At 45.2% G+C, this 124658-nt stretch overlaps 3 protein-coding genes across 3 annotated transcripts; 2 read left to right on the top strand and 1 right to left on the bottom strand.

The window, feature by feature from the left end:
• The first annotated feature begins 4676 nt into the window (after positions 1-4676).
• LOC121446178 (phospholipase A2-like) lies at positions 4677-34389 on the top strand. The gene is made up of 4 exons (XM_041648664.1): positions 4677-4815; positions 30814-30991; positions 31795-31922; positions 34271-34389. Exons 1-4 carry the CDS (start codon positions 4677-4679, stop codon positions 34387-34389), a joined length of 564 nt encoding a protein of 187 aa, XP_041504598.1.
• Positions 34390-48296: 13907 nt separating this feature from the next.
• Positions 48297-75997, bottom strand: Oas1 (2'-5'-oligoadenylate synthetase 1). The gene is given in 7 exon segments (XM_041648663.1): positions 48297-48470; positions 48620-48646; positions 50124-50277; positions 50921-51153; positions 52687-52871; positions 56939-57209; positions 75980-75997. Coding segments are annotated over 7 exon segments (1062 nt in total).
• Positions 75998-76017: 20 nt separating this feature from the next.
• On the top strand, positions 76018-78542 carry LOC121446176 (oogenesin-1-like). The gene is made up of 4 exons (XM_041648662.1): positions 76018-76304; positions 76757-76932; positions 77047-77335; positions 77903-78542. The coding sequence occupies exons 1-4, from the start codon at positions 76018-76020 to the stop codon at positions 78540-78542; spliced, it is 1392 nt and encodes a 463-aa protein (XP_041504596.1).
• The last annotated feature ends 46116 nt before the right edge of the window (positions 78543-124658 follow it).

Below are 124658 nucleotides of genomic sequence, written 5' to 3'. Positions count from 1 at the left end.
AGCAAGAAATGGAGGACAGAGGAAATAACCACCACCATGACTTTGTCAGCAGTCATGGCCACAAGTCCTCGATGGCTTTAAAGAATTTTATTTTTGAAGAAGCAGGAAGCCATGGCTGCATCATTCATGTCAGAAGCCTTCCTTTAGCAAAAAGTACAGTCTTCATGGCCTGGTAGGTAATGGAGGCCCCTTGGTTTACCCTGACTCGGGTAGTTTGAATGTATTGTCCCCATGATTTCATAGGAAGTGGCACTATTATGAGGTACGCATTGTTGGAGAAAGGGTGTCACTGGGGAGGTGGGATTTGACGTCTCACATGCTCATCATACAACACAGAGTTACAGTCCACTTCCTGTAGCCTTCTGAAGAAGATGGAGCCAGCACCTTGTTGGCTTGCATGCCACCATGCTCCCCACAATGATAATGGATTAACCCTATGAAGTGCAAGCAAGCCACCCCAATTAGATGTTTTCCTTTATAGGAGTTGCTGTGGTCATGGTGTCTCTCACAGCAATAGAAACCCTAACAACGACACTGACCTTGCCTGAGGGATGCGATGATGAAGACCCTTCACATAAGGGCTAGGAGGGGACGGCAAGAGACCAGCTGAGGGTGCTGAGCAGATCTGGGTGAACGCCAAACTAATTATACTTTAAAATATTTTATTGCCTTTATTTCATGTGTGTCAACATGTGGGGCCAGGGGACAACTTCCAAGAGTCGGCTCTCTCTCCTGCCACCATGTGGGTCCCAGGAACAAACTCAGGCCATCAGACTTGGCAACAAACCCCTGCATCCTCTGAACCATCTCAGTGACACTTTTAGTTGTTGAATGGGGTCTCATAGTCAAATAGGCCAGGCTATCCTTCAACTCACAGCAATCCTCCTGCCTCAGTCCCCTGAATGCTGGGATTATAGTGTGCCACAATGCCCAGCTCATCTATACCACTTCCATGCCCTCCTGTGTGTGTCAAAGAGATATGACATATCACTCAGCCAATGAGGCCAACGCACTGAGCCTGACTGAACCAGGGAGTGCACAGGTCACAAGGGTTAACCCTCTTGGCCACATGTGCAGCCGCTGCAGGGCACACACTGCTATTCCTCACGAGCCCCTTGGAAGAAACTGACCAGCTCTGCAGGAGGTGACTTGTGCCTCTTGGATGGTGAAAAACATAATTGAATTAAGAATCCCTGTGCATTTTGAAAAATAGTTTTGAAATTTTCATAATACACATCCAATGTACTTTTTTAAAAATCAAATTCACCCTCCCCTTAGTCCCACACAGGTCATGGTCCCCGCAACTCCCCTCATAACTTCATGTCACTTTAGTGACTAAACCAGTGAACCCAGTTAATGCTTCTCATGTACACGTGGGTGTGAGACCATCCACTGGAATGTGGGCAGTTTGCCAGCAATCACACTTCTAAGGAAAATTAATTCTGTCTTGGTTGGGTTAATGCCAAGTTGACACAAGCTAGTTGTCTGTGAGGTAGGATCTTCAATTGAAGAAATGCCTCCATCATAGTGGACTGTAACCAGGAAGCAGCACCCTCCATGGCCTCTGCATCAGCTCCTGCCTCCAGGTTGCTGCCCTGTGTGAGTTCCTGCTCTGACTGCCTTTGGTGATGAACAGTGGCTGGGAACTGTGAGTGAAATTAACCCTTTCCTCCCCAAGTTGCTCTTGGTCACTGTGTTTCATCCCAGCGATAGGATCCCCACGACACTCTCTGTGCACTAATGGCCACCACTGCCAATGGCCCCTCACCAAGGGAGAGGGTGTGTGAGCGCCCCTCCCACTCAGGCTAGAACATTGACCCTCTTGACCTTGTGCAGGCGACCACAGCTGTGTGACTTCACAGTGGCAGCTGTCCTGCTGTGTCCAGGAGACTCTGATCCGCCCCGGTCTTCTCCCACCTTCTGATCTTTCCATCCCCTCTTCCTCTATGTCCCCTGAGCCGTGAGAGGAGGGGGTGCAATACAGATGTCCCACTTGTGGCTGAGCACTCCACAGACCCTGTTCCCTGCTTCAGTTGTAACTCTGTATAACCACCATCCACCACACAGAGAGACCTCTCTGCTGACGTCAGAGAGCTGCACCCATCCACAGGAACAGAGATGCAGAGGGCAGCCTGGTACTGTGTCCATTTGTCAGGATAGCTCCAGTAGGTTCATCCCTGGGGCCTTTGAGCTCTCAGCCAAGGGTTCTCGACCAGATTTGTAGAACCAGGTTGGAGTTTCCTCTCGTGGCGTGGCCCTCAAATCCAGTCAGAGTGTGGCCAGTGACCCCCATAACATCCATGCCACTGTTGCACCCATGGGTGTATCTTGCCAGGCCAGTCCATATTGGTAGGGTTCGCAGATGGGTAAGACTGCTGATGACTTTAAGGACAGAAAGATGGAACAGTGTTGTTTCTGGAAGACGATGATGAGACGACACGCAGGTAATTAAAGTAGATTCCTTTCCAGTCGGGCAGAGATGGACTCGTTGACCTGGAAACTAAAGTAGATTCCTTTCCAGTCAGGGCAGAGATGGACTCGTTGACCTGGAAGTGCCTGCTCCGTGGTTCATAACTGAAGCCTGGTTTTGCCAGAAGAAGGCATTTCTCCCGCACCATTCCTTTCATTGCTGTCTGGTTGGCATGATTGTGGGTGTCGCTTTCTGTTCATTCATGGGTCAACGTTAGCTGAAATGAAGACATTTCTCTACAGCCTCTGCAGGTTTCCTGAGTTCAGCTTTGAAAGCAAAAGTGCTTACTGTAACCACGGGGACACACTCACCTTTTTCTACGTAAGATTGCAACAGTCAAGGTGATACGGGCTTTTACAGCAGGAAGTGAAACTGTCCCACAGAAGCCATCATCCTGTGCCTCTTCTTTCCTTTGCCTTCCAATGAGTTGAAGAAGAGAGAGGTTTTTTTTTTTTGTTTTTTTGTTTTTTTAAATTTGTTTTGGAGCTTAAATTCTTGGACAGGGCCTGGAACATGCCTCTAATCCCAGCATTCGGGAGGCAGAGGCAGGACGATCTCTTATGTTGGTGAGCCTGTTTTAATGTCAGGGACTGGAGGACTCTTGTTGCCTTTTGCCCTAACATGTGTTTAGGTATGTGTGCAATATCCTGGTCTTGCACAACTTTGTGGGTTCATTTAAACAGCATGAGGGATGTGCCCACATGTCCCATCTGTCCCCTTGCCACCTTAAAGTCTTAGAGAATCTGCATTGAATTAAAATAGCTGTTTTCAGGACTGAGAATTGAGTTCAGGCTGAGGACTTTAGTTCTGTAGGGACTCCTTCCATTGGAAGCAGGATGAGCTGGCTTCTTTTTACCAGGGAAAGAACATTAAAAAATAATAACAAGGAACGGTGTTGTTGGAGGTTTTACCTTTTTGGCTTTTTAGCTTTAGACTATTTTTGGAGGGGTGGAGGTGCCACCCAGCTCCCAAATAAATAACACACATGGAGTATCTTATTCTTAGTTAATTTGGCTTATTTCTTGCCAACTTTTGTTAACTTAAATTACCCCGACTACCTTTTGCTTCTGAACTTTTTTCTTTTCTTACTTCTGTATATCTGACTTTCACTCTTCTCCGTGCCTGGCTGGGTGGCCGGCCTCTGACTCTTCCTCTCCTTGCTCCTAGATCTTTTTTTTCTTTCCAGATTTCTCCTTATATTTCTCCTTTCTACCTGCCAGTCCTGCCAACTTCTCTCTCCTGCTTCGCTGTTGATCGTTTAGCTCTTTATTAGATCATCAGGTGTTTTAGACTGGCAAACGACATAACTTCACAGAGTTAAACAAATGCAATATAAACAAGAGTAACGCATCTTAAAAAAAATATTCCACAACAGAGCAGCAGCCAGGTGTCCTGATACATGCTTGTAATTCCAGAATTCGGAAGGCGGAGAACCAAGGATTAGGAGTCCAAAGCATCCCAGGCTACACAGAAACACTGTCTCAAAAGGAAGAGGGAGGATAGTCCACTCAGCTGGCTTTCTTTAAGAATCTCAATGTGAGTCTGATAGCTAGAAGGTTTCAGAGCACAAGGGAAGGAAGAGATGGGTTTTCCAATGTGTTAAACATCAGGCTAGGAGGGTGGTGGTCTAAGCCCTTCCTGTCAACAAATTTGTGGGTCATGGTTTCCTCGCCTGTCTGATAAATGAGTGGACTGTACAAAACATGCACTCAGTTCTAGAATCTCGTGTATGTGCACACACATGCATGTGTGTGTGCGTGTGCATGCAAGTGAGCTTATGTGGGGGTCAGAGTTTGACACTGGCTGTTAGGCTCTGGACAAGCACTCTTCCAGCTGAGTCCCATGCCCACCTTGGCCTTGCAGAAATCTGAATGCAACAGAAATTACTGCTCAGCCAGGTGGTGGTATCACATGCCTAGTTCTGAGGTGCTCTGTGGGCAGTTTGTGCCAGGCCCCTGGGAAAGAGTTCAGGAAACTTTTGCTAATTCAGAGAGCCTGGTCCCTAGGTTTTCTGGGCTGCCCAGGGGTTCAGAAATCACACTGAGGCAAAAGCATAGCCATGAACTGGTAATCTCAGCAATGCCCTGAGCTGCTGGAAGGAGAGGAAATAGGGGAGGAGGAGGAAATGACAGCCCTGTCTATTATTTCAGGGCACGCCCCAAGAAGCTGAGGGAGAAACGAAACTCTCCTGGGGACACAGGTCAACATGGACCTGTACCAGTCACCAGCCAGTGCTCTGGACAAACTGGTGGCCCACAACCTGCAACCATCCCTGAGTTCACAGCAGCAGTGCGGGACGCTCTGGGGTCCCTGGACACTGCCCTATGGAAGCAGGGAGCCCCAGGGTCACAGAGAGCAAGGGCGTTAAGGATCGCCATGGTGAGAGGTGGGTCACCCCAAGATGGTCACCTGCTTGGTCTTCTGATAGATAGCACAGATGTTGCTTTAGCAAGCCACTGTGTGGGAAAACTGAGGCATCAAGGTGCCAAGTAAAGCTTCCAGGGTAAGAGCCCGCCAGCAGCGCACAGGGTGGCCTGATTGCTCCCATGCTCTCTTTTTTTTTTTCGGGGTTATGATTATTAGGGTGGTATTTATTTAAAGGGGAAAAAACTTACAGATCACTGTCCCAGGCAACAGCCCTCTACGCAACCAGGAAAGGAGTCTAGTCGCAGGCGGAGCAGGAAGTGAAGAGAGAAAGGAGAGGGAAGTGGCCGCTTTTTTAAAGGGAGAGAAACCACGCCCAATGGGCTGGTACCTCAGCAGCGATAGGCTGGAGGAGTGGGAGGACCTCCCGCAACACCTCCCCCTTTTGTTTAAATAAGAGAGTTCTAAACCTACTATGAAATTATATACAATATGTACAAATATCCTATTCTAACTTGCTTAGGTCTTGTATAATAAATAACTTGGCCAAGTCATGAGAGAAAGTAACTACATTTATATAGTCTTCAACCCCATCAAAGATCTGAGAAGGGAAATAATGTTACCTGGGTAATTAGGAAGTTTAGTAAAACAACTTCCAAAACATGCAACAAATCACAGAGACAACTGGCTACCTGGGCAATCACCCAAAATCACATTAGCAGCATTGAAGCAACCAACTTTGGCTAAGGCCTAACATAACTGACATACCATTTTCAAAGGCAAGCAACTTTTCAAAACTATCTTACCCTGTCTTGGCAGGATATGACAGCCCTGTTTTATCCATTGATGCACGCTCTGTATCTTTGTTAGTCGTTGAGGTATGGGCATTTCTTTGCCCCAAGGCCAGTTCTGCCAAAAAGAAGGCTCCAGGTCGAGTGTCTTTGGTGCTCAACATTCTCTCGGGAATAGAGTGGTGTTGCCAGGAGCAATTGTGTCTCACTACCACAAAACTCTGAGTTAGATTAAAGGCCATTTTCTACAGCTCTTTGAAGAAGTTGAAGATTATCTATCTATACTGAGTATAATCTCTATATATCTAAAGAACCTGATTAGTCTAATTATAAATGACAAACTTAGATGACTATTAATCTATAATTCTCAATATCTATCTAACTTAAAGACTAAGAAAATAAACTACTGTGAAACAAATGAGGACAATGACCTCCAAAAATAAACAATGTACAAATATACATTGCAGTAGGTAAATATATATCAATACACAAACATTATATAAGTATCTTAATCAGAGGTAGAAATGTACACTGCAATATGGTAAATATATACTATATATATATATCAATACAATATATGTCAATACATAAAAATGTTTTAAACAGAGGTAGAAACATGCATGCGTACAATAGTCAATATAATTTAACTTTGTATCAATATACAAGAATCTATACCAATGTATTTGTCTAAAGACAGTAACTTTTTTTTATTTTTTAAATTTATTTATTTATTAAGGATTTCTGCCTCGTCCCCACAACCGCTTCCCATTTCCCTCCCCCTCCCCCGATCAAGTCCCCCTCCCTCATCTGCTCGAAGAGCAATCAGGGTTCCCTGACCTGTGGGAAGCCCAAGGACTGCCCACCTCTATCCAGGAGAAAATGCTAAGAAGCAATGGACATGACCTGGTTAAACCTGCACCAACTCCCTCGACCCTCACGGTTCCTGAGGGAGGGATTATTGCCAGCTTTATGGAGGGGGAAACTGAGGCTGAAAGTGGTGAGGCTACTTCTCCAAGCCACATTATGTCACCTGGGCATTGTTACTCTGTGCATATAACCTTTAAATGCTCAGAGAGCTGGAGAACACACTGTGAGCTGCCTTAATCTGGGTAAACCTGGGGATGTGGGGGCATCATGGGGACCTGGGGGTGGGCAGTGAGTCTAGAGATTGTCCTGAGTAGGTCGCAGGTCACCTGCCAGTTCCTGAGGCTACATCCTAGCTGAAGATGTGCAAGGAGTCTTGAGCACTGGGAGATGCAGAGCTCACTTCTCCCTCTCAGCTGTGGCTAAACCTGTCTGGAGAGTGGGGGATGGGAGCAATGTGTATCCCTCCTCCTAGATCCCAAGAACTAACTGAGGCACAAACCCACAGGTCACTCCAGGAACCAGTGAATCTCTTGGGCTTCCTTATTGAGTGTAGAAAAAGGGGAACTTACTTTCAAAGGCCAAACTGGGAAGTCTTTACCCAACAGTGACAAGGCCTTCTGGAAGCTTCACAGACCCCCACATACACACAGCCACCCCGACCCCAGCCTATACACCTTAGTGTTCCCCAGGCCACATGCAGTTAGGGCAGAATCACACACAGCAGGTGTTAGGGAGGATCTGGGTACTCAGGTGAGCGTCCATCATGGGCAAGCCCAGCTGTGGTGATCTGATGAGCACAAGCCCAGCGGGGCTCCCTAAGATGGCAGTGGTTTGGTTCTGAGGATTGTTTTTGTACACAGGGTTATGATGGACCTTGCAGGGCAGCAGCCAAAGCAGCTAAAGCCCTGCCATTCACAGATCTTTAGAAAACTCCCACAGGACTTTGAGATTAACATCAGTCTGTGATTTCTGACAACTGTGTCTCTGAGAGAGGAAGGTCAGCCCTGGTTCCAGGGCCCACACTAGGTTCAGGGGCATATCTCCACAATGAAAAGACTATTGGGTTTCTGGAGCCTGTAGCTGGGCCAGAAAGCCAAGAAGGAAGACACAGAGCTTGGGAGCCACACACCTCCAGAACCATGTAAGCATGAATCCCAATCTCAGGTTATTAGGATTTAGTGGTGGACGTGTATCTTTGTGGGAAGGGTCCAAGGTTTGCTGCAGAGAGATCACACCTGCAACAGATCTCATGTACGAGGTTTATTGGGAGAGAGGGTGTCAAAAGGCCACCTTGGAAGGGGACATGGGAGAGAGACGGAGAAAGCTAGAGACAGGTACACAGAGAGACGAGAGACAGTGAGTGAGCTGTGATGGTGGGGACATTTAAAGGAGAATCCTGTCACATTTGGGATCTGGTGATGACATGGTGAGTCGCCGAAGGTGAGCTGGGGTGAACATTCCATCCTCTCATTCATTATTAAAGGTGACCAAATAGGAAGGGGTTATAGCGAGGCAGGAATGGGGGCACCATGCCCTTTAGACTGCTTCCTGTTGATTCTGGGGGCATCAACATCTTTGGGAACTTAAGACAGCTGGGATGCTGGCGAAGGCCTGGAAGGGCAGCCTGTTTCACCCACTGTCCAGGCTCTGCTGGCTTGGAAGGTGTAGGCCTAGCGGAAGCAGTCTTTGAGGTCTGACCGCCTGGGGCTCGTCACTGTGAAGCTGTTCAAGGTTTTGAGGGAACACCTGCAGCTAGCAGGTGTCACGTATGTATTAGGAGCAGAAGGTGAAATCAAGCAGTTTAGGAGCAAATCATTTCTTGGGTGTATTTTTGACACTTGTCGGTCTATTGTCCTTGTAGTTGGGGAAGTGGAGTCCCAAGACCAGGGCAAATGGGAGCTCCCACCCTCAGGAAGAGGCAGTAGGCAGGAAAAGGTCAGCTGTTGATTGACAGCAGTACTTATCCAGAGTCCATTTGGCCCTCGACGGGTGGATGCATGTCGATTCCCTGAAACTTGCAAGACTTTTTTTTTTTTTTTTTTTTTGGTTTTTCGAGACAGGGTTTCTCTGTGGCTTTGGAGCCTGTCCTGGAACTAGCTCTCTAGACCAGGCTGGTCTCGAACTCACAGAGATCCGCCTACCTCTGCCTCCCGAGTGCTGGGATTAAAGGCGTGCGCCACCATCGCCCGGCTCTTGCAAGACTTTTTAAAGCTTACAAGAAGAGGTAAGTTTTAGATATTTAGCATTGCCATTGTTTGTAATCTGTACTGAAATCCACATTTGGGAAGGCAGCAGGCTCACACCTTTGCCTATAGAAGCTTGGGGACCCAAAAGGATTCTGGGTAAAAGCATGAACACTCTTTCCTCTGTCCAGAAGACTGGTTCATATAGATTAGACAGATGTTTGTAGCACAATGAGAGGCACTTTTAAGTCTTTACTAAGAAGATAATCAAAGGAGATTTACATATTTGAACTTGTGACGATGGTAGTAGTTGTCAGTGCTTACTAGAACTAGATTAATAGCTTACCAGAATTCCATGGATAAGAGTTAAGATTCTGAACTTTTGATGTCTCAATATAACAATAGCATAGAGAAAGAAATCTGAAACAGTTTTCATATTTACACACACACACACACACACACACACATATTTCAAGACAGGGTTTCTCTGTGTAGCCCTGGCTGTCCTGGAACTTGCTCTGTAGACCAGGCTGTCCTCAAACTCACAGAGATCCTCCTGCCTCTGCTACCTGAGTGCTGGCATTAAAGGTGTGCAGCACCACCACCAAGCTTTTTTTCACATATGTTTTAAGCCACTTTCTTTTTTTGATTTTGAATATTTTTCTTTTATTGTAAATAGATTTATTTTTATAATTTTTTAAAAAAGAAAACAAGCTATCTTTTTTCATTGTGCATACCAATCCAAGTTCCCACTCCCTCCCTTTCCCTATTCCCTCCACCCCCACCCCATCCACTCTTCAGAAAGGGTAAGGCACATGGCTTTGGGGAAGGTCCAAGGCCCTCCCTACTATATCTAGGCTGAGCAATCCCATCCAAAGAAAATAGGATCCCAAAAAGCCAGTACAAGCAGTAGGGAAAAATCCTGGTGCCACTGCCAGTGGCCCCTCTGTCTGCCCCAGCCATGCTACTGACAACCACATTCAGGGGGACTATTGGGGCCGGGCGGTGGTGGCGCACGCCTTTAATCCCAGCACTCGGGAGGCAGAGGCAGGCGGATCTCTGTGAGTTCGAGGCCAGCCTGGTCTACAAAGCTAGTTCCAGGACAGGCTCCAAAGCCACAGAGAAACCCTGTCTCCAAAAACAAAACAAAACAGAGGTACTATTGGATCCTATTTAAGCCACTTTCTGATACCTTTACCAAGTGCATTACACACCTTAGGATACTTTCTTAGACTTCTATCATATCCTCAGACCTCTCATAAACTTTATTTTATCTAATCACTCACTGTGAAGCACAGCTGGTTGATTACTGAGATCTATTTTTTTAATGAGAGTGGACTTCAAGTTACATACACATATACACACATATATATCCTGAACAAGAGTTAAATCACATATACATAACCATGTTTAGACTTTAATTAAAGGCTTTTAATTAAAGTTTAAAGCCAAACTTTGTTACAGATTTTAGAGCATATCCCCCACACTTACAAATCCTGAGACAGAGATTACAGCATAATCTTAAGAGTTTTTTTTTTAAAGAGCAGAATGCTAAGAAATAAAGAGACAAAAGGTCTGTAAGGGTGGGAAGTGGAAGCTTAGAGGTAGAAGGCTTTGGATGTGTAGAACTGAGCAAATTTAAGTAGAAGATATTTGGTGACCATTTGTCTGGGGTCTGTGTCATAGCAGTTGCTTCTGTTTCTGAGAATTTGGAAGTCGACTTTGCCAGTTTTGGGCCACAGATCTGTCCTGAGGCCAAGCTATGGTAATAAAATCTGAGTCTGTGGAGGGAGAGAGAGGAGAGAGCCGCAAAACAGACCACCAAGCAGCTGTGTTCCTACCAGCTTCAAGAGGGAGGTGACAGCTGAAGCTGCAGGACTGCAGGCTGGAGCCAGAGACAGCCAGAGAGAGCAGGAGAGAGGGGAGATGCTCACGTGGGTGTGGCCGACCAGAGGTGCAGCAGGCTGCAGGGGTAAGAGATGCACATAGGTGCCCACGTGGAGGGCACAGCAGGGCAGAGAGAAGCAGGGCTGAAGAATTCGGAGTCAAATTCACAAACAAATGATCCATACACAATTTAGGAGATTCCATTCAGAGCGGGCACTGCAGGGGAGAACAGGCGCTTGCATGCTGCTGCTGGATGTCCTTTGACTTACTCCCTCCTGATGGTCCAATCCTGCTCCAACTTTGCAACAATCTTACAGAATCATCTAGCATAACTTAAAGACAGGCCTTAGAGTGTGAGGGGAGGGACATTAGGCAAAAGGCTTGTAGCAATGAAAAAAGAATAGGGAATGGGGAATACTTTCCATTCCCCCACCGCTTAGGCAACTGCATTTGGATTGATACCTCCGCTTCCAAGAGTCAAAGACTCAGGAAAACATTTAAGCCTACTGAGAGGGATCACTCACCAATTGCTATTGAAGGATGGAAGCCCAAGGGAATCAGTGTAAACTGAGTCTGCTGAGGGTGGACCAGAAATAAGAATAGGGTTCCAATGTGACTTAAAGCCCCCACAGAAGCACACAGCCACCTTTGTTATGGTTAGCAGAGGAGTAGCTTGGCAGGTCAGAGCCAAGGAATGCCGCAAAGTTTGCATCATGCCACAGAGATTTATTGGGGGCTGGGAGAGGGGCAAAAGACTGTCTTGGAGGAGGGGACAGGAGAGAGAGAAAGAGAGACAGAGACAGAAACACACACAGAGAGAGAGAAAGAGAGAGAGAGAGAGAGAGAGAGAGAGAGAGAGAGAGAGAGAATTCAGGGGAGAAAGGGGGCTTTGATCATCTGGCTGGTTGTACAGAATTTAGCTTTAGGTATTAATGGCCAGAATGGTTACTCTTTTGGAAATAACTGGTGGGAGAATTAAAAAAAATCTCTTCACTGGATGGCAGCATTACTTTTTTTTTTTAGGACATAATTAGCTTATAGCCCTTCTTCATGGACTGTAGATGTCCAGTCTGCAGAGGTGGCAGCATTCCTATGACATAAACTCTAAAATTCTCAGTGTTGATTGGAATCTGTGAAAAGAGGGAGCCCATCCTTAAGGGCTTCTTGGCCTTAGAGGTGATTCAGTGCCTGACACTGTGGGATTTAGTGCCACCTCCTGGGAGGTTGAAAACCCCAAGGTTTCTCTTCTTTAGCCATCTCCCAGACTGTGACTGCCACTTTTCATTCTCTGAACTCAGAAGTTCCACACTTTATCTCCCCCAGTAAAGACTTACCCTGTCCACCTCTGCCATGCCTCTGCGTCCCGGCCCCACTTTCCCATCTCATCTTCCAGTCTAGGAACTTTGATAACCTATGTAATATCCTAAAGTGCACATTCTTTAGATTCCTCAGTCCTCGTGTCTGTCTTTCAAAAAGAATTGAAACACCTGTGCACCTTCAGGGAAGTGTGACAGAGCTCAGGAATCTGGTACCACAGCCCCAGCGTGTCTGTTGTCCTTTCCTGCCTCACACTAGTGCTCCGAGCACTTTTTTTTTTTTTTTTTTGGCTTAATTGAGCACTTGAGGTTAACAGTAATGTGATGCTGTTGGCCAGTGTTAACTGGGCAACTAAGAGTGAGGAACTTGTTGAAAGTGACTGGAGACTGCTGAGGAGATTTTCATACTTTATACACATAAAGAACTTTCTTGTTTTTTTAAAAAAAAAATTGAAAACAAAGCATAATTGCATGTTTTTCAAATTCCCTTGTAGACCAAAAGGGTTAAATTAAATCTAAAGTATATTTTTTGAAACTTAAATTATTTAATCACCTAAAATTATGTTGGGGCAGCTTGAAAATGTGTTACATCAGACTGTCTACCAGATGCAGTAAAGACTGGAGCCTTCCAGCCAGCTTTCCTCTCCATCTCTCTTTGGCTTTGATATCGTTCTCATTTCTGTTTCATTTACACTATCAACTGAATATAAACTGTCATCCTTATGTGCAAAAACTCAACATTTTTCTCCTTTAGGATCCTCTGTGATTATTTCTCAGGCACTTCTAAACACCCTGGTACCTACCAGGACAGAGTTCATAATGAAACGTCCTAAATTTAATAATCCCAAATGTTAATAAAGCCTCAGGCTTAAAATCTTTACATGTTGATGACCACTGTTACTTAGATGTATCTTCCTTGCTGTTTTGTTTGTTTGTTTAATTTTTACACTTGCCCTTGGTCTGGTAAATGATCAAACTCTGGCAGGAAGTTAATTAAAGGAGACTCACAAAAGTCTCCGCTGTATTAAATGTATTATTTCCCACAGTAGAGAGTCATCATTTCAGTCCAAGCTTTTAATCCATAATTAGTAATCCACAGACATCAGCTTGACACCTACAACTACACTGTCTCTGTATGTGACCTTCTCTGTTGTAGGTATGTAACAGTCGGAGCTAACACTCACTACAGACGTGGATCCTGCTGTCCCTGACTAGTCTGCTAGAGAGCTCAGCCCCAGGCTTGGCATGAGGCCCCAGGAACTCCAGGAAAATACCATTATACCTTATCTGGAACTTGAGTTTGTCCAATAGCTCTTAATGCATGACCTTCCTGGTTCTCTCATTACAGCTGAATGGTAATAGTGATCCTGCTTATGCTAACAAATAATTTAAATTTTTTAAAAATATTATTCATGTTACAAAAGTCCCTTACAATCCAGAGGGTAAAGCTATTATGATATACTACCCTCAAATGCTTCTTTAGAAAAATTTTAAAAATAAAAAGGGGGAGACTAGATGCTATACTCACATAACCCCCATATACTATGCTATATCTAGTTACATTAACTTTAGAATTAATTTTTTTCACTTTGAATGAATTTTTCACTTCTTCCGTTGCCTGAAAGCATTTCTGCCCTAAAGGAAATGCAGTCTAAAGCATATGGTAAATAAAAAGATCAAGAAACAAGTCATTGGCAAGGGCCCAAATAACAGTGGGGCAAGGTTAAGCTGTCTTTTTAGAAAGTAAATGAAGTTCCACATGGCTTCTGATGGACAGCATCCTGGAGACGAAACGACCAAAGAAACATCTGAAGGCAGACGACAAACCAGCCCATCCAGAGATGTTCCAGGAGGAAGAGTAAGCTGATGCCTTGGGGAGACATCAAGACTCTAACTCATCTACCTGAGACTTTGGGGCAACAAAGACACTATAGTTCTGGCCCCCAAAATGATGCTCTTGTGTTGAGGGTTTTCACTGAAGATGTGCTACATTTGTTTATGCCGTGGAACATTTGTTTAATGATGCAAAGACGTGTTACATTCTTCTCTATTTCTCTGTAAAGCTGTGTTACTTTGCCTGTCTAAAACACCTGATTTGGTCTAATAAATAGCTGAGCAGCCAATAGCAAGACAGGAGAAAGAATAGGTGGGGCTGTCAGGTAGAGGGAATAATAGGAGAAATCTGGGAAGAGGGATGGAAGAGCAAGAAAAGGAGGAGAGGAGGACTCTAGGTGCAGCCATCCAGCTATACAGCAATCCATGGAGTAAGAGGTAAAGGAAGGTATGTAGAATAGGGGAAGATAAAAGCCCAGCTTTGGCAGTGGTGGTGCACACCTTTAATCCCAGAACTTGGGAGGCAGAGGCAGATGGATCTCTGAGTTCGAGGCCAGCCTGGTCTACTAGAGCTAGTTCCAGGACACCTTCCAAAACTACAGAGAAACCTTGTCTCGAAAAAACAAAAAACAAAAACAAAAGAAAAGAAAACAAGCCCAGAGCAAAAAATACTTTAAATTAAGAAAAGCTGGCTAGAAATAAGCCAAGTTAAGGCCAGGTATCTGAAAGGAAGAATAAGCCTCTGTGTATTTATTTGGGAACTGGGTGACAGACCCCCAAGAAGCAAAGGATAAGAGTAAAAACAACAACTACAGCATCACATGTTAACTCTCAGCTTGTCTGTTTGGAATCCAGATGCCTTATGTCAGGAGGACAAAAGGCACACCATGACAGAAGACAGTGGGATATATTTTGCCATGCTAAAGATTGTCTTTACCCTTTAGGACCAGTTGTCTGGATGGACATTTTGTCCCATGAATGGGGGAAATTTTGGTTGGACTGATTTAACTGTTCAGTCCAAACACAGTAATGTGGATTTTAGCACAATTAAGTGCTCTTTAGAAAGTTCTGGTAGTGGAAACGGTAGCAGTATGAAGATGAACAGGGTCTCTCCCTGTCCTGGAATTCAGCAGTTCAACATGACCGGCTAGGCAGAGCCCTGGGAACCCTCCTGCATCCACCTCCCCAGCATTGGGATTACAATCCTGTGCCATCAGTCCCAGCATCTCCCTTAGTCCTGGGGTTCCAACATGGGTCCTCAGGCTTTTGAGCCAAGCACATTGCTGAGTGAGCATCTCCACAGTTCACATCTTCTATTCATGATCTGAAAACACTTACCATTTGAGAAATTCGCCTAAACAGAGGATCTCTTTGAAGTTGAGCTGGGGAGGAGGGATTTTAGAATTCGCACCAGAATCACTCAGAGAAGGACAGTAAGTAGCAAACTGGCTCCGTGAAGGGATGAAGGCACCTTAGATGTCCCCTTGATTTACAAGCCATATTTGTGGTTGGGTGGGGATTTTGTCTTTCTAAACATGAGGCAGCAGAGATCTCACAGAAAATTAATATCTGAGGCATATTCTCCCCCAAAGAATGGGAAACTTCAGACTTAAACAGAGGCCTGTGTGTCTGAAGGAGAGTTAGTATAGGATGCAGAATTTTCCTGGAGCTGTCTGCCTCGGGAAAACAGACTCACACCACATCCCCAATCATCTGCACACACACGTTATACCATTAAACATTAATGATTCTCCACTTTAAGATCTTGTACCAGGACTACACACAGTGTGTCTCCAGAATTACAAATTGCCCAAATCTACCCAAAGACAACCAGGAACACCCCTGAAAGAACAGTAGGGGCTTGGAGAGCTTAGAGAATGGTTGAGGCTTTACATTTTGGGAGACACAGCTCCCCCTGATGGACACTCTGTGAACTGCTGCTATTAACTTACAGATATGACCACTTGCACTTGGCTTAGGAGAGCCATGGAAACAACATAGAGTCTCAGGCAGCAGGGAATGAGAGGCCAGCCTGGGAGTAGGAGCAGGGCAGCATGCTGTGGGAAGCTGCAATGGGCTTAGATCCCTGCCGAATGGAGGGGGCTTAGAGGAGGTGACCCAGAAATGAGCTTGGAGGGCAGCTCCCCAGAAGCCTGTCTTGGTCATGGATTTGCTCAGCTTGATTCACCTCAAATTGGAGTAGGGAAGTAGGACCACTGTAGTCAGAGACCACTTATTTTTTTTTCCCAGCTGCCCAGACTCTGGAAATAATCACACAGAAACTGTATTATTTAAATGACTGCTTGGCCCATTAGTTCTATCTAGCTTCTTATTGGCTAACTCTTACATCTTAATTTAACCCATCTCCATTAATCTGTGTGTTGACATGAGGCTGTGGCTTACCGGATAAAGTTTCATCCAGTGTCTGTCTCAGGCAGGGGCTACACGGCTTCTCTCTAAATTCTGCCTTTTTTTCTCCCAGCATTCAGTTTCATTTTCCCTGCCTGCCTCTATTCCCTGCACAGGCCCAAGACAGTTTCTTTATTAACCAATGGTATTTACAGCATACAGAGGGGAATCCCACATCATCTCCCATTTTCTGTTTAAATAAATAGGAAGGTTTTATCTTTAACATAGTAAAATTACAAATAACAAAACAGGTATGAAGCAAGAATTATATTTACAATATTTATATCTACTTTATCTTTTATCATAACTCTAGGAAAATATATGTATAGATGGAGGGATGGACACACTGACAGCTGTATGTATAGATGAGGAATGGACACACTGATGGTTGTATATAGATGGAGAGATGGGCACATGGATGAATGGGTAGATGGATGGATGGATGGATGGATGGATGGATGGATGGATGGATATATCGATGGAGGGATAGATGCACTGACTGATGGAGAGAGAGAGAGAGAGAGAGAGAGAGAGAGAGAGAGAGAAACTGAACTCTTGTAAGCTACACCATTGGGTATAAGCCATATACTGGAATAATCGGCTATGCAGGGTAAGATTCATCATACCCATTTTACAGGAGAGAAATCGGAAGACTGGAAATATAACTCACTTGCTACAGAACTTTCATAGCATGCACAAAACCCTGGGTTCTACATCCAGACCCCATAAATTGAGTGGGCAACGCACACCTGCAACCCCAACATGGGGGACATGAAGGCAGGGAAATTGTCTTAAATTATAAAATTTTAAAAGTGGTACTTAGTATTTGGTATTTTCTGGTTTTATAATTAAATATCCATGTTTATTTAATTTTATATATAGTAATGGGTTGGCATTCTGTCTACCGTGTCTTTAAAGGCTGGGTCTCTCACTGAACAGGACACTCACCTTTAACTAGCCTGACTGACCAACAAATTTTGGGGATTCATATTTACTATTTCCCAAAGAGTTATAGGTGCTCAACCACACCTTGAATCTTACATGGGCTCAGGGCATCCTAGATCAGTCCCTCATGCTTGTATGGCAACTGCTTTACCAACTGTGCCATCTCCCAGCCCCACAACTACTAATACTTTTATTGTAAATGTGTTCCAGCAATTAGGTACCCAATTTTTTTTTTTGTGCTTTGTCTCTCAACCCTGATTCTGCACCAATGGGAGGCCACAGGTTTTGACTACATATATTAGAGAATGTGGTCATCGACCACAGTCAACTTCCTTCCTTGTTTCTCCACAGACAAAAACAACCCCTGTGTGGCCTCTATCTGCAACTGTGACGGCCAGGCCACCATCTGCTCCTCCAAGGCGCCATAGAACAAGCAGTACAGAGTGTTCACTGTTAGACTTGGCACCTCAGTTACAGGTACACATTCCTCTCTGCCCGGCTGTGTTCACTACACATCAAGCCCTCTAATAAAGCACCCATTTTTTTGTTTATTTTGTATTTTATTTATTTATTTTGGATTTTCAAGACAGGGTTCCTTTTGTTATTTTTTTAGTTTTTTTCAAGGATTTTTTTTTCATTTTTCACAGCAACTGCAGTTCCCCCTCCTTCTCCTCCTCCCAGTCACCCCACACACACCTTCCCTCCACCCAACCCCCATCCACTAGCCAAAAATGGTAAGGTCTCCCATGGGAGTCAACAAAGTTTGGCATACCAAGTTGAGGTAAAACCAAGCCCCTCCCACCTTTATCAAGGCTAAGCAAGGTATCTCAGCATAGGGAATGGGCTCCAAAAACCCAGTTCATGCACTGGGGATGAATCATGGTAGCATTACCAGGGGCCCCACAGACAGCCAAAGCCTCAGAACTGTCATTCACATACAGAGGGCCTAGTTAAGTTCTATTCAGGTTCCCACGCTATCAGTCTAGAGCTAGTGAGCTTGCACTAGCAAGGATCAGCTCTCCGTGGGTTTCCACATCATGATCTTGACCCCTTTATTTCCTCTCTTAGACTGGAATCAGGGAACTCAACCCAGTGCTTAACTGTAGATCTCTGCATCTGCTTCCATCTGTTACTGGATGAGGATCCATGACGAGAGTTTGGATATTTACCAATCTGATTACAAGGAGGGGCCAGGTCAGGCACCCCCTCCACTACTGCTGGGAGTCTTCCCTGAGGTTATCCTTGGGGATTCCTGGGAGTTTTCCTAGCACACAATTTCTCCCTAACCCCATAATGGTTCCCTCTATCAAGATATCTCTTGCCTCGCTCTCTCTCTCTCTCTCTCTCTCTCTCTCTCTCTCTCTGTCCCTCCCCCAATTCAACCATCCTTTTTCCTCATGTTGTCCACACCACTCCCCTTCACCCTTTCTTCCCCTTGCCCCCCATACTCTCAATTTACTTAGGAGATCATATCTATTTCCCTTTCCCAGGGGGGTTTATGAAAATCTCAGGATTTTCCTTCTTACCTATCTTCTCTGTGGTCATGGTCTATAAGCTGGTTATTCTTTGCTTTATATCTTATATCCATTTAGGAATGACTACATACTGTGTTTGTCTTTCTGGGTCTGAATTACTTCTCTCAGGATGGTTTTTTTCTAGTTCCATCCATCTACCTGCAAATTTCAAGACATCATTGTTTTTTACCACTGAGTAGTACTCCATTTTGTAAATGGAGCACATTCTCTTTATCCATTCTTTAGGTGAGAAGCATCTAGGTTGTTTCCAGGTTCTGACTGTTATGAATCATTCCACTATGAACATAGTGGAGGACATGTCCTTGCGGTATGACTGTGCATCCTTTGGGTATATGCTCAAGAGTGGTGTTGCTGGGTCTTGATATAGATTGATCTCCATTTTTCTGAGAAACCACCATACCGATTTCCAAAGTGGCTGTTGGAGTTTCATGTCCACCAGTAGTGCAAGAGTGTTCCCCTTACTCCACATCCTCTCTAGCATAAGCTAGCATCAGTGTTTTCAGTCTTAGACATTCTGACTGGTGTAAGATGGCATCTCAAAGGTATTTGATTTGTAGTTCCCTGATGGCTAAGGATGTTGAGCAATTCTTAAAATGTCTTTCAGCTGTTTGGGTTTCTTCTGTTGAGAATACTCTGTTTAGATCTTTGTCACATTTCTTACTAGATTACTTGGTATTTTGATGTGAGATTTCTTGAGTTCTATATATGTTTTGGAGGTCAGCCCTCTGTCAGGTGTGGGGTTAGTGAAAGATCTTTTCCCATTCGGCAGGCAACCATTTTGTCTTATTTACCATGTCGTTTGCCACACAGAAACTTCTCAGTTTCAGGAGGTCACACTTATTGATTGTTGCTCTCAGTGTCTGTACTACTGGTGCTTCATTTAGGAAGTGGTCTCCTGTGCCAGTGCATTCAAGGCTACTTCACACTAACTATCTATGAGGCTGTGTGTAACTGGATTTATGTTGCAATCTTTCATCCACATGGACTTGAGTTTTGTGCATGGATTTCTCTGCAGGTTTGGAACCTGTCCTGGAATTTGCTGTGTAGACTAGGTTGGCCTGAAACTCACAGAGATCCACTTGCCTCTGCCACCTATATGCTGGTATTGAAGGTATTAGCCACCACTGCCCATTATTAAGCACTGCTGAAAGAACTCGCCTATGGCGACTGAATTCTCTGTCTGCCAAACGTGACTAGCTCTTCACAGAACACCATTCCCTATAGTCCTAGAAGCTGAGGATTAATGGGAAAGACATTGCCATTAACAGAGCACCTTGAAGAATGGGTGATGAGCCCAGTCTTGCCTTTCATCCCAGAACTCTGTGATGCAGAGGAAGAGGAAGACAGACCTCTTCAGTACAAGGCAAAACTGGTCTAAAGACTGAGTTCCAGGACAGTCAGAAGTGCTATACAAAGAAACCTCATCTGAAAAAAACAAAACAAAAAAAGAAGAAACCAGCATAAAATACTTAGTAGGGAGGGGGGACAGAGTAAGGAAGGGGAGGGGAGACATAAGGCAGGGAAGGAGGATAGGGGTGCAGAGGTTAGTAATGGGAAGACAGAGAGGTGGGAGGGAGGGAAAAGGAGAGAGGAAGAAGCATTGTCACGTGGGCACTAAAAGAACATCTTGCTCCTAAAAATACCAGATTCAAAGTGCTCCTGCTGTGTGCTCATTCCAGGAAGTGGGACAGATGAAACTTGAGTGGACTGACAGTAAATGACCAGAAGGCAGGATTACATCCTTGTGTGTTCCCAGTCCTCACTGTGCCTAAACACACAACACAGGATAATTGTCCCGCTAAAGGACACAGCAGCCTAACTTTGCAACAAACAAAAAGAACACATGTCTTCTCTACCTTCTCTAACACGGGAACCCATAGTTGAAACCAGTTAATCTCTGGTTCCCTGGTCAAGCAGATTTAGGAAAAAGATGTCTCATTGGTGGGTTAAAGGCTACATGGTTCTCAGACTCTCTTTTCTGTTAGTGACCAGCTGCCCACCCATCTCCCTTTCCAGCCCCAGCCTCATCCCTACTCCTGTTCCAAAGCTAAGGTCTCGGCCCCCAAATCAGGCCTGGTGAGCAACAGGTGCAACTAGAGCCCCCCCCTGTCCGGGCACAGTGTCTGGTAATAGCTGTTAGTGGCCATCCATAGTCCCATGGGAAGAGTAGGGGGAGCTTGAGTGTAGATAACTAATTCAACTCACTACTACATGGTTTTTATCCAGAGAAGTGGGAAATGGTAGAGGAAAGGAGGTGCTAGGGTCCTAAGTTAGAGAGTACAAGAAAGATGTCCAAACCCAAGGGGTGAGGACATCGGGCCATCAGACATTGTTCAACTCCCACCATATGGTTAGTGAGACTTGAACTCCAGTCCTCAGCAAGAGCAGAAAGTGTTCTTGAGTGCTGAGCCCTCTCTCCAGCCCCTGTAGTGGTTGATTGTCAGCTTCACACACAGAGTAAGGAGAGGCTCAGCTGAAGGATGACCTGCAACATATTGACCTAGGGATACATCTGTTTGGCTTTTCCTTTCATTCTGCTTTAGTTATTTATTTTGGTTTCTGGTTTTTAGAGACAGGGTTTCTCTCTAGGTGACCTGAAATTCACTCTGTAGACCAGGCTGTCGTCGACCTCAAATATTTGCCTGCCTCTGCCTCCTGAGTGCTGTTATTAAAGGTATGCACCACCAGCAGCATCTGGCTACTTTCCCAGGTTTTTTTTTTTCCTTTTTATTTATTTAGTTTTATTTTTCCATTCACAAATTTACACTTCCTCCCCTCCTTCCAATCCCCTCCCATTCCCCTACTCAACCTGCTCCCTCCCCCTCCCTGCTTGAGAGAGGACAGGGAACCCTGCCCTGTGGGAAGTCCAAGGCCCTGCCCCCTACATCCAGGCCTAGGAAGCTGTGCATCTGTATAGACTAGGGACCCAAAAAGCCAGAACATGTCATAAAGACAAGTCCCAGTGCCTTTATCAATGGCTTCTCAGTCAGCCCCCATTGTCATCCACAATCAGAGAGTCCAGTTTCGGTGAGCTCCCATTAGAACAAGCACACTGCCTCAGTTGGTGGACCAACCCTTCATGGTCCTGACTTCCTTGCTCATTTTCTCCCTCCTTCTGCCCTTCAATTGGACCTTGAGAGCTTGGTCCATTGCTCTGATGAGGGTCTCTGTCTCTATCTCCAATTGTCACCGTATGAAGATTCTATGGTGATAATCGAGATAACCATCAGTGTGATAGTGGGGCAAGGCCAGTTCAGGCACCTTCTACTCTGCTGCCCAAGAACCTAGCTGGGGACATCCCCATGGACACCTGGGATCCCCTCTAGAGCCAAGTCTCTTGCCAACCCTAAAATGGCTCCCTTAATGTAGGTATCTTCTTCCCTGTTCTTATATCTGCCCTTCCTTCCTCTCCACCCTCCCACTCCCCCAAGCTCTCACCAGTCTTTCCCTTCTCTCTTCCCACTCCCCTTCTCCCATTCCCCCAACCTCATCCCTACCCTTACCTCCACTCCCATGGTCCCAACTTTTCCCAGGCAATCTTGTTTGCTTCCAATTTCCAGAGGGATCTATATATGTTTTTCTTTTGGGTTCACCTTGTTATTGGCTTCTCTAGGCTTGTGAACTATAGGCTTAATGTCCTTGGTTTATGGCTAGAGTCCACTAATGACTGAGTACATACCATATTTACCTTTTTGGGTCTGGGTTATCTCACTCAGGATAATGTTTTCTATTTCCATCCATTTGCATGCAAAATTCAAGATGTCATTGTTTTTTTACCACTGAGTAGTACTCTAATTCATATCTATTCCACATTTTCTTTATCCATTCTTCCATTGAGGGGCATCTAGGTTGTTTCCAGGTTCTGGCTATTACAAATAATGCTGCTATGAACAGAGTTGGACAAATGCTTTTGTAGTATGATTGGGCATCTTTTCCCAGTGCTGAGGGGACCTAAGAGAGGGCAGACCAAGAAAAACCCCCAAGTACACAGGTAGTCACAGCAAACTTCGGACCAAGCCACCGAGACTCTCCTAACAGCATTTGAAGGAAGAGATGGGCAGGCGCCAATGCAAGAATTCCTCCAACAATCTGAAAAGCAGCACAATAACACCAGAATTCAGTGAACATGCAACAGGAAGATTTGAACACCCTAATCCAGAAGAAGTAAAAGAAATTGACTTTAAACATAACATTATGAAAATGTTAGAGACCATTAAACAGGATGTGAAAACTCCTTTAAAGAAATGGATGAGAAAACTAACAAAAAGTTAGAAGAAATGAATAAATCCCTCAAAGACACCCAAGAAAACCAAGAAAAAGCAATCAAACAGGTAAGGGAAACAGTCCAAGACTTGAAAACTGATATGGAGGCAATGAAGGAAACACAAACCTAGAGATGTCAGGATATGGAAAATCTGGGTAAATGGACAGAAACTACAGAGACAAGTATAACCAACAGAATACAAGAGATAAAAGAAAGAATCTCAGATGCTGAAGACACTATAGAGGAAATAAACGCACTGATCAAAGAAAACAGCAAATCCAACAAATTCTTATCACAAAACACTCAGGAAATCTGGGACACCATAAAAAGACCAAACCTAAGTATAATAGGGATAGAAGAAGGAGGAGAATTACAACCCAGAAAATATATTCAACAAAATTATAGAAGTAAACTTTCTTCAACATTAAGAAGGATATTTCTATGAAAGTACAAGAAGCATACAGAACACCGAATAGACTGGATCAAAAAAAAATGCCCTCGCCATATAATAATTAAAACATAAAACATATAGAATAAAGAAAGAATATTAAGAGCTGCAAAGGAAAAAGGTCAAGTAACTTATGAAAGTAAACCTATCAGAATTACACCTGACTTCTCTATGGAAACCATGAAAGCCAGAAGGTCTTGGATAGATGTGCTGCAGAAACTAAGAGACCATGCATGCAAGCCCAGACTACTATACCCAGGCAATCTTTCTTTCACCATCAATGGAGAAACAAGATATTCCAGGATAAAAACAAATTTAAACAATACGTAGCCACAAATCCAGCCTTACAGAAAGTAATAGAAGGAAAATCATAGCCCAAGAACCCAACAACACCCACAATAACTCAGATATCTGTTTTCCCAGTTTTTAAATGGAGTTTGTGGGCTAAGATGGCTCAGCCAGTAAAGATAAAGTTGCTTGCAGCATGGTGTCCTGGGTTTGATTCTAGGAACCCATGTAAAGGTAGAAGGAGAGAACATCACAGAGCTGTCCTCTGACCTTCATCTGTGTGTGCACACATAGACACACACACACACACACACACACACACACACACACACACATTAATTATTTAATTAATTAAAGATCACATTTATAACTGGCTCTCCCTCAAAGGCTGTGTCAGCTGTTGGAACAGACTTATCACTTAGTTTATCCAGTTAACATGGAGGATTGTTGGGTCCAGCTACTCCTGCTAAGACCATATGTCACCATCAGCATCCCTCAGACCCAACCCCAGGAGCAATGTCTATATCTCCTTATGACCTCAAAGCTTCCACAGGGGAGGGACTTGGCACTTTGTCAGTCACTGCACTGAGGCTGGTGTGGGGTGTTGAGCCAGCCCTTTATCTGTGCCTCTGCGACAGCACTGATTCGGGCTCTGCCACCATCTACTGCAGCTCTGAGGGTCAGGACTGTCTGTGAGGGTGGACATATTCTACTTCTGTGCTACACACATGGTAGTCACAGGAACCGTCTGCTGACTGGACCCTGTCAGAGCACAGCTACAGGACTGTAAAGAGAGAAGTCACTTGTGTCCTCCTCTCACTCGAGATGAAACTCCTTCTGCTGGTTGTTCTGCTCACAGGTAGAACCCCTGTCCCCTCTGAGCGACCCCATCATCTCCCTTCTTCAAGTGCAAGCTCCCACTTGTCACACCTAAAGTTTTGGTTTCCTGTTCCTATTGGGGTCTAATAACCTCTAGGTTGGGGTTCCCTCCTCACCCTCATGTCCTCAACAGCTGGCACATTGACCTTAGAAGACTCCTTAGAAAAGTTCACTGTAGCCAGGAGTTGGTGGCATTTGCCTTTAATCCCAGCATTTCAGAAACAAAAGATTGCAGATCTTTGTGAGTTCAGTGCCAGCCTGGTCTACAGAGTGAGTTCCAGGACAGCCAGGTCATGCTGAGATGTGTAGACTCAAGTCCACTGCGTTCACTTGCCCAAGCAAAGAAAATCCCTCTGCCTGTGCCATATTTCCCTGGAACCGATTTATCTGGCCCTAACATGCCACAGCAATTTGATTTTTTTCTTATCATTTTTAAAAATACTTATTTTCATTTTATGTGTATGAGTGTTTTGTGTGCATGTCTGTCTGTAAACTGTGTATCAGCAGTGTTTACGGAGGTGAGAGGAAGGTTGTAATCTTCCAGAACTGAGGTCATAGACAATTGTGAGCTGCCACATGGATGCTGGAACCAGACCCTGGTCCCTACACAAGCTCAGCAAGTGCTCCTGGCTGCAGAGCCATCTCTCCAGCCCTCCCTGTTATTTTATATGACCTTAACGTGTGGACCAGGATGTCCTCCAGCTCAACACTATTGCCCGCACTTGAAACCTTCCTGCCCACACCTTCAAACTGTTAGGGTTAAATAGGTGCCTGACACCATTCTGAAATTTATTTTTCCATTTTGTTTTGTTTTAGTTTGATTGTTTTTTAACAAGACAGTTTCTCTGTGTCTGTCCTGAAACTGACTCTGTAGATCACGCTGAATTTGATCTAGGATATCCACCTGCTTCTGCCTCCAGATCGCTGGGATTACACAGTGTGTGCTCACTGTACCTGGCTTCTCTTTCATTTTAATGGGGACCAAGTATCCCACTGCACACTGAATCCCGTCTCATTTCCTGTTCCTCAGCTGATGAGCAGTTTGTTATGTCGTGTGCTGATGTTACACATGATGATCTGACCATTAGCCTTGTGTATGAGCTGTGCGTGGCCGTACAACAGATTCCTTCTGAGTCTCCAGTGTGAAACAATAGGAGGTGTTGGCTGCTTCTCTGGCTCAAGGTCTCAGCTAGAACTGTGATGAATCCCACTGCTGGCTGAGGCCGGTTTCACCTGGGCTTGAGTGAAAGTGGGGCAGTTCTCAAACTCAAGAGATGGCTGGATTGCTGGGTAATTGGCTTCTGACTGCAGAGTGTTCTTAGCTCCTTGTATAAGGAGCAGCGAGCTGCATTCCCAGCGGCCGGCTGCCCGCATGGCTAGTTTTACACCCAAAATAAAAACACACGAATTGTATTCTTTTAAACACTGCTTGGCCCATTAGTTTCAGCCTCTTACTGGCTAACTCTCAAATCTTGATTAGCCCATTTCTATTAATGTGTGTAGCACCATGAGGTTGTGGCTTACCAGAAGGATCTTAACCTGCATCCATCTTGGAGAGGAGAGCTATTGCGTCTGCCTCACTGCCTTTTTCCTCCCAGAATTCTGTTCTGTCTTCCCTGCCTACCTATATTCTAACCTATCAGGCCAAGCAGTTTTCTTTATTTTTTTTAATTTATTTATTTATTAAGGATTTCTGCCTCCTCCCCGCAACCGCTTCCCATTTCCCTCCCCCTCCCCCGATCAAGTCCCCCTCCCTCATCTGCTCGAAGAGCAATCAGGGTTCCCTGACCTGTGGGAAGCCCAAGGACCGCCCACCTCTATCCAGGTCTAGTAAGGTGAGCATCCAAACTGCCTAGGCTCCCACAAAGCCAGTAGGTGCAGTAGGATCAAAAACCCACTGCGATTGTTCTTGAGTTCTCAGTATTCCTCATTGTCCGCTATGTTCAGCTAGTCCGGATTTATCCCATGCTTTTTCAGACCTAGGCCAGCTGGCCTTGGTGAGTTCCCGATAGAACATCCCCATTGTCTCAGTGTGTGGGTGCACCCCTCGTGGTCCTGAGTTCCTTGCTCGTGCTCTGTCTCCTTCTGCTCCTGATGTGGACCTTGAGATTTCTGTCCGGTGCTCCAATGTGGGTCTCTGTCTCTGTCTCCTTTCATCGCCTGATGAAGGTTAATATTCATGAGGATGCCTATGTGTTTGTCTTTGAATTCACCTTCTTATTTAGCTTCTCTAGGAACATGAATTATAAGCTCAATGTCCTTTATTTATGGCTAGAAACCAAATATGAGTGAGTACATCCCATGTTCCTCTTTTTGGGTCTGGCTTACCTCACTCAGGATAGTGTTTTCTATTTCCATCCATTTGTATGCAAAATTCAAGAAGTCCTTGTTTTTTACCGCTGAGTAGTACTCTAATGTGTATATATTCCATACTTTCTTCATCCATTCTTCCGTTGAAGGGCATCTAGGTTGTTTCCAGGTTCTGGCTATGACAAACAATGCTGCCATGAACATAGTTGAGCATATACTTTTGTTGTATGATAGGGCCTCTCTTGGGTATATTCCCAAGAGTGGTATTGCTGGATCCAGGGGTAGGTTGATCCCGAATTTCCTGAGAAACCGAAACACTGCTTTCCAGAGTGGTTGCACAAGTTTGCATTCCCACCAGCAATGGGTGAGTGTACCCCTATCTCCACAACCTCTCCAGCAAAGGCTATCATTGGTGTTTTTGATTTTAGCCATTCTGACAGGTGTAAGATGGTATCTTAAAGTTGTCTTGATTTGCATTTCCCCGATCGCTAAGGAAGTTGAGCTTGACCTTAAGTGTCTTTTGGCCATTTGAAGTTCTTCTGTTGAGAATTCTCTGTTCAGCTCACTGCCCCATTTTATAATTGGGTTGATTAGCCTTTTACGGTCTAGTGTTTTGATTCTTTATATATTTTCGAGATCAGACCTTTGTCAGTTGCGGGGTTGGTGAAAATCTTCTCCCAGTCAGTTTTCTTTATTAATTAACCAATGAAAGCAACAGATAGATAGTAGACCCACCTACATCATTTCCCCTTTTTCTGTTTAAACAAAAAAGAAAAACTTTCACTTTAACATAGTAAAATTATATATAACAAAGCAGTTATCAAGCAAAAATTACAGTTACAATATTTATATTTACTTTATCTTTTATCATAACTAAGGAAAACTATAACTATAACTAACAATTCTTTAACTCCATCAAAGGCTCCAGAAGGATATAATATTACCTAAGCAAACAGAAATAATCAACTTCCAAAACTCTAGAAATGACAGAGACATCTCGCTGCCTGGACAGTCACCCAAAGTTCCTCTGTACCATTGGGGCATCCATCTTCGGCCTTCAGGCCCACAGTATCCAGCAGACTTTTCCATAAAGCAGGAAATTTCAAAGGCAGTTCAGTCACTATCTACTGTGTCCTGCAGAATGTCTCGCAGACTTTTTTATGAGTCAGGAACCCCGAAAGACGATGTCACCTTTAGGCAAGTTCAGCAGTCCTCTCTCTGCGGGTTCTTTGTGTCCAGTTTATGCAATAGTCCAGGCTAGAGCAGTTTCTTGCCCAAATGGCTATCAAACTCCATAAGGAGCCTCTTTAATGCCCATCTTCTTCTTGAAGTAGATTGGTGCTGCCAGGAGCAGACGTGTCTCATTGTCACAAAAAGCCCTAAGTTATTAAAACATTTAAAACGCCATATTCTGTAATCTTTGAAAGATATGAAGAATGCCTATCTGAAATATATCTATGCATTTATAGAAACTCTAATTAACATGACTATAAGCTTGACTATTATTGATGATTATCCATTAATAACCTATATATATTACATTTTTAAATGAACTACATAATCACAATACCTTAATCAATATCAGAAATACATATACATATAACAAAATTGACCTTAAATTTATGTCAACAAAGCAAAATTTATACCAATGCAAATTATTCATGTCTATATCATATCCCCCTTTAAATGTAAAAGAACATATATAAACAATATTTGGGAATATGGGTAGTTATTTCTCTCCAAACTGCTTCCTGCTGTATGGGAGCGCTGTTAATCAGGTCTTTTATGGTGTAACCTGTGTGCTAGGTTCATCTCAGTCGGCAGTTGAGTGAAGTAATTTTTTGATGGTATTCACAGCAACCTTTCAGGAGGGCGTGGTCTATCATACCATATTGGGATCGAAGCAATCCACAGGGTCTCATCCTCTGTGAAAACAAAAGAAAACCCTCTCCAAAGCGTCATATCCTTAGATCCAAATTTGGAAGTCATGATACCTTTAGAACATACATGTAGTTTGGCAGACCACACAATGAAATGTCTTTCTGTATTTAGCTCCTTCACAGTCAAAAAATTCAAAGAAAATACAATATACATAATCCAAACTCTCTGTGAATTTTCCATCTTTACGTGGCTCATTTTTCTTTATTTTTTTAATCTATAATTATCTGTAGTCTGTCTCTTCAAAGACTTTACCCTTTTTTTTAAACCATTAACTTTATTCTCTATATTTTTTTAATTCTCTCTCTCAAGCCTACGTACAGTCATCCAACATTGTGACCCATTTAGAGGTCATTTATGTCTGAATCTGTCCTATTGTGAATCTGTAATTTTTTACTATCCAGGAGCACTTTTGATTTGCGCCTTTAAATCACTAAACACTTGGGAATCTAAGATGTGACATTCCTATGTCAAAAACAGGTACTGCCTGCTTGCCCCACCCAGTCCAACATGGTGGAGCCACTTGTGCCTCTGAGCTGCAGAGCTGCAGGCTGCTCTGGATGTTGGCTCCACCTCTCTGCAATTTCAAAATGGAGGACGTACCATCTTCTACTAGCTCTGGGCCACCAGGTAGGAGCCGCACTCAGCACTTTAACTCTGAGACTGAGCATGCGGCACAGAAACTCTTTTCATCCAAGTTACAGCCAAATCTGACAGGCAGAGCACTGCACAGCCTGGAAACATCTCTCTGCATGACAGCAGGAATCTGCCATGCTCTCCCTCCTGCCTAAGCCTGATTCCACAGTCTGCCCAGGCGGGGAGCGCTGAGCCATTGGCACGGTCTCAGAGGAGTTTCTTCCTGATCCCAAGTGGGAACACAAATATCCAGTACCATAAAATCCATTGAAATGCTTTAAAGCCAGAGTTTGCGGTAGTGCTGGTGGCACAGCCCCAGGAAGCTGCATTTTAAAACAGCAGCTTTTTTCCTGTTGTGGCTGCTGAGTCAGGGAAATTTCTCTACAGCACACCCTAGCAAACAGCAAAAAGCCGTGTTAAACTCTGTTTTTTTCTGTGTTTAAAATTAAGCTATTTCAGGTTTTACATGGATCCAGTTTACCACGTTGGGCACCACTCGGTAGAAGGAATGGCGGGCTGCATTCCCGCCCGCATCCTGGCTAGGTTACCCCAGAAATAATTACATGGAAACTGTATTCTTTTAAACACTGCTTGGCCCATTAGCTATAGCCTCTTATTGGCTAACTCTCACATCTTGATTAACACATTTCTATTAATCTGTATAGCACCACAAGGTGGCGGCTTACCAGGAAGATTCTTAACCTGCATCCATCTTGGAGAGGAGAGCTATAGCGTCTGCTTCACTTCCCTTCTTCCCAGCATTCCATTCTGTCTACTCCGCCTAGCTAAGCTGCTGTCCTATCAAAAGCCAAGCAGTTTATTAATTAAACAATGAAAGCAACAGATAGACAGATGACCCACCTACATAAGCTCCTAAAAACAGGGACCACAGGGAAGCTCACAGTGTGGCTGCTGTCGCCCTTACAGTAAGAAATGAGAAGGCAAGCAAGGCAAAGGCAATGTGTTTAGAACTCAGTCTTGGAGCGTCAGCCCAGCCCAGTACAGTGGTGCACATTTATAATACTACCAGTTGCGACACTGAGGCCACGGGGATGCCACAGAGTCTGAAGCTAGCCTGAGTTACAGGGCAACTCCCTGTCTTAAAAAGTTAGACACCTTCCTGATTGGGCCTGGTGACTTGAGTTTGGTCTCCATGACCTACATAGTGGAAGGAGAAAAGCAACTCCCTAAAGCTGTCCTCTGACCTCCTCTTGTGTAGTGTCACATTGATGAGTGCTCCCAAGAATGTGCTTACCACCCTGCGTGCAGGGCAGCACACATACATGCACACACACACACACACACACACACACACACACACACACACACTCTATTCACTGCTCTCTCGACGCAGCAGCTGGGAGGAGTCAAGGAGGAAGCTGGCAGGCAGGCATCAGACCCCGGGTAGAGCCAAGTGGGGTTTACTGGAATGTGCTGTGTGTTCTTGCAGCAGGCGCTACTGCACACAGCATCAGCCGCCGGGCTGTGCAGAGGTTTGGAAATGCCTTCGACTGCTACTCCAAGAATAATATCTCTACGACAAACATTCATCCATGGCCGGTGTACAAAATATTTGGCTGCATGTGTCGCACACCCAACTTCAGCCCCCATGTGGATGCTACAGCCAGGTGAGTGATGCATCTGGTGGGGACTGGATCGTCTGCACTGGGATGGGGAAAGGACACAAACACAGCCTCTCATGAGGTATGAACAGGAAGACAGGCATATTCACCAAACATCGTGTATTTTGTTTGGTTTATTTATTATTTATTTTTGCTTGTTTCCCAACAGTGGTTCTCTGGATAGCCCCAAGTTTTCTGAAACTTTCTCTAGAGACCAATCTGGCTTTGAACACAGAGATCTCCCTGCCTCTGCCTCATGAATGCTCAGATTAAAGGCTTGCATCACCACCCAGCATGTATATTCAAGAAGTGTCTTGTCATATAAAGAAATTGGTCCAGAAGGGCCCTGTGTCTAGTGGTCCCTGAAAGCAGAACTGTGAGATATAAAGAGTGGGCCTCGCTGTCCTCAGGCCCCAGACCAGGGCACGGCCATCACAGCCACCATCAAGTGCCAGCCTCAGATTAAAAAGTCATCAAATCCTGAGAATTTATAATTTCACTATATTCCTGCAGCTTTGTTAAAAAATCACTTTTTGGAGACAGCATCTACTCTGGTATCCTTGACTTTTCTCGAACTCAGAGAACCAACTGCCACTGTCTTCCAAGTACTGAGATGAAAAACAGAAAACACACACAAGTTGCTTTCAATAAATATGTGCTAATAGAAATTAGAGATTATCAAGCCTCAGGACCATTTCTTCTGGATCATTGTGTTGTTTAAATTATCTTGACATGGTTGAGAGACTGCAAGTGAGAACTGACCTCCTGTGGGTCCTCACTCAGCCTCGGCTGTTCCTTCCTCTCCCCAGGTGCTGCAAGAATCATGAAAGGTGCTATGAAGAGGTGAAGAAGCTTGGAGGCTGTAAAATTTCCGAAGACAACCCCTATGCCATCCCCTACTCATACTCCTGCTCTGGGAGGAACCTCATCTGCAATGGTAGGTTTTCCTCCGGGAACTCTGCATTCTCCTTGGCTCTGGGCATGTTTTGAAGGGGCACGGAAGTAACAAGGACAGTCAACGTTCAGTGACTACTTTGATCTCATTTGAATCACCACAGGTTTATTAGGTAGATACTTAAATTTAGATGAGGATATTGATGAGGAAGATGAGGAAGACCCAACCACTTGTCTAAAGGCACCAAGTTTAGAAGTAATGGCTTTGGTTCTGGAAAACAGGTCTACATCATTGCAATGCCTTTAAAAAAATTTAAAGATTTTATATATTTCTGGGAGAGATATGCCTGTGCCAAACACAGGTGTGGAGGTTGAGGAAAACGAGCAGGAGTCTGTTCTCCTTCTGCCACGTGAGTCCTGGAGCCAGAACTTGTGTTCAGACTTGGCAGCGAGTACCTTTCTCCCCTGAGCCATCTTGCCTGCCCAGAGTCTCTCCATTTAGCTGCTGTGTTATACTGATTCCATATTTACTAAACAACTGAAAGCTACATCATGAGCTACAAGACAAACACTGGACTAAACACCTACGCTGGGCAAGATTTTTCATTCCCATTTACAGGTGAGGTTCAGAGGGTTAGGAATGCAGCTCAGCTGCTGGAGTGCTTGCCCAGCATGCACAGAGCCCTGGATCCATCCCCAGAACCCATACATTGAGTGTGGTGGTTCACAGCAGCAATCCCAGCACTTGGGAGACAGAGGCAGGAGGATTGTCTTAAATTGTGTAATTTCAGAAGTGGGTGTTTGCTGCGGACTGACTCTCTTGGAGATCGAAGACCGAGGGAGAACAGGGGTGAAGACTTAGGAGAACCCAGGAATCAGCGAATGACAGACAGACACAACTCTAATGATATTTGAATCTGCTGCAACTTTACTAAAATTCAAGCATCACTTTTAAGAGATTACAGAAGGAAGTTGGCAGACATAAAAGTTTCCATAGAAAAATGATTACAGGCAATTGATTATTCTCAGCAAGTCTTGTGGTCAGGGCCAGGTGGACAGAGCTTTTCTTTGAAATTCATCTTACACCACTAACTAACTCTGCTTTCTCATGGCCCTAAATAATATCTGCCCTCAAGATAACCAGGGTAACCAAAACACCATTCTTTAGGATTCCACCCCCAGGGTTTGTTCCAATATTGAATGGCTGGCTTCATGTTATCAAGAATATCTTGCCTTTCTTTCCTATCTAAAATGTACCAGAGGTTTCTCATTCTGGCTAGCCTCTCCATAAATGGTAACTCATGCCATTCCATACATTTTCCTTCATAATTTGCCCATCTTCTACCAAATCTCCTATCATGAGCTCTTTCTGTTCTAGGGTATCTGTAAATTCCCCCAGAGAGCGAGCCAGAGTCTTAATCATAACATTAATGGCCTAAATCAAGGGAGGGAATTGACGCATCAGTTCCTCCATATTCAAGGAGCCGTTGAAAATGTTTTCTGGTTCCTTGAACAGATTAAGTTTTTGTCAAAAAAAAAATAAAACAAAAAAAAGATAACAGTCAATACAAAAAACCATCTCAAGGAACAAAGTGAACGAGGTCATTGAGGCTAATCAGACACCTCAACTCGAGCAGACTGCCAGAAAACCACCGGGGGCCAAGCTCCAAAAAGCACGAGCCCCTCATTTTAAAACGGCCACCACCTGAGAGGCATTTTATCACACAGGCGAAACAGCCGTGGATGTGACAAGTGTTCATAATTGTTGTTCTCCTGGTTTTAGGATTAAATATCCACGTTTATTTCTTTTCCTGTAGAGGAATGAGTTGGCATCCCCTGTCTTCTTCAGTCACTCTCCACCGTGTCTTTAGAGGCTGGGGCTCTCACTGAACAGAACGCTCATCTTTAGCTACGCTGACTGTCAAACAAGTTTTGAGGATCCATGTTCCCCACTTCCCAATAGAGTTCCAGATGCCCCAACCACACCTTGAATCTTGCATGGGTGCTGGGCATCCTAGGTCAGGCCCTCATGCTTGTATGGCAACTGCTTTACCAACGGTGCCATCTCCCCAGCTCCACAATAAATATTTTTTGGTTTTTCAAGACAGGGTTTCTCTGTGTAACAGTCCTGGCTTACTGAGATTCTATCTTTGAACCTGGTTGACCTTGAATTCACTGAAATCCTCCTAACTCTGCCTCCTGAGTGCTGGGATGATTTTTATTATTATTATAAATGTGTTTCAACAATTTGGCCAAACCAATATATTTAATTTGCTTTGTCTCTCAAGCCTAAGTCTGCACCTATGGGAGGGCCACCAGCTTCTTTTACCTACAAATGGCAGCAAACAGGGTCATAGCCTCCACTCAACTCCCCTTCACGATTCTCTGCAGATGAAAACAACGCCTGTGAGGCCGCCATCTGCAACTGTGACCACAAGGCTGCCAGCTGCATCTTATGGGCATTTTCCAACACGATGTTTGAAGAAGTTGGCTTCAACACCTTCTGTTAGACTTATCGCCTCATTTACTGCATACACCTCCGCTGCCTGACAGGTTGTGTTCACTACACACTGTGCCTTCCAATAAAGCACCTATAGAAAGAGCTAAGCATTGGTGATGGTTTTCTCTGTCTACCAAACATAAATAGATCCTCAGAGAACATCAATCGCCTAGCCCTGGAAACTGAAGGTTAACAGGAAAGACATTGTCATTGGCAGAGCATCTTGAAGAGCAGGTTACTGTGAGACAATGGTCTTGTACTGTGTAAAGATTTGTCACTTGTATTGGTTTAATAAAACGCTGGCTGGCCAGTAGCCAGGAGAAAGTATAGGCAGGGTATCCAGGCAAGAAGTATAGGCAGGGCTACCAGAATAGGAGAATTCCGGAAAGAGGAAAAGCTCAGTCTACTATAGAGAGCTGTGTGGAGCCACACCTGATGGAAATGTAGAGAGCTGCGTGGAGCAGCACCTGAGGGTGCTGGCTCCGCCTTCCACGATCCCGAAAGTGAGTGCTTTCTGTGATAACGCAATGATTATCAGCTGCTTGCATATGCGTGGACCTATGGGCAGTGCCCACCTGGCAATCCGGGATTGGCAGCCCATGCCTACTTAAGGGCTGGGAGAGGTTTGCCCGAAGAGAGAGAGGGGAAGAGAGAGGGAGAGAGAGAAGGTGAATAAAGTCCTGGAATAAAACTGCAGTGAGAAGAGCTCCCGTGTGTCGCGCGTCATCCTTGCGGGTCGAGGTAGAGCCACGACAGTCTATAGTCGTCACAGACGAAGCAAGAAGAAGTAAGATGAGAATGCTTCATTGATAAACGTACCAAGCAACGTGGCTAACACAGACAAAAATTATGAGTTAATGTAAGATGTAAGAATTCAATAATAAGAAAGCCTGAGCTAATAAGCCAACCAATTTATAGTTAATGTAGGCCTCTGTGTGTTTCTTTGGGACTGAACGGCTACAGGGCAGAATGGGACAGAAACCTCTGTCAACAGTGGGTGATTAGCCCAGCCATGCCTCTTATCCCAGCACTTTGGGTTAGAGAGACAGAGGCAGAGATAGGCAGATCTCTTGAGTTCAAGGACAACCAAGTCTTAAAAATCAAGTTACAGGACAGTGAGGAATATTATAAAAAGAAACCCTGTCTGAAGCAAAAGAAGGAGGAGAGGAGGATGAAGAGGAAGAAAAAGAAAAGAAGGAGGAGAAGAAGTAGCCAGCATGAGATACAAATGGATTCGGGGTGGAGTCACAGAAAAGGGAAAGGAGAGGGGAGAGATGAGGCAGGAAAAGGTACAGGAGAGGAGGGGAGGGAAGGTGTTGTGAGGGAAGAAAGAGAAGCAGAGAGAAGGGAGGGGAGAGAGAAAGAAGCAGTGTCACATGGGCACTAAAGGCAACATCTTGAGCTTAAATATGGGACTCAAAGAGCATCTGCTGTGTGCTCATTCTAGGAAGTGAGATATAGGAAAGCAAACTGGACTGACTGTAAACGGCCTGAAGGCGGGATTACATCCTGGTGGGCTTCCAGTCTTCACTGTGCCTAAGCACACACCACAGGGTAAATGTCCCCCTAAAGTACACGGCAGCCTTTGTGCAACAAAGAAAACATAGCACGTCTTCTCCTGTCCATTTCTCTATCACAGGACCCCGCAGGTATAGACAGGCTAATCCCTGGTTCCCTGGTCAACCGGAATTAGAAGTAAAATGTCTAATTGGTGGTGTAGGCTACGTGGTTCTCAGTCTCTCTTTTCATTTAATGAACAGCTGCCCAGTCCTCTGCCTTTCTACCCCCAAAGCCATCCCCGCTCCTGTCCCACCCAAAGTTCAGGCCTTGCCCTGCCCAAGACAGGTCTGGGGAGCAGCAGGTGCAGCTTGAGCTGCCTGCACAGACACAGTGACCTAAGTTCAATTCCCAGCACTACACGTCAGCCCACGGCCATCTAGAATGGGATATGATGCTCTCTTCTGGTGTGCAGATGTACGTGCAGACAACACACCCACACATTTGCAACCCCATAACTTGGGAGGCAGAGGCAGGAGGATCAGGAGTTCAAAGTCATTCTCAGATATGTAATGAGTTAGAAACAAACCTAGACCACAAAAGACTTTGTCTCTCAACTGGCCTAAACTAATTAATTTATTAATTATTTGAGATCTACCACCTTTAATCCCAGCACTCAGGAGGCAGAGGCAGGTGGATTTCTGTAAGTTTGTGGTAAGCCTGATCTTTAGAGTGAGTTCCAGGGCTTTAGGAAATACCAAGTTTTTCTTGGGAGAAATTAGTTTGTTTATTTATGTATTTATTTTTAGAATTCCATCTCAGTACAGAATACAAAGAAAACAGGTGAGCCCTTGTCTCTAAGAAAAAGGGGGTTGAGTAGGAAGGCTAGAGACATGGCTTAACAGGTATATAGAGCCCTAGCTACTTGTTCAGAGTTCAGTTCCCAGCACTTTCATAAACCCGCTCATGATGAACTGTGGTGCAGGAGAATTATCTGTATTTTGTCAATCATGTTTTAAATAAATGTTGATTGGCCAGGCAGGAAGTATAGGCAGGTCAGCCAGACAGGAAGTAGAGGTGGGCCAATTAGAATAGGAGAATGCTGGGAAGGAGGAAGCCCATTCCTCTGCAGTCCAGCCCAGACCACCGAAGAAACAACATTTGTCCTGCCTGGCTGAGAAAGGTACTGAGTCACATGGCTAACATAGATAAGAATAATGGGTTCATATTAGTTACAAGAGCTAATAAGAACACTGAGCTAATGGGTCAATCAGTTTATAACCTATGTAGACCTCTGTGTGATTTTCTTTGGGACTTGCTGGCTGTGGGGTACCGGGCAGGACAGAAACCCCACAAGCAGGCCCCTCATGTTACAGAACTGTGGCTCCAGCTCCAAGGATTCCATGACTCTTTGAGCAGCTGCACATACACTCAAGCATACACATGAACAAATTGAAAATAATAAAATAAGTCTTTAATAAATAAAATCCTGGAATGAGATTTACAACCCTGTGTGTCTTCTGAATGAATGACTGGGAAGCCCCACAGCTCTACACAGCCCAAGACCACAGATTACCCTGTGAGCTGAGATTGCTCCCGAGGTCGGGACAGGGAAGCATGAGCTGCCTGTGCCCAACTCAGACATGGGACTTTCCAAGGAAGAGCGTGAGTCTTCATGTGCCTCATGTTTCAGGGCACACCGGTTCTTTCCATCGAGCGCAGTGATCACACAGCCGAAGAACCCACAGGGAAAGAACTGTTTTCTCTTTACACACCAGGTTCAAGGCAGGCGTCCCCTTCTGAGAGTGAACATCAAGTAGAAATCCTTAGGGCACCCTAGCCTAAACACCTACCTTCTCCTCTATACAAATTCACAGTTTACAAACTTGGTACGCTATTTAAAATAATTTATTGTTTGGTTAATAAAAGTTCATTCTGCTGTTGATCATGCTGTTAAAATATCAAAGCGCTTCAGTCAGAGACAACCATGTAGAATTAGAAGTCAGTTATAGATGCCCTTCTGGTTCTTCCCTGAATTAGTGAGGTCTCCATGGTGGTCTCCACAGACCACACTGGCTCATGGACTTCCCAGGTGTTCCTTCTTCCCGGTGGGATGAAAAGGAAGGTGGCACAGCTCTACCATCAAGAACAGCTGCTTCTTTAAAGTCCTTCTTAGGAGGGCAGCTCTCATCTGCACGAGGACTCTGACAGCTGTCTGTAAACAGGGGTGTGCACTGGTGGACTGGCCTGCAGACATTGCTTTGTGCCCTCTATAGGGCGCAGTCAGCTGCCATTAGTTTGAATGCAAGGGAAGAAACTTTAGGGATCTGAAAAGAAATCAAACAAGATAATGTCAATGGAGAGGATGAAATGGTTGTGAACATCAGCTTACCTAAAAAAAAAAAAAACAGGGATGGAGCAAGGATGGAGCAGGCATGGTGGCACACACATTTAATCCCAGCACTCTGAGGGCAGAGGCAGGTGGATCAGAGGCAGCCTGGTCTACACAGGCCAGCCAGGACTACACAGAAAGACTCCGAAAACCGCCGGGCAGTGGTGGTGCACGCCTTTAATCCCAGCACTCGGGAGGCAGAGGCAGGTGGATCTCTGTGAGTTTGAGGCCAGCCTGGTCTACAAAAGCTAGTTCCAGGACAAGATCCATAGCTACAGAGAAACCCTGATTTGATGAACCAAAAAAAAAAAAAAAAAGATTCTCAAAATCAACTAAAAACCAAACCCAAGGCCAGTGAGAAGGCTCTGTGGGTAAAGTGGGGAAAGGAGTTTCTATCAGCCCAGAGGGCATGAGCTCAATCCCCAGAACCCACAAGGTAGAAGGCAAGGACTGACTCCTATACATTGTTCCCTGACCTGGATACGTGTGCCATGTTACCTGTGCATCCATACACATGCACACACATACAAAATAAAACTGTAAAAATGTCCAGCATTTACAAACAGTGGTGATGCACACCTTTAATCCCATCCCTCCAGGGGCAGAGGAAAGTGAATCTCTGTGAGTTCAAGGCCAGCTTGGTCTACAGTGCTAGTTCTAGTACAGCCAAGGCTACACAAAAAAAAAACACTTTTTTTGGAAAAAAAAGAAACAATAAGGTACAGAAATGAATCTTAATATATTATGGTAGGTAGAAAATACTCTATACTGGCTGGGTGTGGAAGTACATACTGGAAATGCTAGTACAAAGACAGCTGAGGCAGGAGGACTTCAAGTTTGAAGCTAGTCTGGGCTATATATCAAGACCCTGTCCCCTAAATGTTAAAAATCTACATAGTCTTTGGACAGTCCATGAACGCATGAATGTAAGTAAAGATTGAAAGATGGACACACTGACAGATGTATGTATAGATGGAGGGATGGACACACTGATGGATGTATGTATAGATGAGGGATGGACACACTGATGGATGGATGTATAGATGAGGGATGGACACACTGATGGATGGATGTATAGATGAGGGATGGACACACTGACAGATGTATGTATAGATGAGGGATGGACACACTGACAGATGTATGTATAGATGAGGGATGGACACACTGATGGATGGATGTATAGATGAGGGATGGACACACTGATGGATGGATGTATAGATGGAGGCATGGATACACAGAAAAATGTTATTTGTTCTCAGAGGTTGGTTAGTAGTTGTTTCAGGGTTATGGGAATTGGTAGATTTCTTCTTAAGTGATAGAAATTCTTTAATTAGATTATAACTACACCATGTTTTAAAATGTATACTAAAATGTACTTTAAAGATTTTTTCTTCCAGTTGAGCAGTGGTTGTGGACACCTTTATTCTTATTCCCAGCATAGCAGCTAGATCTCTCTAAGTTTGAGGCCAGCCTGGTCTACAAAGACAGTTCCAGGAGCCAGGCAGTGGTGGCTCATGCCTTTAATCACAACACTTGGGAGGAAGGGGAAGGGGTATCTCTATGAGTTCAAGGCCAGCCTGGTCTACAAAATCTAGTTCCAGGAGAGGCTCCAAGCCACAGAGAAACCCTGTCTCAAAAAATCAAAATAATAATAATAAATAAATACATAAATACAAAAATATATACATGCATACATACATACATACATACATACATACATACATACATAAGAGACAGAGAGAAAGAGAGAGTTCCAGTATAGCTGGGGCTAAACAGAGAAATCCTGTCTCAAAACTCACCCCAAAGATATTTAATTTTAATTATGTGAGTGTTCATGTGTCTGCATGCGCGGATGTCCTCAGACATGAATACATGCCTATATACATACATATATACATATGTCATCTATACATACATGAAGAGAATGTCGGATTCTCCTGGAACTGGAGTTCGGGCAGCTGTGAACCACCAGCTGGGAAATGGGCTCTAGTCCTCTGCAGAAGCAGTGCACACCAGGGACATCTTGTGTTGTGTTTTGTTTCTTAAGAAAGACAAACAAAGCCCGGAGAAATAACTCACTGATGAAGAGCACTGGCTGCTCTTCCAGAGGTCCTGTGGCTCACAGCTATCTGTAAGGGGATCTGAGGCCCTCTTCTGTACTGCAGACCTACAGGAAGACAGAGCGCTCATATACATAAATAAATAAACCTCTAAAGAAAGACAAATAAATTAGACTTAAAACTGGGATATATACATCAGGCTAGTCAGGTCTCATCAAGAAGTAGTGAGCTGTACGTATCATCTAGTCACAGAACTGGCGTGTCCAATTTCTCTCACGCCTGTGTTACCCAAGGATGAACTAGCCAGGCTGAGGGAACGCCCACTGGGGCTGCAGATGGAGACAGGCTTCCCTGTGGAACAATGGAGGACTGTCCAGCACACAGGACAGAGAGGCACAGTAGCCAGAATTGACTGACAGCAGTGGTCTAGCTGTCCTCCCTACACACGGGCAAAGTGAACTAGTGAACTTGTCCTTCACTGTCTTAGTCAGCGTTGCTGTTGCTGTGAAGAAACACCATGACCACAGCAACACTTATAGAAGAAAGCGTTTATTTGGAGCTGGCTTGCACTTCAGAAGTTTGGTCTATTATCATGGTGGGTGGCAATGGCAGCATGCAGGCAGACATGGTGCTGGAGAAGGAGCTGAGAGTTCCACATCTTGATAAGCAGGGGACATAAGCAACTGTGTGTTACACACTTGTGTAGCTTTAGCAACAAAGTCCTCAAAGCCCACCTCCACACTGACACACATTTTCAACAAGGCCACACCTATTCCAACAAAACCACACCTCCTAATAGTGCCACACCCTGTGGGTGCCATTTTCTATCAAACCACCATAATGACCAATCAATATGTGGTGAAAAAATTGGAGGAATTGACAGAACATTTCCAGAGCTAGTAAACAATTCAACAAAGTCACAAAAGAAAGGCCAAAGCAGGTCACATGCAAGGAACTCACCACACAGCTGCACACCAGCCATGCACAGGGAGACTTAGAGAATGGTGGAGGCTTTACATTTTGGGAGACACAGCTCCCCCTGATGGACACTGTGTGAACTGCCACTATTAACTTACAGACATAACCACTCACCCTGGTTTAGGAGAGCCATGGAAATAACAGAGTCTCAGGCAGCAGGGAATGAGAGGCCAGCCTGGGAGTAGGAGCAGGGCAGCATGCTGTGGGAAGCTGCAAGGGGCTTAGACCCCTGATGAATGGAGGGGGCTTAGAGGGGGTGACCCAGAAATGATCTGGGAAGACAGCTCCCCAGAAGCCTGTCTTGGTCATGGACTTGCTCAGCTTGAGTTGGAGTAGAGAAGTAGGGCCACTGTAGTAGGAGACCAATTGTTTGTTTCCCAGCTGCCCAGACTTCCGAAATAATCACACAGAAACCATTTTATTTAAATCACTGCTTGACCCATTAGCTCTAGCTTCTTATTGGCTAACTCTTACATCTTAATTTAACCCATCTCCATTAATCTGTGTGTCGCCATGAGGCTGTGGCTTACTGGATAAAGTTCCGTCTGGTGTCTGTCTCTGGCAGGGGCTACATGGCTTCTCTCTAAAATCCACCTTTCTTTCTCCCAGCATGGAATTTCATTTTCCTAGCCTACCTCTATTCCCTGCACAGGCCCAAGACAGTTTCTTTATTAACCCATGGTATTCACAGCATACAGAGAGGAATCTCACATCAGGGCCACCACAGAAGAGCTCCCTGGAAATGGCAGTGTGGGGGACAATACAACAGAGGACCCTGCCACAACCTTACCCATGAGGACTTAGCCAACATACTACTGTATTGGGCCCAGAAATTGAACATAAGCACACGAGGGGAGACTCTCCTGTGTCACTGCGCATGTCCTCACTCATCAGCAGGTGATTGTACCCAGTGTCAGCACCAAACCCTGATGGTATGGCCTGCTGCAGCAATAGGAACACACGTGCACACACCTGAGTCACAGCCTGCTGCCTGACTAGTCTACGCAGATGTGCACACGCCTGAGACAGCCTGCTGCCTGTCTAGTCTACGCAGATGTGCACACGCCTGAGACAGCCTGCTGCCTGTCTAGTCTACGCAGATGTGCACACGCCTGAGACAGCCTGCTGCCTGTCTAGTCTACGCAGATGTGCACACGCCTGAGACAGCCTGCTGCCTGTCTAGTCTACGCAGATGTGCACACGCCTGAGACAGCCTGCTGCCTGTCTAGTCTACGCAGATGTGCACACACCTAAGACACAGCCTGCTGCCTGTCTAGTCTACACAGATGTGCACACGCCTGAGACAGCCTGCTGCCTGTCTAGTCTACGCAGATGTGCACACGCCTGAGACAGCCTGCTGCCTGTCTAGTCTACACAGATGTGCACACGCCTGAGACAGCCTGCTGCCTGTCTAGTCTACGCAGATGTGCACACGCCTGAGACAGCCTGCTGCCTGTCTAGTCTACGCAGATGTGCACACACCTAAGACACAGCCTGCTGCCTGTCTAGTCTACGCAGATGTGCACACGCCTGAGACACAGCCTGCTGCCTGTCTAGTCTATGCAGATGTGCACATGCACCTAAGACACAGCCGCACAGACACAGCGATTCCTTAGCCTGCTGCCCATCCACTCTACAAGGTCAACACACACACACACACTTCCACTTCCTATAGCTCTCAGGACCTAGACAAAAACCACATAATATTAAGCTAGGCATTACAGAAAATCAAATCATGCACTGAAAATACACAGTGCCTGGGGAGACAGCTCAGTGGATGAGGGCAATTGCTGCACAAGCATGAGGACCTGAGTTCAAATCCCAACACCAACACAAAGAGAAAGGACCACATACTGATCTCTAACCCAGGTCATACTTGGGACAAAGGCAGGAGAATCTCTGTGGACCTGGATACCCTTCAAGTTCCATGTTCATGAGACACCCTGCCTCAAAGGGTAAAGATGACAAACAATGAAGAGATGAATTTAGACAGAAACAAAGAAAGAAGAGGACTTGACTGCTCCTAGGTACTGTGGAGGAGAAAGATGATTGTAGATAAAAGGCAGTGCACAGACAAAGACAGGGATATCTGGGAGAGTCCAGAGTAGACATGTTCAGACTGAGCTGGGCAATGTGGGGAGAGGGTGAAGAAAGGGAGAGGGGACAGATGGGACCAGGTGCAGCAGCCGTGAGGACAAAGGTATTAAAGGGATGGATAATCAAAATGTTTGAATTATACAGGGAAGAACAGCCCAGGCCTTTGGGTTGAAATGTTCAGGGTGGGGGTGGGTATGCCGAGCAGGAGGAACTGTAACAGGTAGGGACTGCAGATGCTGGGAGAGCCTGGCTGCTAGGTTCACTTTGGTATGCTAAATAGGCATCTCAGTTTGCCCTGGGTTTGAAAATTAACAAGAGAGGCTTTATGTCCTCGTCTGGGCTCTACACACATGTATGTACCTCCTGACAAACTCACAGCATCATACATACACAAAACAGGGCAGAGACACTGGAGACATGATATACAAGATATATAAATGCAGCAGACTGATCCACAGTGAATCTGACACCAGCACACATGGCCAGCCCCGTGCAGAAGACACCGGGCACACAGAATGTGGTTGGCCATTATTATAAGGTAGTGTAGCTCTTTTGTGTGTGAACACAGTGAGCGGTTCCCTTACCACTGTCTCCAGGCCTGTGAAGAAGGAACTGCACTAGGACCAGTGTTGGCAGGGACTTTCCAGGGCCACAAGGTGTACGCAGTCCTAAGGTGTGATGGATCACACAGATGTGTGGGGAGTGATACTTGCTGTGGTAAAACAATGCCCTGTTTCCTGAACCCCACAGCTTGGGAGCTTGTTACTCCTTAGATAGATCAAGAAAACCCAGAGAAGAGAGGAGGGTTAATGGAGTGGAGTTTCATTTATAGGTCATATCAGAAACAATCACAGGCCTGACCCTGAAATTTACACAAATTTCATCAGGAAGTGCATCTCCTTGGGGCTGTAGGGCAAGTTTTCCACCTGCTTCACAGAGCTCCAGCATAACTTCCTAATGGATCGACCACCCAACTGAAGAGTCTCATCCACCTGGTCAAGCATTGGTACCAACTGGTGTAGACGAAGCAGCAGGCTGCGTTCCTGCCGCCTGGCTCCCAGCCGCCTGGTTAGCTTATACCCCGAAATAACAACACACAAATTATATTCATTTAAACACTGCCTGGCCCATTAGTTCCAGCCTCTTATTGGCTAATTCTCACATCTTGATTAACCCATTTTTATTAATGTGTGTAGCACCACGAAGTGGTGGCTTACTGGGAAGAATCTAACCTGCATCCATCTCAGAGAGGAGAGCTATGGCATCTGCCTCACTGCCTTCTTCCTCCCAGCATTCTTTTCTGTCTTTCCTGCCTACCTATGTTCTAACCGATTAGGCCAAGCAGTTTTCTTTATTAATTAACCAATGAAACAAGAGATAGACAGATGACCCACCCTCCTCCATCAAGCTGGTATGGCGTCTGGCCCATCCACTGTGAGCCCCGTCTATACAGCCACTGAATACAGTCAGAGAATAGAAAGGGTGTTCTAGTTTGCTTTCTTTTGACAGGATATCTATATCACCTGACTAAAACTCTCCTGGGAAGAAAATGTCTTATTAGGTTACATATCCCAGTCACAGTCCTTCACTAAGGGAAGAATGGTCAGTACCTGAAGCAGAGACCATGGAGGAATTCTGCTCACTGCCTTGTTCTCCACGGACACTGAGCTTGCTCTTTATACAACCCATGGCCTCCTGCCCAGGCACAGCACTAACCACATCAATCACTAATCAGTGACATGCCTGCAAAGACCACCCGTACCGAGTATGATAGAGTTGTTTTCTTGATTAAGGTTCCTTTCTACTAGATGACCCTATCTGATATCTAATTGACAAAAACTAATCTTCACAAACAAGCCCCTTTCAATTTGATACTCAAACACATTACTATTAAACCATAACTTTTTCTTTCTTACTTATTCCTAAGATCTCAAGTCAATATCACATCATAAAACACAACATAGCTTTAAAAGTCCCAAAGTGTTTTATTCTTTTTAATTTCAACACTTATAAAGATTAGTCTCTCAACTGTGGGCTCTTATAACATTAAAAACACAAGTTAAATACTTCTTTATTCCAAGAAGGAAGAAATGGAAGAACCAGGACATGGTCACAATCAGATGATGCTGCCTATGATTCCAGTCTTGCCCCCTCTGAAACACCCCCAGATACACAAAGGTTTGAATCAACAATGCCCAGGGGTCTCCTACCAAGCTGAGGGCACCCATCATATCACTCATCATGTATTCCACGCTAAAGCAAGTCCACGGGAGACATGTCTCCATGAAGAATGGATTCCTTGTGTGAGAGCAGAAAGGCAGCAGGAGTGTGGCTCAGAAGGGAAGGAGTTGTCTGAAGTGCTCCACTGAGAGACTGTGGGTGTGGCTCAGTGGCAGAGTGCTTACCCAGCATGCATGAGGCCTGACATAAAAGAATCATCCTGAGTTGTCTGTGGTTTTAATGTCAGAGCCAAGAAAACAGCCAAGGTCATCATGGCTAAGATATTCTGTTTTCTAGGGATTTCTGCTTCCATTTTGGATTGTCTTTATACATGCCCAAGGTGAGGGTAGGATTTATTCCTATCAATGGAGATCCAGCTTTCCCAATTCCCTCTGCAGAAGAGCCCTTCTTCCCAGTTATGTGTTCTAGGTCACCTGGTCAGAAGCCACTTAACCATTCTGATAGTTGGTCTTATCAAACATCATTCAGGCTGTGTGAATCCAGAGGAAACTCCACAGATGGGGAGGAGCGCTGACAGCAGGCTCTGGAGTGAAGGAAGCAGTCAGAAGACAATTCTATAAATGCCCTCGACATGCCCAGAAGTGTTTCCACAGAGGATCTAAGGATGGTGAAGTTGGTCATGAAGATGAGCCATCGTGGGCCATTAGAAGGAACCACAAGAGATAGCTAAAGGGTGAAGGCAATGACTGTCACAGCAGCTTCCTCCCCACACCCCAAGTTCCTGACATGTATTGAACTTCAGAGTTGAACCCATTGAGTGTAGATGAAGGGGCTTCCTGGGAACTGAACCCTGTGGTCAAATGGTGGGCAGAGCAATGCTTCCCCCAATGGACATACACTCCTTACTCAGTGGGTGGACCCTGGAGAGGAGGGAGCTCCTGACCTCAGGCAGAAGATTAAAGTTGAAGACTAAGCTTGAAAACCCAGTGTCTGTCATCAAGCCTTGCCATTTTTCTGGCCAGGATGGATGCTAAGTCAGAACCAAGATGGCACCCACAGGAAGAGCATGGATGAGCACTGTGCTTAGGGCCAAAGGGCTCTTGGGCATGTCCAGTCTGGAGCAAGCATGACACTGTTCAACATGGCTGTCAGACACAGTGGTATGACAGTGTCAGTTATGGTCATCTTACTCCATCTGAGAAATGATCTTCAGTCTCCCTGTTGTCATGGAAACCTGACCCAGCCACCTTATGGGCTCCTCTGTAAGGCAGCTCATCACTCATTCCTGTAGCCTGCTGTTAGCCTCCGTGGTTTTTATCATTGGGAAGGCGCTGAAGGTCCACACCAGGGGTCATTCCATCATAGAGACATGGGATGCTGTCATTATATATCACATGTATATTAGCTTTATAGTGTGAGGTACATGATGGCTCCCCTCAGGTTGGCAGGATATATGAGGAACCCCTGGGCACTGGTTGTCAAATCCTTCTCTGTGTATCTGGGGGTGTTTCAGAAGAGGCAAGACTGGAATAGTAGACCAGCATCACCAGGGTCACCAGGGGCTCAGATAGAGCACAATGCAGAGTGTGATTTGTTCCGAGGTCTAGGGGACATGCAACTTCTCACACTCTAGGACACTGGGCCTCCTGGTTCTCAGGGCTATTAGAGCAAGAACTGAATGAACGAGGGCTGGAAGGACACACACACACACACACACACACACACACACAGTGATTAAGAGAGTGGGCACTGGGGACAGGAGCAGGCTTTGGGAGCAGGTGTCCTGTGCAATGCCCTTAACTCTTAAGTAAGCAGGGTGCAAGAGTTGAGCACACATGGTTGTCTTGGATCTGACAAATGAGCGGCTGCTTCACAACACTGGACTATGGAGCCATTAGGTCTCTGTGTGGAGGGTGTGTGTGTGTGTGTGTGTGATTCCAGAACTTGGGAGTCTGAAGCAGGAGGATGCCTGTGAGTTCCAGATCAGACTATGCCACATAATGAGGTCTTGTCTCAGAAAGAGAAAAAGGAAGCAGACACCCACTGTGATTTAACTCAGTGCATCAAAAGTTCATCATCACCACAGACAACCATGTTTCTGTTTTTGTGACCACCAGTCTCACAAATTCAGTCCATTTTTGTCATGCCTCTTCAAACCCCAGCCTGCATGTTGCAGCCACCATGCCACCATGCATCTTCATGTGCACTGATCACACTCCCAAGTCCCCGTAGCCATGCACAGCTGCAGAACAACTTCTGAGTCAGATGGGGCAGGTCTTGAGTCTTGTCTTGGGGACATGGACAGAAGGAACCAGGGACACTGTCTTGAGTTTATATGTAAGAAACCTGGAAGGAACCCAAACCATGCGGCATCATCGCTGTCATGGATTGGTTCTGAACTGTCCACTGATGAGTGCTAAGTGCCTGGACCCCTGGACCATGTAGTATGTGCTCAATAAATGCACCTAACTGAACCATGAAGACAGAGAGAGAGGGGGTGGTATCTGGCTCGTTTCGCACACCCTCATTGCATCTGCTGTGGTTTATTGTTGTTGATCAGGCATTGGACAGAACAGGTGCACAGACAGAAGTCAAACTTGAGTTCTTCCCTGCCCTTCTGAATCTCATGTTCCCCAGAGAACACTGTCAGAGGATAAGGTGGATGAAGCAGGCTATGAGAAAGGCTGTCTATGATGGGACAGGATGGAAGACTCAGCAGGCAGGGATCGGAAGCCTGGAGTCTGACCCCAGGTTGGACATTCCCTCCCTGGGGCCTTGGGCAGTATCCTGCCCTCTCTGGTCAAAGCCTGCACATCCCCTGACTCTGGAGCCTTCCGGGCAGATGCTGCTGTGCTCACAGGAGATGAATGTCCCGTTCTCGTTCACCTGGGGAAGAAGAAAGGCAGAGTACATCAGGCCTACACTGCAGTCTTTCCAGCCCTGAGGCAGGAGGATTGTGAGCTCCAGGCCAGCCTGGTCTACATAGCTAAAGCCCACATCAAAACAATCAAAAACAACAAAGAAAAATAGCTAACCTGTTGTTGTGGGACACGAACTTCCGTCTGTAACAGAAAACACATGATCATTTCATGAGCCCGCACTGCTACTTGGAAGCAGATGAAAATGAGCCCTGGGGGTGGGCACCATGCCTGGACACCTGGAGCCCCTCAGAAGAAGGGACAGTGCATCCCCATGTTGGGAAGATGGCCATCAGGACTTTTGGGGATGGACAGGGGTCTTAGCCAGTTGAAGGTGTACAAAGCCCTACCTGAGTTCCCCTCATTCCGTAACAGATCTGCCAAATAAGAGAAGGGACAAGCCACAGTCTACTGTGAGACAGTCCTAAAGACCACAGCAGGCACAGTTGTCTTCCTCCTGAGTCCCTTCTCCTTTCCTTCCTGACCACCTGAGGTTTGCTTCCCACATCCATGCACCCATGCTAAGCTCCATCCTGAGTCCACGCATGACCTCATCGCTTCCCTAGCATTAGATAGCTCCCTGTCCAGTGAGAGGAAATGTCCAAGTACAAGTCCCTCTGTGACTCTTTGGCTGAGACACGGCCCTGCTGAGTCCCATTGGCCACATGATGATGAGACAGGAAAGACGGGCTGCTTCAAGGACCTGAGCACTGGCTTCAAAGTTCACAAGAATCCCAGCCCCTCCTCTCCTTAGCTGAGCATTCCTGAGCCAATGGCTTCAGCTTTCTCACCCTAGTGGCCAAGGGTGTGTGTGTGTGTGTGTGTGTGTGTGTGTGTGTGTGTGTGTTTCTGTATGCATGTGCATTTGCATGTGTATATATGTTTGTGTATATATGTATTTGTGTGTGCACAATCAACAGAGAACACTATAGCCCTCAACTGCTGTCCACCTTGGCATTTGGATTGCCCTGGACTGGAATTCACTAAGGAGACTATGCTCCCTCACCAACCAGGGCAGGAATCTTGTTGTCCATGCATTGCAATGGCAAGTGCATTGTCTGGCTTATTCACACGATCCTGGGGATGATATTAAGCTCCTTACCCTTGCTTATGTGACAAGTGTTTATTGACTAAACCATATCCCCAGCCCTGAGCCTTCTTGTTCAACCAGAAAGACAAGGATGCTATTAAGTCCACCTTGTAGAGCCCTAGTGAGGATCCAGTGAGCTACTCTATGATACAGAACACAGGACGAGCGTGTGTGCAGATCCACTGAGGTACTCTATGATAAAGAACACAGGACAAGTGTGTGTGCAGATCCAGTGAGCTACTGTATGATAAAGACCACAGGACAGAGCATGTGTGAGGACCCAGTGTATAATAAAGAATATAGGAAGGAGCCTGAACACAAATCAGACAGTCAGAGGAGAGGCTGTCCTTCCATAGGAGGCCAAGTGACAGGAACTCTGCAGGGGTGATGTGTCAATTTCTGAGAATAACTGTAAAGCAATCAGTGTGGCAGGAAAACCTATAAGCCTGGGCATCTTTGTCTGAATATTCTTGAAATAGGTGGTGTGACCAGATCTGTGTGCAAGAGGACAAGACGATGATAAGTTTTCACCGGCACATCCCAGGGTTTCACTAGGGAACCATCCCAGTTTTTAAAGCATGGGTATTGTAGCCAGGCTGCAGCCTCTTCTGCCAGCTGCCGCCAGCCCTCTGAGTTGGAACCAGCCACGTTCCCTGTTGGGTCAGCCGGGTCCAGGATCACAGGCCTGCAGAGCAACATTCAGAGAGTGAGCTGACCAGCTGACCAGTGCCACAGATGACATTGCACAGGGACAGGGAGGAGCCCAGCAGAGCTCCGCTATTGACAGTTTGTCCTGAGTTCCTGTCCCAGAGCATAAGGCCTGGAGAGATCCCTGGACATGACTTGGAAGGGCTGTGTTCCAATCCTATACCCTTTAGTAGCTGTGTGTCCTGGGTCAGGTCCCTCAGCCTCTCTGGTCTGTGAAATGGAGAGAGTTGAACCAGCCCATCTCAAAGGATGAGGTGTGAGGGTAGAACGCAACACACGATCAAGGCTGTAACAAGTCTACTGCATTGTTTACTGTTCATTAGTCCAGCACTGTTCTGTGCCTCGCAGCCCTTACCATACTGTTACAGCTCAGTTCCGGCTCCATGCACTCTCCTCTCTACTGATTGGGTCTGGACAAGGTCAGAGCCTTGGTCTCCTCATCTGCAGACAGGAGAACCCACCCCTGCCTCCCAGGGCTACAGGTCCTCATGTCAATCAGGTAACAGCAGGACAGTGCCCAGCACAGTGGCAGAACAGGAGATGGAGCTCCCACCTCCCAATTTCCACTGCTATAGACTGGAGCCCCTGGTGAGGAACTGAGTCATGAGGGGACAGGCTACCTGATTCTTCTGAGCTGTCTGTGCATGTAATTGGAGATTTCTTTGTCTTGAAAGTCATAATACTTTGTCCAGTAGATTCGAAGTTGCCTGTACTTGGTGACCAGTTCCAAGACTGTCCGGAATCCCTGGGCTATGTTGAACTCAGTGACTCCACTCCCACGTTCCCAGGTGTAGACTGTGAGCAGCTGCAGGGCATACTGTGGGGGCGGCGGCTTCCTCGGCTTCTCCTTACACTGAGAAGAGGAAGGCAGTGAGGAGAACAGGGTTATCAGCCTGGGGCACACCTTTAATCCCAGCACTCAGGTGGCAGAGGCAGGTGGATCTCTGGGAGTTCAAGGCCAGCCTGGTCTACAAGAGCTAGTTTCCAGGACAGGCACCAAAGCTACAGAGAAACCCTGTCTCGAAAAAAAAAAAAACAAAAAAAAACCAGGGCTGTCAGCTGTGTGGGGACCACTTCTCACGGGGTCAGTTCAGCTGCCACCTGATGTCATCACAGGCTTACTGACACACAGTCATACCCGTCCTTGTAGATTCAGTCTATGTGCACTACCATGCTATAGCCAAGGGCTGTGTGGTTGACATGGAGACCGTGTGATGCACAGAGACTGAGCATTTACCGGCAGGCACAGGAGGAATCATGACACAGTGATTGATAGCCAGGGAGTGAGGGTAGGGGCGGGATAGTAATGGTGCTCACCATTGATGGTTTTATCACAGGGCTGAAATAACTGGGGAAAGGCTAGGGAGAGGGCCCAGTGGGTAAAGTGCCACCCTCTCCTTGCAAGGGTGAGGACCAGAGCTTAGATCCCAGAAAACACATGACTGTCAGGCTCGTGAGGAAACCCACTCCTTATCCCAGCCTAAGTGGATGGAAATGGGGGTCCCCAGGACTATATGACGATCCAGAAGTGCTAATTCAGCACACTGTGGGCTCAAGTGTGAGACCCTGTCTGGATATAAAAGGTGGAGAGTGACTGAGGACCTGGCATCGCTCTCTGGTCTCCACATGCTTATGTACACACATGCACACACATAGACAGGTGCTCCCAAGAGCAGGTATACATATACCACACCAGATCTATCTCACACACATATAAAAACTCCAGAAATATTGCAGGATGGGAATGTAAAGAAAGCATAGCTTGACACATCAGGAAAATCTAAGCCATAGTAGGTACCAGTGCATGTTTAAGAAGAAAGAAAGAAAGAAAGAAAGAAAGAAAGAAAGAAAAAGAAAGGAAAGAAGGAATGAAGAAAGAACCAGAAATCTGAAGATACAGTAGGGTGAGATGGTGTACACCTTTATCCCAGCAATGGGAGGAAGAGGTAGGCAGAACTGTGGGTTCAAGGCCAGCCTGGTCTGCATAGTGAGTTCCAGGACATCAATAGCTTCCTAGTGAGACCCTGTCTCTAAATAATGCAACAAAGAAAGAGAAATCCAGAGTTCACAATGACTCATGAACAGTGAATTAGATGCAGCTGAAGAGTGAGTTAGCTGAACGGAAACTGGACTAGAAGAAATCATTCCTAACAACATGGGAAGTCCTCCTTCCTCCCAGGTTCGTCCTCCCTCCCTCCCTCCCAGCCTCCCCCCTTCCCTCTCCTACAGCATCTCCTCCCTGACTTCCCCTTCACCTCTCAGCTCTCTTTCCCTTCCCACCACTCCTTCCCTCCCACCTTGCTCCTCATCTTTCTTCCTCTTCATCACCCCTTCCATTCTCTGCCCTGTAAGATGTGGCCCACAGTGGCTGGACCAGATGCCATACCAGTTGGTACCAGTGCTTGACCAGGCGGATGAGACTCTTCAGCTTGGGTGGACGATCCTTCAGGAAGTTTCTCTGGAGCTCGGTGAAGCAGGTGGAGAACTAGCCTTCCTTCCTCAGGGAGGTGCACTCACGGATGAGCCTTCTGTAGATTTGGGGGTCAGGTTTCCTGTCAGTGCTGACATGACCTGTAAATGAGGCCTTACTCAGCTAATTCTCCAGCCCTTCTCTGGCATTTCTGGGTCTATCTGTGGGGTGACAAGTTCACAGGTTATGGGGTTCAGTGAAGCGATCAGAGTTTTAGCAAGCATCACTCCCCATTCATCCATGTGTCATCCCTCACCTCAGGACTGCATGCATCATGCGGCCCTGCAAAGTTCCTGCCACCAAATGGTCCTGGAGACAGTGGTGGGAGGAAACAGCACACTGAGGTCATACACAAGAGAGCTGCACGGTCATTTAATAATGGCCAACCGTGCCCTGGTGTCCAGCATCTTCTGCACGGTGCATGTCATGTGTGTACACTCCTGCTTGTGTTGGAGTTTACTGTGGAGCACTTTGATATATTTTATATCATGGACCGGCTTACGGTGTCTCTGTCGTATTTTTGTCTGGTGTATATATCGTTTGTGTGTGTTTGGGAGAAAGTACACACTTATGTTAAGTGTTCATGGGAAGACATAAGGTGTCTCCCTTTGAGAAGACCAGCAGACCACAGAGATTCTCCTGTCTCTGGTCATGTAAGTCCTCGGTTAGAGGTCAATTGTGCTCCTTTCTGTTTAGGTGAGTGTTGAGTATTTGAACTCATGTCTTCATGCTTGTGTTTATCCACTGAGCTGTCTCACCAACAGCTGTGCGTTTTCACTGGATGACTTTCTGTCGTACCTAAATGAGTATCATGTGGTTTTGTTTGCCCAGGTCCTAAGAGGAGTAGGGTGTGTGTGTTGTTTCCTGAGCTTGTAGAGTGGTTAGGCAGCAGGCTAGGGAACACATATGGCTGTGTGACTGTGTGTGGGTGCAAGTGCACATCTGCGTAGACTAGACAGGCAGCAGGCTGTGTCTCAGGTATGTGCACATCTGCGTAGACTAGACAGGCAGCAGGCTGTGTCTCAGGCGTATGCGCATCTGAGTAGACTAGACAGGCAGCAGGCTGTGTCTCAGGTGTGTGCACATCTGTGTAGACTAGACAGGCAGCAGGCTGTGTCTCAGGCGTGTGCACATCTGGGTAGACTAGACAGGCAGCAGGCTGTGTCTCAGGTGTGTGAACATCTGAGTAGACTAGACAGGCAGCAGGCTGTGTCTCAGGTGTGTGCACATCTGAGTAGACTAGACAGGCAGCAGGCTGTGTCGTAGGCGTGTGCACATGTGTATAGACTAGACAGGCAGCAGGCTGTGTCTCAGGTGTGTGCACATCTGAGTAAACTAGACAGGCAGCAGGCTGTGTCTCAGGTGTGTGCACATGTGTGTAGACTAGACAGGCAGCAGGCTGTGTCTCAGGTGTGTGCACATGTGTGTAGACTAGACAGTCAGCAGGCTGTGTCTCAGGTGTGTGCACATCTGTGTAGACTAGACAGGCAGCAGGCTGTGTCTCAGGCGTGTGCACATCTGTGTAGACTAGACAGTCAGCAGGCTGTGTCTCAGGCGTGTGCACGTGTGTGGCCACGGTTGTGGCAGACCTTACCATCAGGCTTTGATGCTGGCACATGGCAAAATCACTCTGTGATACTGGGACATGCCTGTCACTCAGCGACCCAGGAGAGTTTCAGCTTCAAGGTCCACCACACAATGGGGCATTGACTAAGTCGTCTTGGGTAGAGTTGTGAGTGAGGTCCTTTCTGGGGCTGTCACTCACTGTCATTTCCAAGGCGGTCCTACTGTGGTGGCCCCACTTCCCTACTGGAAAGCTGCCTGGGGATGTCCATGACCAAGACAGCCTTCTGGAGAATCACCTCCCAGGTCTTTCTGGGTCACGCCCTCTGCACCCCTGCAGAGGCAGGTATCCAAGCCTCCTGCAGTTTTCCACTGCATGCTGCCCTGCTCGTACTCCCAGACGGGTCTCTCATTCTCTGCTGCCTAAGATTCTGTGCTGTTTCTTTTTATTTATTTATTTATTTATTTATTTATTTATTTTTTTTATTGAGAAAAGGAAAAAAAAACAAAAACAAATTTCCTCCTCCTCCCAGCCTCCCATTTCCCTCCCCCTCCTCCCACCCTTCTCCCCCTCCTTCCACCCTTCTCCCCCTCCCCCCACTCCTCTCCCCCTCCCTCTCCAGCCCAAAGAGCAGTCAGGGTTCCCTGCCCTGTGGTAAGTCCTAGGTCCTCCCCCCTCCGTCCATTTCTAGGAAGGTGAACATCCAAACTGGCTAGGCTCCCACAAAGCCAGCATATTACGTAGGTTCAAAACCCCGTGCCATTGTCCTTGGGTTCTCATCAGCCCTCATTGTTCGCCATGCTCAGAGAGTCCAGTTTTATCCCATGCTTTTTCAGTCACAGTCCAGCTGGCCTTGGTGAGCTCCCAATAGATCAGCTCCACTGTCTCAGTGGGTGGGTGCTTCCCTCGTGGTCCCGACTTCTTTGCTCATGTTCTCCCTCCTTCTGCTCCTCATTGGGACCTTGGGAGCTCAGTCCAGTGCTCCAGTGTGGGTCTCTGTCTCTGTCTCCATCCATCACCAGATGAAGGTTCTATGATGATATGCAAGATATTCGTCAGTATTGCTCTAGGATAGGGTCATTTCAGGTTCCCTATCCTCAGCTGCCCAAGGAACTAACTGGGGACCTCGGCTTGGGCATCTGGGAGCCACTCTAGGTTCAAGTCTCTTGCCAACCCTAAGGTGGCTCCCTTAACTAAGAATTGTGCTTCCGTGCTCCCCTATCCAACGTTCCTTTATCCCAATCCTCCTTTTTCCCCAAGTTCCCCCCATTCTCCCCTTCTCCCTTTTCTCTCCCCATCTCCCCGTACCCCCATCCCACCTCATCCATTGCTGGTGGGAATGCAATCTTGTGCAACCTCTTTGGAAATCGGTGTTTCGGTTTCTCAGGAAATTCGGGATCAACTTACCCCTGGACCCAGCAATACCACTCCTGGGAATATACCCAAGAGATGCCCTATCATATGACAAGAGCATTTGTTCAACTATGTTCATAGCAGCATTATTTGTAATAGCCAGAACCTGGAAACAACCTAGATGCCCTTCAATGGAAGAATGGATGAAGAAAGTGTGGAATATCTACACATTAGAGTACTATGCTGCGGTAAAAAACAATGACTTCTCAAATTTTGCATGCAAATGGATGGAAATAGAAAACACTATCCTGAGTGAGGTAACCCAGACCCAAAAAGATGAATATGGGATGTACTCACTCATAATTGGTTTCTAGCCATAAACAAAGGTCACGGAGTCTACAATTGGTGATCCCAAAGAAGCTAAGTAAGAAGGTGAACCCAAGGAAAAGCATATAGTTGTCCTCTTGGCTATGGGAAGTAGACAAAATTGCCGGGGAGATAATTGAGATCTGTGCTGTTTCTATGGCTCTCTTAAGTCAAGGGCAATGACCTTGTCTCTAAGTTAATAACAGCAGTTCACACAGTGGTCAACAGGGGGAGCTGTGTCCCCAAATGTAAAGCCTCAACCTTTCTCTAAGCTTCCCAAACCCCCACTGTGCTTTCATGGGTGTTCCTGATTGTCTTTGGGTAGAGTTGGACAATTTGTAATTTTGGGGAGCACACACACACACACACACACACACACACACACACACACACACACACACCAGCCAGTTCCAGATCAAGGTTTAACCTCTCTCAAAACAAGACAAACAAACCAGGCTTTCTCGCAGGGAGTGGAGGAAGCCTGAGCGAATATATCTGAGTATATTTGTTTACAGCCTGAGTCCTCTGGACACCAACTACACACCAGCCACCCGTCCCCCACCCTGTGCTGTACCTAGTAAACATGCCGAGGCTCCGGGTTGCCCGAGGTTGGGAGTGCAGCTCCATCAGAGCTCACACCCCACTGACCCCAGCTGCATACTGCCAGAGCCACCAAGGTGGGCCAGCAAATTCCAAGTCAGCCTCTCAACAAATTAGGCTCCCAAGTAACCGACATCCAAGATTGGCCTCTGGTCTTTACACACACCTGCAAACATGTGCATAGATCTGTACATGTGTGGACACACACACACACACACACACATACACACACACAGGAAAGATGAGAGAGAGGATGGAAGGGGGCGCTGAGGCTGACTGCCTTACCCAGGACATCATAGGCGGGCAGCACATCAAACTGCACCTCCTGTTGAAGTCGTGGGGAGCTCAGTGTGAAGCCAAGTGCCTGGGGGTTGAACCACCATGAACTCTGAACCTCAAACTTCAACTCTAATGCGTACAGCTGTTCCCGAATTTCCAGGATGAACTCTCCGTGTCAGTTTAACTGGTCCTCGAAGCTGGAAAAATTGTTAAGGAACACCACCAGGTCGGCATCTGACCTGCCCTTGAGAGCTGTGCCTTTTCCCGAGGAGCTGCCCTGAAAGACAACAATGAGAATGACAGGTGACAGGCAGAGCCGTGGCCAGCAGTCCAGGCCCTCAGCAGCCTAGGGGTCCACCACCCAGGGAAATGGTTGGAGAGCCGGCACATGCGCAGTGGAATACTAGTCAGTCCCGAACGTGAAATCAGGATCTATGTAGGAAAATAGATGGTTCTGGATGTCCTCATGGTACGAGAGATAAGCAGACTCAGAATGGCAGACATCAGTGTTTATCTCTGGAGTCTAGATTTTAATATGGCTCTGAGTGTGAGTGTGTGTGTGTGTGTGTGTGTGTGTGTGTGAGAGAGAGAGAGAGAGAGAGAGAGAGAGAGAGAGAGAGAGTCTTTGTCTTGCTCAATACTGTTCTCCCTTACTATTTTTCTCAAACCCTGTTTAATATATGTGTTTGTGTGTACAATTTAGATTTAACCCTATGTATGTACATGTAAGGTAGCGTATACTCTCTGTGTATATATGTAGCTATTGTCTAAGAAAATGCTCTAAACAATCCCAGTGAGCCCTGTTCATGATATCTCCTTCTAGACTAAGAAAAAAGTCTCAAGTACTTTAAATTAGCATGTACTTTTAGATAATGATAAAAATATATGGTTAGCTCTGCTATAGCATACTGCATATGTGATTCATATATTTAAAATATATTCTATATAATGATAAAAAATTTAAGATTAGCCCCTTTCTGCCTCCCTTCCCTCTTTGGGGCGCTGGGGCCGAATCCAAGGGCAACCTAGTGGGCAGGAGCTCCTTTGTTTCAATAGCCTGCCTGCAGCAAGCAAGGTAGGCGCTTTGTTTACGACTACCCAACCAGCACGGAGATCTGATCTCGGCACTAGGAGAGCCATCATTGGGGTGAGATTCGGACCCGCGGCAGCAGCCATGGTCAGGGAACTCAGACATTCCTCATTCTCCCTATACTTCCTGGGCTTCCTGCTGGGCCTATACTCCCAGCATACTGCCTCTCTCTTCCTATCCCACCCAGTTTGCATCCAGAATCCTCCCCCTTTCTGCTTCCTTTCCCTCTTTGAGGTGCTGGGGCTGAATCCCGAGGGCAACATAGCAGGCGGGAGCTCCTTTGATTCAATAGCCTGCCTGCAGCAAGCAAGGTAGGTGCTTTGTTTACGAGCTACCCAACCAGCACGGAGATCTGATCTTGGCACCAGGAGAGCCATCATTGGGCACGGAGATCTGATCTCGCCATCAGGAGAGACATCACTGGAGCACCAGGTGAGCCATCACTGGGGAGTGCGATCACTGGGAAGGAATATCAGTAGGAAAGGAGACCTGATCCTGTAAAAGAAGATCCATAGGGAAGCATTCAGAGGAAGAGATGGGCAGGCGCCAATGCAAGAATTCACCCAACAATCTGAAAAACAACATGAAACCACCAGAACCCAGCGACCTCACAACAGGAGGACATGAACACCTTAATTAAGAAGTAGAAAAAATTGACTTTATGAAAGTGATTGATGCTCTTAAACAGCATGTAAAAAAGGCCCTTATAGAAATGGATGAGAAGGATAACAGAAAGTTTGAAGAATAGAATAAATCAGTGAATGATACCCTAGGAAACCAAGGAAAAACAACCAAACAGATAATGGAAACAGTTCAAGACTTGAAAACTGAAATGGAGGCAAAGAAGAAAACACAAACAGAGGGCCGGCTGGACATGGAAAATCTAGGTAAATGAATAGAGACTACAGAAACAAGCATAACCAGCAGAATACAAGAGATAGAAGAAAGAATCTCAGATTTTGAAGATACTATAGAGAAAATAAATGCACTGATCAAAGAAAACAGCAAGTCCAACAAACTCTCATCACAAAACATTCAGGAAATATGGGACACAATAAAAAGACCAAACCTAAGAATAATAGGAGTAGAAGAAGGAGAAGAAGTGCAGCTCAATGGTCCAGAAAATATATTTAATAAAATTATAGAAGAGAACTTTCCCAACCTGAAGAAAGATGTACCTATGAAGGTTCAAGAAGCATACAGAACACCGAATAGACTGGACCAAAAAAAAAAACATCTCCTCGCCATATAATAATCAAAACACAAAACATACAGAATAAAGAAAGAATATTAAGAGCTGCAAAGGAAAAAGGTCAAGTTACTTATAAAGGTAAACCTATCAGACTTACACCTGATTTCTCTATGGAAACCATGAAAGCCAGAAGGGCCTGGATAGATGTACTTCAGAAAGTAAGAGAACATGGATGCAAGCCCAGACTACTATACCCATCCAAGCTTTCATTCACTATAAATGGAGAAAATAAAATTTTCCAGGATAAAAACAAATTTAAACAATGCGTAGCCACAAATCCAGCCTTATAGAAAGTAATAGAAGGAAAATCACTAACCAAGGAGTCCAACAATGACCACAATAACTCAGACATCTAGAGACCCTTCACCAGCGCAACTCAAAGAAGGGAAACACACCAACTCTACTACTAAAAAAGTGACCGGAATAAACAACCACTGGTCATTAATATCACTTAATGTCAATAGACTCAACTCACCTATAAAAAGGCACAGGCTGAGAGATTGGATAAGAAAACAGGATCCAGGAGAGGCGGAGCGGCGGCTCGGCCAGACGCACAGAGGCCGAGCAGCGGCGGCCAGGAGCAGCGGAGCAACACCGCATATAGGAAGAGGCTTCCGGGGACCGGCGCAGCAGCGGTGACAGGCGTGCAATAAGGAGAGCAGATCGCCCTACTACAATTGAATCAAAGAAGTAGGCCTTTGGTTGGCCAGGTCACTGGCACAAGGGGAGCCTGGTCCTGTCCTGAAGATCCTTCAGAGGGGTGAGAGGGTTCTTGGCCTGCAGCAGGAACCACGAAAGAGAATGAGGGCATTTTGTAAGCGGAGCCCTTGGCCAGCAGGGACACCTGATCCGGTTTTTAAAGGACCCATTGGATAGGATCAATAGGAGGAGATGGGCAGGCGCCAAGGCAAGAATTCACCCAATAATCTGAAAAACAACATGAAAACACCAGAACCCAATGATCTTACAACAGAAGTATTTGAACAACCTAACACAGAAGAAGTGGAAAAAATCGACTTTATGAAGACAATAGAGTCCCTTAAACAACATGTAAAAAATGCCCTTATAGAAATGGATGAGAAGTATAACAAAAAGTTTGAAGAAATGAGTAAATACGTACATGATACCCTGGGAAACCAAGAAAAAACGATCAAACAGGTAATGGAAACAGTTCAAGAATTGAAAACTGAAATGAAGGCAAAGAAGAAAATACAAACTGAGGACCAGCTGGATATGGAAAATCTAGGCCAACGAGCAGAGTCTGCAGAAACAAGCATAATCAATAGAATACAAGAGCTAGAAGAAAGAATCTCAGATGCTGAGGACACCATAAAGAAAATAAACGAACAGATCAAAGAAAACAGCAAAGCCAACAAATTCTCAACACAAAACATTCAGGAACTATGGGACACAATAAAAAAACCAAACCTAAGAATAATAGGAATAGAAGAAGGAGAAGAGTCACAGCTCAAAGACCCAGAAAATATTTTCAACAAAATTATGGAAGAAAACTTTCCCAACTTAAAGAAAGATATTCATTTAAATATTCAAGAAGCATACAGAACACCAAACAGACTGGATCAAAGAAAAACATCTCCTCGCCATATAATAATCAAAACACAAAATATACAGGTTAAAGAAAGAATATTAAGAGCTGCAAAAGAAAAAGGGCAAGTAACTTATAAAGGTAAACCGATCAGACATACACCTGACTTCTCTATGGAAACTATGAAAGCCAGAAGGTCCTGGATAGAGGTTCTGCAGAAGCTAAGAGACCATGGATGCAAACCCAAACTACTATACCCAGCCAAGCTATCGTTCATTATCAATGGAGAAAACAAGACATTCCAGGATAAGAACAAATTTAAACAATACGTAGCCACAAATCCAGCCCTACAGAAAGTAATAGAAGGAAAATCGCAACCCAAGGAATCCAACACTGCCAACACTGCCTACAATAACCCAGGCATCTAATGACCCTTCACGAGCACATCTCAAAGAAGGGAGACACAATCTCTACTACCAAAAGCAATAAGAATAACCGGAGTAAACAATCACTGGTCATTAATATCACTTAATATTAATGGGCTCAATTCACCTATAAAAAGGCACAGGCTAAAAGTTTGGATACGAAAACAGGATCCAACATTCTGCTGTTTGCAAGAAACACATCTCAACCACAAAGACAGGCACCTACTCAGAGTAAAGTGTTGGGAAAAGGTGTTTCAAGCAAATGGTCCTAAGAAAAAAGCAGGTGTGGCCATACTAATTTCTAACAAAACTGACTTCAAACTAAAATCAATCAGAAGAGACTGAGACGGTCACTTTATACTCATAACAGGAACAATTCATCAGGAGGACGTCTCAATCCTGAATATATACGCCCCCAATATAAAAACACCTACTTATGTAAAAGAAATATTACTAGAACTCAAGGCAGACATCAAACCACACACACTAGTAGTAGGAGACTTCAACACACCTCTCTCTCCAAGGGACAGGTCAATCAGACAGAAACCTAATAGAGAATTAAGAGAATTATTGGAGGTAATGAAGCAAATGGACTTAACAGACATCTATAGAACATTCCACCCAAATAGGAAAGAATATAACTTCTTCTCTGCAGCTCATGGAATCTTCTTGAAAATTGACCACATACTCGGTAACAAAGCAAACTTCCACAGTTACAAAAAAATATTCTTAACCACCTGTGTCTTATCAGATCACCATGGATTAAAGTTAGAATTCAACAACAATGCTACCCCCAGAAAGCCTACAAACTCATGGAAACTGAACAGTCAACTACTGAACCATACCTGGATTAAGGAAGAAATAAAGAAAGATATTAAAGTCTTCCTTGAATTCAATGAAAATAAAGAAAAAACCTACTCAAACTTATGGGACACTATGAAAGCAGTCCTAAAAGGAAAGTTCATAGCATTAAGTGCCCACTTAAGAAAACAGAAAAAGCACACATTGGAGACTTAACAGCCCACCCGAAAGCTCTAGAAAAAAAAGAAGCAGACTCACCTAGGAGGAGTAGAAGACTGGAAATAATCAAACTGAGGGCTGAAATCAACCAAATAGAAACACAGAAAACAATCCAAAGAATCAATGAAACAAAAAGCTGGTTCCTGGAGAATATCAATAAGATTGATAAACCCCTATCCAAACTAATCAAACGGCAGAGAGAGAATATGCAAATTAATAAGATCAGAAATGAAAATGGGGACATAACCACAGACACAGAGGAAATTCAGAGAATCATTAGATCTTACTACAAAAGCCTGTATGCCACAAAACTGGAAAATGTAAAAGAAATGGACATGTTTTTAGATAAATACCATATACCAAAGTAAAACCAGGACCAGGTGAACAATCTAAATAGACCTGTTAGTCCTGAAGAATTAGAAGCTGTTATCAAAAACCTCCCTACCAAAAAAAGCCCAGGACCAGATGGTTTCAATGCGGAATTCTACCAGATCTTCCAGGAAGACCTAATACCTATACTCCTTAATGTATTTCACAATATAGAAGCAGAAGAGGCATTGCCAAATTCCTTTTATGAAGCTACAGTTACTCTGATACCAAAACCACTCAAAGACTCAACCAAGAAAGAGAATTACAGGCCAATCTCACTCATGAACATCGACGCAAAAATCCTCAACAAAATACTGGCAAACCATATCCAAGAACACATTAGAAAAATTATCCATTATGATTTAGTAGGCTTCATCCCAGAGATGCAGGGCTGGCACAACATACGAAAATCTATCAATGTCATCCATCACATAAATAAACTGAAAGAAAAAAACCATATGATCATTTCATTAGATGCTGAAAAAGCATTTGACAAAACTCAACATCCCTTTATGATATAAGTATTGGAGAGATTAGGGATACAAGGGTCATACCTAAATATAAAAAAAAAGCTATATACAGCAAGCCGACAGCTAACATCAAATTAAATGGAGAGAAACTCAAAGCCATCCTACTAAAATCAGGAAAACAAGGATGTCCACTCTCTCCATACCTCTTAAATATAGTGCTAGAAGTTCTAGCAATAGCAATAAGACAACATAAGGGGATCAAGGGGATTCAAATTGGAAAGGAAGAAGTTAAACTTTCGTTATTTGCAGATGATAGGATAGTGTATATAAGCGACCCCAAAAACCCCACTAAAGAACTTTTACAGATGATCAACACCTTTAGTAATATGGCAGGATACAAGATCAACTCCAAAAAATCAGTTGCCCTCTTATACACAAATGATATGGAAGCAGAGAGGGAAATCAGAGAAGCTTCACCTTTCACGATAGCCACAAACAGCATAAAATATCCTAGGGTAATTCTATCCAAGGAAGTGAAAGATCTATTTGACAAAACTTTAAGGTATTGAAGAAAGAAATTGAAGAGGATACCAGAAAATGGAAAGACCACCCTTGCTCTTGGATTGGGAGGATCAACAGAGTAAAAATGGCAATTCTACCAAAGGCAATTTAGATATTCAATGCAATTCATATCAAGGTCCCATCAAAATTCTTCACAGATCTTAAGAAGACAATAATCAACTTTATATGGAAAAACAAAAAACCCTGGATAGCCAAAAAATTCTTACACAATAAAGGATCTTCTGGAGGCATTACTATCCCTGACTTCAAACTCTATTACAGAGCTACAGTATTGAAAACAGTGTGGTACTGTCATAAAAACAGAAAAGTCGACCAATGGAATCGTATAGAAGATCCAGATTTTATCCCACAAACCTATGAACACCTCATTTTCGATAAAGGAGCTAAAAGTATACAATGGAAGAAAGAAAGCTTCTTCAACAAATGGTGCTGGCACAACTGGTATATCAACCTGTAGAAGAATGAAAATAGACCCATATCTATCACCGTGCACAAACTCAAGTCCAAATGGATTAAAGACCTCAATATCAGCCCGAACACACTGAACCTGATAGAAGAGAAAGTGGGAAATACCCTACAACAGATGGGCACAGGAGATCGCTTCCTATGTATAACCCCAGAAGCACAGACATTAAGGGCAACATTGATAAATGGGACCTACTGAAACTGATAAACTTCTGTAAAGCAAAGGACACTGTCACTAAGACAAAAAGGCAACCCACTGACTGGGAGAAGATCTTCATTAACCGCGCAACAGACAAAGGTCTGATCTCCAAAATAAATAGAGAACTCAAGAAACTAGACTTTAAAATGCTAATTAACCCATTTAAAAATTGGGGCACTGAACTGAACAGAGAATTCTCAACAGAAGAAGTTCAAATGGCCAAAAGACACTTAAGGTCATGTTCAACCTCCTTAGCGATCAGGGAAATGCAAATCAAAACATTTTTGAGATATCATCTTACACCTATCAGAATGGCAAAACTAAAAAACACCATTGATAGCCTTTGCTGGAGAGGTTGTGGAGAAAGGGGTACCCACATCCATTGCTGGTGGGAATGCAAACTTGTGCAACCACTTTGGAAATCAGCGTGGTGGTTTCTCAGGAAATTCAGGATCAACCTACCCCTGGACCCAGCTATACCACCCTTGGGAATATACCCAAGAGATGCCCTATCATATGACAAAAGCATTTGTTCAACTATGTTCATAGCAGCATTATTTGTAATAGCCAGAACCTGGAAACAACCTAGATGTCCTTCAATGGAAGAATGGATGAAGAAAGTATGGAATATATACACATTAGAGTACTATGCTGCGGTAAAAAACAATGACTTCTCGAATTTTGCGTGCAAATGGATGGAAATAGAAAACACTATCCTGAGTGAGGTAAGCCAGACCAAAAAAGATGAACATGAGATGTACTCACTCATAATTTGTTTCTAGCCATAAATAAAGGTCATGGAGTCCATAATTGGTGATCCTAAAGAAGCTAAATAAGAAGGTGAACCCAAAGAAAAATATATAATTATCCTCCTGGCTATGGGAAGTAGACAAAATTGCCGGGCAAAAAACTTGGGATCTTGGGGGTGGACTGGGATGGGGGTAAGGGGAGAAGGGGAGAGAAAAGTGAGAAGGGGAGGATGGGGGGAACTTGGGGAAACAGGATGATTGGGATAAAGGAAGGTTGGATAGGGGAGCAGGGAAGCACAAATCTTAGTTAATAGAGCCACCTTAGGGTTGGCAAGAGACTTGAACCTAGAATGGAATGGCTCCCAGGAGCCCAAGGCTATGTCCCCTGTTAGTTCCTTGGACAGCTGAGGATAGGGAACCTGAAATCACCCTATCCTATAGCAATACTGATGAATATCTTGCATATCACCATAGAACTTTCATCTGGTGATGGATGGAGTTAGAGACTGAGACCCACACTGGAGCATCGGACTGAGCTTCCAACATCCTAATGAGGAGCAGAAAAAGGGAGAACATGAGCAAGGAAGCCAGGACCACAAGGGGTGCACCCACCCACTGAGACAGTGGGGTTGATCTATTGGGAGCTCACCAAGGCCAGCTGGACTGTGACTGAAAAAGCATGGGATAAAACCCAACTCTTTGAACATGGTGAACAATGAGGGCTGATGAGAAGCCAAGGACAATGGCATGGGATTTTGATCCTTCTTCATGTTCTGGCATTGTGGGAACCTAGCCAGTTTGGATGTTCACCTTCTTAGACATGGACGGAGGGAGAAGGACCTTGGACTTTCCACAGGGCAGGGAAACCCTGACTGCTCTTTGGACTGGAGAGGGAGGGGGAGAGGAGTTGGGGAAGCGAGAAAACGGTGGAAGGAGGGGGAGGGAAATGGGAGGCTGGGAGGAGGTGGAAACTTTTTTTCTTTTTCTCAATAAAAAATTTTAAAAGAAAGGATATTTATTTCATAAAATTCTTTAGGGAGAAACGTACATGTGTTTTACTGAAAAGAGAAGCAGTTGTTTGGGACATGGCAAAGCATTGTTAGAAGTGAGAGCAGTGCTCCTTTTCTCTGTACAAGCTTTACTTTAGAAGGTAATCACGTTGTTCTGAAAGTGTATTAATTTCATGAAAAGGTTTAGTGAAAAACACACATGTGTTTCTCTGAAAAGAGATGCAGTTCTGTGGGACATGTCACAACATTGTGAGAAGTGAGAACAGTGTTCCTTTTCTCTGTAAAAGCTTTACTTTGAGAGATAATCACGTTCTCTTGAAAGTGTATTAATTTCATGAAAAGCTTTATTGAGAATCAGACATGTCTTTCTCTGAAAAGAGACACAGTTCTGTGGGACATGTCAAAGCATTGTTAAAACTGAGATCAGTGTTCCTTTTCTCTGTACAAGCTTTACTTGTATCCCAGGGAGATACATGTGTCCCAATTAGGGTCCTCCTTGCTATGTAACTTTAATGAAGAAAAATAAAATTTCCACCTCCTCCCAGACTCCCATTTCCCTCCCTCTCCTCCCACTCCTCTCCCCCTCCCCCCACTCCTCTCCCCCTCCCTCTCCAGTCTGAAGATCAGTCAGGGTTCCCTGCCCTGTGGAAAGTCCAAAGTCATCCCCCCTCCATCCTGGCCTAGGAAGGTGAACATCCAAACTGGTTAGGCTCCCACAAAGCCAGAACATGAAGTAGGATCAAGACCCAGTGCCATTGTCCTTGGCTTTTCAGCAGCCCTCATTGTCCGCCATATTCAGAGAGTCCGGTTTTATCCCATGCTTTTTCAGTCACAGTACAGCTGGACTTGGTGGGCTCCCAATAGATCAACCCCACTGTCTTCGTGGGTGGGTGCACCCCTTGTGGTCCTGACTTCTTTGCTCATGTTCTCCCTCCTTCTGCTCCTCATTGGGACATTGGAAGCTCAGTCCGATGCTCCAGTGTGGCTCTCTGTCTCTATCTCCATCCATCGCCAGATGAAGGTTCTATGGTGATATGCAAGATATTCATCAGTATGGCTATAGGATAGGGCCATTTCAGGTTCCCTATCCTCAGTTGCCCCAGGAACTAACTGCAGACATCGCCCTGGGCACCTGGGAGCCCCTCTAGGTCCAAGTCTCTTGCCAACCCTAAGATGGCTCCCTTAATTAAGATATGTGCTTCCCTGCTCCCCTATCCAACCTTCCTTTATCCCAATCATCCCGTTCCCCCAAGTTCTCCCATCCTCCCCTTCTCACTTTTCTCTCCCAATCTCCCCTTACCCCCCTCCCAGTCCACCCCCAAGATCCCTATTTTTTGCCCGGAAATCTTGTCTACTCCCCATAACCAGGAGGAGAGCTATATGTTTTTCTTTGGGTTCACCTCCTTATTTAGCTTCTTTAGGATCACTAATTATTGACTCAATGGCCTTTATTTATGGCTAGAACCCAATTATGAGTGAGTACATCCCATGTTCATCTTTTTGGGTCTGGGTTACCTCACTCAGGATAGTGTTTTCTATTTCCATCCATTTGCTTGCAAAATTTGAGAAGTCATTGTTTTTTACCACTGAGTAGTACTCTAATGTGTATATATTCCACACTTTCTTCATCCATTCTTCCATTGAAGGACATCTAGGTTGTTTCCAGGTTCTGGCTATTACAAATAATGCTGCTATGAACATAGTTGAACAAATGCCCTTGTCATATGATCGGGTATCTCTTGGGTATATTCCCACGAGTGGTATTACTGGATCTTGGGGTAGGTTGATGGAGGTTGTGGAGGAAGGGGTACCCTCATCCATTGATGGTGGGAATGCAAACTTGTGCAACCACTTTGGAAAGCAGTGTGGTGGTTTCACTGTGTGGCACAAAGAGAAGGCCTAGTTCAGTCGCATGGAGGCTCCACAATTGTTGGTCTAGAGTTCATGGAACTCAGTGGAGAAGCTTGAACTCTCTTAGGGGCCCCTGACAGTGAGACCAGGATCTATCCCTGATGCATGAGCTAGATTCTTGGAGCCCATTCCATATGGTGGGATGTCATGCTGAGCATTAACGCAGCTGGGCGAATCTCGGTCCTGCCCCAACTTAGTGTGCTGAACTTCATTGACTCAGCATAGGAGCCCTCACCCATATGAAGTGAATGAGTAATGGGTGGGAGGGCAAGCGACGGGAGGGATGAGAAGAGTAGTGGAAATGTAAATTGAAAAAAATTATTTTTAAAAAATAACAGAAAGAAGAAAGGAATCAATATTTGACAAAATATTAAAATATCTAGAATAAAAGAAAGGAAAAAGTGACCTGCATCCAGACAAGGTGGCACAAGAATTTAATTCCAGCACTGGGGGAGGTAGAGACAGGTGGATCTCTGAGTTCAAGGCCAGCCTTGCCTCAGAACTAGCTGTTCCTGTGAAAAGAAATCTCATACAGGTGTGGCAGCTCTCACACTGTAACACAAGGGTGACACAGGACTATTGTCGACAGTTGGAGTCCATTTTGGGCAAAATAAAGAGTGCCAGTTAATCCTTGCTTCATGATGAAATCCTGTCTCAAAAAATTCAAACGTGAGATATATAGATGAAAATTAACAGTTCAGTATTTCTGGACTGCAACAATGGATGGATTATTTATTTATGTGTTTGTTTATGTTCTTCAAAGAACAGATTCTCAGCTGGGCAGTAGTGGCTCGTGTTTTTGATCTCAGCATTTGGGAGACAGAGGCATAAAAATCTCTGTGAGTTTGAAGCCAGTACATCTACAAGAGCTAGTTCCAGGACAGGTTCCAAATCTACAGAGAAACACTGTCTCAGAAAAAAAAAAAGAAAAGAACATAAAGAAAGGGCGGTGGTGGCGCATGCCTTTAATCCCAGCACTCAGGAGGCAGAGGCATACGGATCTCTGTGAGTTCGAGGCCAGCCTGGTCTACAAGAGCTAATTCCAGGACAGTAACCAAAAGCTACGGAGAAACCCTGTCTCAAAAAATCCAATATATATATATATATATATATATATATATATATATATATATGAAAGAAAGAAAGACAGAAAGAAAGAAAGAAAGAAAGAAAGAAAGAAAGAAAGATTGATCGATTCACTGTGTATCCTAGACTCTAGACTCTAGTCTAGGCTGGCCTTGAACTCCAACCTGCCTGCCTCTGCCACCTAAGGGTTGAGATTAAAGGTGTGTAGAACTTCTGGCTGTTTTCAATGAATAAGTTAATCATAGTTATAGTCTAAGTTTTTCCCTGTGTTTAGATCTGATCCAACATCAACAAAATCCCAGATGGAGTAAGATTAGACTCGGTTTTAGAATCAGAATATGGAATTAGTCTGGGAGGGTGTGACTACAAAGGGGCGGGTTCAGTGGAAAGGGTTATAAAGAGTCAGAGCAGCCAGAGAAACCCACAGAGTCTCTGAAACCTGGAGACACAAGTTGCCCTGCCTGGATTTGGAGGCCCATCACCAGTATCCAACTCAGGTAAGTCCTCCAGCTCCACCATCTATGCAGCCCAGTTTAGCCTTGTCTGTGCTTCAAATACTGTGTGTGTTCTTTTAGTTTGCAGGGAATTCTGTTTCTTTTGCTTTTGGAGGTTGTTTTAATTGATATTTATTGAGCTCTACATCTTTCTCTGTTCCCCTCCCTGCCTCTTCCCTCCTCCCTTTAATTCTCCCACAAGGACCCCATGCTCCCAATTTACTCAGGAGATCTTGTCTTTTTCTACTTTCTACTTCCCATGTAGATTAGATCTATGTAAGACTCTCTTGGTGTCCTCATTGTTGTCAAGGTTCTCTGGGTTTGTGGTTTGAAGGCTGGCTTTCTTTGCTTTATGCTTCTTAAAAACCACCTATGAGTGAGTACATGTGATAATTGTCTTTCTGTTTCTGGGTTACCTCACTCAAAATAATGTTTTCTAGCTCCATCCATTTGCCTGCAAAATTCAAGCTGTCGCTATTTTTATTTATTTATTTAATTTTTTGCTGTGTAGTACTCCATTGTGTAAATGTACCACATTTTCCTTATCCATTCTTCGATCGAGGAGCATTTAGGTTTTTTCCAGGTTCTGGCTATGATAAACAAAGCTGCTATGAACAGAGTTGAGCACATGTCCTTGTGGCATGATGGAGCATTCTTTGACTATATATCCCAAAATGGTATTATTTGGTCTTGAGGAAGGTTGTTTCCTAATTTCCTGAGAAATCACCACACTGACATCCAAAGGGGTTGTACCAGCTTGCGTTCCTGCCAGCAATGCAGAAATGTTCTTTGTTTTCCCCCAAAACCTCTCCAGCATAAGTTGCCATTGGTGTTTTTGATCTTGGCCACTCTTTCAGGTGTAAGATAGTATATCAGAGTTTTGATTTGCATCTCTTTATCGACTAAGGGTGTTGAACATTTCCTTAAGTGTCTTTCAGCCATTTTAGATTCCTCTGAAAGTTGTCTGTTTAGGTATGTACTCTATTTTTTTTATTGGATTATGTGTTCTTTGGGTGACCATGTTCTTGAGTTCTTTGTATATTTTGGAGATCAGACTTGTCTGTGTGGTTAGTGAAGATCTTTTCCCATTCTGTAGGCTGTTGTTTCGTCATGTTGACCTTTGTCTTGTTCCTGCTTTGCAGAAGTATTCAGTTTCAGGAGGTCCTGTTTGTGTTGCTGGGATTATATTTATTTAGGAAGTGGTCTCCTGTACCAATGCTTCCAAATGTACTTGCCACTTTCTCTTTTCTCTTTTTCTTTTTGGTCTTTTCGAGACAGGGTTTCTCTGGCTTCTGGAGGCTGTCGTGGAACTAGCTCTTGTAGACCAGACTAGCCTCAAACTCACAGATCTGCCTGCCTCTGCCTCCCAAGTACTTGGATTAAAGGCGTGTGCCACCACAGCCCGGCTATAGAAAGGCGTGCGGGATTAAAGGCATGTGCCACTTTGGCCCCACAAGCCATGCCTTAAATCCCAGCACAAGGGAGTCAGAGGGAGGCTGATCTCTGAGTTTGAGGTCAGCATAGTCAACACAGTGAGTTCCATTCCAGCAGGTGTTGGCATGCTATTTGAGCCCAGCATGGAACAGACGGAGGTGGAGGCTAACCTGGTCTCCAGAGGGATCTCCAGGAGAGCCAGGGTTCACAGTGAGTTCCACAATGGCAGGGTTACTACCTTGTATCTAAATAGAAAATGAAACAAGTAATTTGCATCTGCTGATTGATGCAGGGACTCCTCATCCTGGAGCCTATACTGTCCTCAAACTTGAGAAAAGCAGCCTGCTTCCATTTATTCAGTGTCCAAATGAAAAGGCTGAGCTATCTGCTGACATTTAATTAGAAATCCTGCCCCTTTCAGTCTTCCTAGTTTCAGAAGAACTCAGGAAGTTGTTCTGGTGCTCTAGAAGTATTAACAGTTTTGGTATTTATTGTTCTAGTGAGTTTCCTTCCTCTAGAATGTGAATTTTCCTTCCCATCTCTAGTCTTCTCTGTTGTGGCATTTTAGTTGTATTTTTTGTTTTTTTGGTTTTTTTGAGACAGGGTTTCTCTGGCTTTGGAGCCTGTTCTGGAACTAGCTCTAGTAGACCAGGCTGGCCTTGAACTCACAGATCCGCCTGCTTCTGCCTCCCAAGTGCTTGGATTAAAGGCGTGTGCCACCACAGACCAGCTTCGATTGTATTTTAATAAATAAAGCTTGCCTCTGGAGAGTAAAATTGCCACATTGTTCAGTCTTACAGCCAAGCAGTGGTAACACAGCCCTTTAATCCCAGTAGCATCACTGGTTGCCGTAGAAACCAGCAGTGCATGACTTTAATCCCAGCCCTAGAGAGGATTATAAAATGGAAGGAGACAGCTCTCACAGTCTCATTCTGAGATTCCTGGAGGAAAGATCACCATTTTCAGTTTGAGCTTTAGGTAAGAGACAGAGACTGGCTGCATTGCTATTCAGATCTTCAGGTTGAACTCCAATTTCTCTGAGTTTTTACTAATCCTGCTTCATTAAGCACCCAATTGTTTTGTATGCCAGTTTATGAAAAAGTTGGTTACCTGAGTCTTTTTGGCCACCCTCCCATGGAGACTTGGGACTGGAATTCTAGCTCCAGGAATTTGAGCCCAAACCTACCCACCTGTTTTTGTTTTTTTTTAAAGGAGCTTCCTGACTAAGCTTTAGCAGCAATAAACTCTCAGAGGTTTTCTCTGTATTTTTGGCTGTCCACAAATTCAGTGACACACTGGATTCGAACTCACAGAGATCTGCCTGTCTATGTCTCCCTAGTGCTGGAATTTAAGGCTTGTGCTACTATGCCTGGTTTCCTCCCAGCTCCTTTGAGATTCTCTTTCACCTACACTTAAATGGTGTTAATGAGCAGTACACGGGCTTCTTGGTAGTGGCTAGGACCTTAACGCCAGACTTGTAACAAAAACATGGCTACTGCTAGTGTCACCGTGAAGCTAGACTATTATTAGGAAGGCAAGGAATGAAGCAGAACCAGCTGCCAAAGCCGCAGCTCTAATCCTAGCCATGCTGTTTAGCAGATTAGAGACTCTGTGGTCAGAACAAGATAGAGATGCAGGAAGGCAGATTCAGGTGGGGGGAAAAGGCTATAAATGGTTTACAATGGGTTCAAAAATATATGTAGGCTTGTGAGAGGAAAAGGATGAAGCCCTTAAAACAAAAGAGATGGGTGTGGCACACGCCTTTAATCCTAGCACTTGGGAAACAGAGGTAGGGAGAACTGAGTTCAAAACTAGCCTGGTCTAGAGTTAGATTCAGGACAGCCAAAGAAACACAGAAAACCTATCTCAAAAAGCCAAAATCAGCGCCAAAAGACATTTGAGTAGATAGAAGTCTGCTGGATTAGTCCAACCTAGATATTTCAAAAAGGCTGTGAGTTCAAAATTTTTAATTCAAAGGATATTTTACTTTGGAGAAGTTTTGCTTTTGGTTCCACATGAAGTGAGAGGCTGTGGGTCCATTCAGTGTTTAAAAAAAAATAAGGATTCTTCAAGAGAGACCCCCTGAAATATCTCATAGGGACAGATGGCCTAGATGATTCAACATTTTAGAGCACCTCTGTTGCTGTTTCCTCTGTTTTCCACCTCCACAGTAGTTTCAAGACTGCTTCTGAGATGATCCAGCCTCACCGAATAATCCAGTCAGGACTTGACCATAATCCTAAATCTTCTTTGTGTCCCCCATAAGATTATCAGTTCCTCCAATCAGCAGGAAGCGCCCTAGAAAACTATGCCCCCATTTCCCAAATATGGATTATGGATGGTCTGTCTTTGTTTAGTGTGTTGGTTACAAGTTATGGATAATGGTCAGGAAAACAACTAAACAAAGGAAATTAGATTCAATGTTTTTGTGAGACGAGGTTTCTGTACATAGCTTTGTAGGCTGTCCTGGCAGTAGCTCTGTAGACCAAGCTGGCCCTGATCTGAGAGAGCTGCCTGCCTCTGCCTCCTGAATGTTGGATTAAAGGTACGTGCCACCCCACCAACCTCCCATTGACAATGCTGATCTTTTTGTCAATTTAAGATAGGTATTTTTCTTTGGTGTGGGGGATATAGAGTTTATTAGTAGTTGATGTAAGGAAGGAAAAAGGCGAAGGGAGAGAGAGGAAAGGAGAGAGAGGCAGCAACCAATTTTCTGAAGTGAGACAGGGAGAGAGAGAGAGAGAGAGAGAGAGAGAGAGAGAGAGAGAGACAGAGAGAGAGAGAGAGAGAGAGAGAGAGAGAGAGAGAGAGAGCTAAACTACATATTCTTGAGCATGCCTTAAATCCCAGCAGTAGGGAAGCAGAGGAAGGCTGGTACTTAGTTGTGAGTTTGAGATCAGCCTAGGCTTCAGAGTGAGTTCCAATCCAGGAGGTGTGGGAATGCTATTTTATCCCAGCATGTAGCAGACACAGGGAGGTGGATTTCTGAGTTGGAGGCCACCCTGGTCTACAGAGATTTCCAGGACAACCAGGGTTCACAGTGAGTTCCAAACAGCCAGGGTTAATATCTTGTTTTGAAATTGAAAATGAAAAAAAAAGTTTTTGCATCTGTCGATTATAGGAGCCTATAGTGTTCTCGAATTTGCAGAAAGCAGCCTGCTTCCATTCAGTGTCCAGCTGACATTTAATTAGAAATCCTACCCCCTTCAGTCTTACTAGTTTCAGAAGAACTCAGGAAGCCATTCTGGTTCTCTAGAAGTAAACAGTTGTGGCAGTGTTCTAGTGAGTTACCTTCCTCCAGAATGTGAATAATCATTTCCATCTCTAGTCCTCTCCTTTTTAGTTTTATTTTTCTTTTTTGCCTGTTGTCCCCCTCTTTCTTTGGAGAGACTGCACACCACAGAGAGGTGAATCGTGGCTTTAGCTCCCTATGTGTGCAGAAGGACTTCCTAAGTTTACAATCATTAATGGTCTCTTTCTTTTTTTTTTCTTCCGTTTATTTATTTATTAAAGATTTCTGTCTCTTCCCCGCCACCTCCTCCCATTTCCCTTCCCCTCCCCCAATCAAGTTCCCCTCCTTTGTCATCCCATAGAGCTATCAGGGTTCCCTGCCCTGTGGGAAGTCCAAGGACCACCCACCTCCATCCAGGTCTAGTAAGGTGAGCATCCAAACTGCCTAGGCTCCCACAAAGCCAGTACGTGCAGTAGGATCAAAAACCCACTGCCATTGTTCTTGAGTTCCCAGTAGTCTTCATTGTCCGCTATGTTCAGCGAGTCCGGTTTTATCCCAGGTTTTTTCAGACCCAGGCCAGCTGGCCTTGGTGAGTTCCCGATAGAACATCCCCATTGTTTCAGTGTGTGGGTGCACCCCTCGCAGTCCTGAGTTCCATGCTCGTACTCTCTCTCCTTCTCCTGATTTGGACCTTGAGATTTCTGTCTGGTGCTCTAAATTGGGTCTCTGTCTCTGTCTCCTTTCATCGCCTGATGAAGGTTAATATTCAGGAGGATGCCTATATGTTTTTCTTTGGGTTCTCCTTATTTAGCTTCTCTAGGATCACTAATTATAGGCTCAATGTCCTGTGTTTATGGCTAGAAACCAAATATGAGTGAGTACATCCCATGCTCCTCTTTTTGGGTATGGCTTACCTCACTCAGGATAGTGTTTTCTATTTCCGTCCATTTGTATGCAAAATTCAAGAAGTTCTTGCTTTTTATTGCTGCGTAGTACTCTAATATGTATACATTTCATACTTTCTTCATCCATTCTTCCATTGAAGGGCATCTAGGTTGTTTCCAGGTTCTGGCTATTACAAATAATGCTGCTATGAACACAGTAGAGCATATACTTTTGTTGTATGATAAGGCCTCTCTTGGGTATATTCCCAAGAGTGGTATTGCTGGGTCCAGGGGTAGGTTGATCCTGAATTTCCTGAGAAACTGCCACACTGCTTTCCAAAGTGGTTGCACAAGTTTGCATTCCCACCAGCAATGGATGAGGGTACCCCTTTCTCCACAACCTCTCCAGCAAAGGCTATCATTGGTGTTTTTGATTTTAGCCATTCTGACAGGTGTAAGACGGTATCTTAAAGTTGTCTTGATTTGCATTTCCCTGATTGCTAAGGAAATTGAGCATGACCTTAAGTGTCTTTTGGCCATTTGAACTTCTTCTGTTGAGAATTCTCTGTTCAGCTCAGTGCCCCATTTTATAATTGGGTTGATTAGATTTTTACGGTCTAGTTCTTGAGTTCTTTATATATTTTGGAGATCAGACCTTTGTCAGTTGCGGGGTTGGTGAAGATCTTCTCCCAGTCAGTGGGTTGCCTTTTTGTCTTAGTGACAGTGTCCTTTGCTTTACAGAAGCTTCTCAGTCTCGGGAGGTCCCATTTATTCAATGAGGCCCTTAATGTCTGTGCTGCTGGGGTTATATAATGGTCTCTTTCTTTGCCTGCTTCCCCAGGGTCATTATTCCTGAAACCAGTCACAATGAGAGATCAAGCCCCACCAACACTCCAGCAGCTAGCGTTCGAGAGCCTACTGAAGAAGGAGGCCTTGGCCATTTCTGGTCTAGCAGACTGGCCCTGGTTCCTGTTCCCAGCAGCATTTGAGAGGGCCTTCAGGAACAATCAGACCAACATCCTGCGGGCCATGGTGCCTGCATGGCCATTCACATGCCTTCCTGTAGGAATCCTGATGAAGACCCCACACCTGGAGACTTTGAAAGCTCTGCTTGATGGGCTAGATGTGCTGATTACAGAGGAGCCTTGCCCCCGGTAAGCAAGATCCAGCTCGGTTGGAGGAGGCTCTGTGTGTACAAAGCAAGACCATGTGGGGCCAAGGACTATTTGGTCAAAGAGGGTTGAGAATTCTAATAGCATCTGCTTAGAGGATTTTAGAGGTTTTGGCCTGGTCTCAGCCATCTTGGCAATAATAATGTGGAGAAGACGAGAACAGCCACTGAGGAATCAATCCCTCAAGGGTGTCTGTCACTCAAAGTTCCGGGTGGAATGAGGCTGGGATCAAGGGGAATGGAAGGATGTGGGACAGGGCTGAGGATGCCTCCCTGGTAAAGTTCTCTTTATACTGAGCATGAGGTCCTGGCCTTCATTCTATGTATAGGAAAAAGCAAGCTTTTGGAAGGGAGAGCTGAAGTGTGAGCTGTGGATAAGAAGAAGACTGTAATATGTACGGTATTTGCTGAGATTGCTACCTGTTTCTCCCACAGCCGCGGGAAAATCAGAGTGCTGGATTTGACAAATAGGGATTCCTGGCACAATCAGAGTCAATCCTGTGAAAGGGAACTCTTTCTTCAGTTCACGAGAGAGAAGACAGTGGAGACGTGTCCTTACTCGCGAGTAGAGAAATATTTAAATGTCATAACTGACCTAAACATCATGGAGAGTGAGTGTGATGAATGTACCACATACTTGTGGCGATGGGCCCAGCAGAGACAAAATTCTGTTCATTTGTGCTGTCCAAAGATTGATATTTTGACATCAAAATGCTTTCCCACAGCCATAGACTTCTTAAAGTCTGTAGATCTCCACTGTGTAAGGGAGCTGCAGTTGAGATGTATATGGATAGAAGACATGGGTCCTTTTGGACCGTACCTGACACAGATGAGAAATCTTCACACCCTCCGTTTGGCATACATTCAGAAGGATTCAAGCATCAGTGGATCTGAAGAGCTGGAAGAGGAATGCGTGAACAAATTGGTATCACAATTACCCAAATTCCACTGTCTCCAGCATCTCTATATCAACTATTCTCCTGCTCTAGTTGGCAGCCTGGCTGATTGTCTCAGGTAAGGAAGGATAAAGAGAGGTTCTCCAGACAAATAACCCACCTTTTGCTTATAGGTTAGGAGGTCCTTGAACGTCAGGCTATGCGCTATCAACCTTGTACATCCAAGGAGATGAGCTCTGTGCTAAGACACCTGTGACCAGCCCCAAGGGTGCCGATAATTGCTCATTAGAGAAAGGTTGTCGGGTGCATAGAAAGAGATTGAGTTAGTGGGAAATGGGTGACACCTGCATTGACGTTGTGGGACCAGGACATGGCAGTGTTGAGGAAAGGACGTCAGGGGACCCTACAGGGAAACCGCTGTGGTGTCGCTCAAGCTCGCTTGGGGTAGGTAGTCTTTACAGTCACCATATTGACTCCTCCTGATAGGAAAATCGCTGGTTTTTCTCCCGTGGCCTGAGCCTGGCCCATGCTAGACTTCTGTGAATTTTGTGAGCTGACCACAAAAGGGAGAGTCATGGGCGTTGACCTCCTTCAGAATGAATGCGGGAGAAGTACCATCAGCTACATTGTCAGTTCTAACCATCCTCTTCAACTCCATTTGACAGAAATCTCATTCTCTCTCTAGGTGCCTGAAGACGCCCTTGGAGACCCTGTCCATCACTCACTGTTACATCATACAGAGAGACTTGGATTACCTGCCCCAGTGCCTGAACCTTTCTTTGCTTAAACATCTCTACTTGTCTTACACAATGTTGGACAGGTGTATTAAGCCACTTGTCTATCTCCTTGAGAGCGTGAAAGACACCTTGGAAACTCTTGACCTGGCCGGTTGTCGGCTGGAGGATTCTCAATTTAGTGCTTTGATGCCTGCCCTGAGTCAATGCTCCCAGCTCCTCAAGATTGATTTGTACATGAATGAGCTGTCTCTACCCATCCTCAAGCAACTGCTTCACCACACAGCCAAGCTGAACAAGCTAACCGAAGAGACATACCCTGTCCCTCTGGAGTACTATGATGGATGCCGTGTGCTTGTACGCAGATTTGATGAACTTGGTCCTGAGCTTCTGGATATACTCAGGTCTGAAAGACAGCTCAAGGCAGTCTGTTTTTTTGCAGCCACCTGCCCTACCTGTTATGTGCGTTATGCCTATGACCTGAAGGGCAGCTGTTGCTTGGGAAATACTGTGGCGGCACGTTGCCCAGTGATGCCGAGGGAATACTCTTATGAGGTATGGTTGAAAAAGTTTGGATTATTGAACCTTTAGACTGCTCCCCACAGAGACTCCTACCATGAGTAGCAGTGCCCTTCTGTCCACGGCACAAAATAAATGTGCTGTGATTCTGGTTTGCTGGTGTCAGCTTCACAGCAAACAGTCAACTCATTCCCAGCATTCTCTGTTTCTGTTTTTTCTTCATCCTACTCACCTAGTAAGTCTCAAAGCTATATGGGCCATGAAATTCTTTGGGACCCAGGGCACATGACTTCAACCCTTCAGTCTAGTAGTCGTCTGAGTTCTAAGATTGCTAACCATTACCAAGAGGCCCGGCTTGTAAGCCTCATAGCAGTGGGGCCTTATTCTTCAAAGCTCCTACGCCATGGTTGTAGCTGGTGACTTTCACATAAAAACCTCCTTTACAGGGGCTGAGGAGATGGCTCAGTGGTTAAGAGCACTGACTGCTCTTCCAGAGGACCTGAGTTCAATTCCTAGCAGCCACATGGTAGCTCAAATCTCTGATCTGGTCTCCTCTTCTTGTGTGACAGGCAGAACATTGCATCATAATAATATACATAATAGTAATCATAATCCTTGAAAAATATTCATTACTTGGGCATGTTACATTTTCTTGGTCTCTAAGAAGTGTACTTTAGCCCTGCAACTATATTTTTTCTATATTTTGGTGTTACTGTCTCTGATGCTACCCTATTCACTTTGTATAATTTGGTGCCACAGTTTTCTTAATCATACTCATTGTTGTTAGAAAATGATGAATAGAAGTCCTACACTCATTCATCACAGGTATTATGTGCTTATTTCCCTAAACCACGACTGAAGGAATGTTCAAGGATACTACACTCCCAAGTTATATTGGGTATCAAGTGATAACCAAGAGGGACAATGTCCTTGTATTTGACCCTTGCTAGAATTTCAAGTTGACATTATTTACAATACACCAACATTCAGAGACCTAATCTGACAGTGAGATGGGCACATTGGAACCCCAAGATACATATTTCTTCATACACCCAGAAGGGTTTGTATACTGGCTAGGAAGAGCACTTTCTTTAGCGTATTCCCTGGTAGAGAGATGTCAAATGCCATCCAATAGGAGTCTTACATCAATCCATCTGCTGAGATCTGAACCACTCTCAGTTGTTGCAGCTCTTTAGGTTCTCGACAGAGTGTCACACCCTGTTTCCTGCCTGTATGCATGGCAGACAGTAATATGTCCCTTTAAAAGATGCATCTCCACCCATTTCACTTTCTCTCTCCCTCTCCTGTTTCTGCAGATCCTGTCCCCAGAGACTGATCCCTTCCCTGCCTTTTCCCCTTCTGTCAGTAAACTTATTAGTTAAACTCTTTCTGCATAACCCCTTTGTCTGTCCCTCACTTGCCTTGGGGTCTCACCTGCCACCAAGGCAAACACTTGTAAAATAAAAACAAGTGAATCCTAACACATACACACACAAACACAAATAACCTACATGAACTAGAACAACCTCGTTTAACAATTGAACTGTTGAAATTTCACTATGGCATTCTCACACATACACATAATTTACTCTGCTCTTCTTCATTGACCTCCCCCATGCTCCTCCCTCTGTTTCTTTCTTGCCCTCCAACAATGCTGAAAGCTTCATTATTCACTCCCCTATTGATTTTGCACTTACACATATCAAAAAGTCCCAATCAAAAAGACTCCCTCTACCCAACAACCAACCTGCCTACCTACACTCACTGGAATTCAAACTAAATTCACATATTACATCTTCAAGCATGGGCTGAGCTGAACATATCTAAGTATCTAAAACACCCTCCAGTACTGGAGAAGACAAGGCTATCTAACAAGAACTTACCTGCACCTCCCCCCTTTTCGCTTCATGTATCCCCACAAACAGACCAAGCCACACAATTGTCACCCACATGCACAGGACCTAGGCCGGTCCTCTGCCTGCTCATTAGCGGTCCATCGAAAGTCCATGACCTCCAATAGGCTCAGGTGACCTGTCTCTGTGGGTTTTCCCATCATGATCCTGCCCACCCCCACCCTTGCTCATATAATTCCCTAACCTCTCTTCAACTGGTCTCCCAGAGCTCGGCCCAGTGGTTGGCTGTGGATCTCTGCATCTACTTCCATTGGGTACTGGAGGAAGGTTCTATGATAACAATTAGAGTAGTCACCAATCTGATTACAGGGGAAGGCCAGTTCAGGCACCCTTTCCAGAATTTCTAGGAGACTTGTGGATCCTTGGGAATTTCCCTAGTACCAGGATTCTCCCTATTCCATAATGGTCTCTTCTATCAAAAATATCTCTTTCCTTACTCTGCCCCTCCATCCTGCCCCCATCTCAGCCATTTAATTCCTCATGTTTCAAGCCCCTCATTCCCTCTCTTTTATTCTCCCCCCAGTTTACCCAGGATATCTCATCTATTTCCCCTTCCCAGGGAGATACATGTGTCCCAATTAGGGTCCTCCTTGCTATGTAACTTCTCCGGAGCTGAGGATAGTAGTGTGGTCATCCTTTGCTTTACATCTACTGTTCACTTATGATTGAATACATACCATATTTGTCTTTCTGAGTCTGGGTTACCTCACTCAGGATGGATTTTTTTAGTTCCATTCATTTGCCTGCAATTTTTATGATATAAATGTTTTTCTGCTGAATAATACATACACCATTGTGTACATATATCACATTTTCTTTATCCATTCTTCAGTGGAGGGTCCATCTAGGTTGTTTTCAGGTTACTGGCTATGGAGATTATTTTCAGGTGTCTGCTTGCGGACTGATGAAGTCTTGGCTAGAGCAGTGAAGTTCCACCAGATTTGAGGATAGCTGCCTAGCTGCTTATTCAAGACATCACTTTCATTCTAAGCGGGAATCTTAATCATCTTTGCTCCTCTCTGAGTGTTATCTGTTTGGGTGGGGCTTCACCTCAGCCCTTGGCATGTTTTGGAATGTTGGGTTGAAAGTTCCATTTCAAGCCCCTTCCCTTGGAAGTTGCCTCAGTCCAAACTCCACGTCCAAGAAAGGCCACCAAACAGTGAACCTTTCCCCAGAGAGGGTCAAGACCTCTCCCACAGGGTATTTAAACTGTCCCCAGAAAAGAACACGTGGTCTTTCTGGCTCTCCTTTTCCCTCTTTGTGGTTTCCCAGAGGGCCACCTGGGACCACTGGCATTCATTAAACCTGGGCTTTTTCTAATTTGGTTTGATTTGGTCTGATTTGTATTATTGCATCACCAGGGAGGTTTGTTGGGCTGCAAACACTTTACATTGGCCTCCTTGAACAGTGGGAGAAAGAGCAGCATTGGCAGGTTCTGCAGAGGAGAGATGGCCAAGGCCTCATTCCTCACCAGGTTCTGCTCTCCCAGCTGTAGGAGTGTGGGTGGGGCCTGGAAGGTCATTCTGATGGATGTTTAGGGAGATGGTCCTGAGGAAGAATTTAGGTGAAAATATATTTTCAGAGTCTTTCTTATGAAGCTCTTTCCCCTCACAGTGAGCACCTGTCACCACTCTGGCCTTGATGGAGACTGGCTTTGCTCATTAGTCACTATTTGGTGGTCTCAAAGGCAAACTTGCTACCCTGGCAGCATGAGGAGCCACTCATAATCAATCACATTCACCATTGTGCCATCCAGTCCCAACCTCTGCTTCTCTGAAGCCCATAGCCCTTTGGAAGGGGAACTCCAGGGAAGGAAAAATCTGAGCTCCTTTCCTCATGGCAGAAAAGATCCTAACCACCTTTCAGAGACAATGGAGTTGTGATATACCCAGTCTACCAATATTCTGATTTCAAAAGACTGATCCTGCCTGGCAGGGACTGAGGAGAATCTGGGAAATGGGGTCGTTGCCTTTAATTTTCAAAGATTTCACTCCTGGTTTAGGGAGCCAGTATCATACATCTTTGGAATAGACAGTGCACTGGGTATATGTTTGGGGGGACAGTAGTGGGGGTTCAAGTCTATTTAGCATCTTTTTTTTTCATTTTCCTAATTATGTAGCCAGAGCCAGCTATGTAGTCCAGGCTGGACTCAACTCACCCTAAGATCCTAGAGTTAGACACTAGCCAATCTGGTGCGACCTTATTGCCCAGCATGGTGTCATTCAAACACTGGCCTTTCAAATACTGCATGATGTCAGTGTGGTTTGCAAAACCTAATATTTCATTACGTTAGAGGCAAATGCAGGAGGAATTCCATGCAGTCTAGTCTATACTTTGAGTTTGAGGCCAGGCCAGTAGTAGAGGTTATAAAAACAAAAATAAGCAGGAATGGTATGGATTGATGTGTCCCTTTAATTTTGACTGAGGTTGTCTGGTGCTGGGGTTTGATATAGGCCTATGTTCTACCTCTGAGCTGTATTCAACTCAATCATTTCCTTTTATTTTACATAGAGACAAAGTCACTTCATGTACCCAGGCCATCCTAGAGCAGGAATTTTGTTTCCTCACATCTCTAGTGCTAGGATTCCAGCATTGCGCAAGCAGCCTACATGGCTTCATTTTATGTCAGTTTGAGGAGTGAACTTGTCAAACTGATCAGGATGAAGCAACTGCACCCCAACAGGCACTATCCGAAGATTCACTGTCTTGTGACCCTTCTTAACAAAACCATCCCCAATCTTGTTTTTAAGATACTGTTAAAAATTCCATCTATTATCTGGGTTGTGGTGGCACAGGCCTTTAATCTCAATACTTGAGAGGCAGAGGAGACCTACGTGGTTTACAGAGTGATTTCTAGGATGTTCATTTCTACTGCCTTGGAAAACAAAATGAATGTTTTTTTTTTCAATTTAAGCATAAAAGTGCAACCCATGAGCTGTAATCCCTGGGATTACAAACACCTGAAATAACAATGATTCCATAACTGAAAGTGAAAGACCCGGATAAATCCAGAGCCTCTAGCAGAAAAAAAATAGAGTCAAAAAATCTAGCAGGAAGAGAAGAGCCAGTATCTCGTTTAGCCAGTTCAGTGACTCTGTTTCAGGAACAAGCTGAAGATAAAGTTAGATTATAATCTTGAGAATAATCTTGAGAAACAGGGAGTTACTCACTTGTGATTATCACTGGTATTTTCAGAATTTTTCAATGATCACTAGTATTTTCAGAATTTTTCAATGATCACTGGTACTTTCAGAATTTTCCAGTGACGCCATCCCTACCCCCTTTGGATTACTGGGTTATGGTTTTTCCCTTAAATACCCCTTCTCCCAGCAACTCAGAGTCGAAATCTCTACCCCTGAGTGGGAAATGAGTTTGGGCCGCAGTGCACTGGTTCCTGTCCTGTCAATAAACCTCGTGTGATTGCAGCAAGGATGACCTCTCATGAGTTCCTGTTGGACGTGTTATCCTGAGACTTGAGTGAAAGTCATCCCCCTCCAGAGGGAAGGAAATTAAAGAAACATCCCAAATGGGAAGGAAATAAAAGAAACATTCCAAGACCAATAAATGTAAATTAAGTCAATAATTAGTAAAAGGACCCCAAGTGAAAATTATCAGGAAGTCAAAACTTAAGCAACTTAAACAACAGAGCTAAGATTACCATCAGAATGCATCATTCCATCTCATTTACTCACAGGTATCCAAAGAAAAATATACAGCTTCAAATTGATAAACAGCAAATAACAGAATAGCTGAAAGAATCATGAACAATAAAATAATTTTTTGGAAGTACCAGCATACCTATTTCAAGTTGTACTAAAATCCTCTATATTAATAACATGTTATTGGTATAAACAGAGACAACTCAATCAATGGAATTGAATTGGAATCCTAGATAAAAATCCACACTGCTACAGGCACCTAGTTTTGACTAGTCAGAAAAGCAGACATGAAAAAAAAAATATGGCATCGTCAACAAATGGTGCTGGCCTAACTGGATATCTGCATATAGTAGAAAATAAATATATCCATACACACATCGTGCACAAAACTCAAGTCCAAATTTATTAAAGCTTTCAATATAAAAAGAAATACACTGAACCTGGTAGAAGTGGGAAAGAGCCTCAAAATCATTAGATTGGTAGAAAAATATCTGGAAAGAACACCAGTAGTGTACAGAAGAGAATCAGTAATTTATAAATAGTGCCTCATGAAACTGAAAAGCTCCTCTAAGACAACCTAGATAATGAGATGATGTGGGAATCTCCTCTGTGTGCTGTGATTAGCATTGATGAATAAAGAAACTGCCTGGCCAGTTGAAGGCAGAACTTCGGTAGGCGGGAGGACAGAACTGAATGCTGGGAGGAAGAAAGGCAGAGTGAGAGAGAGATTCCATGGATTCTTCGCCTGAGAAAGACGCCAGTAAGAACTTTACCTGGTAAGCCACTGCCACCTGGCAATACACAGAATATTAGAAATGGGTTAAATTAATAGAAGACTTAGCCAATAAGAAGCTAGAGCAAATGGGCCAAGCAGTGTTTTAATGAATATGGTTTCTGTGTGATTATTTCAGAGCTAACCTAGCTGGGCAGCTGGAAAGGACAAGCAGCCCTCTCCCTACAACAGTTAGAAAATATTTTTACCAACTCCACATCTGACAGAGGTCTAATATCCAAAATATATGGAGAACTCAAGAGACTATATATCAAAACACAAAGATTGCAATTTCAAATGGGTCCTGAACTAAACTGAGAATTCTCAAAAGGGAAACTCAAATTGCTCAGAAACACTTATCAAGATGTTCTTTTTCTCCTTGTCTTTGGTTGTTTCTTGGAGTCCTTCACTTTCTTGAAGGGAAAAAGAGACAGAGTGAATTTGGAAGAAAATATAGGGATGGATCATGCGAGTCTTTAATCTCAACACTCACTGGCTGTTAAAGACAGACATTAACTCAGACATCAGTAGAAGGACTTTTAGTTTATTTTAAATCTGATTGTATATTAAAGAAAGAAAAAGTCTTCTACAATGCAGCAATGTCCAATAGGCAGGTCTTATAAATGAAGTGGTTGAATGGAAGATTACAAGAAATTACATTCAGAAAAGTAGTATGTATAACAATTCTTGGCTTTTTCATTAGAAGAAACAGTGAGAGTCACTAGCTAATGCATACATCTTCCAATGTATCATAACAGGTGGTTTTGTACCAAAACTACAGCTTTCACTTTCAAATTAGGAAATGGTAGTTTAGGAAGATGCTTTCTCCTTTAACTTTTTAAGAGAATTTCTTTCTGGTCTTAACAAAATTATATAGCACTTGGGGATAAAAATACACCCCAGCAAGCCTGCACTGGAGGCCAGGATGGAGAAGACCTCCACAGCCACCATGACCTTGCCCTTGGTGCTATGGTAGACAGGAAGAAAGGTGACCCAGACACTACAGAACACCAGCATGCTGAATGTCAGCAACTTGGCTTCATTGAATGTGTCAGGGAGATTCCTGGCCAAGAAAGCCACAATGAAGCTCCCTAATGCAAGGGAGCCATAGTATGCCAAGACACAATGAAATGCAATCATTGAGCCCTTGTTACACACAATGATGATGTGGCCTTGTTCACTCTTGGCATCAATTTCAATAAACGGAGGAGAAACTCCCAGCCAAATTGCACAGAGAATAATTTGGATGAGGGTACAGAGGACAATGATGAAATTGGATGCCCTTAGAATCAGGTAGTATCTCATCCTTCTTCCGGGGATTGTGAGTTTGAAAGCCAGAAGTACAGTCACTGTTTTGGCCAACACAGTAGAAACAGCCACACTGAATACCACTCCAAACGTGATTTGCTGCAGGATGCACTTAGCTGCATTGGGATGGCCAATAAAGAGCAAGGGACACAGGAAACAAAAGATGAGTGAGACGAGCAAGCTGTAGCTGAGATTCCAGTTATTGGCCTTCACAAGTGGAGTGTCATGGTGCTTTATGAAGATCCCAAGAACCACAGATGTGAATGCAGTGAAGCACAAGGCCATTAAGGTTAGAGCCATCCCCAAGGGGTCTTCATAGGTCAGAAAACTCACAGTTTTGTCAATGCAATGGATGTGTTCTGCATTGGCATACTGGTCCTCTGGACACTTTACACACTGATCCACAACTGATGGAGAAAGAAAACTATGATTATTGAATCTTGAGCATTTTTCTTGTCAAGACATTTCATTTATGTGTGTTGAAATTAGCATCGCAATATCTGCACTTGTGCTGAGGATGACATTAAAAGATAATGCTGCATAGCAATGCTTCCATTTCACAATAATCATTCATTATCTCTTAGTGAATTGCATCTAAACAATCATTATTTTGTCTATTAAATGTGTGTTAATGGCATCATTTGTCATGTTATATTGAAAGATGTTTTTAGAAGAAAGACAGGAGATAGAGGATGAGGGAGAAGGGAAAAGAACAAAGGAGAGAAGGAGTGGATATTTGAGCCAAGAAGACAAAGCTTTCTCTGATTAGAGTAGAAACAGGCATCACCTGTGGGAAAATGGCAATTTATAAAGGTAAAGGGTTACCACATTTTAGGATGAAGTGTTAAATTTGATTATCAGGTTAATTAGGACACTCACGAGGCTTTTATTTTTCTAGGTTGACTTCACACTTTGATATATGGACAATAATAGTCAATCCCAGGTAGAGGAAGTGGCTGATTAAGGCAATAGATCTTGGTGGCTAGCTTTGGGAATGTAATTGTCCTAGGTTTTATATTGCTTTGAAGAGAAATGATGACCATGACAATTCTTTTAAAGAAAAACATTTAATTGGGTGTCTTATACTCAGAAATTCAGTCCATTATCATCACGTTTGGATATGGTCATATGCAGATGGAGCTGGAATTGTAGAAGGAGCTTTGAATTCTGTTTTTATCATTGGCAACAGGAAATAAACAGACTCCCTGTGTATTTCTTAAGCATAAATGAAACCTCATACTCTGCCGCCACAGTGAAACACTTCATCCAATAAGACCATATTTTCTCCAACAAGACCAAATATCCTAATAGGAACACTGCCAATGATGTCATGGGAGCAAATTTTTTTCAAGCTACCATTGTAATGGTTTACAGCAAGGTGAAGGGAATATGAGAGAAGGACAGGGTTTGTTAGAGATATACCTGCCATGCTTGGGATGGCTACAGTCCTTTCAGAATCATTAATTTGTAGGCTTTTACATGTAAAGTATCAAAAGAGATCATGAATATGAGATTGGCTGGGTTTATATGGAGTAAGTAGGAGGGGGAAATGAGAATGGAAGGTTATATAAATATAATTTTGATGTTGGAAAATGTAAACATAATCTAATAAGTTAAATATGTATGCCCTTAGCCATGTCCTCATCTGATAGTAAGGATGCTGTACTCCTCAGTATTGTTCATAACAAGCAGCAACATGGCAGTTCCCATGAGTAGTAAGCAGTTGAAAGATCTGCCTCCAGGCTGCATCCCCACTCCTGGTGTGAAACAATGGTCTATATTCAGTCAATTATATTTTAAATAAACACTGATTGGCCAGTAGCCAAGAAGGAAGCATAGGTGGGACAATCAGACAGGAAGGAGAGGCAGGTTAATAAGAACAGAAGAATTCTGGGAAGAAGGAAGTTCATTCCGCTGCAGTCCTGGCCCAGCCACAGAAAAAGCATGATGTGACTGTCCTGCCAAATAAGGTACCATGACGTGTGGTTAAAATAGATAAGAATAATGGGTTAATATAAGTTATAAGGGTTAATAAGAAGCCTGAGCTAATAGACCAATTAGTTTATGATTAATCTAAACCTTTGTGTAATTGCTTTGGAATTTAACGATACGGGAACCGGGCAAGACAGAAACCTCTGACAACAAATGGTGTGTCAATATGGGGCTGACCAAATCTACTTAAAAGCCTGAGAGAACTTGGGAAGTTATTCCAAATAAAAAAAGAATAGAGTTAAACACAGCTTCTTAATAGCACCATTTTCTTAGGTGGGTTCTGCTTGCTAGAGGCAAGCACTCTCATTTAAGAGAGGCTTCCTGACACAGCTTTAGCTGCAAAACCTTGCGACTCTTTTAAGAGGTCCTGCCAAGAACACTTAAATGGGGTTGATGAAAATCTGACCGCAGGCTTTCTGGTGGTGGCAGGGATTTTGAAACGCCATAGAGTTGTGGCAGTAAACATGGCTACAGCCGGTACCTCTGCCATGAGGTTGGAAACTCAGAAAGCTAAGGAATGGGCTGGAAATAGCTGTCAAAGCCATGGCTTTAATCCTCTCCATATTGCTTGGCAAATTAAAGACTCAAGTGATCACAAAAAGAAAGATATACAGTAAAGAGAGATTTGAAGATAAAACTTCTAAATGTTTTACAGTGTGTTAAAAATATATGCAGGCTTGGTAGAGAAAAAAAAAGGTTAAAATCCTTTTAAAAAAGAGAATAGTTGGGTGGGGTGGCACACACCTTTAATCCGAACACTTGGAAGAAAGAGTCAGGCAGACATCTGTGAGTTCAAGGCATGGTGGTACATGCCTTTAAACCCAATACTTTGGAGGCAGAGACAGACAGATCTCTATGAGTTCAAGGAAACCTGGTCAACAGAGTGAGTTCCAGGACAAAGATACTCAGAAACCCTGTCTCAAACAGCCAAAAATTAAAAATAAAAGAAATAGAGCTTAAAATAAAGCCATGTGAAGATGGAAAACACATAGAGAATCTAGATACTGTATGTTATTATGTTCTCTTTGAATTGTTTGAATGCTGAGGAAGGAGCAACAGCTGCTAAAAGATATTTGCTTAGAAATGCTGATGAATTAATCCAAAAGATCTATCTGAAAATACCTTGGCTCAAAATTGAAGTCAAAAGATATATTTTTTGGAGAAGAGGTTTTGCTTTCCTTTCCACACAAAATGAGAGGCTATGGATTTATTCTGAGTTAAGAAAAATCAGGTTTGCTATGGACATAGTTGAACAAATGCTTTGGTAGTATGATTGGGCTTCTCTTGCGTATATTCCCAAGAGTGGAATTGCTGGGTCCTGAGGTAGGTTGACTCCCAGTTTCCTGAGAAACCGCCACACTGATTTCCAAAGTGGTTGTACAAGTGTGCATTCCCACCAACAATGGATGAGTGTTCCCCTTACTCCACATCCTCTCCAGCATAAGCTATCATTGGCGTTTTTGGTTTTAGCTATTCTGACAGGTGTAAGATGGTACCTCAAAGTTCTTTTGATTTGCATTTCCCTGATCGCTAAGGAGGTTGAGCATGACTTAAATGTCTTTTGGCCATTTGAACTTCTTCTGTTGAGAATTCTCTGTTCAGTTCAGTACCCCATTTTTTAGTTGTGTTAATTAAAGTTTTAATGTCTAGTTTCTTGAGTTCATTATATATTTTGGAGATCAGACCTTTGTCTGATGCGGTATTGGTGAAGATCTTCTCCCAGTCAGTGGGTTGCCTTTTTGTCTTAATGACAGTGTCCTTTGCTTTACAGAAGCTTCTCAGTTTCAGGAGGTTCCATTTATTCAATGTTGCTCTTATTATCTGTGCTACTGGGGTTCTACATAGGAAGTGGTCTCCTGTGCCCATGTGTTGTAGACTACTTCCCACTTTCTCTTCTATCAGGTTCAGTGTGGTCAGATTAATATTGAGGTCTTTAATCCATTTGGACTTGAGTTTGGTGAATTGATGTGGGATATCATTGGTCAATAAGGAAAGTGCCTTGGCCCATCTGATAGGGCAAAATTTAGATAGGTGGAGTAAACAGAACAGAATGCTGGGAGGAAGAGGAAGTGAGCTCAGATGCAGGGCAGCTCCTCTCAGAGCCAGACATGATGAAGCAAGCCACCAGGTCAGACATGCTGAATCTTTCCCGGTAAGTACACTTAGCGGTACTACACAGATTATTAGAAATGATCTAAATTAATACGTGAGAATTAGCCTAGAAGAGGCTAGATATAATGGGCCAGGCAGTGTTTAAATGAATACAGTTTGTGTGTTGTTATTTCAGGTATAAAGCTAACCATGTGGGAGCTGGGCGGGACAAAAAGTAGGCCCGCAGCTCCTACTACAGTGAATGGTGATAGATATTGATCTATATTGATTATTCTACAGGTTGACATCCAGTTATGTCAGCACCATTTGTTAAAGATGCTTTCTTTAACAAATAAAGAGAGCATCGATATAAGACTCTCAGCTGAGTTCCATCTGGACGGGTGAGTGTGTGCTATCCAGGGGCGGATTGTCCCGGAAAAGAGCACAAACCCCCCTCCCCCAGCTCCTTCTGCAGGGCTGTCTTTCTTACCCACATCCCAGCCCCCCAGCACCACCCCCAAACCCTGCCCTGCTGTATGCTAGGACCAGTGCTCTAGAACAGTTTTAAGCTCCTACACTAAGGCTACCCACCCAGAGCGGTGAGTGCCTGCCTACCGGGCAGGCCTCAGGGACCCCCAAAAGGGAGCACATGCACCTTCAGCTTGTGCAGCAGGGTGTCCTGTGTTCTACTCATCCCCGCCCTGCCCCACAAGGTCCCCCTTTTGTCCGTGGGTCATTGGACTACCAGGCGTCCATGTTTTGGTGCTGAGGTGTTCCATCTGGATGGGTCGGTTCCTGCTTCTACACTGAAGAGATACACCCAGACAGTCAGTCACAGCAAAGACTGGACCAAGACACCAGGCCTCTCCTGGATCCATTTGAAGGAAGAGATGGGAAGGCGCCAATGCAAGAATTCCTCCAACAACCTGAAAGGCAACATGACATCACCAGAATCCAGGGATCCTGAAATAAGAATTGTACACCCTACTCCAGAAGAATTAGAAGAAATCGACTCAAAAGTGAATTATATGAAAATAATAGAAGACTTTAAACAGGAGGTGAAAAACTGCCATAAACAATTAGAGATCACAAACAAAAAGGTAGAGGAAATGAATAAATCGCTCAAAGATACCCAAGAAAACCAAGAGAAACGAGAAAAAGCAATCAAACAGGTAAGGGAAGCAGTTCAAGACTTGAAGAATGAAATGGAAGTAATGAAGAAAGCACAAACCGAGGGAAGGAGGGGGATGGAAAATCTGGGTAAATGAACAGGAACTACAGAGACAAGTACTACCAACAGATTACAAGAGATAGAAGAAAGAATTTCAGACACTGAAGATACCATAGAGAAAATAAACACACTGATCAAAGAAAACAGCAAAACCAACAAATTCTCATCACAAAACATTCAGGAAATCTGGGACACAATAAAAAGACCAAACCTAAGAATAATTGGGATGAAGAAGGAGAGGAAGTACAGCTCAACGGTCCAGAAAATATATTTAATAAAATTATAGAAGAAAACTTTCCCAACCTAAGGAAAGATATTCCTTTGAAGGTTCAAGAAGCATACAGAACACCGAATAGACTGGACCAAAAAAAAAACATCTCCTCACCATATAATAATCAAAACACAAAACATACAGAATAAAGAAAGAATATTAAGAGTTGCAAAGGAAAAAGGCCAAGTTACTTATAAAGGTAAACCTATCAGTCTTACACCTGATTTCTCTATGGAAACAATGAAAGCCAGAAGGTCCTGTATAGATGTACTGCAGAAACTGAGAGACCATGGATGCAAGCCCAGACTACTATATCCAGCCAAGCTTTCGTTCACTATAAAGGGAGAAAACAAAATTTTCCAGGATAAAAACAAATTTAAACAATACCAAGCCACAAATCCAGCCTTACAGAAAGTAATAGAAGGAAAATCACAAACCAAGGAGTCCAACAATGACCATAATAACTCGAACAACTAGAGATCATTCACCAGCACAAATCAAAGAAGGGAAACACACAAACTCTATGACTAAAAAAGTAACTGGAGTTAACAACCACTGGTCATTAATATCACTTAATGTCAATGGACTGAACTCACCTATAAAAAGGCAAAGGCTAAGAGATTAGATACGAAAACAGGATCCAACATTCTGCTGTTTACAAGAAACACACCTCAACCACAAAGACAGGCACCTACTCAGAGTAAAGGGCTGGGAAAAGGCTTATCAAGCAAATGGACCTAAGAAACAAGCAGGTGTGGCCATACTAATTTCTAACAAAGTTGACTTCAAACTTAAATCAATCAGAAGAGATGGAGAGGGACATTTTATACTCATAACAGGAACAATTCATCAGGATGAAGTCTCAATCCTGAATATCTATGCCCCTAATATAAAAGCACCCACGTACGTAAAAGAAACATTGCTAAAACTCAAGGCAGCCATCAAACCGCACACACTAATAGTAGGAGATGTCAACACTCCTCTCTCACCAATGGACAGGTCCATCAGACAGAAACCTAACAGGGAAATAAGAGAATTAATGGAGGTAATGAATCAAATGGACCTAACGGACATCTATAGAAAATTCTACCCAAATAGGAAAGAATATACTTTCTTCTCTGTAGCTCATGGAACTTTCTCGAAAATTGACCACATACTCGGTAACAAAGCAAACTTCCACAGTTACAAAAAATTATTAGTAACCTCCTGTGTCTTATCAGATCACCATGGATTAAAGTTAGAATTCAACAACAATGCTACCCCTAGAAAGCCTACAAACTCATGGAAACTGAACAGTCAACTACTGAACCATACCTGGATTAAGGAAGAAATAAAGAAAGAAATTAAAGTCTTCCTTGAATTCAATGAAAATAAAGAAAGAACCTACTCAAACTTATGGGACACTATGAAAGCAGGCCTAAGAGGAAAGTTCATACCACTAAGTGCCCACTTAAAGAAAACAGAGAAAGCACACATTGGAGACTTAACAGCCCACCTGAGGCTCTAGGAAAAAAAGAAGCAGACTCACCTAGGAGGAGTAGAAGACTGGAAATAATCAAACTGAGGGCGGAAATCAACAAAATAGAAACACAGAAAACAATCCAAAGAATCAATGAAACAAAAAGCTGGTTCCTGGAGAAAATCAATAAGATTGATAAACCCCTATCCAAACTAATCAAACGGCAGAGAGAGAATATGCAAATCAATAGGATCAGAAATGAAAAGGGGGACATAACCACAGACACAGAGGAAATTCAGAGAATCGTTAGATCTTACTACAAAAGCCTGTATGCCACAAAACTGGAAAATGTAAAAGAAATGAACACGTTTTTAGATAAATACCATATACCAAAGTTAAACCAGGACCAGGTGAACAATCTAAATTGACCTGTTAGTCATGAAGAATTAGAAGCGGTTATCAAAAACCTCCCTACCAAAAAAAGCCCAGAACCAGATGGTTTCAATGCGGAATTCTACCAGAACTTCCAAGAAGACCTAATACCTATACTCCTTAATGTATTTCACAATATAGAAACAGAAGAATCATTACCAAATTTCTTTTATGAAGTTACAGTTACCCTGATACCAAAACCACACAAAGACTCAACCAAGAAAGAGAATTACAGGCCAATCTCACTCATGAATATTGACGCAAAAATCCTCAACAAAATACTGGCAAACCGTATCCAAGAACACATTAGAAAAATTATCCATTATGATTTAGTAGGCTTCATCCCAGAGATGCAGGGCTGGTTCAACATACGAAAATCTATCAATGTAATCCATCATATAAATAAACTGAAAGAAAAAAACCATATGATCATTTCATTAGATGCTGAAAAAGCATTTGACAAAATTCAACATCCCTTTATGATAAAAGTATTGGCGAGATTAGGGATACAAGGGTCATACCTAAATATAAAAAAAGCTATATACAGCAAGCCAACAGCTAACATCAAATTAAATGGAGAGAAACTCAAAGCAATCCCACTAAAATCAGGAACTCGACAAGGATGTCCACTCTCTCCATACCTCTTCAATTTAGTGCTTGAAGTTTTAGCAATAGCAATATGACAACATAAGGGGATCAAGCGGATTCGGATCGGAAAGGAAGAGGTTAAACTTTCATTATTTGCAGATGATATGATAGTCTACATAAGCGACCCCAAAAACTCCACCAAAGAACTCCTACAGGTGATAAACACCTTTAGCAATGTGGCAGGATACAAGAGCAACTCCAAAAAATCAGTTGCCTTCCTATACACAAAGGATATAGAAGCAGAGAGAGAAATCAGAGAAGCTTCACCTTTCACGATAGCCACAAACAGCATAAAATATCCTGGGGTAACTCTAACCAAGGAAGTGAAAGATCTATTTGACAAGAACTTTAAGGCATTGAAGAAAGAAATTGAAGAGGATACCAGAAAATGGAAGGATTTCCCTTGCTCTTGGATTGGGAGGATCAACATAGTAAAAATGGCAATTCTACCAAAGGCAATTTATAGATTCAATGCAATCCCCATCAAGGTCCCATAAAAATTCTTCACAGATCTTGAGAGGACAGTAATCAACTTTATATGGAAAAACAAAAAAACCCAGGATAGCCAAAACAATCTTATACAATAAAGGATCTTCTGGAGGCATTACCATCCCTGACTTCAAACTCTATTACAGAGCTACAGTAATGAAAACAGTCTGGTACTGGCATAAAAACAGAGAAGTAGACCAATGGAATTGTATAGAAGACCCGGATTTTAACCCACAAGCCTATGAACACCTCATTTTCGATAAAGGAGCTAAAAGTATACAATGGAAAAAAGAAAGCATCTTCAAAAAATGGTGCTGGCACAACTGGATGTAGAAGAATGAAGATAGATCCATATCTATCACCATGCACATAACTCAAGTCCAAATGGATCAAAGACCTCAATATCAATCTGAACACACTGAACCTGATAGAAGAGAAAGTGGGAAGTACCCTACAACATATGGGCACAAGCGATTGCTTCCTAGGTATAACCCCAGCAGCACAGACATTAAGGGAAACATTGAATAAATGGGACCTACTGAAACTGAGAAGCTTCTGTAAAGCAAAGGACACTGTCACTAAGACAAAATGGCAACCCACTGACTGGGAGAAGATCTTCACCAACCCCGCAACTGACAAAGGTCTGATCTCCAAAATATATAAAGAACTCAAGAAACTAGAGTTTAAAATGCTAATTAACCCAATTAAAAAATGGGGCACTGATCTGAACAGAGAATTCTCAAAAGAATAAGTTCAAATGGCCAAAAGACACTTAAGGTCTTGCTCAACCTCCTTAGCGATCAGGGAAATGCAAATCAAATTTGAGATATCATCCTACACCTGTCAGAATGACTAAAATAAAAAACACCAATGATAGCCTTTGCTGGAGAGGTTGTGGCGAAAGGGGTACCCTCATCCATTGCTGTTGGGAATGCATACTTGTGCAACCACTTTGGAAAGCAGTGTGGTGGTTTCTCAGGAAATTCGGGATCAACCTACCCCTGGACCCAGCAATGCCACACTTGGGAATATACCCAAGAGATACCCTATCATATGACAAGGGCATTTGTTCAACTATGTTCATAGCAGCATTATTTGTAATAGCCAGAACCTGGAAACAACCTAGATGTCCTTCAATGGAAGAATGGATGAAGAACATGTGGAAGATATACACATTAGTGTACTACTCAGCGGTAAAAAACAATGACTTCTCGTATTTTGCATGCAAATGGATTGAAATAGAAAATACTATCCTGAGTGATGTAACCCAGACCCAAAAAGATGAACATGGGATGTACTTATTCATAATTAGGTTCTAGCCATAAATAAAGGTCAGTGAGTCTATAATTTGATATCCTATAGAAGCTAAATAAGAAGGTAAACCCAAAAAAATATATAGCTATCCTCCTGGTTATGGGAAGTAGACAAGATTGCTGGGCAAAAAATTGGGATCTTGGGAGTGGGGTGGGAGGGGGGTAAGGGGAGATGAGGAGAGAAAAGTGAGTAGGGGAGGATGGGGGGAACTTGGGGATACGGGATGATTGGGATAAAGGAAGGTTGGATAGGGGAGTAGGGAAGCACATATCTTAATTAAGGGAGCCACCTTAGGGTGGGCAAGAGACTTGGACCTAGAGGGGCTCTCAGGTGCTCAGGGCGATGTCCCCAGTTAGTTCCTGGTTCAGCTGAGGATAGGGAACCTGGAATGACCCTATCCTATAGCCATACTGATGAATATCTTGCATATCACCATAGAACCTTCATCTGGCTATGGATGGAGATAGAGACAGAGACCCACACTGGAGCACCGGACTGAGCTCCCAATGTCCCAATGAGGAGCAGAAGGAGGGAGAACATGAGCAAAGAAGTCAGGACCACAAGGGGTGCACCCACCCACGAAGACAGTGGGGCTGATCTATTGGGAGCTCACCAAGTCCAGCTGTACTGTGACTGAAAAAGCATGGGATAAAACTGGACTCTCTGAATATGGCTGACAATGAGGGCTGATGAGAAGCCAAGGACAAGGGCACTGGGTTTTGATCCTACTTCATGTTCTGGCTTTGTGGGAGCCTAGCCAGTTTGGATGTTCACCTTCCTAGGCCAGGAAGGAGGGGGGATGACTTTGGACTTTCCACAGGGCAGGGAACCCTGACTGCTCTTCAGACTGGAGAGGGATGGGGAGAGGAGTGGGGGGAGGGGAAGAAGGATGGGAGGAGGGTGAGGGAAATGGGAGGCTGGGAGGAGGTGGAAATTTTTTTTTTCTTTCAATAAAAAAAATAACTGCATGGAGGGCTGTTAAGATGTGCTTATGTTCATAACTTGGGGTGTACTGTGTTACATATTAGTCTGAAAAGAATGAAAAATGATGGGTATCTATAACGCCTCTCACTGGATAAAAGTGAGAAAATGAGCCACAGAGTGACAGGATTTTAGGAGTCTTCCATGTGATGACAGCTTTCTGAGCTGCAGATACTTGCAAGCTATCAACCTACCTGGGGAGACAGAAAAGTGATGTTTCCTTTAGGCATAGCTTCACATGGTGTGTGTCTACAAGTGCTAGCAACTGGTAGAGTATTTCTAATCAATAAAGCACTTCATAAAGAGAAAAAAAAGAGAGCATCTTCAACAAATTTTGCTGGCAAAACTGGATGTCGATCTGTAGAAGAATGAAATTAGATCCATATCTATCACCATGAACAAAACTCAAGTCCAAATGGATTAAAGACCTCAATATCAGTCCGAACACACTGAACCTGATAGAAGAGAAAGTGGGAAGTACTCTATAACACATGGGCACAGGAGACCACTTCCTACGTATCACCCCAGCAGCACAGTCACTAAGGGCATCATTGAATAAATGGGACCTCCTGAGACTGAGAAGCTTCTATAGCAAAGGACATTGTCACTAAGACAAAAAGGCAACCCACTGACTGGGAGAAGATCTTCACCAACCCCGCAACTGACAAAGGTCTGATCTCCAAAATATATAAAGAACTCAAAAAACTAGAACGTAAAAGTCTAATCAACCCAATTATAAAATGGGGCACTGAGCTGAACAGAGAATTCCCAACAGAAGAAGTTCAAATGGCCAAAGGACACTTAACATCGTGCTCAACTTCCTTAGCGATTAGGGAAATGCAAATCAAGACAACTTTAAGATACCATCTTACACCTGTCAGAATGGCTAAAATCAAAAACACCAATGATAGACTTTGCTGGAGAGGATGTGGAGAAAGGGGTACACTCATCCATTGCTGGTGGGAATGCAAACTTGTGCAACCACTTTGGAAAGCAGTGTGGCGGTTTCTCAGTAAATTCAGGATCAACCTACCCCTGGACCCAGCAATACCACTCTTGGCAATATACCCAAGAGATGCCCTATCATATGACAAAAGTATATGCTCAACTATGTTCATAGCAGCATTATTTGTAATAGCCAGAACCTGAAAACAACCGAGATGCCCTTCAATGGAAGAATGGATGAAGAAAGTATGGAATATATACATATTAGAGTACTACTCAGCAGTAAAAAACAAGGACTTCTTGAATTTTGCATGCAAATGGACAGAAATAGAAAACACTATCCTGAGTGAGGTAAGCCAGACCCAAAAAGAGGAACATGGGATGTACTCACTCATATTTGGTTTCTAGCCATAAATAAAGGACATTGAGCCCATATTTAGTGATCCTAGAGAAGCTAAATAAGAAGGAGAACCCAAAGAAAAACATATAGGTATCCTCCTGAATATTAACCTTCATCAGGCAATGAAAGGAGACAGAGACCCACATTGGAGCACAGGACAGAAATCTCAAGGTCCAAATCAGGAGTAAAAGGAGAGAGAGCACGAGCAAGGAACTCAGGACCGTGAGGGGTGCACCCACACACTGAAACAATGGGGATGTTCTATCGGGAACTCACCAAGGCCAGCTGGCCTGGGTCTGAAAAATCATGGGTTAAAACTGACTCGCTGAACATAGCGAACAATGAGGACTACTGAGAACTCAAGAACAATGGCAGTGGGTTCTTGATCCTACTGCACGTACTGGCTTTGTGGGAGCCTAGGCAGTTTGGATGCTCACCTTACTAGACCTGGATGGAGGTGGGCGGTCCTTGGACATCCCACAGGGCAGGGACCCCTGATTTCTCTTTGGGCTGACGAGGGAGGGGGACTTGTTCTGGGGAGGGGAAGGGAAATGGGAGGCGGTGGCGGGGAGGAGGCAGAAATCTTTAATAAATGAATAAATAAATAAATGAAAAAGAAAAAAAAACCTGGGAGCTTTTTAGTTCCCTAGCAGGTGGGTGGTGCACTCACCCATCCTCTAGAGGTAGCAGTGACATTGGGCACTGTGGTAGTACAGCAGGATCCATGTTTAATTCCTGTCCTCAGCCATAGGCAGGCACATAGCACAGGCACTGTCACAGCTACTGAGCCACAAATTCTGTGACAAAATTCACAAGTTCTTAGATGTCCGCTGGCAGTGAAGAGTGCCAGCCTGGCTCATGTGAGGACCTGGGTCTTATCCCTAACACAGTAAACAAGCAGCACCCCACACAGCAGCAGAGCCCCCCCAGGACATGACTCCAGAGTCACAGTAGGCTAGATGTGCAGTGTACCCCAGTATGTCAGACTTCAGGGGGCTGAGGCACGAGGATCACATGCTTTAAGTCAGTTTATTGACTTACAGAGACCACATCTCACAAAAAGAAGATAAGGTTCGTAGAGGCCAATGATTAGACAGACGTTAGAAACAGTAGTAGTTTTCCCAGTAGACTATACTGGAAACCCCTGTGATAATAAACAGATTTTACAGCAAGCCTGCAGCCCTCCACCAAAACAGTGCACTCAGTTCATCAGATACAAGGAAAAGACCCAAGACTCAGGAAGGACTCAGTCAGAAAGTCTAACTTGGCTCTGCAAAGCAGCAAAGCACACAACACATTGGAAAAGTAATAGGCTAATCTTCACTGTGGTCTTTTTCAGTGTTGTTTTGCCTGCCTGCCTGCCTGCCTTAGACTGTTTCCTCTGAGTCAGCAGGCTAAGCTCAAACTCTGATCTTCTGCCTCTGCCTCATGTGCCAGGGTCTAGGCCTGCCCTGTGTGGGGATCCTTTTCATTTTACTCTGAGAGCACACAGACATTCATGAGGGTCTCAGAAGAAGCAGGTTTTCAAGCTGGTGCTAACTTGTAGGTCACTGCTCCCCGGGATCTCTATGGGATGCTTTCCCATGCACTTTGTGCAGCCGTTTCTTTTGAGTGTCCAGTGCTGCCGTGAACTTGTGTCCTGCTCAGGAACCGCTGTGGGGGTGGGGTGAGGGCCCACAGCTACTGTTTACCAGCTCTGCATGGGAAAGCCTGCTTGCTTTATTGTCTGCACTGAGAAGTAGAGTTTATGTCTACGCTAAGAATTCTCAGGTGACCTTGTTAACCACAGCCTCCTTCATGCTAACCTAGTGGCAGACCTTTGTTTTAAAACAAAAGTGAGCTATATTTCTGTGCATCTCCTGGCAGGTTTTTGCATGGGGTTGGTCTAGGTACCTAAAAGGAGAACATAGACTCTGTCCCATCTTTCAAGGCTGCTAGTTGGTCATTTGTAGCCTGAGCCTCTGGGATCATCAGTTTGAACTTGGTGATGCACCGCAGTGGGTTGATTTTCACCTAGGGATCTTCTTCAGTGGAGACTGACACACTTGGAAAGTCGTGGCCTTGTTATCATTTCTCTGGGAGCCATTGGGTTTTATCACCTGTTTGAGGCGTTGACTCGGGCCAAGGACATGGCAGCCTGCTGTAGGCTTTTCCAGTCCAACCCCTCAACCCCACATCTTCTATGGGAAATCCTCATAGGATTTTAGGCCTCAAGGCCTGTGTTTGAGGCTGTGTGTGGGCCCCATGCTAAGCTGAGCTCCAGGTCAAACTAGAGGTGAATTCTTTGCTACCTGTTCCACTCCTTCAGTAGCCTGGTGGCAGGATCAGCCCTGCTGGTCCTTTTTCCTCTCACCTAGTGTCGTCTTCAAAGTGCTTGGTGGCCACTAGCTGTCATTCCTTCCTGAGGGGATGCCGCTAATGTTAATGGAGCTTTTGCAGGCTGTCAAGCTTCTGACGTTGATGGCACTGTTAGCCCCAGTTCTCAGCTACAGATGAAATTGGTGGGAGTTTTTAAGCAGGACAGGTGTCCCACGTGCACAGACATTCAGAGCACACTTGCCCCACCCAGACCTCACTGGAGACAGGGATTCCAGGAGCCTCTTGGAGTTGCCTCTGCCCAGAGGGATTCCTCTCCCCAGTCAGCTGACACTGCCTAGAACAAAACCCTCCAGAGGAGCAGGAACCTTGTAGAAGCAACAACCTTGGCCCACCCTCAGATAGCAGACTGGGAGGGGCTGTCCGTCCCAGAGGTGCTTGTTTCCTCATTGGTCTGGAAATGGTGCCGGGTGCCCTGTCAGCCACTCTGTGGGGGCTGATTTCACATCCTCTTGGCTCTTTGGCCTTCAGAAAACATGGAACTAGCTAGCATCCTCTGTGTCAGCCTTACGTGCTTTCCGGGGTTTCTCACTGCCGCTCTCTCCATGGTCACTTTATCCACAGAGACATGCAGCCACTACTCAATGCCCTGCCAGATGTGGGCATGTTTGATCCTGGCTTCCGGAGCCCCAACACCCAAGTAGCCAACACCAGCCACCAGCCTCCATCCCGGAACCAGGGAGCCTCTTCAGGCCCTTGGCTTCCTCAGTAGCCCCACTTTACAACCCTGGCCACCGTTCCCAGTTTGCAGCAGAACCTTCTCGTACCAGCACAGAGATCTTCCGCAGAGACCAGCGAGCTGAGGGCTGCCCTGCTGAAGATCTTCCCTGACTCTGAGCAGAAACTGAAGATCAACCAGATCCTGGTAGCTCATCCATACATGAAAGACCTGAATGCCCTTTCTGCCCTGGTACTGGACTGAAGGCTGGGCTGAGAGCCCACTGCTGATGGGGACCAGAGGGAGCTGCCTACTGTGGAGTCCTGTACTGGGGAGAAGCTTTCCAGAGTGCACAGTGCTGCTCTTGGTAGGAGAAGGAAGGGATGTGTTTTATATATACAAAAGTCTGGATTTTCAAAGCCAGCTTTTTTCTATATATAAATTATGCTGCTATTACAGATTGAACATTTTCTGTAAAAGAAAAGTACATTTTCTGCCTGTTCAGAACTATTTAATAGCAGTTACTCTTGAGTGTATTTACAACTTTATGTTTTTTAAACTATTTTCCTTAAAGCTGAAGAAAAATTGACAAATGAATATGGTTAGCCTTTCTAAATAAAATTAAAAAATAAAAAAAATGGAATTGCTTCCTTAAGGAAAGCAAGCCCTCTTAAAGTATATTTGCTTGAGGTGATCTGTCTGTCCACTCACGTGGTGTGTGCTCCCCTGCCTCCCTCCTTGGAGCTGGCCTGCTCCACTCTTCTGGGTCTTCTCAGCAGGCTGTCGCGAGAGTGGATGATGGAGGAAGGTCATTGGCTAATAAAGGCACTGCCCTGGCCCATTTTATTGGTTAGAGGATAGGTGGGAGGAGTAAACAGAACAAAATGCTGGGAGGAAGAGGAAGTGAGGTCAGAGACTCCACAGCTCTGCTCTCCGGAGCAGACGCCTCAGGAGAGACGCCATGCCCTGCTCCCGGGATGAAGCTCCGACCCAGGATGGACATAGGCTAGAATCTCCCTGGTAAGCGCACCTTGGGGTGCCATACACAGATGATTAGAGATGGGCTAAATTAATATGTGAGAATTAGCCTAGAAGAGAATGGGCCAAGCAGTGTTTAAATGAGTACAGTGTCTGTGTAATTATTTTGGGCATAAGCTAGCCGGGCAGGCGGCTGGGGGTGCTGAGAACGCAGCACCGCGCCCCTAGTACTACATATGGTGCCCACGTGGACAACTGCTTCCACATAAAGCCTGAGACAGCTTGGGAAGTAATTCTTGAACAAAATGAAAGCATTGTGCCTGGTTTCTTGGTAGCAGCAATTTCTCGGTTCTACTCTGCTTGCTAGAGGCAAGCGTGCGCCTTCATCTAAGAGAGGCTTCCTGACTCAGCTTTAGCTGCAAAGCCTGCAGCTCATTAAGAGGTCCTGCCACGAAACACTTAAACGGTGTTGACGAAAAGCTGAACGCATGTTTTTCGGTTTTCAGCCATAGCAGGAAAAAAGCTGCGCCGTTTAAAAATGCCGGCTTTCTGGGCTGTCCTGCCAGGACAAACTCTGACTCTTTTACGCAGGCGGTTTTCAAGCACAGGCTGTTGAAGCTCGCTTGCTGGCTACAGCCAGTACCTCCGCCATGAGGCTGGAAAGCTAAGGAATGGACTGGATCTAGCTGGCAAAGCCACGCCTTTAATCCTACTGAGATCGCTTGGTAAATTAAAGATTCATGTGGTCAGAAAAAGAGAGATATACAGTAAAGAGAGATTCAAAGACAGAAAAAATTTCTGAATGGTTTAAAGTGTGTCAAAAATATATGCAGACTAAAAGTTAAAGTTCTTAAAGTAAAAAAAAAAAAAAAAAACAAAAAAAAAAGGAAGAGAGTTGTTGTGTGTGGTAGCACACGCCTTTAATCCCAGTGCCTAGAAGGCAGAGACAAACAGATCTCTGTGAGTTCAAGGTGTAGCAGTGTACACCTTTAATCCCGAATGCCTGGGAGGCAGAGACAGGCGGATCTCTGAGAGTTCAAAGACAGCCTGGTCTACAGAGTTACTTCAGGTCAAAGATACAGAGAACCTGTCTCAAAAAGCAAAAAGTTAAAAGTAAAAATAAATGAAATAGAGGTTAAAACAAAGGTGTAATAAGATGGAAAATAAACAGAGAATTTTGATACTGTATGATATTATGCTCTCTTTGAATTGTTTGAATGCTGAGGAAGGACAAACAACTGCTAAAAGATATTTGTTTATAAATGCTGCTGAACTAATCCAACATAGATACTTTGAAAATGCCTTAAATTTGAAATTTGGATCTAAAGACATGATACTTTGGAAAGGAGTTTCTTATTTTGTTTTCACAGAGGATGAGACGCTGTTCATTTCTTCTATTCCGATTTGGTATGATGGACCACGTCCTCCTGAATGGTTCCTGTGCACGCCTTCAAAAAATTGCTTCGCTCAACTGCCAACTGAGATGAGACTAGCACACAGGTTATACCATGAAAGACCTAATTAACAACGCCCCCATTCAGCAGGAAGCAGTTTGGAGAGAAAAAACTGCGCCCATATTCCCAAATATGGTTTATAAACGTTCTTTTACATTTAAAGGGGGATATGATATAGGTATGAATAATTTGCATTAGTATAGATTTTGCTTTATTGATAGAGATTTAAGGTCAATTTTGTTATATGTATAAGTGTTTCTGATTTTGATTAAGGTATTGTGATTGTGTAGTTCATTTAAATATGTACTGTATAATTAAGAAATATAGGTTAATGGATAATCATCGATAATAGTAAAGCTTGTAGTCATGTTAGTTAGATTTTCTAGATATATAGAGATATATTTTAGATAGACATTCTTCATGTCTTTCAAAGATTACAGAATAGGACATTTAATGTTTTAATAACTGAGGACTTTTCATGACAATGAGACACTCTGCTCCTGGCAGCACCAATCTACTTCAAGAGGAAGATGGGCATCGAAGAGGCACCTTACGGAGTTTGATAGCCATTTGGGCAAGAAACTGCTCTTGCCTGGACTATTGCATAAACTGGACACAGAGAACCCGCAGAGAGAGGACTACTGAACTTGCCTAAGGTGAGATGATCTTTCGGGGTTCCTGATTCATGAAAGAGTCTGCGAGACATTCTGCAGGACACAACAGATAGTGACTGAACTGACTTTGAATTTTCCTGCTTTATGGAAATGTCTGCTGGATAGCATGGGCCTGAAGGCTGAAGATGGATGCCCCAACAGTACAAAAGAACTTTGGGTGACTGTCCAGGCAGCGAGATGTCCTTGTCATTTCTAGAGTTTGAAGTTTCTTAGTTCTTGTTTGCTTAGGTAATATTACATCTTTCTGGAGTCTTTGATGGAGTTAAGAATAGTTAGTTATAGTTATAGTTTTCCTTAGTTATGATAAAGATTATTGTAACTTTTACTTGATAACTGTTTTGCTATATGTAATTTTGCTATGTTAAAGCCTTTTTTTTTTTGTTTAAACCGAAAAAGGGGAAATGATGGAGGAAGGTCATTGGCTAATAAAGGCACTGCCCTGGCCCATTTTATTGGTTAGAGGATAGGTGGGAGGAGTAAACAGAACAAAATGCTGGGAGGAAGAGGAAGTGAGGTCAGAGACTCCACAGCTCTGCTCTCCGGAGCAGACGCCTCAGGAGAGACGCCATGCCCTGCTCCCGGGATGAAGCTCCGACCCAGGATGGACATAGGCTAGAATCTCCCTGGTAAGCGCACCTTGGGGTGCCATACACAGATGATTAGAGATGGGCTAAATTAATATGTGAGAATTAGCCTAGAAGAGAATGGGCCAAGCAGTGTTTAAATGAATACAGTTTGTGTGTTGTTATTTCGGGCATAAGCTAGCCGAGCGGGCGGCTGAGGTGCTGGGGTGCTGGGGAAGAGGCCCCGCCGCCCCTAATACTACAAGTGGAGAAGTGGAGCCACTAGATGGCACTTGGTGCCTGCCTGGCTGTAGTCAGCGACAAGACAAAGTCAGACTCAGAAGAGCAGGGCGACAATTCAGTCCATTCAGCCCCATTCTTCTTCCTCTCCACTGGACAGAGAAGGGAAACGAGTCCCAGCATACTCCCTGATTGGCCCAGCTCCCTAATGCCCTCCCCAGCTGAGGCCGCCATGTTCCTGGTCTGATTCCACAGCTACTGTCACCTCAGAAGGTGAGGTAGGATTGGAGAGTCTGCTGAGGAACTCCCTTCTGTGGCCAGCATGAGTCCACAGCCCACAAGTATGGGGAAGAATCCCATGTGGAGTTTGCACAGCTTTGCCAAAAAGTTTTCTATTCTCAAGGATGACCCAAGCCAATAAATAGCATTAGTAGCCCTGCTGTTCCCTCTTCTGTCTTTTAGAAATCTCTTAGGCGCTCTTCCTGAGTCTTTCAGAACCAGTTATCTCAGTATCGTCTCTTCTGAGTGTAGCTTGAATTCTGTGTCTGTGAAACATGTCCTGGTCATTCTTAGCATCTTGACTCTCACCTAGACCTTTTAAGGGCTCTGTGTTTTCCATCCATGCTGTGTCCCAGCCCTCATGGTCAATTCCACTGCTCTGTGGATTGTGTCTTTCTCCTGGTCTCACAGTTAGTGACTGAGGATGTAGTGCTGGTTGGTTCTCTGTGGTGCAGGGACTATGTAGATCCCGGGATGCTGTCACCATGCATATACTTGGTTTCATTTGATCCCTGCATCCCTCAGGAGATGAATACAGAGTTTTCTAGGTGGTCACGGTTGTACTTCAGTCATGTTCTCCTGAATTCATTGACGATGTAACCTGCTGGGGAGTCGTTTGTCATCTGTCACTTGGGCTTTTGAGACCTGCAGGCAGTGAAAGTAGAAAACAGACTTTGCAAGGTCCAGGAGTAGACTCACTACAGCCTTGTGCCCCAGCTTCTGAGCACAGTAAAGGTGCCAAGGTGGAGCCGTCCCCAGGACCTCCTGGTCTACTCAGTCCCAGTCCAGCATTCCCGGGAACCAGGAGAGTCAGGGTGCTCTGTAGAGCACAAGGGCCACATCCTGATGCTGGCAGGGAGCAAGGAGCACGAACTTTCCCAGACTCTCCAGGCAGATTGACTTTGTTGTGTAGCCTCTGTGTTCTTAGTATTGTTTCTGAGATACCTGCCCGTGTCCCCTTCCCCATATAGGAGGGAAGAAAAGTTGGAGGAAATTGAGAGACATTAATTACGGTGTAGATTATAATGTGAAATATAATTCTAGACTCTCTGTGAAATTCATCACCTTTAGGGGTAGCATCCAAATCCCACTTATCCAGCCACCGAAGGAAGCTCACGACCTGCTTCTCTGATTCATCCCAAGCTCTGTTGCTGTTAGGTGCTTGTAGATGCTCAGCATCCACCCCCTCAGTGCCTCCACAGTGAACTGTGGAGTGTCTTGGCATTCCTCTGTATGTGGAGTGCCTCTGCCTCCTGCGTATCCTGACATTTGGGTGAGGTGGTCAACGTGGCCGAGGCTGATCATTTTGGTCATTGGTCAAGTATCTGATGCTTACAGAGATTGAAAGGATAAGTAATTAGTGTAGCTGATGGACTTCCAGCCGCTGTGCGCATGCGTGCATGTGTCGCAGGAGTTGTCCTGGTCCAGTGTGGTGGCACCATGGTTGGCAGGCTCAGCTTTGAGGCAGGATAGAGTTGCATTTACACAGGCTTGCGAATGTGTAAAGCAAAAAAGAAGACTCCACCCTTTCTTGCCACTGCCAAGTACTGAGTCCCTCCCCCTGGTAGGGGCAATGGCTGCAGACCCTGTGGCCTCTGCACCATGCTCACCCTGGTCCTAGCCTGCCTCTCGCATCTCTTCCAATGCATCCCCATCCTCAACACTCTGAGCCATCTCAGCTGGGTCCATTAGTTGCACTGTTCGCTGGCATTACCACCTTTCTGTTCCCTTTGATCCCTGAGGTTAAAACGCCCTGCATTTTGTTGCTGATGCTTTACTCCACCTTCCCACATTTTCACTCCCCAGTTTGCAAACTTGGCTTCTGCTCACCTCATGGGAGGAGCCTGGGCAATCACTGGTTGCCTTTTCATTGTTAATGTAACAGCTACAGACAGGGAGGCCATTGGCCTTATTTCTTCCATCTTCCTTCTGGATGCTCTGCATTCCTTTCTTCTCCTTGAAGGCAATCCTTAATGCAGTTTCTCCACAGGCGGCTCTAAAACTGGGCCACCCTTAGGACGCCAGTGAAAAGGGCAGCCCTTGCTAAAATGCAGCTTATCACACACACCCTGAGGTATGGGTTCTGCGGTAGAGGAAAGCCTGGAGGCTTGTCCCTTCCACACACCCTGAGTGGCTCCCAGTTGGTGTCCTGGAACTGCACTTTGAGAAGCTGCACTTATTGTAGGAGGTCACCGCTCCTTCCTAATGTCACCTTCAGTGGTGGTGACATTAATCCTGTCACTAAGCCTATGGGATCGTGACTCCCAGAACCTCAGGAGCTCGGCCTCCGTTCTGTCATCTTCTATCACGTATTCCCTTGTATCCTTCTTGGCCCTTGGCTTGCTACTGCCCCCCACTTCCCACAATCCCCCGTGACACTGTTCTCTCACGGGTCCCTCAACACTAGGCCACTTTACAACTCCCCTCTCCCAGACTCCAGGGAGCTCATTCAGGTTCATCTAGAAGACCATTTTTGTGTCCTCCTCCTACTCTTCAGTGACCTATAGCTGCCACCAGAGCATCGAGTTCCTGTCCTCTGAGCCGAGCGCCCATGGCTGTTGCCCCATGGCCGTACTTCACTATCCACTGTCTATCCCTGCCACGATGCTCACCCGCCACCCAGATCTGGGTTCCCAGGGGCCCTATCCGTGCTTATTTCTCTTCTAGAAATGGCCCTCTGCCCTATATCCCTCCTCTTCAAAGGCCCAGCCCTGAGTCTTGTGCCCTGAACAGAAGCAGCCCTGTGGTATTCTGTGACCCCCACAGCACTTGGTGTCTCGCTTCTGGCTCTTGCCTCTCCAGCAGGTGTAGCTGCAGCCAACTGTGTACTGTGTTGCCTCCCTCTAGACTCTGAGCTCCTTGCAGGCAGGGACCCTATGGTCACTCTGTATCTCTTGTGGCACCTAACAGTGCCTTGCACTTGGTAGGTGCTCAATAAATGTCTGTTCAAGTGAATTGGAGGATGGTGCCTTCTTGACTGGGGGAACTTTGGTAATCGTGTTCCAGAGATGGGACCCACCTCTGTCAGGTGTAGGGGAGGCTTAGCTTGCCTGCCTCACTCTGCCCCCCTTCCCTAGGGCCTTCAGCACATGCCATCCTGGTCAACTTGCCCAGACCTGGAATCCTGACCAGATGGATCCGTCCAAAGCAGACAGTTGGCTTAGATAGACCTCACCTGCCAGTCTTCCTCGGAGATTTTGCCCATTGTGCTGGGAGCCATGTGGGATGCACCCACAACCATTAGCGCCATTTTCTGCCATGGGGAAGAAACATGAGCAAGAGACCAGCCCTGAGTTCTGAGCTCACTTTGTCAAAGAGACCTTCCTCAGGTGTCAGGAGGCCCAGGATTCGCGAAGTGCGCCCTGATGCTGAAGCAGTTTCATGTTAGTTCATCCCATGAGATCAGGTGTCTACGCAGAGTGAAGCACCTCCCTGTCCTTAGCAGAGCCTGGCAGATTGGAGAGCAGGCGTCCAGCTTGATGTTTAGGAAGGTCCCAAAGACTTGTGCTAATAGCCCACCAGGATGAGCACCTAGTCTGGGTGTCAGCATGCCACTCTGTCCTGCAGTCAGGCTGTCCCTGAATTCACAGCAGTCCTCCTGCCTCAGCCTTCCAAGTGTTGGAGTTACAGGTGAGACCCATTGTGCTTTGCTCCACTGGTTTTGAGAACCAAAAGCAACTCAGCTTTCCATTGTCCAGACACATGGTGCTGTCAGGACCAGGGGTGACTTCTGGGGAAGCAGCTGAGCCAGAGTCCTTCAGCCAGTGCAGAGATGCATCCCAGGAGCTGGACTTGTTCCCTCTGACTCCCCCTGTTTGGTGGCTTTTGCTGCAAATCACAGGGCTCTATGCTGCAGACTGTAGCTTCTAGGGTTTTGCTTGCCATCTCTCTCCAGATCCCCAGCTAGCCCCGCTCAACCGCACAGTCTGGTACCCAGACCTGGGTCAGACCCCTCCTCTGTCACTGCTCCCAGCAGAGGAACCAGACCTGTACTGCTCTGCCAAATGTCTGGCTCCTGGATCAGGCTCAAGTTGCAACCTCCCAAACAGGCAGCAGGAAGAAGGGTCCTTCTGAGTGGCCCGCAGGAGCTGAAAAGGTTCTGTGTTCCCAGCTTCCCCATCTATAGGGGCTATACCAGCAAGTCACTTGGACCCTCTAAAAAGGGTTGGACACCCACGGAAAACAACCCCAATACCACCCCCACCCCCCATGGATACTTATGCTTTATCTGTCCCCTGAGACCCTTCTACCCAAAAGAAAACACAAGGATGGTCCTGGAGGAAGGAAGGAGGCGGTCAGAATGACGCTCAGGTGAGTGTGTGGGCCCTGCACTGATACACCCAGTGCTGTGTGTCCTGGAGAAAAAAACCCAGGCTCTGGAAGGCTTGATGCTGATGTCTGTATGGGGTTGCATGATGCTGCTGTGTGTGGAAGGCTCGCTGCCCTCCCCAGGCTCAGCCAGCACTGCCTGTCTACCATGGTGACCCTGTTCTGCAGTAAGCAGAAGAGTAAGCTGAGCAGAAAGTTCTCAGGGCAGGTGAGTATCAACTTTTTACTGGAGTCCGAGGAGAGGAGACTACCGCCTTCCTGCAGGCCTTTCCCCTTTCACAGAGAAGCAGAAATAGCATCTTGGGACAGAGCTGAGAAGAAATGGATCCCTCTGCTGAGATACTCCCTTGGGGGAGCAGAACAGAAGAAATGGATACCTCTCTGTAGTGATACTTAGTTTCTGTTTGAACCAATAAAGCTGGCCTGAAAATCAGGGTGCAGAGCTAAACTACTAGAGGTCAGGCCGTGGTGGCATACACCTTTAATCCCAGAACTAGTTGAGGCGAAGGTAGCGGGATCTCTGTTAGTTCAAGGCCACTCTGGGCTAGAGGAGATTGAATCTGTCTAAAAGAGAAACAGCTCACACAAATGTGATCCTAGTTCTTATGATCCCATGCCTTTAATCCCTGCACAGGGAGGTGGAGACAATAGGGATGTGGCTGGGAGGAGAGAGGAATATAAGATGGGAAGAGACAGTCTGAGGACAGGATCGCCCCTTGGTTTGAACATTGGTCAAGGTAAAGGGTCTCTTTAGTGGCTGGCACACTGCTCTGATCCTTCAGCCTTCACCCCCTAGTATCTGACTCTGGGTTTTTTTTTTTTTAAGAATAATTGGAATTTGTGCTATATACCTCTACTGGGAAGCTCCCTTGGGAGGGTGGAGCAGAGATCAGCTGCACCAGTGCTGAGAGAGCCCCAGGATTGGTGTATCTGGTGGAGAGACCACCCCTCCCCATACCACAGCTTCAGGTAGAGCCTGACTTCCCAACAAGTCAGGATACCTTTCCCTAGTTGCCCGTGTCTTCCTTTCTGGGTGTACTTCTTGGATCCAGAATTCAACTTCATGATTCTCTTCTTGTTGGCCTTCCAGTGCGAATTTAGAGAAACAGTCTCCCATGAGTTCTGGAGCTCATTGGTTCTCCTAGACTCCATCCTGAGACTCTCAAGAGTAGGGATTACCACTGTGTGCTAGTGCTGCCGACATTATATGTGGGTGCTGGGACACAAACGTAGGTCCCATTGTTGTTTGACAAGTACTCTGCCAACTGAGGAATCCCCCCAACACAATCCCTAGTTCTGGTTTCTTAGTCCCTATGTTCGCCATGATTGTCACTCTGTGTGGCTTTCATGAACTGGGTGTTCCTCAGAATGTGGAAGTCCATATCCCATTCCCAGTGGTGTCTGTCTATCCATGTTGATGTGACTTTGGTCTGTGCTCTGAAAACGATGATGACCCAACATGAAGAACAAAATAGTTTTCTGCCTGTTGGTCAGAACTGTCACCAAAATGCTAGAGGTTTGGTTGCATGGAGTCAGCCTGTCTCCTAGCCTTCTCATTTCTGCCAGGGACTGTCTCTTCTGAGGCCCTCAGGGCCTCTGTCGCTAGTCTCTCTGAGCTTTGGGAAATGAAAGTGGCCATGTGTGCATTGACACTTCTCCTCCTGTGATACTGTTTCTCCAGTTTCTGACGCCTCTCTCGGTGTGAATATCTGCTAAGAGGGACCCAAGCTACACAACATAAGTGGCCAGCATCCACAGTAATTTCTTTCACTTCCTGACACCAGGTCTTGCTGTGGGATAACCCTTCTGTATGCTATTGGCCGATGAAAAAGCTGATTTGGCCTTTAACAAGGCAGAATAAATCTAGGTGGGAAAGCCAAACAGGGAGAAATCATGTGAGACAGGAGTCAGAAACCAAGACACAAGACACAAGCAGACAGGTAGAGCCACGGCCACACATAGATCAAACAAAATGGGTTAATTTAACTGTAAGAGATATTTAGTAACAAGCCTTAGCAATAGGACAAAATTTGTAATCAATATAACCTGAGTTATTATTATTATTATCGATTGTATTTCAAGACAAGGTTTCTCTGTGTAACAGTCCATCTTAACTGTCCTGAAAGTAACTCTTGTAGAACAGGCTGGCCTCTAACTCACAGAGATCTGCCTCCCTCTGCCTCCTGAGTGCTGGGATTAAAGTCTTGCACCCCCACCTCCCAGCCTAGGGATTATTTCAAAGCTGCTACTGCACGGTGCAGTTCAGAGAAACCTCTGTTTCCAACCCCTCCATGAAATTTGTAAAATGGTTTCAGGATCACCTTAGTCAGGGAGTATTGCTCCAGCATGCTTTAGTATCTGATACAGATTTGTCGCACTGGACAGATGAAGACTGAGGCCAATACCTGTCATGTCAGCCCTTGGCAGTAGAGCAGAACGGGATGTTTGAGGTCACCATTAGACACGTAGGGCCCTCATTGAGCTTTGGAATGGGTCACTAGCCCTGTCTCGAAGAATCAAAAATCAAAATACTTTGAGACATACCAGTCCACAAAAGTTGAATTCATTCTTTATGATTCTCCATTCTCTGTCCTGTCTTCCTCTCTCTCCCCACCCCCACCCCGTACTGTGCCTGTGTGTATCTGTGGCTCTTCTTACATGTACATGGATACGCTTGTGTCTCTGTGTACACATACATTCCTTTAGTGTATATGTATGCGGAAGCCACAGGAAAACCTCAGTGTTTGTTCCTAAGACACACTCACCTTGTTTACAGGTCACTCATTTATATCCGGTCTGCTAGGCTGGTGGCCTTGACAGTGAGAGCCGGTCATCAGCAGATGGCTGCCTTGCCAGTGCTGGGATTCCAAGCATATGTCATCATTCCTGTTTGCCAACAGAGAGGAGGAAGACAGGAAGTCAGAAATCATGCTTGCCTAGCAAGCAGTGGATGGACATGTCGTTCTCAAGCTTCCTTTGCTTTTTCAGGGGAGGGGTTTCTCTGTAAACAGCCCTTGCTATCCTGGAACTCCCTTTGTGAACACGGCCGATCTTGAACTCACAAAGATCCTTCTGCCTCTGTCTCCTGAGTGTGCTTCCTTTGCTTTGGTTTTTATGTTTTCTCCAGTTGCTCTGATGTCCTTTTGTGTCTCTGAATTTCCCGAGGCAGGTCTGTGCTGATGGTTGGACAGCTGAAGCGGGGACATGTAACCTGAAGGGGGGACATGTAAGCTGAAGGGGGGACATGTAAGCTGAAGCGGGGACATGTAAGCTGAAGCGGGGACATGTAAGCTGAAGCGGGGACATGTAAGCTGAAGGGGGGACATCTAAGCTGAAGGGGGGACATCTAAGCTGAAGCGGGGACATCTAAGCTGAAGGGGGGACATCTAAGCTGAAGCGGGGACATGTAAGCTGAAGGGGGACATCTAAGCTGAAGGGGGGACATGTAAGCTGAAGCGGGGACATCTAAGCTGAAGGGGGGACATCTAAGCTGAAGCGGGGACATCTAAGCTGAAGGGGGGACATCTAAGCTGAAGCGGGGACATCTAAGCTGAAGGCACCTTCCCAGGCCTCTTTGTTTGTTGCTGCTGCTGTTTTTTGTTTTCTTGAGCTATGAAGGTTTTTCAATATGGTTGGGCTTTACATCCCTTTAGGCTTCCTTTTCATTTGGCCATCCCAGAAACTGGTTTCTTCCCTCCAGTGAGAGCCCTGAGACCATGTGACCTTGAGCACAGAACACCTTCCTAGCTACTTCCTGGACTGCTCATGTCAAGGCAGTCAAGAAGCACTGGGTGTGGCCATGCTGCAGACGTGACGTGTCTGTGTGCTTCAGACATAGCTACCAATGAGACATAGGTGCCCTGAAGCACAGGCTGCTACCAGAGTCAATGCCAAAGCTTTGTGGGAAATAGTTCTGAAAACTACCAACCACGGTGAAATCAAACAGGATTAGAAAATCCTGGCTGAGAAATTAAGCGGCAATATTTCAATTCACTTGGGATTGGATATCACAGGTTTATATCAATGTAAAGAGGTGGGTCAGTGTCGGGGTCCAGCCCCAACATAAATTATCTCCCTGGGCCAGTGAGGAGGGGGTAGGAATAGTTGAGACACAGTTCACAGGGCAATATCAGGAGGGAGTCTCAGGATTCATTCAAATCCTAAAGATCACCCGTGTTTATTTTCCAAACAGCTTTTATATCAAAAGGTAAACTGAGGGGAAAGTTCATTCGCATTCTGTTTTGGGGTAGGGGGACTAAAGTCACTTCCACAAGTATGGTTGCTCTGTCAGGCAGCCTGGATTAACACTTCCCAGGTGATCTCCATAATGGCAAAGAAAGAATCAGAACAATATTAGCATATCCTAATCTTTTTTTTTATATATTTGAAAAGTAATTGTTGTTTTTAGCACCTAAGAGTCCCTTTACATTGTATCTAAGACAAGAAAAGGAAACCACATGTCATTATTGTGCTTAATCAGAATGTAAAAAATAGTTTTCTTAAAACTCTGGCCCCTTAAAATGATTATTTGAATTATTCTTTTTTTTTTTTTTTTTAGGATGGCGACATCCTGTCTGGAAGTCATGTGACCACCTTCTGTGTGGCCAGGTATGAGCTGGCCTGTAAGTTTGGCTGCCATACAATGTAGGGCCTGTATAATATTGCCCCACGGGTCAGGATAAAAATCAAGTCAACATTTAATAAAGTAAATAATAAACAGAGGAATTTATTTATTGAATAATGAAATAATAAACAGAAATTTCTCTTTCAGGCCTGGGATTAGTTCTTTTGAGAGTAGAACATAGTCCTGATGTGCCAACATCAAATGAAAGTAGCAATGGGTTCCATACAACTGTGGCGCCGTCGGAAATGCTGCCACACAAAGCTATGGGCTGCCAATTCTGTTACAAGAGGTTACCCGGCTGTTCTTTATATTCAAGCGGCCTGTGATTTTCAGCAGAGTCATCTGAGGAGACAAAAATGAAGTTGAAACCACAGTTATGCAGGAGCTTTTCGCTAGAATGCTGTGGACAAAATCACAGTTATCGCAGGTTGAGAAATAGATCCCGCACATAAGAACAATCATTTATGAAAGAGGAAGCCTTCACCCATGTTCTTTCTATTCCCTTTTCTTCATGCCTCCCAACTTGTGTGTGTGTCAGGGTTCATATGTGTCTTCTGGAGCACTGCCTGTGCCCACTCCTGTATGAGTAGGAGGGGGTCTCAAGTGTCATACTTACCTTGCTTCCCGAGACACTCTCCTTAAACCCGTGACTTGTCAGTAACTCTAGACCACCTGTACAAGGATGAAAAGGGGACTTCTCTCTTCCACCTCCATAGAGGTAGGATGATATGCTCACACTGGCCTTCAAGGCTTTTATGTGGCAGCTGATTCTGAGCCCACGCCTTCACATTTGAAGACCAAGCACTTGGTGGAGTGAGTTACTCCTGTCACTAAGAGAGCAATTTCATGGCTACATTCTCATTTTATGATATCTCTCAGGAGCCTAATGTTGTCAACAGAACAAATGAATAATTGACCCTATGTGTAGTCAATCCCCTGTTGGAGCTCTGGATGGGAAGCAAGAAAAGCTTGTGGCTGAATGTGTTCATGAGTGCCTGCAAGCTAAGGAAGACCAAAGGTTATTATCCATTTCCTGCCACGGTGAGCAGCCTGGGGATCAGGAAGTTTGGCCAAAAACCAAACCAAAACAAACCACATGGTTTCTTGACTTGTGTGAAGATGAGCAGTGTGGATTTGCTGTCTGAAAGGGGCAGAGAAGTGACCACATTCAAGTCTTTGAAAGGAAGTGGCCTGGCTTTACTGGATGGTGTCCCTAATGGATTCTGTAACCTTGTCTGTCAGGGACAGATTTCTTTCACATTGTCCCTGGCTAGACAGCCTTTGCTTGGGGAGAGCTGACCAGACATGTGTATCCCATTCTAACCTTCCATGGTGCTCAGCCTGAATTCTCTGGCCACCTGCCCACCTGCCTCCCATTCAGCTTCACCATGACAGGAGACAGATCATGATGTCAGAGTCACACAGAGTTTACTAATCCCCCTGCTTTCCAAAGTCTCATGATAAAACTGAGAAAATCGCCCTTTGCTTGCTTAGATGGCTTTCCCAACACAAGGAGCTGATTGGCAGGGCACCCCCTAAACTCCATGGTGCCCTGCGCTGGTCCAGGACTTATGTTCACATTGACTACTGTGTCTGATAGTCAGGGGCAGGAAGACACTAACACTGAATGTCCCACCTCTTTCAGCAAGTTGGCAGAGAGACTGTGGCACGGGTTGGTTGACGGGCTGCCACTGTGATCAGGCTTCCATTGTCACATAAGGCAGACCACTGATGGTTTTGTATGTTGTGTCTCCCAATGAGGATTGAGGGGTGTGCCTGTTATTTGTTCTTTTTCTGAGGCTATCTAGCCCATTCTGACTGTGTGAGGTGGTCACAAACATCCAATTGGGTGCAGAGAGGCAAAAAGGGCTCCTCTAGGTGAGGGGTTCCACAAAAGAAACTTCGTTGTGAATAAAACTGAGTGTAAGGGTCTCTTCTGTCTTCCAGACATCTTTATGGAAGTACAGGTTTGCAAGTTTCAAGAGAGACAGTGGTGTCATCTGCTCTCTGAGTGTGCAAGGAGAGCAGAAGGGTGGGGACAGCGGCAGTCAGAGCTCAGGGCGATGCTACCCAAGAGTTTCCTCTCCCCATCCTGGTTAGTATGTGGCTTAGTTTGAATGAGAATGGCCCCCATGGACGAACATGTTTGGATATGGAACAGGAGGTATGGCCTGGAAGAAGGAAGTGACAGTAGGGGTCACAGAGCTTTAAGGATTCTAGAGCCAAACCCATTTCAAATAACTCTCTCTCCCTCTCTCCCTCTCTTTCTTTCCATATATATATGTCTGTGTTTATGTGTATATACATATATATCCCTCTCTCTAATCTCTCTCTCTCCCTCTACTCCATATATATTCTCTCTAATCTCTCTCTCTCTCTCTCTCTCTCTCTCTCTCTCTCTCTCTCTCTCTCCCCCTGTGGCTTGAGAATCAGTGTCAGCTATCACCTCCAGCTCCAATGCCATGACTGTCTGCCTATTGCTAGATTCCCATCAGGATGTTTATGTGCTGTCCCCCTCTGCAACTGTGGACCCCTAAGTAACATGCTTTCTCACTTAAGTGGCCGTGGCTACAGTGCTTTGTCAGCAGAATGGGCAAATTCAGTAAGTGAATGCTAGAATAGGTATCTGTCTGCACCAAGTTCCTATCTCAAAGGCCCTAGGGTATCTGGCAAATGATTCATGACACAGGGAGACAAGTGTCAAGCCCTCCTCAGGATGACCTGCTGACCCATTGCACCATCAATACCAGTAAAGTTCGGCACTGTAGGCTGCCACAGAGACTTGTGTGTGCAAGCTGTGCTCAGCGGTGGCCGAGGGAGTAGACTGCTATTTGCTAAGCTGATACAACACCCATATTCAGAAAGACCAATGCCAGCATTCTCAGCAGTCATAAGAAAGCCCGATTCATTGGTGGATTCCATCAAGACCAGGCTTCAGAAACTCATCTTCCACACAGAGACACTCAGAGGACTCAAACTAATTCATCACTTCAGTGCTTCTCAACCTGTGGGTCTCAACCTCTTTGGGGATCGAATGAGCCTTTCACAGGCTCACCTAAGATCAGAAACAGGAGCAAAGGTAACTGTTTTTTTTTTTTGGGGGGGGGGGAGGTCTCCACAACATGAAGAACTGTATTAAAAGATTGCAGCATTAGGAATATTGAGAACCACTGATCCAAAAAATCCCCTCAGACAAGAACCCTGGATTCCCTGACAGCTGGGAAGCTCTCGCTGACACAGAGAGCTGTTCACAACCTGCATGGTAACCATGAGGATTCTGCAGACACCTCACTCAGCAAGAATGTACACAATAACACTGGCTGACACCTTGTAGCTCCATGACAGTGACTGTTCCCCCAATCTAGACCCCGGATGTCACCACTGGACACAAAGCCGTCCAAGGAGGCTGGCCTTGTCCAGCCCTCTCAAGTCCTAGTTACCTTTTCACAGTAGCCAGAGAAGTCCTGGAATTTTAGTCAAAGGGAAAGAATCATTCACTGGGATAAAAATACTACCACAGTTTCTGAACTGCTGGAACATGGGAAGGGCAGTGTGGACCCTGATGGCAGGAGGCTGTGAAGAAAAGGACGCAGATTCTTCCAGATCAGCCTGAGGTTGGTTAGAGCAGAAAGAGGAGGAGGATCCTGGGAAGGGGTTGGTTTGAACCCCCTAGGGAGGCATGGTCTTCTGTTCCCGGGAACCCATGCCCTGAACCCTATATATCTCTTCTCCAGGGAGTTTCTCCGGATCAGTCCGCCCAAGGTCCCTGTCCCTGCCCTACATGCTCATCTCTTTCTTCTCAGCTGCCTGGCTGGAACTGTAATTTCCTATGGGCAGACTCCTCTCCTTCCCTAGTGTCTTACTGATTTTCTTCTCTCTTGCCTTGTCCCACACACCCCCCTCTTCCCCTCTGCCCTGTACATGGACTTCTTTACAGCTGGTCATCGATAAGGATCTTCAAAAATTAGGGGACGACTTGGTGAAGACCCCATGTTGTGTGGAACATGAAGTTGCATAACGTGGATTGCAGAAGTTGGAAGGCTGGCTCTTTAAAATGGGGTGGCCGTGTGTCCGACTTTTCTGTCCAGCCATAGTGCTGGGACAAGTATCAGCTTACCTTATGGGAGCTAACAGCTCCCACTGCAGGGAGAGGAGGGGTATAGAGCTTGTCCTCATGTGTCACAGCGTGTGTCACAGGGCATGATGATTTCGGGTACAAATAGCTCTATAATGTTCTGGCCTGGCCCCCTCTTGTGGCTGATAGGCCACACCAGGCCGAACGAGACCCATGGTTTAATAACCATGGCCCCAGGCCTGTTCTTCAGACCTTGAAAGGAGACACAAGCAAAGGACTCTGTTAGTGACTCTGACATAGGCAGGACTCAGCACTGGGCTAGCCTCTTGTCCCACAGCGCTCTATGTGATTCCTCTTGCCTAACCTGATCTCCCTTCCCCAAGTCCAAACCCCTCTCCTTCCCTCCACTGCCCCTGGTTGCATCCTCTGCTTGTCTGCTTCAGGCTCAACTTTCCCAGAATCCATATAAAGGGGCAGAATGGGAAAGCTCCTTCTAGGGTCACAGACATTAGGGTTCGTGTCCTCTAAATGGTGCCGCGTATCCGTGGCAAAAGCAAAGATGAAATACACAAGAAGTCACTGGGCTTGTCTACCTGGTCTCACTGGGACTCCATTTCCCACATCTCCCTGTCCCTCACCTGGGGGTTGGGGCTACTTCCGTTGTGGTGAGGAGGCAACAGAAGAAACAGCAGAAGAGACGATGGATTTGCCTCCTCAGCCCTTTAAGGCGCCATCTCTTCTTCCTCCTGTCGGGGTTCTCGTTATTCTCGCTATGCAAGTTGTCATCAATTGGGCTGGGCAGAATGCCCTCGGATTCGTCACGTTCTACCCTCCAGATCGGGAGAACGTTCAGGGACTCCTCACTCTCCCAGGGAGGGCCAGAGATAATGATGACTTCAGGGTACAGACAAGGAGGCACAGGACCACCAAAGCTTACATCACATTCTGTGTCCTGGCTTGGGCCATCACCGATGGTACCCTCACTCTCCCTGCTGGGGCCAGGGCCCGTGTTGACACCAGGGACTCTATTCTGGCTCTCGGGAGCACAAGAGGCTTCATCAATTTCTATGTCGTGGCCTGGGCCATGGCCTATGGTGGTCTCAGTATCCCTGCTGGGGCCAGAGCCCGTGCTGACACCAGGGACTGTATTCTGGCTCTCGGGAGCACAAGAGGCTTCATCAATTTCTATGTCGTGGCCTGGGCCATGGCCTATGGTGGAATCAGTATCCCTGCTGGGGCCAGTGCCCGAGCTGACACCAGGGACTGTATTCTGGCTCTCGGGAGCACAAGAGGCTTCATCAATTTCTATGTCATGGCCTGGGCCAAGGACTATGGTGGTCTCAGTATCCCTGCTGGGGCCAGAGCCCGTGCTGACACCAGGGACTGTATTCTGGCTCTCGGGAGCACAAGAGGCTTCATCAATTTCTATGTCGTGGCCTGGGCCATGGCCTATGGTGGAATCAGTATCCCTGCTGGGGCCAGTGCCCGAGCTGACACCAGGGACTGTATTCTGGCTCTCGGGAGCACAAGAGGCTTCATCAATTTCTCTGTCGTGGCCTGGGCCATGGCCTATGGTGGACTCAGTATCCCTTCTGGGCCTAGTGCCCGTGCTGACACCAGGGACTGTATTCTGGCTCTCGGGAGCAAAAGAGGCTTCATTAATTTCTATATCGTGGCCTGGGCCATGGCCTATGGTGGTCTCAGTATCCCTGCTGGGGCCAGTGCCCGTGCTGACACGAGGGACTGTATTCTGGCTCTCGGGAGCACAAGAGGCTTCATCAATTTCTATGTCGTGGCCTGGGCCATGGCCTATGGTGGTCACAGTATCCATGCTGGGGCCAGTGCCCGTGCTGACGCCAGGGACTGTATTCTGGCTCTCAGGAGCACAAGAGGCTTCATCAATTTCTATGTTGTGGCCTGGGCCATGGCCTATGGTGGAATCAGTATCCCTGCTGGGGCCAGTGCCCGAGCTGACACCAGGGACTGTATTCTGGCTCTCGGGAGCACAAGAGGCTTCATCAATTTCTATGTCGTGGCCTGGGCCATGGCCGATGGTGGTCTCAGTATCCCTGCTGGGGCCAGAGCCCGTGCTGACACCAGGGACTGTATTCTGGCTCTCGGGAGCACAAGAGGCTTCATCAATTTCTATGTCGTGGCCTGGGCCATGGCCTATGGTGGAATCAGTATCCCAGCTGGGGCCAGTGCCCGTGCTGACACCAGGGACTGTATTCTGGCTCTCGGGAGCACAAGAGGCTTCATCAATTTCTATGTCGTGGCCTGGGCCATGGCCGATGGTGGACTCAGTATCCCTGCTGGGGCCAGTGCCCGAGCTGACACCAGGGACTGTATTCTGGCTGTCGGGAGCACAAGAGGCTTCATCAATTTCTATGTCGTGGCCTGGGCCATGGCCTATGGTGGTCTCAGTATCCCAGTTGGGGCCAGTGTCCGTGCTGACACCAGGGACTGTATTCTGGCTCTCGGGAGCAAAAGAGGCTTCATTAATTTCTATATCGTGGCCTGGGCCATGGCCTATGGTGGTCTCAGTATCCCTGCTGGGGCCAGAGCCCGTGCTGACACCAGGGACTGTATTCTGGCTCTCGGGAGCACAAGAGGCTTCATCAATTTCTATATCGTGGCCTGGGCCATGGCCTATGGTGGAATCAGTATCCCAACTGGGGCCAGTGCCCGTGCTGACACCAGGGACTGTATTCTGGCTCTCGGGAGCACAAGAGGCTTCATCAATTTCTATGTCGTGGCCTGGGCCATGGCCTATGGTGGTCTCAGTATCCCAGTTGGGGCTAGTGCCCGAGCTGACACCAGGGACTGTATTCTGGCTCTCGGGAGCACAAGAGGCTTCATCAATTTCAATGTTGTGGCCTGGGCCATGGCCTATGGTGGAATCAGTATCCCTGCTGTGGCTAGTGCCCGTGCTGACACCAGGGACACTATTCTGGCTCTCAGGAGCACAAGAGGCTTCATCAATTTCTATATCGTGGCCTGGGCCATGGCCTATGGTGGTCTCAGTATCCGAGCTGGGGCCAGAGCCCGTGCTGACACCAGGGACTGTATTCTGGCTCCCGGGAACACCAGAATCTTCATCAATTTCTATGTCGTGGCCTGGGCCATGGCCTATGGTGGAATCAGTATCCCTGCTGGGGCCAGTGCCCGAGCTGACACCAGGGACTCTATTCTGGCTCTCGGGAGCACAAGAGGCTTCATCAATTTCTATGTCGTGGCCTGGGCCATGGCCTATGGTGGACTCAGTATCCCTTCTGGGCCTAGTGCCCGTGCTGACACCAGGGACTGTATTCTGGCTCTCAGGAGCACAAGAGGCTTCATCAATTTCTATGTCGTGGCCTGGGCCATGGCCTATGGTGGTCTCAGTATCCCTGCTGGGGCCAGAGCCCGTGCTGACACCAGGGACTGTATTCTGGCTCTCAGGAGCACAAGAGGCTTCATCAATTTCTATGTCGTGTCCTGCCCCATGGCCGATGGTGGACCTAGTATCCCTGCTGGGGCCAGTGCCCGAGCTGACACCAGGGACTGTATTCTGGCTCTCGGGAGCACAAGAGGCTTCATTAATTTCTATGTCGTCGCCTGGGCCATGGCCTATGGTGGTCTTAGTAACCCAGTTGGGGCTAGTGCCCGTGCTGACACCAGGGACTGTATTCTGGCTCTCGGGAGCACAAGAGGCTTCATCAATTTCTATGTCGTGGCCTGGGCCATGGCCTATGGTGGTCACAGTATCCATGCTGGGGCCAGTGCCCGTGCTGACGCCAGGGACTGTATTCTGGCTCTCAGGAGCACAAGAGGCTTCATCAATTTCTATGTTGTGGTCTGGGCCATGGCCTATGGTGGAATCAGTATCCCTGCTGGGGCCAGTGCCCGAGCTGACACCAGGGACTGTATTCTGGCTCTCGGGAGCACAAGAGGCTTCATCAATTTCTATGTCGTGGCCTGGGCCATGGCCTATGGTGGTCTCAGTATCCCAGTTGGGGCCAGTGTCCGTGCTGACACCAGGGACTGTATTCTGGCTCTCGGGAGCACAAGAGGCTTCATCAATTTCTATGTCGTGGCCTGGGCCATGGCCTATGGTGGAATCAGTATCCCTGCTGGGGCCAGTGCCCGAGCTGACACCAGGGACTGTATTCTGGCTGTCGGGAGCACAAGAGGCTTCATCAATTTCTATGTCGTGGCCTGGGCCATGGCCTATGGTGGAATCAGTATCCCTGCTGGGGCCAGTGCCCGAGCTGACACCAGGGACTGTATTCTGCCTCTCGGGAGCACAAGAGACTTCATCAATTTCTATGTCGTGGCCTGGTCCACGGCCTATGGTGGACTCAGTATCCCTGCTGGGGCCAGAGCCCGTGCTGACACGAGGGACTGTATTCTGGCTCTCGGGAGCACAAGAGCCTTCATCAATTTCTATATCGTGGCCTGGGCCATGGCCTATGGTGGTCTCAGTATCCGAGCTGGGGTCAGAGCCCGTGCTGACACCAGGGACTGTATTCTGGCTCCCGGGAACACCAGAATCTTCATCAATTTCTATGTCGTGGCCTGGGCCATGGCTTATGGTGGTCACAGTATCCCTGCTGGGGACAGTGCCCGTGCTGACACCAGGGACTGTATTCTGGCTGAGGGTAGCACCAATGGTGTCTTCAAAGCCTGTGCTTTGGCTTGGGCTCAGGGCACACAGTAGATGGAGGCCTGACTGGATGGTGATGTTGCCCTTCTCCTGGATCTCAGCCTCTCCGCTGTCATCCTCCATATCTAAATCCTCTATGCAGGAGAAATAGTCCTCCGAATCACTGTCAAGGACAGTTTCATATGATGAATTACTCTCCGTCTCCTCAGAATAAATCTGTGGGGCCGAAAAACCTGGCCAGCTCTTATGCCACAGGTTTTCCTTTTTCTCCTCCATGGCCCCCACCCTGAGAGGTGGGGGATGGGACCACCACAAGAATCTAGAAGGTAAAAGACAAAACCAGGTCTAGAGAAGAAGTTTGTGGCTCTCAATGTCTACATCATGAAAATCATCAAAAAAAAATTAGCTATCTCAAACTTCCTTAAGTTACATATTCGGGTCAGAGGTTAAAAAGAAAATAAATGCCAACCCAAACCCCAAAGCAGTTATGAGAAAGCATAAGAAATATTAGAGATGAAATAAGTGGTTCCTTAGAGTTTGAATCAAAGACCAAAGAAACCAAGATCTGATGATTTGAAAGGATGAAGTCTGACAAACCCTTGACCTGCGTCACCCAGAGAGAGGATTCAAATTCTTGAAATGTGAGACAAGACATGAAGTATGAAAGGACAAGTAGGACCTAGGGAGCCCTGCGTGTGTGTGGTGTGAACTGACTACAGAGTTGATACCCCTGTAAGCAAGAGATTTCTTGAGTCATAAAGGAGACACTCACATTGATAAGATGTTATTAAACCTACATAGCACTTGCTGCCTTCTAGATACTCCACCCTGGGCATGAGGATCAATTCTGGATGTTACAAAACATACAATGTGATCAATTTAGGGATGATATGGAAAGAGAAACACAACTTCTGCTAGCAAGGACATCCCAGGACCAGCAGAGTGCATAATGGGTCTTTCTGCATAGCGGAGACCAGTGTTCCTCAGAAGCTTCAAAAAGATACTAGGAAAGATCATTGCAAACACAGTCTTGAAAACCAGTATAACCCTGAGGCTTAACCCATAACAACAACAACAACCACAAGACACACACACACACAGGCTTGAGTATACTTCGATGTTCTTGAGGAATATCCACTTGTACATCTGTTATCAGATTCCTTGCTTCTTCACACAAGTTCAAACAATACATGACAGCTAGGATGTTTCCTGTTCACAGAGAGTTCAACAGGGAATCCTAGGACAATTCTATGGGGAAACTAACAAGCATGTAAGGAGATTAAGTGAAGAGGTCCACACTTGGCCACAAAAACATCAACTTTTGTCATTCTCTGAAGAAGAAATAGACATGAGCTTCGTACTGCAATGCCCTCCCCCCTCCCAGTTCC

The sequence above is a fragment of the Microtus oregoni genome, unplaced genomic scaffold, assembly GCF_018167655.1.
Source record: "Microtus oregoni isolate MIOR12 unplaced genomic scaffold, Mior012 000003F_ref0000135, whole genome shotgun sequence".
NCBI classification, from domain to species: domain Eukaryota; kingdom Metazoa; phylum Chordata; class Mammalia; order Rodentia; family Cricetidae; genus Microtus; species Microtus oregoni.
The sequence above is the reverse complement of the archived record's forward strand: the minus strand, read 5'-3'. Positions and strand labels throughout refer to the sequence as shown.

Excerpts from the sequence above, each read along its gene's own strand:
- LOC121446178 (XM_041648664.1), top strand. The coding sequence starts at position 4,677 with ATGGACCTGTACCAGTCACCAGCCAGTGCTCTGGACAAACTGGTGGCC. Across the intron at positions 4,816-30,813 it reads TGGAAGCAGGGAGCCCCAGG|CAGGCGCTACTGCACACAGC; the intron begins GTCACAGAGAGC and ends GTGTTCTTGCAG. Across the intron at positions 30,992-31,794 it reads CATGTGGATGCTACAGCCAG|GTGCTGCAAGAATCATGAAA; the intron begins GTGAGTGATGCA and ends TCCTCTCCCCAG.
- LOC121446176 (XM_041648662.1), top strand. The coding sequence starts at position 76,018 with ATGAGAGATCAAGCCCCACCAACACTCCAGCAGCTAGCGTTCGAGAGC. Across the intron at positions 76,933-77,046 it reads TGACCTAAACATCATGGAGA|CCATAGACTTCTTAAAGTCT; the intron begins GTGAGTGTGATG and ends GCTTTCCCACAG. Across the intron at positions 77,336-77,902 it reads AGCCTGGCTGATTGTCTCAG|GTGCCTGAAGACGCCCTTGG; the intron begins GTAAGGAAGGAT and ends TTCTCTCTCTAG.